General features: G+C 35.5%; 15 protein-coding genes and 1 long non-coding RNA gene across 24 annotated transcripts; 7 read left to right on the top strand and 9 right to left on the bottom strand.

The window, feature by feature from the left end:
* The first annotated feature begins 2,431 nt into the window (after window positions 1-2,431).
* LOC105961305 (small ribosomal subunit protein eS7) lies at window positions 2,432-4,694 on the top strand. The gene is made up of 6 exons (XM_012985539.2): window positions 2,432-2,580; window positions 3,548-3,629; window positions 3,722-3,795; window positions 3,879-4,002; window positions 4,100-4,282; window positions 4,388-4,694. The coding sequence occupies exons 2-6, from the start codon at window positions 3,555-3,557 to the stop codon at window positions 4,505-4,507; spliced, it is 576 nt and encodes a 191-aa protein (XP_012840993.1). The 5' UTR covers window positions 2,432-2,580; window positions 3,548-3,554; the 3' UTR covers window positions 4,508-4,694.
* A 2,057-nt stretch (window positions 4,695-6,751) lies between these two features.
* Window positions 6,752-17,090, top strand: LOC105961272 (PR5-like receptor kinase). The gene is made up of 3 exons (XM_088826330.1): window positions 6,752-7,094; window positions 8,431-9,174; window positions 15,778-17,090. The coding sequence occupies exons 1-3, from the start codon at window positions 6,836-6,838 to the stop codon at window positions 16,941-16,943; spliced, it is 2,169 nt and encodes a 722-aa protein (XP_088682456.1). The 5' UTR covers window positions 6,752-6,835; the 3' UTR covers window positions 16,944-17,090.
* Window positions 16,947-20,119, bottom strand: LOC105961306 (mannose-6-phosphate isomerase 1). The gene is made up of 5 exons (XM_012985540.2): window positions 19,362-20,119; window positions 18,867-19,034; window positions 18,144-18,356; window positions 17,786-18,052; window positions 16,947-17,472 (listed from the first exon to the last, which is right to left on the bottom strand). The coding sequence occupies exons 1-5, from the start codon at window positions 19,659-19,661 to the stop codon at window positions 17,155-17,157; spliced, it is 1,266 nt and encodes a 421-aa protein (XP_012840994.2). The 5' UTR covers window positions 19,662-20,119; the 3' UTR covers window positions 16,947-17,154.
* A 1,520-nt stretch (window positions 20,120-21,639) lies between these two features.
* On the bottom strand, window positions 21,640-24,705 carry LOC105961286 (peptidase M50B-like protein). The gene is made up of 10 exons (XM_088826889.1): window positions 24,346-24,705; window positions 23,486-23,581; window positions 22,954-23,038; window positions 22,716-22,837; window positions 22,573-22,597; window positions 22,402-22,485; window positions 22,264-22,293; window positions 22,070-22,175; window positions 21,904-21,968; window positions 21,640-21,780 (listed from the first exon to the last, which is right to left on the bottom strand). Exons 1-9 carry the CDS (start codon window positions 24,436-24,438, stop codon window positions 21,905-21,907), a joined length of 705 nt encoding a protein of 234 aa, XP_088683015.1. The 5' UTR covers window positions 24,439-24,705; the 3' UTR covers window positions 21,640-21,780; window position 21,904.
* Window positions 24,706-32,034: 7,329 nt separating this feature from the next.
* Window positions 32,035-33,033, top strand: LOC105961287 (uncharacterized). The gene has a single exon (XM_012985524.2). It carries the CDS (start codon window positions 32,127-32,129, stop codon window positions 32,931-32,933), a length of 807 nt encoding a protein of 268 aa, XP_012840978.2. The 5' UTR covers window positions 32,035-32,126; the 3' UTR covers window positions 32,934-33,033.
* Window positions 33,034-43,740: 10,707 nt separating this feature from the next.
* LOC148766223 (uncharacterized) lies at window positions 43,741-44,355 on the bottom strand. The gene has a single exon (XM_088826825.1). The coding sequence runs from the start codon at window positions 44,353-44,355 to the stop codon at window positions 43,741-43,743; it is 615 nt and encodes a 204-aa protein (XP_088682951.1).
* Window positions 44,356-44,428: 73 nt separating this feature from the next.
* Window positions 44,429-44,941, bottom strand: LOC148766222 (uncharacterized). The gene has a single exon (XM_088826824.1). It carries the CDS (start codon window positions 44,939-44,941, stop codon window positions 44,429-44,431), a length of 513 nt encoding a protein of 170 aa, XP_088682950.1.
* A 1,787-nt stretch (window positions 44,942-46,728) lies between these two features.
* On the bottom strand, window positions 46,729-47,790 carry LOC148766221 (uncharacterized). The gene is made up of 2 exons (XM_088826823.1): window positions 47,310-47,790; window positions 46,729-47,216 (listed from the first exon to the last, which is right to left on the bottom strand). Exons 1-2 carry the CDS (start codon window positions 47,788-47,790, stop codon window positions 46,729-46,731), a joined length of 969 nt encoding a protein of 322 aa, XP_088682949.1.
* A 4,428-nt stretch (window positions 47,791-52,218) lies between these two features.
* On the top strand, window positions 52,219-64,256 carry LOC105961274 (formin-like protein 20). Of its 8 annotated transcripts, none has more exons than XR_016034738.1 (17): window positions 52,219-52,896; window positions 55,325-56,031; window positions 56,112-56,333; window positions 56,428-59,636; window positions 59,940-60,066; window positions 60,156-60,227; window positions 60,323-60,421; window positions 60,527-60,568; window positions 60,914-60,994; window positions 61,070-61,120; window positions 61,207-61,288; window positions 61,742-61,831; window positions 62,584-62,658; window positions 62,751-62,867; window positions 63,062-63,130; window positions 63,229-63,295; window positions 63,450-64,256. XR_016034738.1 is itself a non-coding variant. In XM_088826388.1 (17 exons), exons 1-17 carry the CDS (start codon window positions 52,824-52,826, stop codon window positions 63,602-63,604), a joined length of 5,343 nt encoding a protein of 1,780 aa, XP_088682514.1. In that variant the 5' UTR covers window positions 52,219-52,823; the 3' UTR covers window positions 63,605-64,256. The 8 variants fall into 8 exon arrangements, 2 of the variants coding, with proteins under 2 accessions (XP_088682514.1, XP_088682515.1); XM_088826388.1 differs by having other exon boundaries at window positions 61,742-61,836; XR_016034739.1 differs by lacking the exons at window positions 62,751-62,867; window positions 63,062-63,130; window positions 63,229-63,295; window positions 63,450-64,256 and having other exon boundaries at window positions 61,084-61,120; window positions 62,584-62,633.
* A 4,257-nt stretch (window positions 64,257-68,513) lies between these two features.
* TRM22 (DnaA initiator-associating protein) lies at window positions 68,514-72,123 on the top strand. The gene is made up of 5 exons (XM_012985541.2): window positions 68,514-69,267; window positions 69,353-69,414; window positions 69,524-71,005; window positions 71,091-71,220; window positions 71,295-72,123. The coding sequence occupies exons 1-5, from the start codon at window positions 69,105-69,107 to the stop codon at window positions 71,939-71,941; spliced, it is 2,484 nt and encodes an 827-aa protein (XP_012840995.2). The 5' UTR covers window positions 68,514-69,104; the 3' UTR covers window positions 71,942-72,123.
* Window positions 72,124-72,566: 443 nt separating this feature from the next.
* On the bottom strand, window positions 72,567-73,624 carry LOC105961288 (homeobox Hox-B3-like protein). Its single transcript, XM_012985525.2, has one exon. It carries the CDS (start codon window positions 73,534-73,536, stop codon window positions 72,856-72,858), a length of 681 nt encoding a protein of 226 aa, XP_012840979.2. The 5' UTR covers window positions 73,537-73,624; the 3' UTR covers window positions 72,567-72,855.
* Window positions 73,625-74,898: 1,274 nt separating this feature from the next.
* Window positions 74,899-78,770, bottom strand: LOC105961309 (chloroplastic group IIB intron splicing facilitator CRS2-B, chloroplastic). Its single transcript, XM_088826275.1, has 10 exons — window positions 78,276-78,770; window positions 77,457-77,821; window positions 76,971-77,184; window positions 76,788-76,872; window positions 76,594-76,661; window positions 75,813-75,863; window positions 75,630-75,703; window positions 75,420-75,478; window positions 75,269-75,345; window positions 74,899-75,170 (listed from the first exon to the last, which is right to left on the bottom strand). Exons 3-10 carry the CDS (start codon window positions 77,178-77,180, stop codon window positions 75,054-75,056), a joined length of 741 nt encoding a protein of 246 aa, XP_088682401.1. The 5' UTR covers window positions 77,181-77,184; window positions 77,457-77,821; window positions 78,276-78,770; the 3' UTR covers window positions 74,899-75,053.
* Window positions 78,585-83,605, top strand: LOC105961275 (plastidic glucose transporter 4-like). 2 transcript variants are annotated; one of them, XM_088826274.1, is made up of 14 exons: window positions 78,585-78,713; window positions 78,986-79,225; window positions 79,694-79,808; window positions 79,897-79,964; window positions 80,455-80,587; window positions 80,676-80,775; window positions 80,855-80,967; window positions 81,312-81,405; window positions 81,525-81,678; window positions 81,920-82,066; window positions 82,148-82,221; window positions 82,372-82,460; window positions 83,081-83,195; window positions 83,281-83,605. In XM_088826274.1, the coding sequence occupies exons 2-14, from the start codon at window positions 79,150-79,152 to the stop codon at window positions 83,461-83,463; spliced, it is 1,461 nt and encodes a 486-aa protein (XP_088682400.1). In that variant the 5' UTR covers window positions 78,585-78,713; window positions 78,986-79,149; the 3' UTR covers window positions 83,464-83,605. The 2 variants fall into 2 exon arrangements, with proteins under 2 accessions (XP_088682400.1, XP_088682399.1); XM_088826273.1 differs by having other exon boundaries at window positions 78,986-79,249.
* An 8,959-nt stretch (window positions 83,606-92,564) lies between these two features.
* LOC105961289 (LEAF RUST 10 DISEASE-RESISTANCE LOCUS RECEPTOR-LIKE PROTEIN KINASE-like 2.1) lies at window positions 92,565-94,896 on the bottom strand. Its single transcript, XM_012985526.2, is given in 5 exon segments — window positions 92,565-93,103; window positions 93,106-93,570; window positions 93,573-93,818; window positions 93,929-94,012; window positions 94,688-94,896. Coding segments are annotated over 4 exon segments (1,191 nt in total). The 5' UTR covers window positions 94,011-94,012; window positions 94,688-94,896; the 3' UTR covers window positions 92,565-92,705.
* Window positions 94,897-95,352: 456 nt separating this feature from the next.
* LOC148766220 (uncharacterized) lies at window positions 95,353-96,409 on the top strand. Its single transcript, XR_016034949.1, has 3 exons — window positions 95,353-95,658; window positions 95,749-95,931; window positions 96,008-96,409. It is a non-coding gene; the product is annotated as an uncharacterized LOC148766220 (long non-coding RNA).
* Window positions 96,410-103,172: 6,763 nt separating this feature from the next.
* Window positions 103,173-109,625, bottom strand: LOC105961310 (LEAF RUST 10 DISEASE-RESISTANCE LOCUS RECEPTOR-LIKE PROTEIN KINASE-like 2.1). Its single transcript, XM_088826822.1, has 4 exons — window positions 108,890-109,625; window positions 105,355-105,429; window positions 104,395-104,427; window positions 103,173-104,284 (listed from the first exon to the last, which is right to left on the bottom strand). Exons 1-4 carry the CDS (start codon window positions 109,623-109,625, stop codon window positions 103,173-103,175), a joined length of 1,956 nt encoding a protein of 651 aa, XP_088682948.1.
* Between the last annotated feature and the right edge of the window lie 6,620 nt (window positions 109,626-116,245).

Genomic DNA, 116,245 nt, shown 5'->3' with positions numbered 1-116,245 from the left:
AGGGGGGTGGTTGTAATTATTCAAACAATTGTAATTTGACCATACCTCAGGGGGTGTTTGTAATTTACCCTTAATAATTATAATGGCTAATATAGTAAAATTATATTATTCAAATGCAATAGTTTTATCAATTACCAAATAAATATAAGAGTTGAGCATTCAGTTAAATTTAACCATTCAGTATGTATTTAACATTTAGTGTTCAATGTTTTATGTTGTCAAACATAACTTTACTCTTCGTACTTTGAAAAATACAATTACCTTACTCATTTTAATGGCCAACATTCTGTATCTTATTACAAACGGTGTTAGTCATCGCAACGATCAACCTATTTCATCACAAATGGTGTTAGTAGCAAAATAAGATTATAATTTTATTGCCAAATTTAATATCAATTTTTAATAATTCTTAATAAATGACACCTTATTTTTATTTTAAAAATATACATACATTTTTCTATTGTGGATAAATATATAAAATAAAATACTTACGATAGTATAATTTTTTAAATATTGGAATAAATTATTCATTCATTAAATATTTAAATTATATAGTATTTCTACAGTAATTGCTTTTGACAACATATGTTGATGTATTATTGTAACTAGGGCTGGGACTGGGTTGGTTTTTATCCATCAACCGATCCATTACCGACTATATTTTTAGACGGATAATCAATTTTTAACCGACCCATTGGATCGGGTCGAAAATTTCAACCAACCCATCTATAATGGTTCGGTTGATGGTTTCTAATATTATCAAAAATTGGTTGACCGATAATTATCGGTTATCCAACTATAGTATCAAAATTTTATTAAAAATATAAAATAAATGCCGTGTTTTTTTAAGTAGTTATTGAAATTATCAAAATTATTAATATTTTAAATTTTAAAACAATCAACAAAGAAAAAAAAAATTGACTTAAATCTTCAACGAGTTTCTTTATGCCCAACCTTTAACAAAAAGCCGCAAAACTTCACTAAATCTCTTGTGGATGTTTGAAATTACTTTGAATTTTCTAATTATATTTTTTCGTTAAAACGTTATTAATTATTTTAAACTGATAAATGATGATGGCGCCGTGACATTACACAAAATGTGGATATTTTTTTTGATAAGTACACAAAATATGGATATGTTTACTCCAAAATTTGAATTTTTCTTAAGTGAACTAGGTGGCGGGTATAAACCATCAACCGACCCATTCCGGAACCAAATATTCGGTTGCCAACCATCAACCGACCCACAAAGGTTGGGTCGGTAACGGTTTTCAAATTTGAGCTGAAATGGTTTGACGGATGAGTCGGTTTTAGGCTGGTAATCGACCGACCCAACCCAGTCCCAGCCCTAATTGTAACATCAAATTTCATTTAAATTCATTTTTTTCATTTATGATTAACTATAAGAAAATAGATGCTACGAATAAATATTACTCCCTCCGTTTCCTATTAAGTGTCGTTTTTTGGTTTGCACATGGATTAAGAAGCTCAATAAGTATGTCTTGATTTTAGGTAAAATATATTAGAAAGACTAAAATAACCTTGATTATTTAATAATGTGATAAGAAAGAGTTAATACTTATATTTGAATTAATAGGTTAAAACAGGAAAAAATGCATTTAATGCAGTATTGGAAATCTAAAGTGACAGATAATATGGAACAAAAATATTTTAAAAAGAAACAGTTATTGTGAAACAGATGGAGTAATTTTTAATTTACACATTTAATAAAGTATTTAAGTTCATCCAATGTATGAAAAGTTATTATATTTTAAAAATAAAATAGGGTAAATTACAACCACCTCTTAGGTATGGTCAAATTATGAAAAGTCCCCTCTTGTTTGGGTAATTACAGCCACCCCCTCAACTACAAAACTTCTTACACATCCACCCTCGCGGCTTCAAATTTAGTGGAATTTTCGAGATTATATATAATTTATCACTTTTGTACCCGTTTTATCCCATTCGAACTCCACATTTTGAAGCAAGATGATTATAATTTGTGTATTTTGGCTTGTATATATCAAATTGTGGTGCATTAAAAACTGATTTTTTTGCACAAAACGAGTACAAACTAGAGCACATACCACGAAATCTAGATGATAATGTTGAATTTGACACTATAAGGGTGAAGGTGTAAGAAAAAAAACATAGTTTAGGGGTGTATATATAATTATCCAAACAAGATGGGTTTTGCGTAAATTAACTATACCTCAGGGTGGTTGTAATTTACCCAATAAAATAAATTACAGAAATAATGATTTTGTTGAATGGGCCTTTTCTATGGACAACCCAAAATCAGATAATCAATACCGAATCCACTACCCATCAAATAGTCCGGGTCAGAAATCGGGTACCCATTTATCCCTTTATAAAATTTTGAACGGTCCAGATCTCTTCATTTAATAGTGCCTTCATCCCAGCCGTTGTCAGCTAGGGTTTTCATACAACACTTTAAAACCCTATATTCATCATCATACCTAATTCACTCTCTCTCTCCCTCTCTCTAATCTTTCGTTCTCAGCGAGTGGCCGGCGCGAGTACAGATCCTCCTCCGCCTTCTCATTTCTCTACTCGCAGGTACCATTTCTAAGCTGATGGGCGCCGTTCTCCATTGCTGTAAACTGCGTTTCGATTTAAATTTTCGTTTCTGAATGTCTGAAAAAAATCAGTGATTTCTTAAGTTAATTCGTGACTTTTATCGTATAATTATTGATTTTAATTGATTATATGTATGTGTATTTTGTGTTGCTTGTTTATGGAGTGTGTAATTAGATGTGCCCTGTTAATTGTTCATACAAGATTTAATCTTGTATTAATTAGCATAATGTGCTGGTTTATGTTTATCAATAGCGAATGATTATGAATTTGATTTATCGAATTAGAAACTTTGTTGGATAAATTGTATGATTTAATTATTTGGTGCCCTAATTATTCCCTTGTATATTCCCTCATAAAGAGGATTCAGTCATGTTGAGGTAAAAAGATTGGTTCTTGTGGGGTAAAAATTAACTATATTCAGGTGTTTGCATAATTGCATTTCTGCGTTTTTTGTCGGTAGATTAATTTAATACGTGACTTTTATCCTATAATTTTTAATTTCGTTAGACTATATGTATGTTTCTTTTGTGTTTATGGAGTGTGTAAGTAGGTGTGCCCTAATAATTGTTCATACAAGATGGAATCTTGTATTATTTAGCACAATGTGCTGGTTTATAATGATCCTAGCCGGATGATTCTGATTTTGTTTTTTCGATTTAGAAACTTAATTGTTAAAATTGATGAATTAGCTATTTGATGCCCTAATTATTCCTGGTATATTCTCTCATAAAGAGGATTCAGTCATGCTGATGTAAAAGATTGGTTCTTGTGGGGAAAACGAACTATATTCGGGTGTTTGCTTACTTGGATTTCTATGGTTTTTCATCAATCTTTTATTTGGGTGAAGATGAAGTTCCTTTTGATAAAGAAGCTCTGTTCGTTAACTATATGATATGATTTTGTTGAATTTCGTATAATTTTGTGTAATTATTTATTGTTTGTATAGTTGCAAGATGTATACTGCCGCGCAAAAGATCCACAAGGACAAGGATGCTGAGCCCACCGAGTTCGAGGAGAATGTCGCTCAGGTAATTCCCTCGTATTCATGCTTTTAACATTCTTACTGAACTAATATATTGCGCACTTAATTATAAGTTACGAACTTTTTGTTTGTGTGCAGGCCTTGTTCGATTTGGAGAACACCAACCAAGAAATCAAGAGCGACTTGAAGGACCTGTACATCAACTCTGCTTTGTAAGTGTTCCGACTTTCGACTATTCGCTTTCATCTTTGCTAGAGAGTTGATTATATAATCTTTATCTGTATAATGTATGCAGGCAGATTGATGTTTCCGGGAGCAAGAAAGCTGTTGTGATCCACGTTCCATACCGACTGAGGAAATCTTTCCGCAAGATTCACTCCAGGCTCGTAAGAGAGCTTGAGAAGAAGTTCAGTGGAAAGGTAAATACTGTTTTGTCACGTTAAATGAACCTCAAAAAGGACGGTATTAATGTGTTATTTGTTTTACTAATGTTTGCGTTTTTTTGGGGAATTATAGGAAGTTGTTGTGATCGCCACAAGAAGGATTGTGAACCCACCGAAGAAGGGTTCCGCTGTTCAGAGGCCGAGATCCCGCACACTAACTGCTGTGCACGATGCTATGCTCGAGGATATTGTGTATCCCGCTGAGATTGTTGGAAAACGTATCAGATACAGACTCGATGGAACCAAGATTATGAAGGTGGGATTTTCTTGATTTGATTACATATGTTTTCTTTTAAATTTTTTTTTAACGAAATCTGTGTGTTGAGTATCCTAAATCCTTTTCATTTATGCGTCTATGTAGATCTTCTTGGATCCCAAGGCGAAGAACGACACTGAGAACAAGCTTGAGACGTTCTCTGGAGTCTACAGGAAGCTTTCCGGGAAAGACGTTGTCTTTGAATTCCCAATAACCGAGGCCTGAAAAACCGAATGTTTTGTGATTTCTTCTTTTGCTTTAATTGAAATATGATATACATTTTTAGTTTGGGCTATTTTGAAGTTTTGATCAAGAGAATTCGGATATCTTTTTAAGGGACTTGTTCTCCGTTTTTGCTACAACTGTTGAATCTTTTATGGCTTAGTTTAATGTGTTCCTTATTGTGTCGAAATTCAGTTATTTGTGTTATTGTTTACTTGTGTCTTTGAATTATTACAGTGGATAATGGTTGGATGAGGATCCTGCATGGGTTATTATTCTGAACTAATGTTTGAGTGTTAGGGTCTAAAAGTAGTATTTTAATCTTGAATTTTGAATAATTATGTTTTGTTTGGTAATTGTTTTCTAATTATGTACAATGTGAATTATTTCTTGGGGGCAACTAAAATAAATCCCAATTTTTTCTCACGTCAATACCTCCAAGTTTAAAACCATTTTTTATAGAAGTTTTTACAACTTTTTCTTAGTTTAAAACCATAAATAAATAAAAAATGCTAGCAAAGTACAAAAATGCCCTTCATCAACCATAATACAATTTATACAAATAATTTTTTTATTCCTCACTTCAATACCAAGGAAAAAAAGAAAAACAAATCCTTTCTTCTTCTCCCCAAACTCAAATCCCTTAAACCTATCTTCTTCATCTTCTTAAATCCTCCAAAACATCTCCAAATTCAAAAAATCAAAACCTCACAAAACTTATAAAATGGAGTTATAAGACAATAATATGGTAGTATATATGGAAAGAGAACCCATTAAGGTAAGTATCAATGTCTTTTTTGAGCTTCGAAGTCCATTTTGAAGTTTTTTTTTTACTCCGCCGGCAATTTTCGACACATACAGGTCGATTTTTTGGTCAATTTTCGACACCAACGTGTCGAAAAAAAAAAAACAAATTTCGACACATACCTGTCGAAAATTCTCCCAATTTCGACAGGTATGTGTCGAAGAAATACTATCGGTAAAAAAAATAAAAAATAAAAAATAAAATTTTTTACCAATAGTGTTTTTCGACACATACCTGTCGAATTGGGAGAATTTTCGACAGGTATGTGTCGAAATTTGTTTTTTTTTTTTTTTTTTTTTTTTTTAATTTTTTCGACACGTTGGTGTCGAAAATTGACCTGTATGTGTCGAAAATTGCCGGCGGGTTTGAAAAAAAAAACTTCAAAATCGACTTCGAAGCTCAAAAAAGACATCGATACTTACCTTAATGTGTTCTCCTTTCATATATACTACCATATTATTGTCTTGTAACTCAATTTTATAAGTTTTGTGAGGTTTTAATTTCTTTAGTTTTGAGATTTTTTAGAAGAGTTTTTGGGGGAGGGAGAAGAAGGAGGTGGAGGAGGTGAGGGGTTTGTGAGTGAGGAGGGAAATGGTTTTTTAGGGTTTTTGATTATTTGGTATTTAAGAAAGAAAAATAGTATTTGTAATATTTTTTTTATTTTAATTTTCATTAAGGGTATTAAAGTAATTTACAATTAATTATTTAATTTTTATTTTTTTGGTAATCAAGTAAGCAAAAGTTGGGATTTGAAATAGTGATCCCTTATTTCTTGCCTCTAAATACCTTTTCTATGATAAAAATACGCAAAAGACATACGGGATAAAAATTGTACGAAAGACATTGTGAAAGTACTTGTTTGTTAAAACAACAAACCAAGGTATAGGTCATATATTTGTTGATAAGCTATCAAGTTGGCTCTAACTGCATTAGCTAGTAGATTTTGATTTGTTTTTTATTCGATAAAGCTCGACTGCGAGCACAACCTGATTGCCTATCAAATCAAGTTCGATAAAAAATCAAACAAATTTCAACAATTAGTTCAACTCAACGCGATTCATTTACACCCAAACTTTAATGCGAACTCATATAAATCCTATCTCTTGCTCACGTGAACCAAAGCACATTTTCGCGAAACAAGGAAAAAAATTAAGAAGTGTAGTTGTCGGGAATGATATATAACAAGTTGCGATAAATTGTCCATTAATTTTCGCAGCCTCCGGTGAAATTTTTTTGGAACAAGATTTTCAGTGACAAAGATGGTCCAAGTAAAGAAAACCCTTAACGCATCCCAGTTGGCGACAATAGACGAGTCGTGGTTTGGAACTTTGGCGAAAAAAAAATACCACACAACACAACCCTTAAAATGCTATTTTAAGTAAGGGTCAACTTTAACAAGTCTTTGATGGAAGCATACACCATAACATTTTATTCTTTATTTTATACTTTCTTTTTTTCTCAACCATATATGAAAACAATGCTATCAGTTATTTATGACTGAGTGAACAAAACAAGCTGTCTGAAAAATGCATCCCAAAACCAACCATAAACTTCTCCTCTTAATCCAAGCTGCTCTTGTGTCAATATTCTTGGCACTTCTCTTCTGTCGCCAGAGCATTGACGAAAACGAATTAAATGCTCCGCCGGATTCTCTTTCCGGCGGGTTTTCGTTCCGACAATTGCTGGCGGCAAATTGCAGTGGCGTCGGCGGGACGTGCGTTTATGACCGGCGCTCCGAATCTACTGTTAGCCTGCAGACTGTTGCTGCAGGTCCGGAATCCGAAGGTAAAATTACCCTTTGAGTCGACTCGTGAGCTTGATCAGCCGACTTGAAAAAAGCTCGAACTCAGCTTTTCGAGCTCGAGCTTTATTTTTATCTTTAAGTTAATATGAATACTTATTTTATAATTAATAGTGGGTGATTCTTTTTTAAATAAATATTAATGCTTAAATAAATTACGTAATAAATTATTGGTCAATCAACCCTTCATAATTTTTACCAATATCGACCGATTGAAATTAAGCTTGACTGCAATGAATTATATGTGTGAATTTTTATGGTTTAACATGTACGGTAAATATTAAATTAATACTTGATAAATTAGTAATATCACTTAAAGAATAATTTTTTTCTGTTCAGATTCGGTGATTATATACTAAATTATTAATTCGATAACATAATATTCCGCTAAATTAATAGAACTTTACCAGTCTCATCTGTATTAATTAGAGAGATTTAATTTTATATCATTGGGATGTTTAATTTGCATATACGTATGAAATAAGTTACAGTTAAAACGTTATAAATGAATAGTATCGGGACGAACCAAAATCTATTGATTTAGCAAAATAATTTTTTAACATGTTGTCCTTGAGTTGGGACTGAGAAAAATTATTATTGAACGAGGTTATTAATCTGTTGAGTATTAATTTATCTATTCTATTGTAATAAATAATAATATTGTGTGTAGGGGTGCAAGTTGGAATGGAAATTCCAATTTTTGAACAACTTTATTCATTCCGACTTCCGAAATTCCGATTTCTGAAATTTACAGATTTTTTTCGATAGGAATTGGAATTATATAAAATAAATTTGGAATTTCCGATTTTCGATCCAATCTGATTCCCGAAATTAGTTCCGAATTTTTTCCGAACAATACACCTATAAATAATAAATATTATATAATGCTTATTTTTCCGAAAAATACACCTATAAGTTTTGTTTTAGAATTTTGACGTAATGAATTGTTGTTGAAAGTTCTATTAGATATTATGTTGTGTTTATTTTTATTTATTTTTTGAACTGAAATTTAGTAGTTATTAGTTTTACTTTTATCGACGTGGACGTTCTTATTTTTGGAAAATTATGACCATTTTTAGAAAATTTACGCTAAGTTTTGAAATTTTTAAGCTTATGTAATTTCTGATTTTTTTCCGAAATTCCGAAATTTCCGGGCCTTTTGGAATTAGAATGAATTTTTAGATTCCGAAAATTTTGGAATTGGAATAGGAATTGATTTTGTACTTCCGAAGTTTTTTGGGAATTTTCTGAAAAGCCTAATTCCGATCCGATCCATCCGACTTTCACCCCTAATTGTGTGGAAGATATGATGTGATGCAGCAGCCGGCGGTGCAATGTTTAGGTTGGTGAACAATTGTACGTATACAATTTGGCCAGCAATTAAAGGCAACCCGGATCTGATAACCTCGGGAATCGAGCTCGAGCTCCGTACGGGCGTCACACGTGCCATTCCGACCCCATATGGCTGGTCTGGTCGTTTCTGGGGCAGAACCGGTTGCAACTTCAACGACTCGGGCGTCGGCCCCTGTGACACGGGCGACACTATTGCCACGCTGGCCGAGTTCGTCACCGGTTCCGGCAACGGCGACTTCTACGACGTTAGCCTCGTTGAAGGGTTTAATGTTCCCATGCGGGTCGATGCAGTCGGCGGGCGGGGTCAGTGCACGTCCGTGGAGGACCTGATAGGCATGTGCCCCGCGGAGCTGAGGAACGACGACGGTGGCGCGTGCCGCAGCGCGTGCAACGCGTTCAACACCACCGTGCACTGTTGCAGAGGCTCGACGTGCGCGCGGACACAATACTCGCAGTTTTTCAAGGACGCGTGCCCCCTGGCTTACAGCTTGGCCGTTGAGGATTCCAATAGCATCTTCACATGTAGAGATGCCGACTACATCATCACCTTCTGTGCTGCAACCATTCCCACGAACATTTCTACATTTGCTCCCGAGCCGTCTTCCCCGGGACCGACTTCACCAGGGCCATCTTCCCCGGGGCCGACTTCACCAGGGCCATCATTTCAAGGGCGAGGGCGCGAGGGGTCTTTTCCAATAGGGATCGCAATAGGTAACCGTCGAAACATTTTACTCCTCTAACTTTCAGGGTAAATATCATAAAATTACCTGGACTTAGATACTACACCAAGTTATTTATATGAGGTGAATGTTTAACCATAGTTGGGGTCAAAATTCCACCCAATAAGCGCACACATACACACACACAAATGGACGTATATGTTATTATGTGCAGATCTACTCTAACACTTACATGATGTAGATAAACAGGTGTACGTAGTATCTATTTTTTATAAAAACTCCATGTGTTAAGGAAAATCTACATCGAACCCCCTATGTTCTTTTTATTGCATAAAAATCCTCCATATTTCACTTTTCTTTGCATGAAATTCTATTTTTTGTTAACTGTAGAGGAAAAAAAATTATGAAAGTTTTTTTTTTATAACATAGAGTGATTTGGTTATGTTTTTAAAGTTAAATACATTTATAGTTTATTAATTTAATATTAGAAAGAAGTACATATATAAATTGTAATGGATTTTCAAATTAATCATATTTTCTTTAATTATAATTCATTGGGTTTTTCTTTTTATTGCATAAAAATCCTTCATATTTCACTTTTTTTTGCATGAAATTCTATTTTTCGTTAACTGTAGAGGAAAAAAATTTATGAAAGTTTTTTTTTATAACATAGAGTGATTTGGTTATGTTTTTAAAGTCAAATACATTTATAGTTTATTAATTTAATATTAGAAAGAAGTACATATATAAATTGTAATGGATTTTCAAATTAATCATATTTTCTTTAATTATAATTAATGGGTTTTTCTATAAGTTTGTGATCAACTATCTTTATTATTCTAGGTTCATGGGTTATATCTCTTTCGTCAATAAGCCCATCTCTTTAATCTTATATATAAAAGAAAGAAACGCTAAGGCAACCTAAGAAACCCTAATGACATATTGTAACATTTTTTTCTTCTAATTACTCCATACCAAATCTCGACTAGCATAATCCTGATTCACAACACTATATTATATCACTAATAAATTTACGAGGTTTGAACTCGATTTTAACATCCCGAGAGCAACACACTCCAATCCACTATATCCAGAGATAACACAACTACACATGCACAGTACAGAGATCAGATCACGAGGTCTAAACCTAGCTCAGATATGTCAGAAACCCTAACCCCCAAAATACAATGGTTTCTCTCCCTTTCTCTCTTGTGTTTCCTTGTGTGGTATTCTCTCTCTAATGTTGCTCACGTTGATTTTCAGCTCTCCAGATAGGTTGCCTTTTATAGAAAACGGAGGCACATGATCCCACCAAGAATTAGCTCCACCTACCTTCTACATGTGCTCCTCACGTGACCATGCGCATGTGCAAGACACATGCACATTACTCCAGTGGATTAAGTGTCATTAACAACAGATTAGAACCATAATTTAACAAATCTCCACCTTGGTTCAATCTGCAACACCTTGTACTGCTCATCCATGTTCTTAAGAGCATACAACCAGGATCAACACCTGATTTAGTTCTCCTCATCCAAGTCTTGAACTTGCACTAAGTTCAAACAATGTTGAAACTTAGTAATTGGCAGTGCTTTTGTCAAAGCATATGCAGGAATCTCCTCAATAGCTATCCTTTCCACCTTAATTTGAACAGAAGCTACAACTTCCCTGATGAAATGAAACTTGATAGCTATGTGCTTTGATCACTCATGAAACATTGGATTTTTTATGAGAAATATAGCACTCTAACTATCACAATTCACAGTGCAAAATGATATCCTCATCTTTTCCAGACAACTCCTCTTTGAATCCCTTTAACCATAGCCCCTATTTCACTGCCTCAGTAGCAACCATGTATTCTGCTTCTATGGTGGAAAGAGCAACCAACTTTTGCAGACAAGATTTCCAACTAATAGCTCCTCCATGAACCGTGTAAATATAACCAGACAAAGACTTCCTAGTATCCAAACAACCAGCATAGTCTGAATCTACAAAACCTTGAACTGCAATCTCATTTATCCTATTTGATCTCCTATACAAGATTCCCAAGCAACATGTCCTTTTAAATACTTCAGTAAGCTCTTTAGTGTATCCCAATGTGTCTTTCCAGGTTCTGCCATAAACCTGCTCAATATGCTCAAACCATAAGCAAGGTCAGGTCTTGTTGTCACCATACAGTACATAACACTTCCAATTACATTGGCATAATGTATATTTTGCATATACAATTCTTCTTTAGAAGATTTTGGTTTTTGACTTTGGCTTAACTTGAAGTGGGCAGGTAATGGAGTTCCAACTAGCTTGGAATCAAGCAAACCATACTTAGAAAGAACCTTTTCTAAATATTGTTTCTGAGATAGAAATAAGTGACCATTCTTTCTATTTCTAATAATATCAATGCCAAGTATTCTACTTGTACTTCCCATGTCCTTCATTTCAAATTCCCTCTTAAGTTTTATCTTAAGGTTGTCGATCTCTTGAGCATGTTTTTCCAATGATCAACATATCATCAATATATAAAAGGAGAAGAATTTGGTCATCACCTTTTGATCCATTCTGATAAATACAACTGTCATAGCTACCCTTCTCAAAATTTATGGACACCATGAACAGATCAAACCTTTTATACCACTATCTTGGGGATTGCTTCATCCATACACATACTTCTGTAACAAGCACACCATGTCTTCATCTCCATTATGAAAACCCTCAGGTTGCTTCATATATATAGTCTCTTCCAACTCTCCATGAAGAAATGCAGTGGTAACATCCATTTGCTCAAGCTCAAGGTCAAACTGTGCTACAAGAGATAATACTATTCCAATAGAGGTTCGCTTTACCACTGGTGAGAAAATCTCATTGAAATCTATACCTTCTCTCTGTGTGAAGCCTTTTACAACAAGCCTAGCCTTGTACCTTGGCTTTTCAACACCAAGTATTCCAGATTTCAGCTTGTAAATCCAGTTACAACTAACAAGCTTTTGATTCTTTGGCTTTTTCACCAGTACCCAAGTGTTATTCTTCTTGAGAGATAACATTTCCTCTTCCATAGCCTTCAACCCGTTCATATTCTCAACATTTTCAGTAGCTTCTTTGTAGCTTACAGGTTCACTCTTGCTTGCTTCATTTGTAACAGCAAGAGCATATGCAATGATGTCTGCATATCCATACCTATTAGTCACCTTCTTTTCCCTTCTAACTATATCTCTTGCTAACTGATAATATTTAAGGTTCTCAGCTTTAGTTGCTTCTTCCAATGTCTCTACAATAGGTTGAGTTTCATCTTCTAAATCTTCATTTTCTGACATTGGAGCAGGATCAACAAACTCCACCTCAATTTGAGCTTCTCTTGACACAGTAATGTCAGAACATGAAGACTCCAGTAACAAAGGAATTTGATCTTCATTAAAAGTGACATCTCTTCTAATTAAACACTTTTGATTCCATTGCTCTATGCACCACAATTTATAGCCTTATACTCCTTATAGATAGCCTAAAAAATGCACTTAAGTGCTCTAGCTTCCAACTTATCCTGCCTGATATGAGCATAGGCTGCATATCCAAAAACCCTTAAGTGATCATATGTGGGAGGTTGACTGGTCCAAATCTCTTGAGGAGTTTTGAATTTCAAGGCAGAGGATGTACTTCTATTTATGAGATAGCATGTTGTTGTGGCTGTCTCTCCCCATAATTTTTTAGAACAACCTGAACTCAGTAACATGCATCTCAGTTTCGCAAGTATAGTCATGTTCATTCTCTCTGCAAGACCATTTTGTTAAGGAGTAGTCCTTACTGTTTTGTGTCAGGTAATACCAGCTTCCCTACAAAATTTATTGAACATTTCTGACACAAACAAATTATTATCAGTTCTTAAGTGCTTTATCTTCAAACTAGTTTGTGTTTCTACTTTTTTTTCCATGTCTTGAATACTGAGAATGCCTCATATTTTGTGTTCAAAATATAAATCCAGGCGTTCCTGGATTTGTCATCAATAAGTGACATGAAATATCTGCAACCTCCCATTCTTTCAGCCCTTGCAGGTCCTCACAAGTCAGAGTGAATGTATTCAAGATTATTTTGAGTTGCATGAACAACTTGACTGAACTTCACTCTTTCTATTTTTCCCTTTTCACAAAATTTTAGTTCTTTAATCTTGCTTCCATCAAGTAGCTTCTGCCTTACTAGCTCTTGCATCCCTGTCTCACTCATGTGAGCAAGTCTTCTATGCCATAAACTGGTATCTCCCAAAACTACAACATCTGAATTAGCTGCTATGGAACCATCTAGAAAGTAAATGCCATTTCTCAACAATCCATTTATCAATATCATGGATCCTTTTAGGATTTTCATCACTCCATTCTTAGCTCTCATCTCATAGCCAGCTCTATCTAACATACCAATAGAGATTAGGTTTCTTTTCAAGGCATGAACATACCTCATTCCATTTACAAGTTTCTTCTGTCCAGAAGATAGTTGCAAGTTGACAGCTCCAATTCCTACAATCTTGCAAGCTTTGTTGTCTCAAAAAAGTACCATTCCCTTCTTTGATTCCTTGAGATCTTGAAACCATTCCTTGTTTGGAGTAATGAGCACCCAGAATCAAGTACCCATTCTCCACCTCAATTTGGGTATGATGTGACTAAAACATCTCCCTCTTCAACATATGTCGCAGTCAGCACATCAGTTGATTCATAACCATCAGAGACTACAAATATATCTCCTTTATCACCATAATTGAAATCCACCTTCTTCTGAGTCCTTTCTGGACAAAATCTCTTAATGTGGCCTTCATTTTTACACTTGTAGCATCTTCTGGTATCTTTGTTTGGTTGTCTAGATTTAGATCTAGATTTTCCTCTTCCTTTTTTTTTGGTCTTTCTTCTTTGTTCTTCCTCTCACAGTAAGTCCATCACCATTTACATTAAAGCCCATTCCTTGTTTCTTCTGAAGCTCCTTTGAGTTTAGCACTGACTTGACCTCTGTCATAGTGAGTGTTTCCGTCTATATAATATTGTATCTACTATATGCTGATATGTCTTTGGTAGTGAATTGAAGAGGATAATAGCTTGATCCTCTTCTTCAATTTTAATCCTTACTGCATGCGGATCAAGGATTATCCTGTTGTACTCATCCAAGTACTTTCTGACTTCAGTGACTTCCTCCATGTGAAGTGTGTACAGCTTCTTCTTCAAGTACAATCTATTTGTCAGAGTTTTCTTCATATAGATTGACTCAAGTTTTTCCCAAATGGAAAGAGCAGTGGTTTCCTCTGAAACCTGCCTTAACACTTCATCTCCAAGGCTCAGAATCTGAGCACTGTGAGCCTTTGACAGTATTTCTGGTATTACCTTTTGATCTTCAATGGCAGCTAAGGATTTAGGATCTAAAGCAATAGAAGTACCTTGATGGACCATTAATGCCTTCATCTTTATTCTCCAGAGTGTGAAATCATTTTCACCATTGAATTTTTCGAATTCAAACTTAGAAGAACTCATCTTCTGCAGATCTGAATCGCTAATTGTGTAGAAGGTGTGGATCTGATTTTTCCTTTGCTAATTCAAATTAACCCATCACCTGCAATCGATCTACGCTCACTGCACCACTTGTTATGAATCTAAGGTGATAATAGTAAGAATTTGCAGATCAAAGTTCACACACACTAATGCACTCAGTTCACACACACACACACACACACACACACACACACACACACACACACACACACACACACACACACACACACACAATGCAAGATAAAATGAAAGATGAACGCAAGCAATTTATGAGGTTTGAACTCGATGTGAGTTCTACATCCCCGGGAGCAGCACACTCCAATCCACTATATCCAAGAGATAACACAACTACACATACACAGTACAAAGATCAGATCACAAGCTCTAAACCTAGCTCATATATGGCAGAAACCCTAACCCAAAATACAATGGTTTCTCTCCCTTTCTCTCTCGTGTTTCCCTGTGTAGTATTCTCTCTCTAATGTTGCTCACGTTGATTTCCAGCTCTGCAGATAGGTTGCCTTATATAGAAAACAGACGCACATGATCCCATGTGCCTTTCCTCATATGTCAGCCAATAGGAGCTCAGCCTTTCCCTCCAAGAAACAACTCTACCTACCTTCTGCATGTGCTCCTCATGTGACCATGAGCATGCGCAAGACACATGCACATTACTCCAGTGGATTAAGTGTCATTAATAACATATTAGAACCATAGTTTAACATTGACGGTAATATTACTGTTGTTATAGTAATATTACTGTCAACCACGTCAATATCAATTCTTTTGGCTTTTTATTATGTTTTCCTTTGTTGAACGGTCAACATATTAATATTATTCTATATAAAAATAAACAATAATAATAACTTTTGTTGTGTTAATACTTAATATTACAATGCTAGAAATTAATATAGCAATATTATTGTGTTAACAACGTTAACTATTAACAGATAGGGATTTCATGGAAAGAAAAATGAATATTTACGCAATTAAAAAAAGAGAGGATTTGGTGCATGTTTTCCCTAAGACAAGAGGTTTTATGTTGTGCCCCTAATTATTGTTTTGTTGTATTAATTTTATATTGTCGGATCACGTAACATGTCTTCCTATCTATATATCAGGTGTTGCAGTTGGTGTCGCTAGTACAATCGTATTAGTCATTATCGTAATAGTTTGCTGTGTTAAACGACAGCACTCGTCAAAAGGAGTCCTTAATCACGCAAGTGATCAGTTAGATATAGAAAAGTTTCTACCCCAACACGGATCACTCGCTCTCAAGAGATACAAATATTCCGAAATCAAGAAAATAACCAAATCCTTCAATGAGAAGCTTGGTCAAGGAGGATATGGTAGTGTCTACAAAGGTGAGTTACCCGATAAATCACTTGTCGCTGTCAAGGTTTTGATCGACACTGATAGCAATGGAGAAGAATTCATCAATGAAGTTGCTAGCATTAGCAGAACTTCCCATGTCAATATTGTCAATCTTCTCGGGTTCTGTTACGATCGAAAGAAGAGGGCTTTGGTCTACGAGTTTATGCCGAAGAAATCTTTGGACAAGTTCTTAAAAAATGATTGTACGTTAGATTTGGACAAATTGTACAAGATTGCAGTTGGAATTGCCAAAGGTTTGGAATATCTGCACACGGGTTGCAATACTAGGATTGTTCATTTCGACATTAAGCCTCAGAACATTCTTTTAGACGATGACTTCTGTCCGAAAATATCTGATTTCGGGCTTGCTAAACTAGGCAAGAAGAAGCAGAGTGCAATATCGATGCTCGGGACACGAGGCACTATCGGGTACATTGCTCCCGAAGTATTTTCAAGAAACTTTGGAGGAGTTTCTTATAAGTCCGACGTATATAGCTACGGAATGATGGTTCTCGAAATGGCTGGAGAGAGAAAACTAGATGAAACTGAAACAATACAATCGAGTGAGAATTATTTTCCAGACAGGATCTACGAGCATGCTATCGATTTTACCGTAAAATTAGGCGATCTCGTAATTGAAGAAGAAAAAGAAGAAGAAACGGCAAGGAAAATGATTTTGGTCGGATTTTGGTGCATTCAGACAACACCATCGAATAGGCCATCGATGTCTAAGGTTGTTGAAATGTTAGAAGGAAGTCTGCAATCCATACAAATTCCACCGAAGCCTGTCCTGTTTACACCTCCCACATTGGCTGCGCATGAATTTTCTCGACAATTCTCAGACGTTTTTTCGACAACAGAAACAGAGAATTCGGCTGATGTTTTACCTGATGGTGCACAAGTACAACTTTGAAAGTTCGATAATTTGTCGATTATTCCAGCAACTATTTTCCCAATTGTCGATAATGTGTTCCGTTTATTTGATGATCATTTCTACATTCGATCTGTGTACAACAACTGCTACTGGTACATATAATACACATCTGACTTACTAATGTTACACCGAAAAGGTAGGCAAAATACAGAGGGCAAAATGGTAAAATAAAAGAATTAAAAAAAACAAATTACTTTGATTCCTCGAGAAAATTGCTGCTAATCCCCGCTCGATACAAATTCAAACCCGAACTAGTTTTTACGGTTATCTCAGTGTCTGCGGGTATAAATAGCACATCACCTTCACCAACTAACTCTTCGGTAAATGCGGGCCCCATTTCTCCCTCTCCGGAAACAACAACAAAAACGGAAGGGCCGTTTACCGCAGGAAAAACCGTTGACGTTTCTTGAGGAAGAATACACCGATCAACCTCAAACTCATCAAACGGAGGGAGGTATTTAACCGTATATGGATTTGAAGGAATCCCACGAAGAATCTCCGGAAAACCCTGAAATAAATATAAATATAATAATAAATTATATTTAGTTTACCAAGAAGAGGTCCAAAATCATCAAGCTAGTACGAATCAAATAAGGCCTCATTTGTTTCCTAAGATTAGATTAAAAACAATCTTACGAAAACCCAATTGTATAATTGGACGAAAAAAAAAAGTCTCCCGATTAGCTAAAGATTCCATTTTTCCCAAAAAAAATACGGGCTGACCCGAAAAGTTATCGGACTAACCAAACATCCAAGTAAGGGTCTAATTATTTAATTAATCATGACTAAATAACTGATAATTTTATCATGTGATCGATCACCTGTTTGTATGTGAGCATCGAACAGAGAGTTTGTACATCGAGGGTTTTCGGAGTAAGTCCAGCTCGTACAACGTTGTCCGATGTTGCCATGCACTCGACACATTCACCGTGTATATACGCATGAGGTTCGTTCGCACCTATGTACAGTGCTTCGCCGGATTTAAGTTTAACGTAATTTAATAAAAAAGATGCTATCACACCGACATCTCCTGGATATTGCTTTTCGAGCATCAAAACGAGCTCTTCCTTCTCTGTCAGCTGCCTCGCCTATCAAGAATCCGTAAAAATGCAATCTTTACACACACAAAAAACAAAAAAAATCAATAATAAAAAAAAAATTGTCTTTATTATAAAATACCTCGTGTTTGATGTTCAGTCGAGTTATCAACTTGACGACGACTTCGGTTATTACAGCCTTGCTAGCTGACATGAGTTTAGTAAATAACGACCGTAAAACCTCTTTCAGTTTCATTTCCCCTTCTTTGTCACTTATGTGTAATATTTGATCGGCATACGAAGTACCAACTACTTCAACGATCTCGGGTACGTGTCGAAGAACATTTTTAAATTCCTTAAAAAAAACGAGAGAAACGGTCTATAAGTAACACATTGAATTATTTAGCTTTGTTCAATCAACTTAAGTCCGCTGATACATTCTAAAAAAAAACCGAGAATATTTCATCAAAGTTTACATCTCGTGAAGAGTTGTCATTATTATGACTCAATTTATTCTGCTGTCGTCATTGAACGCCACGAAACGTTGTCCGCAAAATAATTGCGTTAGGCGGAGAAAATTATGTAGATACAGACATTTTAAAAAGGTTGTCACAACTAACGCCCACCGCCCGACTAAGCAAATCTGTAGTCTCTCCCAAAAAGGAATCTTGAAATACTAATTTTTTTTTCCGAAAGTGTCCAAATAACCGTAACCACATTGCGTGAATACTGGGAAAAGCTCACCGCTCGAGCATTCACTTTTAACTCTAGTTCCACCAAACTTTGAACAGACTAAACCATAGTTATGTTGCATTTTTTTGCATGTTCCTTAAACCGATGATTTATAAATTGTAAGAAAAGCTACCTCAAGACCGATAAAACCACACAACGCCTCGAATTCGGTGAGTGCCAAAGCCATCTCGGGTTTGTGATTATCGTCCTTGTAAACTCCCGGATGTTGCCTATGTAGAATTGCGGCCAAATCTTTATCGGGATGGGCCTGTATCGACAGTGCTTTTGCTACTGAAAGTACCTAACAAACACAAACAAAATGCTTCAGATTTTCATTATATAGACAGATATATATACAAAAGTCAATCACAGTTAAATAAAAATTGGATCTTGATTCTTCTAATTAAGGTAGAAACCAGAAAACAAAATTTGAAACTAACACACACACATATGGATCTTGATTCTTCAAATTAAGGTAGAAACCAGAAAACTAAATTTGAAACTACCACACACACACACACACACACATATGGATCTTGATTCTTCAAACTAAGGTAGAAACACACACACATACAGACATTGCAATAACATCATTGAAAAACCCAAAATTTGGGCAAGAGTTTTTTACCTTGAAGAGGAATGGGAGATGTGGGCCCCACTTGTGCAAAACCTTATCACCAAGAACACTAGGGTTTTGCTGAATCCAATCCTTCAGGCTTATCTCCGAGCCACCACCCGCTTCCACCGCGTACGAGGGGCCTGACTCGTGAGTCCCCATCCAGAACTCGGCGTATGGTCCACCGCCGTCGATCTCGTCTCCGTTGTTCTTAGCGTACAGCCGCGCCACACCGGATTCCTCCCCGAGCTTACCCCACTCGTACCTCATCACCGAGCACCTGAGTCTAACAATTCCCGGAACGCCGCCCATGGAAACGACAATGACGAGGCGGCTTCTTCTTCTTCTAGTAGTCGGAGCGAGGGGTTCGAACTTGACGGAACCGTAGGAATAGCAACAGGAGGAGAGGGAAAGAGAGGGAGATTTTCAGGCCCATGTGGCCTTTTTGAAGGCACCGGATTTCTTTGTTTTAAAAAAAAAAAAAAAAGGTTTTATCTACAGCATTTATTGGCGTTGTGGTTACATTTGGTGGGGAAGAATCGTCAAGAATGGTGGCGGCGTTAATGGGGTTTTGGGGGCAACGGTGACGGCGTCGGTGGTGAAGTATGGCAGTTGGGGGAGGAGTAATTTTTGCGGGGGGTTTTGACAGTTTTTTTTGGGTCCATATCTCGATTTCAGGACCCCAATTCTAGATCTAAATCAAATTTATTAGGACTAAATTAATATTAAAAGACACTACTTGATCCTAATTTAAAATTTAATAGCATCCGAACTAGTCAATAACTCAAGATTAGAATTATTATTTTTCAACAATTACTTATCGGCCCGAACAGTTATTGGAACTAACACTAACATCCAATAAACTTGAATTATTTAATTAATTAAGACAAGTCTTACCAACCAAACTATGCTTTAGGGTATTACTTTTTTTCCAAAAAAAATTATATTTACTAATGTTTTAACTATTATTATTTTTATATCGTCTTATTAAGGAGTCTTATCATATTATTAAATTTATGCATTATGCTTTTATTTTCCAAACACTTTCGAAAAACAATATATATAAAAAAATATAATATGAGCTATGAGCCATGCGCCATGGTGGAAGAGATAAACAGTCTCATCCACATTTTCTTATAGTCTTTTTAGAGACTTACAACTTACAAGCTACTCCATTCATTTATATTTCTTTTTTTCGTTTTAGAAAGCCTCAAAATAAGATTTATTTTGTAAAATAATTTTTTTTTGTTATTTAAGGGGTGATTTATTTAAGATAATTACAATATTATTTGTACTATTTTAGTAAAATTTAAAATAATACTTTGTTAGTTAAGGCAATGATGGGCATACGCTCGATTCCGTTAGTACTAACGGAAAATTGACGGAAATGACTAAAAGTGTTGAAGTTTTGAAATATTATGAACCAAATATATTTTTCGCAAACATAGGAGTCAAATATGAAATCAGTCCAAACTTAAGGGATGGATATTAACTTGATTGGTCCAAAGGTTTCCCACCAACTGATTTTAAAGCAAAACTGATTGGATCCATCCAATCAACATGAGATTCCATTATCTGTAAGATTTTTTTTTTAAAATTAATTTAATCATTTTTCTACATTTTTATTATAGATTATTTCATTGTTTTGTAGTCTAATTTGTTTTGTCATTTTATAGTTCCACAAGTATTTCTTAGGCCAAGTTCTGTAATTCATTTTTATAGTAGTATAAGTTTGGATAAATTACGAAAACCCTCCTCAACTTAGATTAAATTACAAAAAAAACGCATCCGCTTGTCCGTAATTACCAAAATCATCCTGACGTTTGTTTTCGACTTGCACCGACCCCCCTTACATAGTGTAATTTTTCACGGATTTTTTGTAGTCAAGTGAAATATTCCATGAAAAATGTCGATTCCACCCTGTAGAAGCGGAGCATATTGAAGGTAGAGTCACAGATGTTTAAAAAACTTGCCTATGTATGCTATCATGGTTCATAATAGCAATCCAAGAAGTGTTGTGACACTGCAACACTTTTAGGGGTAGAATGAACATTTTTTGGGAATATCCGTGAAAGAAAAAAGATTCTTTAAAAAATCACACCGTAAGAGGTTGGTGTAAGACGGAAACAAACATCGGAAGGATTTTGGTAATTACACACAGGTCTGTTCTTCGGAATTTAGCATAAGTTCGGGTTTTTGTTCCTCATAATTTACCCTATAAGTTTTGTAGTCTAAATACATTGTTAAAAAAAACAATTAAAATTTTCAATCATTAATAGATCAAAATCCATTTAAAGGTGAAAAAATGAATTTTGTGTGTATAAATAAATAAAGTGTATTTACATGAAAAACTATCTAAATAACAAAATAAATGGAAACAATTGAAGAAAATATTGCTATCTCACAGTCTTGAGTCTTGACACATTCAACCCTGATTTAATAAATAAAAAAATAAAAATAAATAAGTACTGAATAAGTCTACAGAAAAATATGAACAATTCACAGGAAATTAAAAATAAATAAAAATAAAAAAAATACTGCAATATAAAGGTACCTCAAGACAAGATGACAAGTCCAAGATATATTGATCCACAAAGAAATACGAAAGATATCATTCCCCTGCCGAAAAATATTAATTCGAAGATTATTAAAAAAAAATTCTTCGTAAAATCATATACAAATATTATACATTTCGTACTATTTTCGACAAAAAAACGTACCAGATAACTCCCCATGCAAGTCCATTACAAGGGCAGGGGCAAAGTTCGGCAAACTTCTCTGCATCGCTCGAGTTAACTCTTCGGGATATCAAATCGTCATATATATCTGCACCGTGATTCGTAACATATAATTATATTTTCATTCTGATATACGGTATTTTAATTTTACTAAAACACGAAGGTGGAGTTTGTACCGTAGACTGAAAACAAACTATTCATTACACCTGCAGAAAAAAAAAAGGAAGACACATTAAGCAACATAAAAATATAAAATAATGAGAAGAATTAAAGAATAATAATTAAAAAAATATATAAAAAAATGAGTTGCGTACCGATGAATAGAATAATGTAGCGAAGTATACGAACTTTAGTCATTTCTTGCAACACCCAAACAAGAGCTATAAAAACGATAAATCCTGGAAAATTACATTAATTCAAGGATTAATTAGTAACCTCGATTTCTCAGAATCATGCCACGTAGGCTTGTCGGTGAAGTAACTTACCGATACAAAGTCCTCGGAGAGTCCACTGTTGAAGAAATCAAAGAAATAATTAAGATATATAAAATCTTAACAAATATAGTCAAATTCAAAGAAATATTAATATTAATATTTAATTTGCATCCCCGTTTTTTTAAGATACTTACGTTTTTGGCGATGAAGAGAACAATAAGAAGCGAAAGGATAAGACAACCAGAAGCAATTTTAGCAGCGAGAAGATTTGTCGATGCAAGTATCAGAACCATGCCCCAAAATGACGAACCGAGATCTATAAATATAAAACGAAATTTAAAAAAATAAAAATAAAAAATAAGCGACTTGTAATTTTTGTTTTAAGGAATCGGAAGTGAATAATGATGTGGACAAGAGAAGTGTAGTTATTACATCCAGCTGGCAAGATCAACCAGTATATACCGCCACGTGTACGAGTGACTCCGCCTTCATTTGCATGAACCTCGATCCCTTCTACCTGCACGTAAAAAAGAATTATTCAAAAATAAATAAATATTGATAAAGAAAGTTATACAATCTAGAACTATTCAGACACTTGCAAGATTTAGAAGATTTCGTTTCTGTTTTAAGAGCTTCGATTTCATTAGAAGGTGTTTGTGACAAACACCGAGTTTTTTACTATTTAGAAAGGCTTTCGAAAAGATCGCGCTAACCAGATTCTTCATATTCTTTTAGATTACGAACGGCTTATTTGTCATAATTATATCTTGGTACAAAATGTCGAACGTCAAAAAGTCCGATTTCAGTTTAAATACTCGTATTATTCGATAGATTCGATTCTAATCTACATCCCAAAATTATAGGAATCTTACAATAAAAAAATATCGATGCAGTAAAGCAAAAGTCAATGTAAACCATTATATAGTTCGTAAAGAGAATAAAATAGTTGTTTCTTGAAGCATACCTCGCCACATGTAAGCTTACAAGCAATCGCATGGCTTGCTTCGTGAAGAAATACGGTGATCAGCTTAAAAGGTGTTAGCAGAAACGTCCTCCAGAGCTGTCATTATTACACGAAAAAAAAACGAGACGGGAAAAAAATCATGGACTAATGTCGTGAAATATTTGCACGAAATACGGGAAATAAAGAAAAGCATAAATAAAATACATCCCAAGAAAAATCCATCTAAGGCAAGACGACCTTAATGGGACTTCGCTCGATAAATTGGTTGATGTTACGCTAATTTAGCCAAATGTCGAACAATTACGACACTTTTTACGGAAGTGATCGTCGTTGTACTCTACCCTATCGTATTTGTTAGTATCGAATATCATGAGAACTAGCGAACGCAGATCGATTTTTTTTTTTTTTTTGGTTACGATATGATTAACTATTACGCGTGTAGCGCAAGTTTGATCTCGAACGAAATTCACGAGCTTTGTATCTATGAGAATCGGCTAATCAAATTCACAACGATACGATAAACTACTACTCGTAAATCAGTCCACATACTTCTGAACATAGACTTTAAATAACCGGCTTAATATCGCTACTCTCGATTTCAAGAACTACTCCATTTTCACGACTTTTTCGATGCCACTAGTGATTCTTTCAGAAATTAAAAAAAGGCCCACCTAAACGAATCAAATAATTTCAAGAATTCAAGAATTTCAAGAAAAGGGGAAGGTACATAAATTGCAAAAATTAAATAAATAAATAAATCTAACAATGAATCTACAGACAAAAGTAAAACGAAATAAAGGGTCAAATGGGCAATAAAAAAAACAAGAAGGGGCAAAAAAAGAAAAAAAGGAAAAACTTACAGCAAGAATAACAAGAGTGAAGACGCCAATGGTGGCAAGAAACACAACTTGTTCATGCTGACAACAATTTTTCAGTTCCCAGTTCGGATTCATCTTTCTCTCTCCTCTTCCTTCTTGTTTGTAGGAGAGAGAGAGAATTAAATTAAAAAGATAAAAAGAAAGAAGAGCAAAACGGCAGAGAAAGAGAGAGAAGTTTCAAAGAAACAGTTGGAAAAAATCGAAGAATCTTGAAAGAAACCCAATTGGAGGGATGAGAGAGAGAGAGATTGGTTTGGATTTTGAAATTATTAAATTTGTTTTTCCATTTATGAATGTTTTGATTGAATTGATGATTTTGAATATGTCCTAACTGGCAAAGACGAGTAGCGTAATTTGACCCAATCACAGCTTCCCAAACAGTTTCATTTGTTTTTTTTTTTTTTTTTTGAAATATTCCACTTTTTTTTTTTTTTTTTTTAATTATTATTATTGAAAGTGAAAGTAATTATGATTTTATTCCAAATAAATTCAGAAAAATTGGAAATTCGATTTTTGGAAGAAAAAAAATGTATTTTTTTGGGAGTATTGGAATATGGAAGTTTCATTTTTAAATCACCTATTATATAATATACATAATTATATTCATTATTCACATTATAAATATATTTTTCTGGAAATAAAAATAGGAATGAAACTAAATCGGAATAAATTAAAATTATATTCACATAATTTTACTATTTTCATATATTAAAATCGGATTGTAAATTGGAATTCCACTTATATTCCAATTTCGATGAAAATAAAAATATTCAGAACTCAGAAGTGCGAATGAAAAACATTTTCCCAATTTGGATTTTTTTTTTTAATCTGAATCGATGAGAATCGAAAAGTTCATTTCAATTTCATCCTAAATAGGGGTATGAAGGAGTCAAGCTTGAGCCGATTTTGACGAGTTCAAGCTCATTTTTTTATATTATTATTAAAAATTATTTATATTATAACAAAATAAATAATGAACTTGGATTATATATATTTTTTATTTTTTATATTATTATTATAATATTTTATATTATTTAAATAGAAAATAATATACATAAAATAAATAAATAATAAAAAGAAGGTTTGCGAGCCGGCTCATGAGTTCATAACAGCTACAAAAAAGTTCGAGCTCCACTCGAGTTCGAACTCGATTTTTTTTTTCATCGAGCTCATTTACATCATTAATCCCAAGTGTTTATTCAGTGGGCTTTTTATGGGCTTTAGTGGATCAGAAATCTGTTCTCTTTATAAATCGGCCTTCAACTATACAAGCCCATATACATAGCCTATTTTGTATGCATTTATAAATTAGACATGTGCATATCAACGTAAATTACAATCACCTCCCTGAGGTAAAGTGTGATTACAAAACAACTCTACTTTTTGAGAAATTATATCTAGTCACTTATAATTTGTAAATCTCTTACATCCACCCCTACAAAAGGTTGTTAGTGTAAGAAATCTAGAATCAAAAATCGATATAATAATGACGGAAGCTTTTGTAAATAGACATTAGCTCAAGAGGTGATCGTAACTTATCTGATAATATAGTAGTGTGACATGATCTAATATGCATTCCTCAAAATTTAAAATAGTTTTTTTTATTATATAATCAACAATATCGATTTGAATTAGATTTTGAGATATTGTACTCACCCAATATTAAATTTTAGGGTAAATTACGGTCATCCCCTGATGTAATGTCAAATTATGAAAAATTATTTTATGTTTGACTAATTACAACCACCCTCTTCAACTATGAATCTTCTTATACGTTTACCCTTATGGTATCAAAGTCAACATAATCTTCTAGAGTCTGTGGTATGTTGTTTAGTTTGTACTCGTTTTGTGCAAAAATACAGTTTCTAATTCACCACAATTTGATATTTACAAGCCAAGAGACACACTCTGATGTTTCAAAATGTGGAGCTAGAATGAGGTAAGACGGGTACAAACTTGAGAATATTTCACATAATTTATAAAAACCCACTAAATTTAACACCGCAAATATGGACGTGTAAAAAAATTTATAGTTGAAAAGGTGTTTGCAATTACCCAAACATAAGAATTTTTCATAGTTTGACATTAATTCAAGGTGACCGTAATTTATCTTAAATTTTATATGAAATCATTTAAGATACTACTTTGATGAAATTCTCTCTCATCAAATTTAAATGCAAGCTACGAGAATATTGCAATTTAAAGAACAATATTGAATAGGGCCCTATTAAATATTTAAAAATTTAATACACATTCATATATATGACAATCTTGTGAAACTTCTCAATCCATACATAATTACCTATAATCACCCACAAACCGTAGGCAGTGTGTTGTCACAACAACACGATATTGATAATACATAAATCATCATTGCAACAATTTTATTTATTTATTGATACTAAATGAAAAAAATGAATATTCTTTGTAAAAGAATATTAAATAGATTTTATTTTTCACCAACTTTTGAAAGAATAATATACATACTTCTTTTTATTATTATCCATTTATCTACAAAACTTTTCGGCATATCCTCTTTGGACTTTACAACTCTAAAACATCTTTTGCTTTAATTTTTCCTTTCTCTTTCAACATGTCAATAAACTATCTTAATTAATATATATGAGGTAAAGCTCAAAAGGTAGAGTATCTTTGTAATACTATTGTTAATCTTGAAAAATTGTTGCAATATCCCATTATTGCATTTTAAAGGAAGATATTGTACAATTATAAATAAATTTAAAGAATGAAGTGTGTTATTGACTTATAGTTGAACTTGCTCGAAAACAATATTCAAATTCGCCTAATAAAGAAAAAATCATATTCTCAGGCAAATTGCATAAAGAAACTCCAAAGCAAGCTGCCAACCCTCGATCAGTAGGCGAGCTGATACCTAGCATGTACTATTAGAGTAGATGTCTAGTGTTTGAATCATGCCGCTCTCAGACTTCACCATATCATAACAAGGTTTGAATTTGGATTTGAAATAAGAAGCAAAATTCCAAAGCAAGCTACTAGTCATTTTACTTGCTAATGTGAAGATCAAAAGTATTATTTTGTCTACAACACAATTAATGAGTTTATGTTAAGGTTGTAAGGGAAATTAGCAAATATTTTGATGATATGACAGAAATAGGAGATAAGGACATTCAACATTAATTGATGTTGTGAGTCACTTCTTTTAAGTGTTTGATCACATGGGCAAGTGGCCATAGATATTAGAGATATAGGATGTGAAATGTGATTGCCAAAATAAAGTTAAATGAAATGTTCACAATCAAGAATTATTGGTATCCTCATACTTAATATGGACCCTTTGCTCACCACCAAATCATGATGAAAAATAAAATAAGAATTAAAAAAATTATAATATATATATATATATATATATATATATATATATATATATATATATATATATATATATATATATATATATGGAAAGTAGCATAATAGATTTTGGACAAATACTTTACATTGAGTGATTTTATGGGTGGTGGATCCATCTTCTAAACTCTAGAAAGGTGAAGGTAATTTATGGTGATAATTTATTTATTTTAATAGGACTTTATTCAAAAAAAATGTATATATATATATATATATATATTTCAATTTAAAAATTATTGATTGGACAAATTGTGACCAAGAGGGAGTTGATTAGCATGATGAGTAACATAAGTGGGGATGTGGAGATCCACTATAGAGCTAAGATGAAATATCGAGTTAAAGATTAAATATTTAAATTAATTAATACTTTTCATTTTTACTTCCTAAAAAATAATAAGGGGAGAGGTAGTATCACTCATTGTGTACATTTCATCTTTTAATGTGACATGTTATACTATCATCTCCTCAATGAATATGGTCCTCAATTCTTGTCAATTTAGATCTATATGCAATTGATTTTTCCTACTTTGACAATTGTTTGCTCTCTACTCCTCATTTTGCAATTGGCATAATTTTTATTTATTTTTAGGTGAAAGTGTTTATTTTCCTATTTGGCATGGTTGCCATTCTACTCAACTTTGTAATATATGACCAATTCTTGCACTAAGAAAGGTGAAATCTCTCGCCCCGGGATCTCCATTCTCTGATTCGATAAGTTTTTGATAAATGAACGTAAATTACAGTGACTCAACAACATGTTAGAGTAGCGAATCTGAATCTGATGCGCACAAAAATTCAACTCTCATTGAAATTAAAATTCCCACATTGCGACTGCCAATACTCGATCCTAAAACCTTACACCAACTTATCACCCCCAAACCAATTGACCTCACAATCTATTTTCTTTAATGTGTTTATGAATATATAGCTTTTGCTTCTTTCCTTTTTCCGTAAAATAAATTATTTTTACAAGCTATAGTTTTAAAAGCAGCCGTGAATATATTTTTCTATAGTCTAAAACCATTTCTATAAAATAATTAAAAGTTGTATTAATATATAAAATCAAGACAGTGATTTCTTCTAATAATTGAAATCGAAAAGTATACTTCAAGCAATAAATATCACACGACACAAGAAAAACAAAAACAAAAACATGATAATCTCATTACAACATCAATAAGTTGAGATTTCAGACATAACTAATCATTTTCCTAAGATTATTATTTTGGATATAATGAGATTTCATATATGAGGACAATTAGCCGAAAAATAAATATTTATATAAAGTGAGATATATTATTTATTTATTATTATTATTATTGGAAGTATTTATTTGTATTTATTTGTAAATTTCTGACCGACTAAAAATTAAAACACAGAGAATTATCAGAGATAAAAAGAATTATTAGTTGTAGGAGTGGGCTTCTTGCCAGATATGTGTCAAATGCTGCCACAAAATATGTTTTGGTTTGTTTCAACATTTTGTGTACCTATTATACCCCATTTCTGCACTAATCCAAAATCATGTCTTCCCTTCTTTAATTATTCAAAATAATAAAAATAATTAATAAATAAATAAATAAATAAAAATGAAAACCCGCCTCTTTAGTTAGGGGTGTAAACCAACCGAGCTTGACTGTTTTTAAGAGCTCGAGCTCAAGCTCTTCGAGTATTGTTTTTGGACTTCAGCAAGCAGAGCTTGCTGAAGCTCGAGCTCGAGCCTAAGCCCATTTTGTGTATTTTTTTTATTAATATTATTAGAATTTATTATAATAAAAAAATAACCTATAATTTTTTTTTTTATTTATATGAATTTATTATTTTATTTTATATTAATTATATTTAAAAAAAATAAGTTATAATTTGAAAAAAAAAAGCTTGTGTTAGACTCGACTGGTCTGAAAACTCGAGCTCAAAAAGTTCGAGTTTGAGTTTGAGCTTTTGTCGCTCGCCTCGTTTACACCTCTATCTTTAACTAAACGCTACCATCATTTTCCCACTCTCTTTCTTTTTTTTATATTTATCACGTCTCCATCCTCAAAAAAATAAATTTATCACGTCTCCAAAAATAAATCTTTGTTTCTAAATAAAAAAAATAAAAAAACAATTTCTTTTTCAAAAGGTGTGTCTCCCCTAATTTTATTTATGATCTTTGATCTTCAACGATTTCTTGCAGAAATTTATTAAAGTCGTTGATTTTGAAAATTTCGAACACAATTTCTCCAATCGACAGTTGTTTCTGAATTTCTTTTTTCTTTTTTCTTTTTTATTTTTTAATTAATAAATAAAAAACTTCCATGCAAATAAAAGTCCAGTTTGACGGTTGGCATTTCAAGTTTCCATTCTTTTAAGGGGAAATATGCAATAACCCCCTCAAATAGAAAATATTTTGAACTAAACCCAATTGACTATTAAAGACTTTTGCCTACACCCAAGTTTCATTCTTAATTAGTGAGACCCCCCTAACTAGACATGATAAGACTAAAGTGCCCTTATGTGATTAGGTTTTTAATGTGATATAATTTATTTCACTCTTTCACTCCCTCTCTCTCTCTCACGTTCTCAATCTCTCCTCTTCTCTTCTTCTTCGTCTTTTTTTTTTTTTTTTCCTTTTTCCTTTTTTTCGTCTTTTGACATATTTGTATATACACAAGTATTTTTGGGCGAGATCGAGGTGCCTAGTCGTCGTCTTTGTAGCGCTCTATGCTTGATGTTGAAGAAAAATTGCGTGAAAAAGATCAGAAATTGTATGTAATTGTTTTTTTTTTTATTTTTTTTTCTTAATTTAGTCTATGGATTATAATGTTTGGTTCGCAATTTACGAGCGTTTGTTTTGTTCAGAGCAAAATGTATGGGGTTTGTGTCGTCCGAGTTGTATCAGATTTCATTGTATCTCGATTTACAGAGTAGTCACATAATAGTCATATTCACTGTTTTGTTAATAATTATGACTATTGTTGATTCACTCGATTAGTGATTTATGAATTTCTTGTTTGTTCCCCACTCTCTCTTTCATTCACCGTCGTTGTCGTCGCCTCCCCCTCCTTCTCTTTCGTTACTTTCGATTTTTTTTTTCTCCAGATCTGGAGCAGAAGCATTAACGTGACTATACTGGTTCGAATATGACTATCGATGATTCACTCGATTAGTGATTTATTAATTTCTCGTGTTCGTTGTTTATGTCGATTTCTCTCTCTTTACACCACCATCGTCTCCACATAGATTTGTATACCACCACCACCGTCGCCGCTCGTTGCCGTCGCCTCCTCCTTCGTTTCCACGTAAGGCTCTTTCTCTTTTTTTTTTTTTTTTTATCTTTATCGTTTTCTCAGTTTTTTTTTCCAGATGCCACCACCACCACCATCGCCCCCTCTTTCACTCTATTTCCTTCACCACCGCCACCACCGCCGTTGTCGTCGACTCCCATCCCTCTCTCTCGTTATTTTTCTATCTTTATTTTTGTATTTTTCGATTTTTTTTTTCACATATGAACAACAGCAGTAACATGACTATAGTCATATTCGAATATGACTATAGTCATATTTATGTATTTTTCGAATATGACTGTAGTCATATTCGAATATGACTATTGTTGAATATAATCTATCATCTTGTTTTCAAGTTGACTTCTAGTAAGTAGATTCAAATTGATTTTTTGTGTGGATATTGATTGGATTGTTAATATAGTCACATATAGTCATATTCAACCATAAGTCATATTCGGCGTTGCAAACCTGTGGAGAGAAAAAATTCAATTTTTTGTTTAAAAAAAATAAAAAAAAATTATTTTTATTAAAAAATATTAAAAATAAAAATAAAAATAAAAAATGACTAAATAAAGTCCGAAAACAATATAAAACATAAAATAAAAAAATAAAATCCGAATTTTTTTTTTTTTTTGATTTGGTAGCAATTTTTTAGGAATTTGGAAGCATATTTTTAGGAATTAAATTGTTATTATAGAAAGAGAGAAAAAAGGAATAATTGAGATAAATTGTACTAATTAATCCTAATTAGCGGAATTTAGGTGCCTAATTAATAGGAATTTTGTAAATAATGCGGATTTAGTTGCCTTATTAATAGGAATGTTGTAAATAGTATATATTTATTAAAAAAAAACGTGTAATAGGAATTTTGCTAGATAATTATTAAAAAAAATGGGTAGTATAAGGGTAAAATTGGAAATAAATATTCTAGGGGGTTTTCACAAAGGAAGAATTATGGTATGGACATATCACTATTTTTTATCTATTGGAGGGGTGTATTGCTAATGACCCCCTTTTAATGCTTTTTTCTTATCTCACTTTGAATAAATAAATAAATTTAGCCAAAAAACTGTTCAGTTTTTTTTTTTTTTTTCGCCGGAGAAAAAAAAAATGGCGATCGAAGTTTTTCCCGACAGTCCGACAATGGGGATGAGTCCTCGGATCTCGTTCTCGCACGATCTTTCCCAATCCGACGTCGTACCAGTCGAAGAGTACATTCGCACCACCACCTCCTCCGCCATCGATTTCGACTTCTGCGTTTTCCGGGAAAGCTTCGACCACCATTCCTCCTCCGCCGACGAGCTCTTCTTCGATGGCAAGATTCTCCCCATCCAAATCAAGAAACGACTCTCCCCCGCCGCCACGCCTCCAGTACTCAAAAACCCACCACCACAACCGTCGCCGCCGCCGTCATCCGCCCTTCCACCGGCGGCGCCGCCGCAGAAACCCCCGCCGCCCAGCAAGCCGTCCGCCGCCGCGGCGAGCGCGAATGAAACGAAGAACCCGGTAGTAACTGCAGAGCCGCCGGAGGAAAAGCAGAAGTCCTTCTGGCGTTTCAAGCGGAGCTCGAGCTTGAACTGCGGCGGCAGCGGCGGCTACGGCGGAACCCTCTGCCCCTTGCCGCTCCTGTCAAGAAGTAACTCCGCCGGCTCCGCTTCCAGCGGTAAGCGCTCGTCGGTTTCAAATACTCACAAACAGAACTTCCCGAAATACGCGCCGCCGAAGCAAGCGCCGCCGCCGCCGCAATCCGCGTATTCCTCGTCGTCGAAGCCGCCGTTGAAGAAGAACAGCCATTCTTCTTCTTCTTACATCAATGGGTTTAAATTCAATCACGTGTTAAATGTTCCTCCGGCGAATCTATTCGGATTCGGCTCCATCTTCTCCGGCGGCAGAGACAGAAGCAAGAAAAAGTTTTAACCTTTTTTAATTAATTAATTAATTAACATTTGTTTTGATTCTTGATTTTTAATCTTTTTTTTAATTAATTAATGATTGTGCATCATCATTTCTTGATTAACACTAATGCTGCTTTTAGACCATGATTAAGATTGTAATCAACGTGGGTTTTTTAGTAAATTAATTAACGTGAGTTTAAAGTAATTAAAAAAAGAACAAAGGATAAAATGGTAATTTAGTTGAATGGCCAGGCCTACCATTAAATCAACTCAAAAAAAACAGGTCATATGCATAAAGAAGATGAGATGCCAAAAAAACAGGTAAATTATGCTTTAAGGGATATATGTCTTGTTCTCCTTTTACTTCTTCTTTAATTTGCTTTTTCTTTATTTATTTATTTATATATACATTTTTAATTCCTTTTAAGTAATAGTGGTTGCACACTCTTGTCATATTGCTCCTATAATTCTTCTCTTCTTTTTTTTTTTTTTTTTTTAAAGAAAGATAGTTACTGGTTCATCAATTCCTCTTCTTATGACTCGATCTTATGACCAATATGCTATATTGTCTTGTCTTTCTCTTTTGCTGCTTTCTCCTCATTTCGACAGAAGATTTGATCTTTGTATGAGTGATGCAATTACGGTTCAAAATCGGATAAACCGGCAAACAATTTCTCAGGAAATTTACGATTTTTTTTTTTGAAATTGAAAAATTAATTTTACTTGTACTGATTGTTTTGAGATATGTGAGAATTCATCTTGACTTTGGATTTTTTGAAGATTCGTATCACTTCTATTTTTTTTTTTGAGTATTTTTTCGAATACTAGTTGAATTGTTTGTCGAAGAAAATATAATCTACTCTAACTATGTAAATTTTAAAAAATAAAATATATACTATGCCACTTTAATAGTTTATGTTTAAAATTATGTATTTTTTTTTTATTTTTTTTACATAAACTACATTTAGAACACATCATAAATATATATGTATGCAATATAATTAATCTAAAAAATGTTACTTAAAAATATATAAGAATTTTGAAATATTTCTAAAATTTCGATTAGATTGAAATTGTTTTTAATGAACTGGGTTGACATTGCAAATGAGTAATATGATGATTTGATCGTCGAAAATATTAAATATGTATTGTGGTCACTGACAGAGTTAGTATAGAGTCGGAGGGGCCATGGCCTCCCAACATTTCTCAAATCCTTATTATTTATATAAAATATACAAAAAATAGTGTATAATAATATTATCAGCCTCCCCTCAAATTTCTTTTAATACATTCGAACCCCGCTGACTTAAAATCCTGGCTCCGCTAATCGCTAATGATTACAGTCGTCGTGAGAAAAAAGTTTGGATAACCTTTATTAGGTAAAGAAAAAAAAAAGTTTTTTTTTTTTTGAGTAAATTCAAGTCCATTACAAGGGGAAGTAGGGGAGGGGGGACTCGAACCCTAGACCGTTACCCTATTAGTAAAGGCTAGGTACCAACTCTCCTAATGAGGGTTGGTAAAGAAAAAAAAAAAAAAAAAAAAAAAAAAAAAAAAAAAAAAAAGTTGGGTTAGCAGTTGTGGGATGTCACAACTAATCTATTTTTAGTAACTTAATCACATTATTAATGCATAATGACCCTCATCACTTCCAGGAGTAGTACAAAAGGCTCGAAGTGACATCATCATTTTGACGTTTTCTTAAAGGTTCATACTTTCTTTCATATTTTGCATTCGGTCCCTTGTTATTAATCTAATTTAAAAAAAAAAAAAAACTCACCTATTATTATATTTCTAGTTCGGGCAAATTGCGACCACCTCTCTTAGGTAAGGCCAAATTACGACAAACCATCTCTTGTTTGTATAATTATAAGCACCCCTTAACTATGTATTATCTTACGAAAAAAATCTCTCCAGTTGATAAATGTAGGAGCGTTCATTTTGTAAAATTGAACAGAAAATGCGGTACGCCAAAATTTCATACCGTTTAGCGTTCGGTTCGATAAAGAAACAAATTACCAAAATTTATAAAAAAATATTTTAAGACATAACGGTTTGGTAATTGGCATGTATGAATTTTCGTTCGGTTCGGTTCGATTGGTTTACCGACCAGATGAACAGGGTAAATTTGACATCGTAAGGGTGGACGGACAAACAAATACATAGTTGAGTGGTGGTTGTAATTATGCAAACAAGAGGGTTTTTTTCGTAATTATACCAGCTCATGGGGTGGCCGTAATTTGCCCTTCTATTTAAAATTAAACATTAGAGAGGTCTTTGTAATTTTGTGAAAATATGAGGGGTTTACAGATAATTAATTCTAACCTAATGGGAGGGTAAAGTAATTTACTCAATATTCGGTCAAGAGTAAAAATAAAATTTCAAAAAACTTAATTGTTAAATGAGTTAATTACTATTTACTAGCTAGTATCAACCTGAAATAAGGTATACGTTATTTTCAAGGGTCTAGGGGTCTAGTTGTAATTACACTTAACCTAATTTCAGGGGAGGTAGTTGTAAATAATGTACCTTATAACCAATGGTAAATTGTCAACACCACATTCAAATAAAGCTAAAATTACAAAAACAGACCCCCTTGTTTGCTTTAATTACATTGGCAAGCTCGTTAAACTTATAAATCAAGCTCGAGCTCATTTTTTAGTTCATTATACACTCTGACTCGAGTTTGGCTCCGTAAATAAATAAATAAAAACGTTGGATACAAATCCGAAAGTACTAGAGTTCGATTTAATAATTTTTTTTTTCCGAATTCGATTTGACAAACAAACAAATTAAATCAACTGCAGAAACAAATATTTAAGCCTCTGGAAATATCTAACTTGACTAATTAATAATTAAAAATATCTAACACAACTGTTTTATATAGATTTTAAATCTCTATATATTGAATGACATCTCAGCAACTTATCTGAAAAAACATTGTGCACATGTATGAAGACTATGTCTATATGATTATTATCTTTTTTTGTTTTTTTACTCAAACTACAGAAAGAATATTCCATTTAAATTACTAAAATTAAAATATATTTATAGGATAATTAGAAGAAATAAAAAAAAGAATATATAATTAATAGTTTAACAGCTTGCCACGTTCTCATTTTTGCCTACAGAAAACCTAATTAGTTCAGTCTTCTGTGAAACTATATTGTATGTTCATATTTTTCAGTTTCGTGAATATTCAAAGTTGGGCTTTTTTAAAAGTAACAATTTTCCTAATGGGCCCAAGCCCAACTAAATTGCATAGAATTTGTTATTATTTGTGCGAAATAATTTATTTTTGGGTAAGTTACACCTACACCCCTGAAGTATGCTAAAATAACTTTAAGGTTCATGTGGTATTGGTAATTACAGCCACACCCCTGAAACAATTACCGGAGCCCAGATTTCATGTCCTGGGGACAAATATGCACTATATTTTTTCCCGCGGGGCTGTTAATGCTACCATAGACGAAAATTTATAAATCTTATATAAAATAATAAAGATTTAAGGAATGTTATGACATCCATGTCACCTCCTAGCTCTATGTTGTTACCACCACTGCCTGAAACTAATAGACCGTTAAAACCCTAAGGGTATAACTTATCTAATGCATTATTCCGTTAGGGTTTCAAACAATGTTTTGTGGGGGCGATTGTAATTACCGATACTATAGGGACCTTAAAGTTCTTTTAGCATAGATCGGGGATGTAAGTGTAATTTACCCTTTATTTTTTGACAAATCTTATAATGTTATTCAAATCCTCTCAATCCCGAAATCTTAAAAAAATTCAAGTCGTGATTTTTTTTTCCTCACAATATCAGTTCGAGCACAACTATCAATATAGATGAAACCGACTTCAATTTTAAGGTAGAAAAATACAGTTTATTTTTTTTTCTCGAATTTTGCCTTTTTATATGCATTTTGTGTTGTATTGCACGGAATGAAACACCTCATTTCGTGCTATACAACACCAAATGCTTCTTTTTTTCTTTTCAAAATGTTGTTTTATTTCGTGTGAATTTACATGAAATCCCTTATTTTTTTAAGTTATCTAATACGATTTCATATTTGCAGGAACAAAAGTAAAAATCTCACTATCACAGTCACTTCTTTTAACGGGATGTCGTTTTTTGTAGTGAGGAGACATTAACTATGTGGGCATTAGACACTGCAATTAGTCATCATCGTTTGACTATCAATAAAATGGGAAAATATTCAATATTTCACGTGTGTAAGGTATCAACATCGACGATCTTCCGATTATTCAGTAGATTATGAAATGTTTAATCTAATTAGCACATTTAATTCATTTTTAGCCCACCCAATTCCTTTTTAATGTGGATTGAAGCGTGATGATGCTAATTATTTAGATCACCTGGCATAGTGTGGTAAACGAGTTGGGAGAGTAAAGCGGATCAGAAGCTTGCCAATTAGATGGTCCTGAGGTCCTTGCTACAATAACACACGTGAACTAAGCCGGGGTTGATCCGGCGGAAATCCCTCCGACACTTAAGTCAGATGTACGGATCGTGGAGATAGTAGAGAGAATATGTGCTCTAGAATACTTTTGAATAATATAACGTACCTTAACAAAATGAGTAAAACCTCTATTTATATATCGTTTATTGGGTTGAGTTTACTTTGTTGGGCCCAAACCTTATTTTGAAGGTGTTTGGGCTTTCGTGTAGCAGACCCGATTATTAGATAGATTGTGGGCCCATTGGGTCGGCCCAATTAGGCACATCATATAGCCCCCCAACTCTCAAGTCGAGATGGAAGATTTGTCGAAAGGGTTCCGGATCGTGTCTAAAGTTAAGAGTTAAATGCAAAAACTCCCCCTGTGTTAATCCTAAAGACCAAAAAACCCCCTGGGATAAAAAAAGTGACAAAAGCCCCCCTGTAATCAATAGTCAAAGCCACATACCCCCCTAATCTTTGTGCGTGTCATTCACTCGCTGTGTGTGCGATTACTTGTGCGATTTTTGTACATTTTGTGCGTGAAAAGACAAAATTACCCTCCTGAATCAACACTCATGAAAGATGAAACAATTAAACTACTCATGAATTTTTAATAATATTTAAATTTAAACAAATAAAATGAAAAAATATAAATTATATTTAATCATATTAAAAAAGAAAAAAAAATAAAATGGCATACAAATATGAATTTTTAATAATATTTAAATTTAAACAAATAAAATGAAAAATATATAAATTATGTTTAAACATATTCAGATAGAAGAAGAACAATGAAAATGGCGTAAAAAGCCACCCATCGTCTTCTTCCCAACCCAATCATGCCCCACCCCCACCCATCTCCCCTTCTGTCAAGGCCGTCGGTTCGCTGGAAATCTCAAACAATAACCACGACAATAGCAAACCCGGAATGCATAAGTGGAGGTAAACTTCGGTTTTGGGGAAACCGAAGAAATGGGCGGGCCCGAGGAAATGGGTGAAGAAATCTGGAATTAAGTGAGTGTTTTGTTTAGGAGAGAATAAGATTTATTGTTGCGGGACGACGTGTAATGGTGTTGAAATTGTGGATCATGATTTTGAATTTTTCTTTTTATTGGAATAATTTTGTAAGAAATTTTGAGTTGAGAGGAAATTTGTTGTTGTTAGGGGTTGAGAAGCTTGGTTTCCGGAGAGAGGTTTCAGCCCATGAATGGAGCCGGCGACGACAGTGGTGGGGTGGGGTGAGTGAGGTGAGCAGAGAATTAAAAAATAAAGTGTGTGTTTTTGTGTCTGTGTTTTTTTTTTTTTTGATTTGGGGAAGAGGGTATAATTGAAAGTATTAGGGACTGAATTGAAAATTTTAACAACTTCATTTGGGTCATAAATTTTTGTGGTTGGACAGAGTTATCCGAGGGTTTATTCGTCTTTTCACGAGCGGTCAACAAATAAAAATAAAATGGGTCGAGTATGCTTGTTTGAACACTTCTCAGGGGGGTCTTTGTCACTTTTTTTATCCCGGGGGGTTTTTTGGTCTTTAGAATTAACACAGGGGGTGTATTTGCATTTAACTCCTAAAGTTAAATGTGTCGTGGCTTGACTGGTTCCCATTGCCGTTGAATTAATTCGTAATTAATTAAAATAGGGGGTAATCATATTTATTTGGCAGCAAGATATATATTTAACGGTTTTAAATAATATACCAGAGTCAAATAAATAGAGTCCTTTTGCAGTGCAGAGAATTAAATTCAACCTCATGTGGGGAATAAGTATGGGTAAGTATTTTTAATTTTTGGGTCTTCCTCTGTGTTATTGTTTCTATTTTTTGTGGTAGAGTATAAGTTTTTATTTTTTGTTTATTCGTAGAAAAATATTTATCATGTCGAATCCGGGTAAGTCGAAATCTTTGCAAATTAAAATTTGAGATCCGGTTAAAGGGGCGAGAAAACTTTTGGTACTGTGAGTACGGAACGCGATAAGCTTGTAGTATCGGGTGTGGAAATTGGATCTTCGGCTGGTGGTGCACGGATCGAGGGAAGAGGGGTGTTTGATGGTGGCTTGGCTGTGGACGACGGCTCGAGCCGTGCAGCCGCATGCGCACCACGAGGTAGCTGATGATGTTGGCGGCTCGACTGGGGTGGGTGGCTCGGTTGGGGTGGATGGCTCGGTGGCTTGCACGGTGACCGAGAGAGAGAGAGAGAGAGAGAGAGAAAGAGAGATGTGCGCTCCTGGTGAGGAGAGAGAGAGGAGGGAGAGAGACGCGCGCGCGTCGGCTGAGGAGGTAGGTAGATGCGCGCACGTCATTGGTTCGCATAAGGGTGGGCAAATGTGCGCTCCTGGTGAGCGTTTGGAGCGATGTGCATGCCGATGGCGACGCGCACGCGTGTCATAGTTCTGGGGTTGTCGCGTGTGGCAGCACGTTGGAGGAGAGGATGGCCGCGCGTGGGGAGCGTCTGGGGGGCTTTTCGCGCGCGTGACGGCTCGTCGGGCAGGTATTTTCGGCGCGGTTCGTCGAGTGAGCTTGCGAGATCGAATGGTGAAGTGGCAGCGATGGTCGAAGTGGAAAATGGGGATGATATTTCGCTTGATGATGTTGAGATGGATACAAGGAGGCAAAAGAAGATTAAGTCACTCAATCTTGATTTGGTTGATGTTGATGGTTCATTGACTGAAGAGCATCTGCGGTCCATTCGTGGTTGGTTGGAGTGCCAAGGAATATCGAGATGTTTTTGCCTCATAAGGGAAAGCGTTTGTATTCGCCACCTGTCGGGTTTTATACGGTTTATTTGGCGTATTTGACGTGCACTTGTCAGATCACTCCGCGTCCGACTTTGTTGAAAATATGTGATGAATTTAAGATAGGGTATAGCCAGTTGTGTCCGACTGTGCTTCTCACGCTTGAGGCGTTTCACCATAGAGTGTCAGAAGTGGGGTTGCCTAGTAGTGTCAATTTATTCAAGGCGTTGTTAACGTTGCATCGGCCGAATAATTTACCCTTCTTTTGTGCTCATCCGCGGGTTCCTTACAAGTTTTTGAAGAGTGTGAAGTTGTGATGGGGGGATTGGAAGTCCCGTTTCTTTTATGTGAGGAGCTCTTTTGACGTCCCCTTAATTTGGAATCGCACGTGTGAGAATTTCAAAATTACCGAGAATATGGCTAAAAGGATCAGAGAATCTAGGTTGTGTGATGTAGAATTTGATCCTAAGCGTTTGATCCCGGATGGTCAGCGTCGCATATCCTTTTGTTTTATCGAATTGTTTTTTTTTTGGTTGATGTGTTGTTCTTCGGGTTTATTTTCTTTTGTCTCTATTTTTGTAGATGATTGTATCGACTCTTCGGCGCTTCGAGCTAAGGCGAATGGGACTTGGAAGAAGTCATTGAAGAAGGCTCCCTCGAATTTGGGAGATTTTTCGGGAAGCCTGCCTCGAGAGATGGTTCGTGTTGAGACTCCTCGAGTGAGTGAAGACGATTGTAGCTATGCTAGTGAATTGGAGGTGCGTGAATCTATGAAAGATCATGAAAAGGGGAAGACACTGGATACCGAGTACGTTGCTGCGCCAAAGAGTCATTGGGTAGACCCGGAGGTCCCTTATGCATTCGATGGTGGGGTAGGGAAGCAGTTGTTTACATTTTGGGCGAATCGTGATGGGAAAGAATCCTATTGGGATGTTTCGGCCTGTGGTTTGGCGATGATGAGTACCGAGGGTTTCGTTCGGGACTATAATCGTGCTCGGATGTCTGGTAAGGGTTATTCTCACATGCTTGAGTTGGTTGGCTGAGACTTATGCCGGGTGAGTGCTTGTTTTAAAATTTTATTTTATTCTTATTTCCCTCTTTTGCTTGTGTAATTGATTTTTGTTGTATTTATATAGGCGCTAGGTACTTGGAGGTACCTCATGGAGTAAGATGGGAAAGCGGAAGTTAAGAAAGAAGAGGAGCGGGCTCGAAGTCAGGCGCGTGAAGATGAACTTCGAAGCCAGTTGGAGATACCGCAGTCCGATCTCGTTGAGAGGATGGAGGAGTTTGCTCAAAGGACGGAGGAGCTTGAGGTTAGTCGAGGTGAGGCGATGGCCTATAAGGATGATGCTGAGAAGTTGGACAAGTGTTATGATCAGCTGAAAGCGAAGTATGAGGCCGAGAAAGCAACGGGATAGAGGTTTCTCGCTACATCGGGGGGTGCTACTTATAGGGAGTCCATCGTGGAGGAAACCAAACGTAGCTTCCAAGGTAGTACATCTTGTCGTGCTATGATTGAGGAACGCGCTTTGGCTGCAGTCTACAAGCCATTAGTTCGGACATGCCGCAAATACCTTCGCAAGGTGGGTGGGATCAGTGAGAGGGTCATTCGAGGGATGGAGCCCGGTATTCCCGATGAAGGAGATGAGAGGGAGGATTTCAATGAGACGGACACTGAGCTTGTGGATGACATGGTTACTGATGGTCCCACTATGGGGGCGTCTTCCGCTCGTGGTGGGAAAGCTTAGAGTTATATGATAGTTTGTTAGGATAGTTAACCTCTCTTGTAGGTGGAAGACTTAGTTTATTTTTTTTGACGTAGATGGTTATGTCAACTACTATTTCGTTTTGAATTTTCTTCCGCATTTGACATTTGAAGTTTGTTATTTTGATTTATTTATTTTGACACTGTCAAGAGTTTTATGCATTGCTTATATGTGTTTACATTCAACATTGTACGCAATGTAGGGGATCAATCTCCCAAGGTTTTTGTTAAGGGTCGTGCTTTTTGTTTGGACCGCATGGATCGTGAGTATGTTAGGACCGTGGCCACGTTTTAAAAGGAAGACCCATTAAAACAACATCGAGAGACTCAAATAGTCCAGTTGGTCAGGCTATATAGATGATCTTAATTTCTCTAAGTATTCGTAGGGTTGTAATGATATGATCTCGTCGTAACGGTTAAATAGTATAGTTATAATAACATTGAGAGTAAAACAAAAAATTGATTTATTCAATAATGAAAAGTGCGAATTGTCACAAGCCTACGTTAGGCGAAGGGAAATAAACTTGTAAAAAGCGAATGAGTCGAAATAATGAAAACTATTATACGTGACTCTAATAATTTATTCTTCTTCCACGTCTTCCTTGTACTCGTCCGTGCTTGCTGTATTGGGGGTATGTCGATTGACTTCGGTGTCTCTATGCCCAATATGGGGACCGTTTCTCTTTCTCGCATTTCGAGATATGAAATCAACTCGTGATTTGCGGTGATTTGTTGCGTAATAACTCTTGTCAAATGGGATGGCATTATTATGTCAGTATAGTTATCCAAGAGGGTGTGTGTGATATCACTTAGTAGAAGTGGGGTTACCCTTGTTGAGATAGTGTGGAGTTATCTTTCCTCTTTGGGCAAGTGATGTGCGGCAGACATCCCCTCGTAATTGATTCTCAATCTATAAGAAGGTGATGAAAGTTGGTTATGGAATACTGATGTAGGTAATATTAATACCCTCCCAGTTTGGGTGGAACGTTTACGCACCTCGTTATGGAGTAGTAACTTCTCAAGCGTTTAGAGGCATTCTTGCAAGACGAGTGATGTGAAAGGTCGCGAAGCCTGCAAGGGTAGTTGTTTTTAAGCGACTTTTGTATGAGGAAGATGCGGATGATAACTTAAACAAATTTGAAGTAAGGTGGATGTATACCTCAAGCGTAAAACCTTTTGATGTTCCCTATATTCCTGGTTTTGGGTATAGGGTGTCCGTCAAGGTTCTCGAGACGATATGCTCCAATGTTGACCACTAGTGTGATTTTATATGGTCCTTCCCATTTGGGGTCTAGTTTACCAATGGGAATCGAGGCTTCAGCTTTTCGGAGGACTAAGTCTCCCACTTAGAAAGATCGAGGGCGGACCTTACATTATTGGTGACTCGCTAAGAAGGTTCACCAATTTCAACGGGTGCGATAGCCTCTATTCCGAAAGCCAAATTAAAAGGCAATTCTCCGGTTGGTGCTCGTGGGGTTGTTCGATAAGCCCATAGTGCGCTGGAAAATTCTTCCACCCACTTCTCTTTGGCACTTCCAAGCCTTGTTTTAAGGTGTTGGAGTATGGTGCGATTCGTGACCTCAGTTTGTCCGTTAGCTTGTGGCTTGGCTACGGATGTGAAGAACTGTTTGATGTCTAAGACGATGCACCAATTCTTCACTTTGTCGCCACAAAATTGGGTTTTTATTATCTGAAATAATGGAACGCGGGATTCCAAAGTGACACACGATATTCTTCCATAGGAACTGAATGACTTCTTCTTCCCAAATTCGCGCTAAGGGTTCGTCCTCCACCCATTTGGTGAAGTAATCCACGGCTGCAATAAGAAACTCGCGCCCTCCGGTGGCGGGCGGGAATGGTCCGATTAAGTCCACTCCTTATTGGGCGAAAGGGATGGGGCTGTCAATCGGTTGCATTAATGCCGCTGGCATGTGAGGGATGTTGGCATGCTCTTGGCAAGGCTTACACCTCTGGACTAATTTCTTTGCGTCTTCATGCATTGTTGGCCAGTAGTAACCCTGTCTCAATAGTTTGAGAGCGAAGGTTCTACCACTCAAATGATTTCCGCAAATTCCTTCATGTACTTCTCGATGTACGTAAGTTGTTGTAGTTGGGTCGAGGCATTTGAGATAAGGGAATGAGAATCCTCGTTTGTGAAGTTCTTCTCCCACTATTACGAAGCGAACGACTCTCATTTTTAACTTCCGTGCTTGGGTGATGTCAGTTGGAAGTTCTCCATTCTTGAGATAATTTATGATTGGAGTGAACCAACATGGTTCATCCTCCTCATTGTAATGCACTTCATCGGTTGAAGCTATCTCTGGTTGAGACGAGGTGAGGAGAGTAACTTTCCGACTCCCAATGCTTGCCATGGAGCTTCCAAGCCTAGCTAATTTGTCTGCATGGATGTTGTTGGAGCGAGGTACTTGTTTTATTTTGTAGCTCTTGAACTTCGATAACAGAGTATGTGTGAGGGCTAAGTATTTGGCCATGAAGTCTTCTTTGGCCTCATAAGTTCCGAGTACTTGGTTAACGACGAGCTGAGAATCGCCTTGTATTAGAAGCTTACGCGCTCCGGCTGCTAGGGCGAGGTGGAACGACGAGCTGAGAATCGCCTTGTATTAGAAGCTTACGCGCTCCGGCTGCTAGGGCGAGGTGGATTCCAGCAATCAATGCTTCATACTCAGCTACATTGTTTGAGGCTGTAAACTCGAATCGCTGAGCATATTCGAATTCATCTCTGTTGGGGTTCGATAATACGATACCCGCGCCACCTCCTGTGGCTGTGGAAGATCCATCAACGCTGACGGACCAAGCGGGGAGGGAGGTGCTCTCTTCTACCAAGGTCATTTCTATTAAGAAATCGGCCAATACTTGCGCCTTGATGGCGGGGCGGAGTTTGAATTCTACCCCGTATTCACTCAGTTCTATTGCCCATTTGACTAACCGTCTGGATGTCTCGAGACTCCTTAATATCTGCTTCAGGGGGTAATTGGTGAGAACCACCACTTGATGTGATTGGAAGTAAGGTCGGAGTTTCCGAGCTGCGTTGATGAGGGCGAGGGCGAGTTTTTCCATGTTGGTATAGCATTGTTCAGCTCCTTGAAGGGCGCGACTTATGTAGTATATTGGCTGGTGACCTTTATGTCCATTTCGGATGAGGACCACGCTTATGGCATCAGCTGATCAGGTCACTAAGTATAGGAGGAGGGTGTCTCCGGGCTGAGGTTTCGTGAGTAAGGGTGGAGACTCGAAATATGACTTCAACTCGATGAAAGCTTTTTGACAAGCTTCATCCCATTCAAATTTTTTTCCACCCCTTAGAATCATGAAGAAGGGGAGACCTCAGTCCGCCGACCGCGAAATAAATCTATTCAAAGATGTCAAACAGCCATTAAGCTGTTGGACTTTCTTAATTGATGTTGGTGGAGCCATGGAGGTGATGGCTTCGATTTTCGTGGGATAAGCTTCGATCCCTCGTTGTGATATCATATATCCCAAAAATTTTACCGCCCCGAACTCCGACAGAACATTTGAGGGGGTTGAGTTTCATCTTGTTTTTTTGCAGGATGGCGAAACACTTGACCTAAATCGGCTAAGTAGTCCGAGACCTTGATACTTTTTACGTTCATGTCGTCGATGTACACTTCCATATTCTTGCCGATTTGGTCTGCGAACATTGTGTTCACTAGACGTTGGTAAGTAGCCCCTGCATTTTTTAACACGAAAGGCATGATTTGGTTGCAGTAGATGCCTTGATTTGTGACGAAACTAACCCTCTCTTGATCTTCTGGGGCGAGCAATATTTGATTGTATCCTTGATACGCGTCAAGGAAGCTGAGAAGCTCGCACCCCGAGGTCGAGTCGATGAGTTGGTCGATCCTAGGCAAAGGAAAAGGGTCCTTCGGGCAAGCTCTGTTGAGGTCGGTGAAGTCCACGCACAGCCTCCACTTGCCCCCGGGCTTGGGAACAAGTACTACGTTTGACAACCATTTAGGATACTGAACTGGTCGTATATGCCCTGCCTTTAGAAGTTTCACAACTTCCGCCTTGATGTGTTTGTTGCGTTCGGGACCAAATGTCCGCTTCCTTTGTTTGACCGTCTTCAACCTTTTGTCGATGTTGAGCCGATGTACATCCACCTGAGGAGGGGTTCCCGACAAATCTTGGGCTTTCCAAGCGAACACGTCTCCATTGTGTCGCAGGAAGTTGATTAGCTAATGTTCCATCTTTGGATCTAAATCGGATCCAATGCATAGGAGCTTGGAATCATCTCCAGGTGTGAGCTCTACGAGCTTAAGATCTTCGACGACCGCTAGCTTGATGTTATCGTCTGGTACGCTGATGAGGATTTCTCTATCGGCCTCGATGATCGCGTTGACCCATTCGGTTGTTGGGTTTTTGGGTGTCATCTCTCCTTCCGGATGGCTTGGGCTTCTTGGATGGTTCACGTAGGGCTCTCGCGTAGCTTTCTCGCGCGAGTCTTCTATCCTCGAGTACCTCTCCCATCCCACAGGGAGTAGGAAACTTGAATTTTTGGTGAAAGGAGGACGGAACTCCCTCCAAAGCGTGTATCGTAGGTCTTCCCAAGATGATGTTATATGGAGATGGTGTATTAACTATTAGGAATTTCACCATCTTCGTCACTCGGCATGGGCTATCTCCTTGTGATAGGGGAAGTTCTACTTTACTATTTGAGTATACATCTTCTCATGTGAATCCTTTCAGTGGAGTACTCACGGGGTAGAATCTGGCGTTGTCGATCCCCAGGTGCGTGAACGCGTGAGTATACATGACGTCGGCCGAGCTCCCGTTGTCGACCTGTATCTTGTTGACTAAAAAGTTGGCCACTGAGGTCGTGATCACTAGAGAGTCGTTGTGAGCCTCAATTGGACCCCTAAGTCTGAGGAATTGAAGACAATGCTGGTGTATGGTCTTCTTATCAGATATACAGAGGCGGAGGGAGATGCATGTTCTTGACTCATGCGTGGTGACCGGGCAAGGTTGCGCCTTGAATTGTGTGAGTCACCGCCTTCTGGTCCTCCCGAAATAAAAGCAATGACCTCGAGATTGGGTTGATTGTCATTGTTGTTTGGGTCACGTCGATGACCTCCCTCATCTCGCCGCTGCTGGTTATCTCGATGTGGGGGGTCATCTCGCCGTTTGCCTTTGGACTTGTCGATGTATTCGCCCAAGTGTCCTTGTTTGATTAGCCGCTCAATGGCTATTTTAAGTTGCGCACACTCTCCGGTGTTGTGCCCTTTGTCCTTATGAAAACGACAGTATCGATCGGAATTTTCCCGTTTTGCGTTAGGGTGCATGGGGCGTGGAGGCTCCGCCAAACCTTTTTGTTCTATTACGTGAAGGATTTCAGTGTGGCAAGTGTTTAGCGGAGTGAATCAATTGTAGGAGGAAGATGGTTGGCCTTGAGATGGGGGTGGCAGACGTCGATCATCCCGTCCCCTAATGTCCTGTCGGTCATCTTCCCTCTTCCTCTTGGGAGGGGCATGGGTAGAGGCTTCCTGTATTGGCACGTACTTCTCAGCTCGATTCAACAACTCATCTCGGTTGCAAAGAGGCCTTCTGGCGATAGATTCTTTGTACCTACCCGACTTCAAATTTTGTTGCATGATCCCTGAGAGCATGTCTTGTCCTACGCTTGGAACTTCGTGGACAGCTTCCACAAAACGCTTGATGTAATAGCGGAGTGTTTCGTTGTCTCTCTGTATGATAGAAAAAAGGTGTGCCGGGGTTTTGGCATATTGTTTGTTGACGGCGAATTGGTTGGTGAAGTGTTGCGATAATCGGGAGAAAATGTTGATCGATCCTGTAGGTAAAGAGTTAAACCAATTCATGGCTCCCTTTGAGAGAGTGGTGCGTAACATTTTGCACATTGCTGCATCTGTTGGGCCATACAAATCTGCCATGGCATGGAGTTTCTCTATGTGTTCTTGTGGGTCGGTGGTTCCTTCGAACTGAGGTAAACCTGAGATTTTCACTCATTGAGGCTATACCTCGTTGAGGATGTCCATGGTGAAAGGACTGCGTCTTGCTGGGGCAGGCGCTCTTCCACCAATTGGGTTGTTCATTTGGGGGAAAGAGATTTGGCGAGACACTCTACTGTTTACCTCGTTTTCTCCTTCATTAAGGAGAGGGACTCTCCGTGGAGACGCATTACCTCGTTGGGGTGAGCGTTGACGTTGTTGTCTAGGTTGTCCCCCATGTGATTGGTGGATAGCTGCACCCTGAACCGTGGGTCCGAGGTGGATGAGGATACACTTATTCGGTGGTTGTTGTTCTGGACTGGCTATGGTGCCATGGACGGCACCGAGGGTGGAGCATGAGATGGTATCGCAGGGGGAGCATTTGGTCCCACCGTGGCGATGTACTGGTTCACCGCATCTGTGGCGGCGTGAGTTGAGGCTTCTACTATCATACGTTGGAGTGCATCCTCGGTTATCTGAACCGTTCGGGGAGCAGGGAGTGGAGGATCGGCGAGGGTGGATTCCGAGGGGGATTCACTTGGACATCGTGAGGGGGATCCGGAGCACGGGGAGGAGGTGGCAAGCCAGAGCCTCCGCGGATCGGGAGGTTGTTAGCTGTGTCATTTTCTCTCCGAGCGGATGACTCAGGAGGATCTTGCTGGCTACGTGATCTGGTTTGCATTCCCACAGACGACGCCAAAATGATGATGTTAATTATTTAGATCACTTGAGATAGTGTGGTAAACGAGTTGAGAGAGCAAAGCGGATCAGAAGCTTGCCAATTAGATGATCCTGAGGTCCCTGCGACAATAACACACGTGAACTAAGCCGATGGTTGATCCAGCGGAAACCCCTCCCACGCTCAAAGTCAGATGTACGGATCGTGAAGATAGTAGAGAGAATATGTGCTCTAGAATACTTGTGAATAATAGAACGTACATTAACAATATGAGTGAAACATCTATTTATATGTCATTTATTGGGTTGGGTTTACTTTGTTGGGCCCAAGCCTTATTTTGAAGGTGTTTGGGCTTTCGTGTAGCGGGTCCGATTATTAAATAGATTGTGGGCCCATTGGATCGGCCCAATTAGGTATATCAAAGCGCTACCATAATTACATCTTGAGCATTATATTTACTTATTTTATTGTGGTTTTTTGCAAAAACCACCCCTGTGTAATCTCGAATAGCTGAAAAAACCCTCGTGTTAAAGTTATTTGCACACAACCCCCTGTAAAAGATAGTCAAGGCAAAAAAGGACCCTATGAGCTTGATGTGTTATACACTCGCGCTTTGTGCAATTGGGCGTCTGATTTTGGATTTAGAAAGACCTAAATATCCTTTAAATATTTTTTTTGAAATTTATAAATTTATCCAGTATTTTTCATAAGCTCAAAATGAAGTTTTCAGAATTTTCAATTCACTCCCTAATAATTCAGAAAAGTCCTCTCTCCAAATTGCATAGGACCAAATAGCAATTTAATAATTTCTCAAAACCACATCTTTTTTCTCCTTCATCTTCAGATCTGCTCCTCGCCAAAAAAAAAAAGGAAACAATATCCAGCAGTTTATCTTCATAAACAACCTGTTTGCAAAAGAAGAAAAACCAACAAAAGATGCACTTCACGATAGAACCTTGTGTATGAGAGAGAGAGAGAGAGAGAGAGAGAGAGAGAGAGAGAGAGAGAGAGAGAGAGAGAGAGAGAGAGAGAGAGAGAGAGAGAGAGGGCCCGATCTGCCATGGATGAATTCATCCGGCTCGGATGATGCCGCCTCCAAACCCGCCGCCGACGAAGAGATGAGAAGAATAGGGTGGCGATATGTTACGTTAGTTCCCCAATAAAATCACCAAAAAACCCAACAGGCACAAACGCACAAAACATAATTCGATCCAAAGTTTTGATTCACAAGAGATCTGGAAGAACCCATCAAACATAAAGCATAATTTTTTACTGGGGTGGGAAGGCAGGTGGTGCGGCCGTGGTGGTGAGGTGGTGGTGATGCGGCGGCGGAGGACTCGATGGAAGAATTGGGTTGGGAGGAGATTATTGAAAATATGAGGGCTAATTTAGTTATTTCCTGTAAGTCAACTGTTAATTTCAAAATAAGGGGCAGTGTGCTTTGTCAAAAATAATATAGGGGGGTCTATGCTAATATTTTTAACATGAGGGGTTTTTTAGCCACTCCAAATTACACAGGGAGTTCTATGCAATTAGCTCTATTTTATGATGTATTATACAAATAGATTAAAAAAAAAAAGTCGGAAAGCCCTCGTAAACTTTAGTCCACCCCAATATCAAATCTTGGTTTCGCCACTGCCGACAGGCTGGTTACTGAGACCTCGGGGAACCTAGGCTAGAATTGAAGAACAACTCAAAACGTGAGTCCCTTTTTGATGACGCATCAAAAATAAATTTAAGGGGGTGTTTGACGAAATTTAATATATATACTAAAAGAATATAATTAACATCTGATAAAAATGATGGACTAAATGATAACAGGGGTCCGAGGGCAATGACCCGAAATATTTTTTGAGATGGCTGAACATAAAATAACACAAAATATGTAGAAATTTCAAAACTAACGATCATTTGATGATCCATTTTCTTCATGATGTTTAATCTTTACAGCAAACATACTTCATGTTTAAAAAAATAAACTTGAATAAACTAATGAATTGTGATTTTTAACTTAGATATAAAAGTAAGTAACTAAGACATTATAAATTTATATTTAGGGGCCACAGTGTTAAGAAATTGTAAAATAAACTATTGACCATTGATTTTAAATTTATTAATAGAATCGAGGTTCCAAAATATTATATATTATAAATTTTAAAATACTAAGTACTAGTACATAAAGATATTTGGGGACTTAAATTTTCGTAAAAATTTAGGGACCATAGGCGTTCGCCTACTTCGCCTTCCTCGGACGTGGATTAAAATGTTAATCTTCCCATGTAATTTGCAAGCTATTATACGAGAGTGTAGGCTTACCCAGTGTATATATATATAGTTGATTGTGAATTCATTAATTTTTTTTTTACAATACCTACTCTTTTATTATGTTTAAATATTTCTTGATTTAATAAATATAAGCGGTTTGTGATTACAAACCGAGAGAGCAATGGTTAACGATGTGTAGTATGCAATAAAACATAAATTAATGTTACTAGGTTGTAAGATATTTAATAATTTAATATGTTAAACATCTAAAATATATGATGATTAACCTTAAATATTTCATGATATTGATCTAAAATACAAACTATTTTTATATTACGTGCATTATTCTACAAAAATGTATACCTTAATGTACCTAGTGAATATGATAGATAAGAAATAATAATTAAAAATAGAAAGACAAAGATAAAAATTTCTTAGTTTGACAAATTACTTTTATGTAGCATGTTATGCATGTTCATTTAATTGGTACTGCCTCAAATACTTCAAACATTTTCAATATATAATAATATTTATAAAAATCCATCTAACATAATCTAATCTAAAAAAAAACATGAGAAAATTAATTCGATACGTCGTACGTGCAATGCACGTACAATTTTTAGTTCCAAAAACGTTAGAAAAATTGAAAATAGGAACTTTCAGAATTCGAAACAAAAAATATTGTTCCAAGATCGGAAATATCCGGAATTGAATGACGAAATTCAGAAATTCGTTCTAATGTACACTAGGGGTGATAAACAAGTTGATACGACCCGTGAGCTCGATGAACTGGCTCGAAAAAAGCTCAAACTCGAACTCGAGTTTTTCGAGCTCGAACTTGAACTTTCTGATGAGTCGAGCTCGAGCTTTTTTTTAGTTATTAGTGAGCTCGCGAGCCTTATTTTTTTATTTAAATAATGTATAATAATATAAAATATTATATAAATAATATAAAATGAACATATAATTATTAAAAGAATATATATAATTAAAGTTTATTGTTTATTTTGTAAAGTTTTAATTATAATCTAAATAATTTTTAATAATAATAAATTAATAGTTTAAAAAAAAACCCCAAAATGAGGTTGGGCTAGAGTTCGACAATATGAATTCGAGCTTGAGCTCGAGCCAAAAAAAAAAAACTCAACGAGCTCGAGCTCGATAAAATTGTACACCATATATATATATATATATATTCCTCATTTACATGATTACTTAATTGTTAAGTGATAGATTTTTTTTTTAAAATTACCAAAAAGTGCACACAAGTCACAATATACTAAAAATGTACTTTTCTATAATAAAAAAATCATCAAATTCAAACAATATTGTTAAAAGTCAGTTAATCTTTGTCTCCATGTTTGTCCACGTGGCGATTGCCCCCCAAAATCCAACAGAAAAGAAATCACAGAGAATGAACAAATAATAATTAAATAATAAAAAAAGCACTTCGTTCTCTATCCGGGTGGGGTCTTCCTACTAGGCCCCCCTCCTCCTCTCTCTCTCATTTTAATATTCTTTTTTTCCCTTTTTTTTTTCTTTTTTTTTTTCATATGATCAACAAAAAAAATTGGTGCCAAATTCATCCACAAACGGAAAATAATTTTCAGATTTGATTTCTTCCCCCTTTCCCCACCTATTCTCTGACCTCAAACCCTAAAACTCTGGATTGTTCAATTCCCTAACTGAAAACACCTGCTCCACACATTCTCTTTCCTGAATCCAATTATCGTGTGTGTATTCACAGAAGCTCGAATTTCTCTGGGCCGGAGAAATGCAATAACATTGTGGCGTTCCCGTTAGGGTCAAAACCCCTTAGCTGGAATCGCCGGCGCCGCTCCACCACCGTGCATTTTGTGGTTTTTGTTGAATTTATTGGCGCAGTGAATTGCGATTGCATGTTGGTGATTGGTGAATTGCCGGTGATTTGTTTTGTTATTTGGTTCTAATTTTGAGGGGAAACAGAAAAATTGGGAGACTGGATTGTGAAACTAGGGTTTGAATCCAATCAGGGATGAAACAACGCGGTTAGATGGCTCTGTTCAGACGGTTCTTCTACCGGAAGCCGCCGGACCGGCTTCTCGAGATCTCTGAGAGGGTCTACGGTATGTTTCGAGCTTGTTTTCTTGTCTGATTCTTCAACAAAATTTGGGAATTTTATTTTTAATTGTAATGGCATTATTGGGGAGGGGTTTGTTGAACTTTTTGCTCAAGTAGTTGGGTTTGGGTTACCTTTTACTGGTTCTAAAATGGGAGTTTAATTCTAAAAATAGCATTTGAACTTTTCTGTAAGTAAAAGGGTGTTTCATTACATTGTTAGGATTGGGTATTTTAGTTTGTCCTGGACTTTTTATTGGGTGAGATTTATATGTAATTGAGAATATGATGTTCTGGTGCAAAAAAGGTTATTCGGATAATGTGAAGTGATTTTAAAATACTAGGCATATATAGTTTCAAGGTAATCAACTGAAAAAGAAAAGGTTAAGTAGGTTAAATTCTTACGTAATGCATGTTGGAAATATGTTGTTGGTTGTGCTTTCGAAGAATTTAATGCGAATAAAATTGACTTGTGCGTTATGGCGATATGGCGAATAATAATTTCAATATATTGAATTATGTGATATGATACATAAAATTACATTGGATTTCGTATTGATGATTGTTTTTGGATTCCTCTCCTTACCACTTCTTTGTTGAACTACGAAAAAAGTTAATAAGGTGATATGGTTGTGTGTTCACAGAATTTAATGCGAATAATAACTGATTATGAGTTATGACGATATCATGATACTATATAGTTGGGTTTGGGTTGCCTTTTACTGGTTCTAAAGTGGGAAATTAATGCTAAAAATAGTATTTGAAGTTTAGATGTAATTGAAAGCAGAATATGATGTTCTGGTAAAAAAATGTTTTAAAATGCTAGGCATATATAATTTCAAGGTAATGTACTGCAATATATGTTTCGAGCTCGTTTTCTTGGCTAATTTATTATGAGTTTGGTTCTTCAACAATATTTGGGATTTTTTTTGGAATTATAATGTATTATTGGGGAGGAGTTAACTTTTTGCTCAAGTAGTTGGGTTTGGTTGCCTTTTACTAGTTCTAAAGTACGAACTTAATGCTAAAAATAGTATTTGAACTTTTTTGGGGTTTCATTCCATTGTTAGGATTTGGTATTTTAGTGTGTCCTGAGTTTTTCATTCGGTGAGATTTATATATATTTGAGAATATGATGTTCTGGTGCAAAAAAAGTTGTTCGGATAATGTGAAGTGATTTTAAAATGCTAGGCATATATAGTTCCAAGGTAATGAACTGAGAAAGAAAAGATTAAGTAGGTTAAATTCTTACGTAATGCATGTTGGAAATATATTGTTGGTTGTGCTTTCGAAGAATTTAATGCGAATAATAACTGACTTGTGTGTTATGGCGATATGGCGAATAATAATTTCAATATATTGAATTATGTGATATGATAAATAAATTTATATTGGATTTCTATTGATGATTGTTTTTGTATTCCTCTCGGTAACACTTTTCTTTGTTGAACTACGAGAAAAATTAGTAAGGTGATATGGTTGTGTTTTCAAAGAATTTAATGTGAATAATAACTGATTTATGAGTTATGACGATATGTTGATACTATTAGTTGAGATTGGGTTGCCTTTTACTGGTTCTAAAGTGGGAACTTAATTCCAAAAATAGTATTTGAAGTTTAGATGTAATTGAAAGCAGAATATGTTGTTCTGGTGCAAAAAGTTTTAAAATGCTTGGCATATATAATTTCAAGGTAATGTACTGCAATATATGTTTCGAGCTCGTTTTCTTGGCTAATTTATTATGAGGTTGGTTCTTCAACAATATTTGAGATTTTTTTTTGACTTATAATGGCATTATTGTGGAGGAGTTTGTTGAATTTTTTGCTCAAGTAGTTGGGTTTGGTTGCCTTTTACTGGTTCTAAAGTGCGAACTTAATGCTAAAAATAGTATTTGAACTTTTCTGTAAGTAAAAAGGGGATTCATTACATTGTTAGGATTGTGTATAATAGTTTGTCCTGAACTTTTTATTCGGTGAGATTTATATGTATTTGAGAATATGATGTTCTGGTGCAAAAAAGTTGTTCGGATAATGTGAAGTGATTTTAAAATGCTAGGCATATATAGTTTCAAGGTAATGAACTGAAAGAGAAAAGGTTAAGTATGTTAAATTCTTACGTAATGCATGTTGGAAATATATTGTTGGTTGTGCTTTCGAAGAATTTAATGCGAATAATAATTGACTGGTGCGTTATGGCGATATGGCGAATAATAATTTCAATGTATTGAATTATGTGATATGATAAATAAAATTATATTGGATTCCGTATTGATGATTGTTTTTGGATTCCTCTCCGTAACACTATTCTTTGTTGAACTACGAAAAAGTTAATAAGTTGATATGTTTGTGTTTTCTCAGAATTTAATGCGAATAATAACTGATTTATGAGTTATGACGATATATTGATACTATATATTTTTTGTTGTTATGGATGCAGTGTTTGATTGTTGCTTCTCCATCGATGTGCTCGATGAAGATGAGTACAGGACGTACATAAATGGGATTGTAGCTCAGCTGCAAGACCACTACCCTGATGCTGCTTTCATGGTTTTCAATTTCAAAGAAGGGGATACGAGGAGCCAATTATCCAATGTATTGTCTAAGTACGGTATGACTGTGATGGATTACCCTCAAAAGTACGAAGGGTGTCCGCTATTACCTCTTGAGATGATCCATCACTTTTTACGATCCAGTGAGAGTTGGTTATCAGTCGAGGGCCAACAAAATGTTCTCTTGATGCACTGTGAAAGGGGCGGATGGCCCGTTCTTGCTTTTATGCTGGCTGGCCTTCTCTTGTATAGAAAACAGTACACCGGTGAAATGAAGACTCTCGATATGGTATACAAACAAGCACCGAGGGAAGTTCTTCAACTTTTGACTCCTTTGAATCCACAGCCATCTCATCTCAGATATCTTCAGTACATTTCGAGAAGGAATTTTCGGTTGGATTGGCCGTCATCAGATTCACCTCTGACTTTGGACTGTGTGATACTCAGAGTGTTTCCTTTGTATGATGGTGGAAGAGGATGCCGACCGATAGTTCGTGTGTATGGTCAGGATCCTTCTTCCAAAACATCTGTTACAAGTACAAAGCTTTTGTTTTCAACGGCTGAAGTGAAGAAACATATCCGTCTCTACCAACAGGTAATGCATCGCAATCTTGAACACGATTAAATATGGTGATTGGCTAAATTTTTGGAGTTTTTAATGATCCGTGGATGCAGGAAGAGTGTGAGCTAGTAAAACTGGATATCCATCGACTGGTTCAAGGAGATGTATATCTTGAGTGTGTCCATTTGGAGGAGGATCTAGTGAGGGAAGAGACGATTTTTCGAATTATGTTCCACACGCAATTTGTCCGGTCAAATGTTTTGCTGCTGACTCGTGATGAGGTTGATGTTCTTTGGGACGCCAAAGACCAAATTTCGAGGGAATTCAGAGTTGAGGTAACGTGTTGCATCACTGGTGCTATTTATTGTCAGTTTCTGAAATTTTTTTGAGTTGAAAACGCTTTATTTCCCCCCCCCCCCCTCTTATCAGGTACTCTTTTCAGATGGAGATTCTTTTCCATCTGTTTCGACCGCAGAAGCAGCAAGTGATGACGACAGTGAAACAGACGTTGCCTCACCTGATGAATTTTTTGAGGCGGAAGAGATATTCAGTAATGTGCTTGATGGACAAGATATCAAGGGGGAGTTTGATAACCATACGGTTCAAGATAGTAGCCAGGACGATGAAGTTAATCTTGAAATATCCTGGAAAGATGATTCGGAACATCATGCATTTCAAGATTGTGCATCGGATGAGGCAGGTCAAAAACATCTCCGTAAGGTGGAGCACAATAGTATTTTTTTGCTCAATGGGGAAGTTGAATTAGATTCTAGTCCTTCGATTGCTGAAGTGGACAGTAATGACAGGACCAAATATGAAAATACTGGTAAATTTGACGAGTTTCGAGAAGCGGCGAACATGCAAATTCAAGAAGTGGCTACTTCAATGAAGAGTGAGAAGCAAAGTTCTGTTGCTGACAATACTAATGATAATAAGCAGAGTATTAATTTGGTGCGCAATGGGGAAGTCCAGTTAGATTCTAGTTCAGTGATTGCTGATGTGGACAGTAATAACGGAACAAAATCCAAAGTTTCTAGTAAATACGAAAAGTCCGCAAAAGCGGAGTATAAGCAAAATCAAGAAGTGGTTGTTTCGATGAAGAGTCAGAAGCAAGGTTCGCAGCAGAATAATACTCCTGCTGATGATAATAATAATAGTACTAATAAACAGAAGTTGGATAAGAAGAAACAACCGGTTTCGAGGTCAAAATCTGCTTCAGAAGCATTTGGTAATAAGAAAGGTAAGCTGCATGAGAACCATCTGGCAAGACAGGCGAAGGCAAGTGCTGTATCGAGGTGGATACCATCTAATATAGGTTCTTACACAAATTCGATGCACGTGTACTATCCTCCGTCGAGGCATAATAGTGCTCCAGCAGTGCTAGCTCTGGGCAAGGACTCTCCGAGATGGGGAAAATCTAAGCTCAAATCCGTTACAACAGCTTCGGAAGTTAGAGCGACAGCTGGCAGAAGTTCTATTTCGGGACGTGGGAAACTGGCATCTTCTCCATCACTACTAGATTTATCATTAGCCGAAGATGTTTCTTCCCTAGCTTCACCTTCAAATCAAGAGGTAGAACTTTATTCAGAGGAACTTAGTCCAGAGTTGAGGCCCGATTCACCTTCCACCCCACATAATCCATCTCCTCCTCCTCCCCCTCCTCCTCCACCACCACAGCCACCACCACCACCTCTTCCACCATCTACGGGTGAATATTTATTTAATGAAGGTACTTCCCCACTTACGGAGATTTTTCAGAGCATAGAGCTTAACCTACCCCCACCTCCATGTGTTTCATCTGCAAATGTAAATGATGTTACTTTTTTTCCTTCAATATTACACCCACCACCACCACCACCACCACCACCACCACCACCTCTATCTTCTCAATATACAAATCTTTCTGAGTCATTGCCTGCTCCACCCCCTCTCCCTACATCTCCATCTCTGCTGTCAATGAACTCAAGTTTAAGAACTCAGCAGGAAACCCCACCTCATCCTATATTACCCAACTCTCCTGATTTTAACAATGTGGATAATGTAAGTAAAGTTTTTGTGCCACCACCACCTCTTTGGCATGGTGAAAGTCCTTCACCTATACTTTCAGCAGTATCAACTTCTCCACCTCCTCCTCCTCCTCCACCACCACCTCTTTGGCAAGGTGAAAGTTCTTCACCTATACTTTCAGCAGTATCAACTTCTCCACCTCCTCCCCCTCCTCCTCCTCCACCTCCACCACCTCTTTGGCACGGTGAAAGTTCTTCACCTATACTTTCAGCATTATCAAATTCTCCACCTCCTCCTCCACCTCCTCCTCCACCTCCACCACCTCTTTGGCATGGTGAAAGTTCTTCACTTATACTTTCACCAGTATCAAATTCTCCTCCTCATCATCATCCTCCTCCTCCTCCTCCTCCTCTTGTTTGTGCATCCCCCGTACAGAGTTACTCTACCGTGGCAATGGCCTCTCCTCCACCTATGCCTCCACTTTTGTTGCATGTTGAATCCCCACCACTTCCACCACCACCACCACCGCCGCCTCCACCGCCACTAATGCAGGGGTTTCATTATTTACCATCAGTATTGCCACCTCCTCACGGTACACCACTCCCGCCACCCTCTCATTTACTTGAGGCTCCACATCCTCCGCTCCTTCCCCTTCATGGAACTCCACCACCTCCACCTCCACCTCCACCTTCACCTCATCTGATACATGCGGCCCCAGCACCACCTACTCCACGTACAATTGGAAGTCCTCATCCACCCCCTCCACCCCCACCACCACCACCACCACCACCTATGGGAGTAGCACCACCTCCACCACCTCCTCTACCCACGCCACCTATGGGGGTAGCACCACCTCCACCACCTCCACCCCCTCTACTCACGCCAACCATTGAAGTAACACCACCTCCACCCCCACTACTCACGCCACCCATGGGAGTAACACCACCTCCACCCCCACCTCCGGCCCCCATGGGAGAAGCTCCACCTCCACCTCCGCCCCCGCCCCCACCCCCTATGAGAGAACCCCCACCCCCGCCACCCATGGGAGGACCACCACCTCCACCCCCTTTACCTCCGCCACCTATGGGAGGAGCACCACCTCAACCCATGATAGGAGTGCCACCTCCACCACCACCGCCACCCATGGGAGGAGCACCACCTCCACCTCCACCCCCACCCTCGCCCCCTATAGGAGGAGCACCACCACCACCCCCTCCACCCATGATAGGAGTACCACATCCACCACCTCCACCCATGGGAGGAGCACCACCTCCTCCCCCTCCGCCCATGGGAGGAGCACCGCCTCCTCCCCCACCACCTATGGGAGGAGCACCCCCTCCACCTCCACCACCTATGGGAGGAGGACCACCTCCACCACCCCCGCCTGGAGGGTGTATTCCTGGCCCACCAGCACTTCCAGGAGGTGGACCGCCCCCACCTCCGCCATTTGGAGCAAAAGGAACTGGAACAGATAGTAGGGGATTGTCTGCTGGTAGAGGGCGTGGGCGTGGTGGAATGTCAGCTGCATCACCACGGAAATCTAACTTAAAGCCACTTCATTGGAGCAAGGTGACCAGGGCATTGAAAGGAAGCTTGTGGGAAGAATTGCAGAGGCATGGTGGGCCTCAAGTGTATAGCTCTCTCTCTTTCTCTCATATTTAGTCTATAGTATGAAATCGGACTAATCGTGTGTTTCTTTATCATTTTCATTATATATTTGAGCATTTTCCCTTGTCCCACATAAAAGAAAATAAGCATTCTATTATTAATTTTTTTAATTGCTTTCAGCAAATGCTTCTACCTTTCTGCATTAAATACCTATGTATTTGCATAGGGGCTGTGCACAAATTTTACCATTTTAGTCTTTCTTTTTATCCAGTTGCTTCTTGATATATATACCTTTAAGTTACTGACATGTTGTCTTCTAATTCCAGTCCACCAGAATTTGATGTGTCGGAAATCGAGACTCTTTTCTCCGCCGCAGCCCCAAAGACAGATAGTTCAGGTGGCAAAACTGGAGCTAAGAAGCCTGCTGGATCTAAGCCTGTCAAAGTCCAGCTGGTAATGTTGTAAGAAAATGAAATATGAGCCATGTTACTTGTCAAATTTGCAAATTTCTTGATCCTTCGAAAATTAAATCCTTTCTGTAGATTGACCTAAAGAGGGCCTATAACGTTGAAATCATGCTCACTAAAGTGAAAATGCCACTGCCTGATATGATGGTAAGCTAAGATATATATATATATATATATATATATATATATATATATATATATATATAACCCTCGACTTCTCAATGTTGTTCGTCACTTGACAGGCTGCTGCACTTGCGATGGATGAATCGATTTTAGATGCTGACCAAGTAGAAAATCTCATAAAGTTTTGTCCAAAAAAGGAAGAGATGGAACTTCTCAAGGTAATTAAGCTTCATTCAGCTACTCGTGTATTTTCGCAGTTTGTCGTATTCATAACACGATCGATTACTTTCTTTTAATTGATTTTTAGCATTATGACCTTTTAGGGATACACAGGTGACCCGGAGAATTTGGGGAAGTGTGAACAGGTCAGTGAACTTGTTCTGAACTTCCGTATTTGCATGTGAGATTTGAATTAAATGATAGGAGATTGTAGTTTCGTGTTATGTGAGATTTGGACCGCGAGAGTTATTTTTTTTTTCGATCTCTATTGTTTTTAGCCGCATTATGTATTGGTCGGTTTTTGACTGTCGGTGCATTTCTCCGTCTGCGTCGGAATAAATATGCTTATGACGAACCTTGTCTTTAATATTCAATATGGATGTTCCTGCGCGAATCTCAGCATTTTCGTCAATATTTTTTCTAACATATTGAACCATCATCTATTTTTGTTGACCGGGTGCATTGTTTGATTCCCGTCTTCGACCTTTCAGTTTTTCTTAGAGCTGATGAAGGCACCACGAGTGGAATCTAAATTAAGGGTTTTCTTATTCAAGATTCAGTTCAACTCTCAGGTATGTCCGACTTTTACGAAATTCTGGAAATTACATTCGTTTGCATGTTTGCCAAAATTTCACATTCTATCTCAGGTTTCTGATTTCAGGAAAAGCTTGAATATCGTAAACTCCGCTTGTCAAGAGGTAAAACGAAGAACTCTAGTGAATATTCGTTGTTCTTTCTTTTTTATTTTTGTAACTTGAGTAACTCTATTTTTCTCATGCAACAGGTCCGGAACTCCCACAAACTGAAAGATATCATGCAAAGAATTTTGTATCTTGGAAATAAATTGAACGAGGGAACTGCTAGAGGTAAAATACCCTTATTCACTATATCAAGTTATGAGATTCTGCCCACTGCACCTATATGGTTGGCTGCGGATTCCGTCATTACAAAAGAAAAAAAAAAAAGTTATGAGATTCTGGAGCTACGAATGCCCCGGGGTTACTTCCGACTCTTCCGTTTCAGATTTTCAATAATGGGGTTATTCAGAACTTCAGTTTCTTCATTATAGACATCAACGACATTTCTAATAGTTAGTGGCCGTCGTTATTATTGTGAAGATAGTGTTTTTTCTTACATAATTCTACTTAAGGAAATGAAGTCTTATTTTGGATGGTTATGAAAAAGGAACTGGGAACAATAAATTTAGGACAGCAAAAGTATTAAGTCTTTTAAGTATTGCAAGTTTGATATTTATTCTTGCAGAAAACAGTTTCATGTTCTAAAATGCGCCAAAGTTGAGAAATTCTCTCTTCATTTAGGTTCCGCAGTCGGTTTCAAATTGGATAGTCTTTCGAAATTAGCGGATACACGTGCATCCATCGGCAGGATGACACTCATGCATTATCTTTGTAAGGTATCTTCCCATTTCCATTTCCATTTTACCTTTTTTTTCTTTCTTTTTTTTTATTTGGCTTTTCAATTGTATGTTATTTCTCCTTCAGATATCTCTGGTATAACTTGAAAATCTTGAATTAAATCGAACTACATCCCCTGCCACGATAAATGCTACGGTATTTTCGAGCGTGAAACCATAGAGTTATTTGTATGATTAGTAATAGGGAAAGGAAAGTATGTACAGATAGTGATTCAACGGCAAGGAGAAATGTTGATATACTAAGGGCTCGTTCGGTTACCTATATTGGATTATATTGGATTAGATGAGATTGGATTAACTCCGTACTGACTAATTAATTATTTAGTTAGTAGCATGTTCAGTTTCTTAAGATTAGATCTTCTATTAAATTTGTTAAATCCAGTTATTATAAATGAATTTTCTATAAAACCACTTAGTTTACAATAATAAGATATGATTTTAAGGATAAAATTGTCTTTTTCCTTTTTAGTCACCCCTATTAAATTAATCTCGAGGGGGAGGGGTGCAACTAATTTAATGCAATAGTATAGCGGACTTTGATTTTAGTATCGGGTTTGAGAAATTGTGAATCTAGCCAACCGTACGTGTTATTAGCCCCTACTATTTAGTCAGTAGAAACTTGTTGCGGTAAGCAAAAAGTGAATATTTGTTGCAAAATGTTTAGAAATGGAAACTTTAAGTGAATGTGGTTTTTTTGCATGTTCTCTTTCGTATTTGGTTTCGCAGTTACTTGACAAAAACGACCGCTCGGATCTTCTAGACTTCCACAAAGATTTTATTAACTTGGAAGCTTCCACAAAGGTTCATATTCTCAGTTTTACGAATAAACGATCGTTCAACCGAGTGTTCTATATAGACTGACTTTGAAGATAAACAACGACTTCTCTTTGCAGATACAATTGAAAACGTTGGCAGAAGAAATGCAATCCATTATCAAGGGTTTAGAAAAGGTAAAGCAGGAATTGGCTGCTTCAGAGAATGATGGTCCCGTATCTGCGATTTTTCACAAGGTATTCTAGCTTCCATGCATCGATACATGTTTTATTACTAGATTATTTAATCTTATCTTGGCTAATGTTATCCTGGCATACAAACGAGTCAATAGGAGATTATTTAATCCCTCTTTTGTTGATAAATAAAAAGATTTCTAAGGATCTTTTTATGATGTCTTAACAAAGAGATGCTTCTTCCGATTTTTTGGCAGACGTTGAAGGAATTCGTTGGTGCTGCTGAGTCTGAAGTGGCTTCTGTAACGAATCTATATGCTATTGCGGTAAATATTCACCTGAATTATCACGTAGTAGATCTTCTTCTGATTATATGGGCCGCGTCTCCGATTATGTTATTATTTCTTTGAAAATTATTTGGCAGGGAAGAAACGCAGATACATTGGCTTTGTATTTTGGTGAAGATCCCACAAAATGCCCGTTAGAACAAGGTACAGCAGAACGTCGCTTAAATAATAATTTCCTTCCTGTCCATTAGTTCGATAATTTAATTTTTATTTTAAATAATAGTATTTTGCTGGTCCCAACTGTATTAATTTTGACATTGCATATTTTCCTGAGTTAATGTCTTTATTATGTATCCAGTTACCGCAACCCTCTTAAACTTTGTGAGGTTGTTCCAGAGAGCGCATGAAGAGAACTGTAAACAGGCCGAATTAGAAAAGAAGAAAGCTCAGAAGGATGCCGACGACGAAAACGCAAAGTCAATAAAACAATCAAAGAAAGAAGTGCAAGACTGAGTTTGCTTTGCTTTAATATTTCCACAGATATCAGGTGATTCTTTCACAACCGGTCAACATACGTCAAGTTCCGAAAGACGGTTGGTTGACCCTCGGAAAATATTGGGTTTACGGGTTCGAAGAAAACGGAGTGAACGGGAGGGTGGGTGCTTTCGATGATGGGCTCGTAAGTCTCGGATTGTACTTATCGGGATGGATTGGTTATAACCGAGTTATAAAAAAGGTCCCTTTTTTATCTATCCCCAAGAGGTTTTATCACATACACACGGGGTGGGATTTGGATTGATTGGTGATACGGGCTCGTCTTTCGTTTTGAAAGCATGCATGGTGCATCGGTTTCCTTTATATCCCTCGCATTCGCCACGTCAGCTTTTGTGAGGGGATCGTAATTTTCAGAATGCTGACACGTGTACAGAGCGCTAACCGTGTAGTTTTAACTAGACTAACACTAATTCTTTAATTTGTTGTAGGATAGGAAAACTGGATTTGGTTCCTTGTACTAGTCAGGTAAAAAATGAGGAGCCTGAAAATTTTGTTGTATAAATAGCATTAGAGGGGTTAAATATTTAGGAGAAAAATTAGGAGTGAATAGAGATTTAGTCAACTTACATGATTTAATTTTTAAGAAATTCAGATATGTTTCATTTTTTTTGGAAGTTCTTGATTTGAATATATCAATTCATATATTAATGAGAAAAAAAAGCAAATTTTGTGCATAGAGTGGAAATGGCTGTTGATTTGGTAGGGAGTTAATCCTAAGTCCTAACCATACAATTTACGCAACACACGCGAAGATGTCGTTCCAAAACGTGATATAATTTTCAAACGAAAGTTACAATTTGCCGCAAATGCTTTGACGGAAAGGGTAGTAAGCTACGCAGTCAGGGAAATCAATATGCGTATGCGATCAAAAGACGTCATTTTCAGTGATATTTTTGCCGTTGTATCTTAGGAGACGATTTCTGTTAAAGCCGTAAACACCGTAGAGGGGAAATTTTGTCTTAAAGACAGAGAGACAACTCTCGCCTCAGCAAATTTATTCCAAAGGAGATTTTGCGACAACAAAAGATATATCATGAGTTCATATAGGTAAATTTGAAAAATTAAACAAACTAATCGATATTCGTTTTCAAAATCAACGTATGTGAATGTTTACCGTGACGATAACTCGTTAAACTTATAAATCAAGCTCGAGATAGAGTTCATAAGCTCAAATCAGTTGCAGAAACAAATATTTAAGCCTCTTGAAATATCTAACTTGAATAATATTTTATATATATATATATATATATATATATATATATATATATATATATAATAACAAAAAAGTACAGGGTGGCGAGGTGGATGTTGATAAATGTTTTTGACTATCAATCAATTCGTGCAACAAAGGTAAATAATTATTGGTTTCTCAGATAAATTCTGTTGAGCATGAAAATGGAAATCAAGTGTACAATTGTAGGGGCCGGTACCCCCCTCCTCATTCAATTTTGATCCATACATTCCCTCTTGTGAAGGATGACATGACAATAATTGCTCTTTAATGTTGTCCTTTATTTTTTTTATTATTATTATTATTTTTCATTTTTTTTATTTTAGTGAGAAAATGATGGCAATTATAAGAAAATAAACTCATAATATTTTAACATTTATAATTAATAATTGAAACATCGGTTGGTTACAATATTTGGCTCATAAAAACTCAAGTAATTCATTTCCTTTAGTATTAGTTGGCAATTGTACAAAGTACTTTTAGTTATTTATAATTTCTTTTATATTTAAACTATTATTAAAAAATGATTGGATAGGCTAGACCTAGACTCCTTAATCTACCCTTACATCCAATAATCGATTAAATTGGTGTTTGCAAATGATTATTTAAAAGCAGAAGTTAGAAAAGGCAGGGTTATGGGTGCTTTTAAAAAAATAACTTAAAACAAATTATTTTAAAATAAGTAAAAGCAAAAGTTGATTTTGCAAACACCACCTAAATGAACTCTAAACATCTCATTATTTTTTTTATCACAATTGTTCAAACTCCGTATGACTAATTATCGAGATACATGTTGTTCACCTGATTCGTCCGTCTATTAGATAAACTTTTAGTGATGTCTCGCAACCCTATACATGATTGGTGTGAGTCCACGCAGATAAAACAATCACGACAATTTATCTTATAACAATAAATAATCTTCATAACTTACATCCCAAAATAAGATTTGCTTTCCGAAATTCAAATTGAGTTTGAACCCATAATGCTCTAATCTACGCTCCTTCTAGTTCATAACACAATGTCGGTGTCGCAGAACTTAAAACTTTTGACACACATACATTAGGGGTGATCAAGAAAAATCTCGAAAAAGCAAAAAACAATTGTTCCTTTTAAAAATTTATAATAATTATATAAACATAATGGATTTAACTTTCAAATTATTCACATCTAACTTTTTTTTTCTTCAAATTATTCACATCTAACTTATTTGCAATAGAGTGGCAACTATCTACAAAAGACTTTTTTTTTTTTTTTTGCATATTTTATATTTGTAATTAAATTTTATTTATTAATATGAAAATGACATTATTTTTCAAATAATTGCATCAACCTAAATTTGGGGGAAATAGTTGATTTATATTTATGTAGTTGGAAATATAGGGACAAACAAATTTCCTCGATTTGTTCCAACTTAACGCGGGAATTCATCAAGCATCCCACTCTCGCGAGGATGTCGAGTCATTCTTCACTCGCTGGATCTACAAGACACGTGTCACCTACCCCCATCAGATCCGCGAGTACGTTTGTTTCTGCAGTCTCCGCGAGTGGTGGTTTTGCCTGAGTTCGGATTTGAAAAATATATACACTCCCTACCAAAAAATAATTTAGTTCCACATCCCGACAGCGCAAGATAGCAGACAGACGTAGACTTGACGTTACTCAAACCACACTCTATTTTCCCTAGGCTTTAACACCATCTCATAATCTGTTAAATAATAATATAATATAATAGTTTTTTTTTTCGGTTTAATAAATAAATAAATAAATTTTTTGCACATGTTTATTTTAATCAAATATTATCATGGAAACGACAGCCTTAATTCTAGTAATATGTTTTTCTTTCCTTTTAGAGTTGATAAGTATGAATCAAACAATCATATATTGTCTCTTTATTTATTTAATGTTAGTGGCATAAATTAATAATTCTACTAAATAATATACAATTTTGTTAAGCTGAATCTGCCCGCAATTGTCCACGTAATGGAGGTTCGGATATGGTTGAACCATAATCAAATACCGTAGACTTTTGTGTGCGCTGAATGTACTATAAGACATAATATGTATTTTTTTCCAACCACCAACTTGGCAGCAGTTGTTTACGAGCCCGATAAACAAATGTTTATGTCTAGATGGATGATGTATTAGTGTGATGGCATAAAATTAGACAATTATGTGGTTCAGATGAGTCATAAAGTTAACTATTTTAAAGTGTAGTTAATGATAACTTTCTTCCAATTTCGTTTGACAAAATCAAATAAGAAAAACAAGAAGTTTAGGGTCTTTCTAGAGCGAGACCACCCATGTTCTAAACTTATTTGAGATATGCATTAATCACCATTAATTTTCTAAGATTAAATCTGGACCCTAGGAAAATAACATGGCTTATGTTCTAAAAAATGAAGTACTTTACCAAATTATCCTTCAATTATTTTTTTTATTAAATTAATATAAAATTGATTAACATTGAATTGTCTAATTGATTAACTTAGGTATGATGAAATAACTTTAAGGTCTCTGTGGTACCGGTAATTACACTCACCCCCTGAAACATAGTTAGAAACTCTAACGGAATAATGCATTAGATACGTTATTCCGATAGAATTCTAACGGACTATTAGTTTCAGAAAGTGGTAGAGACAACATAGAGCTATGGGTGATTTAAGAAATGTTGGGGGAGCCATGTCACCCCCTAGCTCTATGTTGTCCCCACCACTTACTAATAGTAATAGCCCGTTAAAACTCTATTGGAACAACATATCTATTGCATTATCCCATTAGAGTTTCTAACTATGTTTCAGGGGGTGAGTGTAATTACCAATACCACAGTTACATTAGAGTTATTTCAGCATACCTCATGGGTGTTGGTGTAATTTACCCTTAAGTTTAAATAGTTACATAATTGATAAATTACACCTACATTCCTGAAGTATACTAAAATAACTTTAAGGTCCATATAGTATCGGTAATTACAATCACCCTTGAAACATTATTAAAAATCCCAGCGAAATTAATGCATTAGATAAGTATTCCGTTAGAGTTCTAACAGACTATTAGTTTCAGACACTAATGGAGATAGAGCTAGGGGTGACATGGGTCTCCTAACATCTCTTAAGTCATTATTTTATACAAGATTTATAAATATTTGTCTACATTAGCATTAACGCCCCCCCAGAAAAACAAATATAGTGTATATCCATGACACAAAATCTTGGCTCCGGTAATTATTCCAGGGGTATAGCTGTAATTACCAATACCACAAGTACCTTAAAGTAATTTTAGCATATCTCATTGGTCTTGTCTAATTTAGTAATTTACCCTTACATAATTAAATATATAATTTCATTTGACTACAAATTGATTACTACACTAAATCATAATGTTGGAAATCTTGCACTAGATTCCTAGTAAAAAAAAAAAAAATGGTCCCATATTTTCAATGTCACATTTCCCCAACAAAATAATATATTTAACTTCCTTAATTAATGTTTGACCTAAATGTAAGCGCTGCGCGTGGTGAATGCTAACATACATATACACAGCACCACTCCGTCTTATCCTGCGCCCCACCCACACCCTACCCCACCCCCACCCCACCCCCACCCCCACCACTGTCACACAGCAGTGAACTTTCAGAGAGCAGCCGTTTTCACCAGCAATGCTTTTGTCAGCTGGTTTTCCTCTCAAACAACTACTACGAATCAAATCAAATCAAATATCCCTCCTCTTTTTTCAATTTTCATTTTCATCTCTTGATTAATCTCACATATATATATATACACACACATATAGATACAGTCCCACAGGTTTTGCTTGTTTCTCGCTCCTCTGCAAATATGTTGTCAGTTCTAGAGAGAGAGAGAGAGACAGTCTTTTTTTTTTTCTCTCTCTTGAAACAGATATTCGTTTGCTTTAAAGAGAACGAGGAATGGTAATAAATCGTCACTGTTGAATCTCTGTATATATATATTTGTTTTTTTCTTGTGAAAGTTCTTCACGCATGGTGGCGCACATGCCGCTGTCACCACCAACTCACCCCACTGTTGTTCGTTTTCGGGCAATTTCTTTTTCACTCTCTTCCGAAACACTGTTTCGATGTAAGAAAACGTGACAACTTGACAAAAGGGGAGCCTGGGTATTTCTTGTGGTGAGATAAAAATCGTTTCTTGATAATTTTCTTGGAGGGTTGGGGTTTTTTTCTTGAAAAAAATTTTGTTGTCGGAGAAAAATATGAATGAAACCTCGGAGAAATCAAATCCCTCTTTAGCTATTGTGGAGAAGAAACCTCAGAGAGGAGGTGGTGGTGGGTGTGTCGGTCTTTTCTTCCAACTTTTCGATTGGAACCGTAGATTTGCTAAGAATAAGCTGTTTTCCAAGAAACTTCTTCCACCCGGTTAGTTTTTTTTTTGTTGAATAATAAATAATTAAATATGGGAATTGATTATTCGTGTAACATGTTTTTCTTGTTGTGTAATTAGTTCGGTTGAAGCAAGCTTCAAAGAAATATGGTGGGGATGAAAAGCAGCCAAAGCTTAGATTGGTATATATATATAAATAATATTCATATTTACTCATATATGTGCTTATTATTACAACACAGATTGTCTGATTTATTTTCTTCATTGTCTAAATTGTACATGTATATATAGATTGCTGATGAAAATAGTGGAGGGTTTCCTTCGTCGAAGAATAATAACATCGAACAAAAGCACGAAATGCGGGTTCCGGGTTTGGTTGCTAGGCTTATGGGCCTCGAGTCTATGCCGTCTTTACATCGAGAAAAATCGAAGAAGTTTCTAGCATCTTCTTCTATAAGCAGTAAAACCGAAAAATTAGCTGATACTAATATCTATGTGAAGGAAGAGTTGATGAATGTGGAGAAGGGATGTAATAGTAATAGTAATAATAGTAAACAAGAATCGAGGCCTCAAAAGCTTCAAAAGACGAGCGTCTGTGAAAATCGGCCGATAAATAGATTCGGAACAGAGAAACTGCCGTTCAAGGATGTTCTACCGAAACCGAAAAAACATCATCCAAAGCTTCCTTCACCGGTGAAAAGTCCGAGAAATCTTTCGAGAAAGAGTTCTTCGAAATTAATCAGTGCAGCGACTAGGATTTTGGAACCTGGCTTGCAGTCAAAATGTGCCGCTCTCACTTACTCAAACAATTTAACGGACGAAAGGGCACGTTCGTTGCCGAGCCGATCGGACGGTTGTGATTGCTTTGCTGCAAATGAGCATTCTTGTGGCAATTGTGGCTATTTGCTTCGTAATCTTGATTCTAAACCTAGCATCGCTGACGAACAACAACCGTTGATTTTTGGTTCGCCGTTCTCCCATTGTGTGGGGCCGCCCTCTTGCCAAGAATCGGAAAGAAGTAAATACGAGGAGAATCCAGCTGTCGCGTTCCCATTCGTCGGCGATAATTTGCAATCTCGTGTGGAACTAACGGCCTGTAATAACGGGCCTTTTGGAGGAAATACTCGACGGAATCCCGAACAGTGGAAGGCTCCAAACTACATGCGGAGTCAAACAAGTCAGAGGTCAAAGTTGACCAGAAACAACGGTAAATTCGAGACCGAGAAACAAATTGTCAGCAGTTTGAAGGAAGAATCGGGCCCACCACTGGGGCGAAAGAGGAGGCCGATGAAAGGCGAAAGCTCCGGCTTCACCACGAGTAAACAATCAGTGGGGTATAACGGTCATTTCACTAAAAACAGAAACGAACCGCTCCACATGCAAGACGATGGTGAGGTGGACAACGGCGTTGCCTCATTCAAATTCAACTCTTCGGCGAAACAGAGGAGTGGAAATGCGGAAAGAAAAGTTCGGAGTAATTCGTATTTTGACGACGGGAGAAGGGCAAAGTTGGAAAATGCGCCGCCTTCTTTAAGCGGAGATGCATTGGGTGCAATATTGGAGCAGAAATTGAAGGAATTGAATAATGTACAAGGAGAGGATAATATAACAGGGCAGAAAAAAACAACCGCTACGATTCTACAGGAGCTAATATACGCCTTAACTTCCGAGATTCCATTTCAGCACGATAATTTACCGGCTTTACCCGATAGGGAGAATAGTTGGCGCGATAACACCCGTTTATACAGCTCAGCATCTTCTACCGATTTACAGGTCAGCCGAAATTCTTGCCATTTCGATTATGGTTTTGGTAAATTATTTAGTAACTACATATACTTAAATTCGTCTCTGTATTCAGGCGAATGCAATGACAATGAAGCCGTGTGTGGACCCACCTCTGGAGAGTGAGCACTTAAGCCCTGGATCGGTTCTCGAAGCTTATTATTCGAACGAGAGCTGTGTTTCAAGCAATCTAGACGATAACCTAGGTAAGGACATATTTTTATTACGTTTAATCACATTTTTTAAATCATTTTTTTCTAATGTTATATTCGTCTGTCAGGGTATAACGGACCCCACTTGCCAAACCCCAATTCAGATTTTTCGGATTTTAAGAACCCGATTCTCGATATTCTCACAAACGTGTCTGAAATTCTATGCTGCAAGAATCTTGCTAGTTACGGTCTGAAAGGAGACAAATTTGACCACGCAAAGAAGGTGCTCACGAACGCTGAGCTGGCATTTCACACCTCAGCACTTTCGTCTTCAGTGGTGGGAAGAGGCTCGCCGATCAAGCATCTGCTCGTCGACGAATTGGAGACGCTCGCGAGCATTCTCTGGTTGAATTACGGTTGTACCCTCGGCATCGAAGACGGTGCGGAGGTGAACCAGCTTCGGAGATTTGGGTTGGATGCGGTAATTGAATATTTGGACCAAAGATTCGATTTTTATTCGAAAATGACGAGGAAGTTGGTGGGCCCGCTTCGGATGAACACGAATACGATGATGTTTGAGATTGTGGAGGCTGTAAGAAAGTGGGAGGAGGTGTCGAGGTTTGTTCTTGATGAGTTGGTTGAGAAGGAGCTGAGTTGTTCTTTGGGAGAGTGGACCGAGTTCGAGAGTGAAGTGTTTGAGAGTGGTGTGGAGATTAGTGGAGATGTGTTGCAGGTTTTGGTCGATGAAATTGTCGTTGATCTTTCGAAATGGTAGCTCGATTTTTATTTTATTTTATTTTTTTTAAATAATTTGAGGTTTGAACTAACTGGTATGAAGATGCTGCTTTAAAATTGTACAAAAATGGTGTTTATCTTTTGTAAGAGAAGTAGTGATTAATTAATGTGTTCAAGTAGTACAAAAATGCTAGTCTTTGCATTATCTACAAAACTTTCAAATTACGTCGATTTCGGTACGAAAATTTTCGGTTTTGGATTTCTGATCTGATTTTTTCGATTATTTTTTGGGCAAAATTGGATCGGAATGTAGATTATGAAATTTCTGATTATGGAACATGTTTTTTCATTACACTTCCTAAAATTCTGTTTTCTGATTTTTTCGAAGCGATATTCGAATCAACACAACTTTTGCAGGAAAAAAGAAATTGAAAATTTTCGAAAATGCTAATCTCGATCCGATCATTCCGATCCCCCCCGCACACTATAATCAAAAATATATTTTCACAATAAGAAATTTTTTGGCATGCAAAAGTGACATCAAATTTCAATACTTCATCACAACCCATTGAAAATCATACTGCAAAGCTCTTTCTATACAAAAACTGTAGTCTCTATGCCAGTAAAATAAACAAATAAAAAAATTAAAAAAATCCAGACACACCTCTCACTCAGTAATCAAATTTTATAGAATTAAAAGAATCCAAACACCCCCCCCAAAAAAAAAGAAAAAAAAAATAATGAAATCAGAATCCACTGAAAATCATACTGCAGAAGCAGCTCTCCCTTTACAAAAAAAAAAAAAAAAAAAAAAAAAAAGAAAATCCAATCAAAGATGAAGAGTTAAAAGAATCAAAACACCCCAAAAAAGAATCAAATCATCCAAGAAAAAAAATAAAATGAAATACTAGTAATTATCCATTAATCAAATATTAATGATTAATATTAATAATACTAATAATAAAACTGTCTGTACCCCAAAACAGTTTTCCCGATTCCTCTGCTACTCTTCAGCAAACCCTTGTTTTCGCCATTAATGGCATTCCCGGCGGCGGCGGCCAACCCCTTTATCTCCTCCATGCTCGCGTAGCTTTTCCTCGCCATCAAACCACCACCGCCGCCGCTCCTCTTCTCCGCCGCCGTATTCGTAGACTTGCTCCCACCTCCGCCCACCTTCCCGTAATTCCTCCCACTCGCCGCCGGCGACCGCTCCGCCACAGGCGGCAGCGGCGCCGCCGGCCTCCGATTCTCCTTCCGCAGAGCGGACGAGAAATCCGGCACGGATTGAGTCAGAACAGACGGCGGTTTCGGCCGCCTCGGCGGCGTCGTGAAATTCGAACTGAGTTTCACCTGCTTCCGCGGCGGCGTCAGAATCGACCGGCTGTGAAGCTTTAGATCCTTCTCTTTCTCCGGCGTTTGCTGTTCCGGTGTTGGATTCTTCATCCTCAGCCTCTTCTCTCTGAGATCGGAATATTCCTTGAATCTAGGGCCTCTCTCCATGATGAAACTCTCGGTTGTTAGCTGAAGGAGGTGGGGATTGTGATTTGAATCGGCGAATTGAGATAGAATCAGCGATTTGGGATCGAGGGCGGCGTGGAGAGAGTGCAGAAGCGGAGAGCCGTTGGTCTCCGCCATTGTTATAATTTTCGAAGGTTTTGTGTGAGGAATTTTTGGGGGTTTCGTTTCAGCGAAGTGGTCTGGTTTTTAAAAGATTAATTTTTGATCGCAACGGTCTGATAAAAGAAGAAGGGTAAAAAGGGAAGAGGGGAAAAATCAAAGGTTTATTCCCAACGTTCTTATTGGAGTGGGCCCCACCCAAGACACTAATTTATTAATTATTGTTAATCTAAAACGAAGTTTGATGGATTCTAATTTCGATAGTCAATCCGCTCTTATTAAAAAGAAGATTTAATTTACCAAATCCTTTAGCTTATGGTTACCAAATTTGGTATGTTGTTTTATTATACTGACCCCAACATATATTCCTTTTGGCAGAATACGGCCACTCCTGAGTTAACGTCAAGTTATGAAAACTCCTCGTGTTACGGTAATTACAGTCACTCCCTCTATTATATATTATCTTACGAAAAAATCCCTAAAGAGTTAATTTTATGGATGTTAACCGAAGTTTCGATACGCCAACATTTCATACAGTTTACCGAACCGAATATACAATTTGGTTCAGTAAATAACCGAATTACGCAAGTTTTATTGAAAATATTTAAAAGAAGAGGTGGCTGTAATTATCCAAATAAGAGAGATTTTTTCGTAATTTGACCTTATCTCAGGGGTGGCCGTAGTCCGCCCATTCTTTTTTTAATCGGACCGAAAAATTGGGATGAACCGAAGACATTGAACGACATCGTTTTGTAGATTATATATAGGGTAAATTACGGCCACCCTATGAGGGAAATTACAAAAAAAAAATCCCTCTTGTTTGGATAATTACAACCACTCCATCAACTATGAATCTTCTTATACGATTATCCTTACATTGTCAAATTTAGTAGAATCTTCTACATTATGTGGAATATTCTCCAGTTTGTACCCGTTTTACTTCATTCAAGCTCCATATTTTGAAATAAAATGATCATAAAATGTTTCTAGTTGCTTGTAAATATCAGATTGTACTGCATCAAAAATTATAATGCACAAAATGAGTACAAACTAGAGACAATCCACAGAAACAAGAAGATTCTGTTGGATTTGGCACAACAAGAATGAGCGCGTTAAAAGATTCATAGTTGATGGACGATGGGATAGTTGTAATTCCAAACATGATGGGTCTTTTCAAAATTTGACATTATCCCTAGAGTTGACCGTAATTTACCCTTTTATTTTGTTTTTTAATTTTTTTTTTGATATTATATAACACTGTGGCCTATTAAATAATTTTGAAGTTAAAATAAGTTTGCAGTTGGATAAAAAGATTTAACATAAAAAATGGACGGCAGTTTTTATGCTTTCCATTTGGCCAAAAAATAACTACATAGTGTGTTTCTTGAATAATAAAAGATAGTTTATATTTCAATATTAGAGTACCAGATCAGAGCATACACAAATAATCAATATGGACTTCTTTATGTGTATACAAATGGCACTACGCTTAATAAATATTGCACCGGTTTAAGGATGTTCCAAATGCCATAATTTTAAACTGTATGATACTTGTATTTCTGACCCAGATTAAATCTATTGATTCGACTACTGAAACCTTCTAGAACAAGCGTCTGTGCCGCCTCGACTCCTTGTTCCAAGGCAGCATCCACCTGTCCCAATCAGAATTCGAGATTTTACGTCCAGTCATATTTAACATGCAATTAATTAACAAGACAAGAACCGGGTTTATATCTAGCAAGTAACGTACCTGTTTTCTTTCCGAGGGACTGAATTTCTGAAGAAGATAGGCCTTCATATCCATAGTACCAGGTGGATTTCCAATACCTGTGTTTATTATTATATTATTATAATCAAGATTATATAATAGTGAAGGATGGGTTTTCAGTTAGGAAACGAACCTATGCAAAATCGAGGAAATTCACGACGACCATCTAAATGCTCCATAACACTCTTCACTCTGTGGTACAATAACAAATAATCTCCGTGTTAAATGAATGAATAATCAGCTTCTATATGTTACAACGCAGAAAATAGTTAATTAGAACTCTTCAATTATACGAGTGACGGGTTTGATAAATAGCTTCACAGGATTTATCGAGGAACAATACCCGTTGTGGTGACCATGCCCACCTTTGGGCTGAACCCTTAAAACTCCGTTCGGTAAGCTCATTTCATCATAGACCTACAATAATCATGCAAAACGTTGTCATCTAAGTTCTAGATTTACATTTAATGGAAAAAAGTCAAAAAACGAAAATTATATAGTTGGAAGATTTTTAGTAAGGGCTGACCAGTAGGATGTGACGCAAGGGTACTTGATAGTACGCAGCAAGCGGCCCAACCTGGTTATACAGGAGATAGACAAAAGAACGCTATGTAACAGGGAGCATTATTTGAATTGCGAAACAGATAATGTTAAATCAAAATTATATTAAATCACACACACGAACATGAGATGATAATTTGCTTAACGTTTTTGAGAACAGGCACGAAATATCTGAAGAATGCGTGGCACGAACTTCCAGCATTTTTCACCAATAATGAGTTGATCACGGATGCCATAGCAGATTGTGTTTCTCGAGCACATTATAGACAGTTAATGCAATCACAGAACCATTCACTTAATGAATTCTTTGTATATTTCGTAGCAAGAGAACACCACTAGACATCGAAAGAACAATCTTTCGACTCTGACAAGATTCAGACAAAAGCTACCTTGCTCATACACTTTGTTTGAATTTAAGATCGAATAACTAAATTACTTAAATGATGTACTATAACCGAGTAGTTATTCTTAAAATAACTGCTGGGTTGCAATTTTAATTGAATTGCTAAATTACCATACTTCTTAGATAAAAAGAAAAAAAATATTATTGAAGAATCTGGCATTTACGATTGTCAAAGATTATTAATCTACATATCGAACGTCACAAACGTAACAAGAAAATAGATAAGTTCTTTTCTTTTCCCCCTCCGACATATTCTGCATTAGCATGTGATAGCTTTATTAAACACTACCATGTATGTAATATTCCAAAGCAAATAAAGCAAGAAAAAGTGACGAGTACAAACCGATTCTCCACTGAAGTTCATATATGACTGCGGTTTGGCCAATAAAACCGGAACCTCTCCAATGGAACCTGCACTAATTGCGTCAAACGATTGGAACTTAAATCAATACCGAACAAAACTATAAAACTAAACAATTAATAAATCAACGGAAATATTTTCAACAACAAATAAAAAATAAAAAAAACCGCAAGCACCTATGCCAATCAAAGCTTTCGACTGTATAGTGTTCATCACAATTCCTTCCGCTTGAGAGAGGCGATCAATCATTTCAAACCCAACCTAGGTTTTTCATCAATCCACAAATTATTAGCAAGTTAGAAAATCCAAAATTAAACCTCAAACCCGAAATCAATAGCAATAAATTTAGCAACGAATACATTGTGACGGGTTCCGTGATATTTGTTTCCCGGGTTTCCCAATCCGACAATCAGCCATGGAGTGTATTCAGTCTTGACCCCTTTCGGCTCTGCTGACGTGGCAGATACCCTAAGCCTGGTTGAAGATAAACGCCTTTGAATTGGGGTTCTGATTCTAGTGTAAGTGATGCTACCACTACAAATTTTAGGCGAAGAAACTGCATACAACATTGACCTAAATACATAAAAGCCTAAATTAGATTTAACTTTTCCAGGATACAGAAACTCCATTAATGTAAAATTAAGAATCAAATCAGTAAAAACATACAAATTACAGCAATTAAAAATTTGGGAAAAATAAAATTGTATAACATAAAAATCTAGAACACTTCTAGGTTAAAAAACACAGAAACTGAGAGGAAAATCGGTAGATAAAATTTCGACCCAATTACAGCAAAATTACGCACTAAACGTAAATAGAGAAAGAGGAGCGTGGCGTAGAGAAACCTTTATTCTGCGGCGTACAAATTAATTTGGTGTTATAGTACTGTGGGCACCGGCCGCCGCTTGTGGCCGTCTCTTTGGCGGTTGGATGCTTTTTCACGGTGAACGGTGGTCGGAGCAGAGTTGTAATATTTAGTACGAAAACAGCAGAAATGTATATAAAGCGGGATAGTATGAGATAATGATTAGGAGAGTTTTTTATTTGGGCAAATTGCATGTCACCCCCTATAAATTTTTAATTTTCTCACTTTACCCCTGAAAATTTTAAAAAGTGAATGTCCCCCTTCAAAATGTTATACTTGTTCCACATTGGCCCGATAGCAAAGTTTCGATGGATTATTAACCGGAATTGAGTGTTTTACTTGCACCTTTGCCCATTTAAATGTTATTTTTTATTGCACGTTGTCCCTCCCTTAAAAACATTATTTTTCTACACATTGCCCCTTTAAAATGTTATTTTTGTTGCACGTGCTCACCGAAAATTAGCTTTTGGGCAAAGTCCAACCAAAACAATATTTTGAGTGGGGTTATCTCTTTTCTGAATTTTTAGGGGGGAAAATGTCAAAGTGAGAAATTTATAGGGGGTGAAGTGTATTTGTCATTTTTATTTTTATCTTTTTGTAGGGCAAATTGCACGTCACCTCCTATAAATTTCTAATATTTACACTTTACCCCCTCATAATTTTTTAAAAGTGAATGTCCCCTTTCAAAATGTTATTCTTGTTGCACATTGTCCTGATAGCAAAACTCCAATAATTTATTCATTGGAACTGAATATTTTTGTTGCACGTTTACCCCCTTTAAATGTTATTTTTGTTTGACGTTACCCCTTAAAAAAACTATTTTTTGGCACGTTGCCCGTTTAAAATTTTATTTTTATTGCACAATACCCTCCAAAAATTTTCTCTTGGAACAAAGTGCAACCAAAATAGTATTTCAAAGGAGGAGTATCCCTATTTAAAATTTTTAGGGAGAGAAGTGAAAAAACGAGAAATTTATTGGGGTGAAGTGCATTTTGTCCTTCCGCTGAAGAAAAGAAAACTAATAAGCAAGCGTAGAAAATGGTTGAAAATTGAAATCAAATCACCACCTTGTCACTCGATAATGACGTCATCTATTTTGTCTCTCCTCCTCCTCCGCCGCCGTCCACCCCTAAATTTTTTCTGCCGCCGCACATACACACACCGGAAGCCGCCATAGAATTACAGAGCCGCTAATCGTCACTTGAATGCAACATTTGCTACAGCGCCATTGGTTCTGGTAAAAACATATCTCTCTCTCTCTCTCTCTCTAAGATTGTTTCACAATCGGAACTTCATTTTTCTTCAATTTAATGTCGTGCTAATTAATTACTTCTTAATTCCGCAATTAATACTCCTTCCGACTTGCATTAAAGTATATTGTGGAAAAACGCAAGTGTTGGTTATCTTTCCTCACTGCCGTACGTTTTACGATTTAGCTTTTTGATTAATTAAATTTTTTTTTGATTAAAATTTTACTGTATGTTGACTTTTTTTTATTTTTTCCTGAAGCAATTTAAATATTGGCAGGTCAGTTCAGTTGAAAATGCAGGCCTTTCTACATTTGGTGTCAAAGCAAAGTAATTTGAGGGAAAATAGCTTGGCAATTAGTAAGTAAAGATCTTCGCATTTCAAAGAGGGCCAATTGCTTCGGACTCGGCCTCGTCTCGAATTCGATGGAAACGAGGGGGATTATTGAGGGTGTGTTCTTATCTTCTTCCAAGGCCAGATCATTCAGAGCTCAATCTTCTGGTTTGTATTTCCTGGAATTTAGTAGTACATGAATTTCACTTCAATAGTTAGCACCAGCTGTGAATTTTGAGTGAATTTTTTGTAATTAAATGCGAATACTGTGAAAGGGATTATACAGTTAAACCTATATAAATTTAATACAGTCTGGGACTAGAGAAATTCTATTAATTTAGTGAATTATTAAATTATCGAGTTAATAATTTAACACGTTCTCACCGAGTCGGGATCTAGAAAAACTATTATTTAATCGAGGTTCTACTGTAGATGTTAAATTCCTTAAAAGTTGCAGCAATGATTTGTAACAGGTTCTCTTCATGTGGAATTATGACCGGGTTTTCGTCACGTGTGTTTAATTCATTCTGTTTTACTTACTATGTAACTCTACTTAATAGAATCTTATAATCGAAGACAACTACTTTCAAAGTGCTTTCTTACATTGAAATCAGCACTTGTCTTCTTGTGCGGCAGAAGGAGATGTCGAGGATGTTGAACCTGCGAAAATCCAAGTGAAATCATACGAATCGGTATTGCCGTACGTTGGTGTTGCTTGTTTAGGGGCCATTTTGTTTGGATATCATCTAGGGTACGCACTATTTTATATCGAATTTTCGTGTTTCGTAAATGGGATTTTTCTATTCATGTTTGCTGATAATTACACTTGTCTTATTCAGAGTGGTTAATGGAGCTTTAGAGTACCTTGCCAAGGATCTCGGTATTGCAGAGAACACGGTTTTGCAAGGCAAGTTGTGGGCCACCATTCTATTAATATTGTTCGTGTTAAGTTCTAAACGTTGATCGGTTGTATAGTTTCGACGTATAATAGTAAACCAGCATTTGATAAACAAAGCTTTGACATCATTTCCAGTTAACGTATAGCGCCTATTCAATAAATGTTTAACCTGTCAAAGTCGATCATCGTAGACAAGCTAATTAAGTAGCAATTGCAATTATGTAATTATCTTTCCGTTTAACGTATATAAATTCCAATCACTGGAAAACGAAAATCCGAATCCGGTTATATGAGTATGCACTGTGATCGACTTAGATTGCATTTAATAAATTGCAGTCGTATTATGTATTGGATATAATACTCAATACATAATAAATTAAGATTACCTTAAATAGAACGCCTTCGTGAAATGAGTTTCTAGGAATCTTTACATAATTCTTTATCTTTCTTCGTCGAGACGAACTCATAATTTTTTTCTTTTCTAATTATTTTATATCAGGTTGGGTTGTTAGCACACTTCTTGCTGGGGCCACTGTCGGTTCTTTTACCGGAGGTTCATTAGCCGATAAATTTGGCCGAACAAAGACTTTTATGTTGGATGCAATTCCATTAACAGTTGGCACATTTCTTTGGTTTGTATTACTTTTTCGTCTTTTGATTTTTGTGTTTGATAGATAATAAACGGAGGAGATTATTCTTAACTATCTCCCAATTACGCAGTGCCACAGCACAAAGTATAGAGACGATGATAATTGGTCGTTTACTCTCTGGAATCGGAATCGGCATATCATCAGCTATTGTGCCACTTTACATATCCGAGGTCTCATTTTCTTACCTATTACGTGGGCTTTCTTGCTCAAATGATTTCATTATACATTTGACACGATTTCTATTGCCAGATCTCACCTACTGAAATTCGTGGGACGCTTGGATCGGCCAACCAGTTATTTATATGTATCGGGATTCTTGCAGCATTGGTAGCTGGATTGCCTTTGGCAGGGAATCCTTTGTGGTATATTCCTCCAAACTACGTTGTTGCATGAAAAATTTACCTATTACATAATTGAGAAACAAAACACGGTCCTTCATCATTTTACGATAATCCAGGTGGCTGACTGAATGAGAACAGAAAAATAAGTCCGATTTTGACATTTACCGATTTGATAGGTCAAAGTGGATTCCTCATTCCATCACATATTTATCACTTTTAAGTAATTTGGCAAAGGCAACTGCAAAATCTTCCATAATTCATTTGTATTTTAATGTTGCCTTCAGCCCGTTATTAATTGCATAGAGGTAAAATGATTTCCTCTAGTGCTGTACATTTTTTCTTGATTGTAATTTTTTTTTTAAAAGGTGGCGGACAATGTTTGCTGTTGCAGTTATTCCGTCTGTACTATTGGCACTTGGAATGGCGTTCTCTCCCGAAAGTCCCCGATGGCTTTATCAGGTTTCGTTTTGAGCTTCATAGAATGTCTATTTTTTTTTTTTTACTTTTCGTCTTTTTTCTGGGTTCGTCCACGGTATTTGTGGCGAAGTAATGCTAAGTTGTGCACGTATATATTGAAGCAAGGGAAAATTTCTGAAGCTGAAGTTTCCGTAAAACGACTATACGGCAAAGAAAGAGTTGCGGAGTTTATGAGTGACCTGGATTCAGCAGGTCAAGGTTCCTCGGAACCCGAAGCTGGATGGTTTGATCTTTTCAGCAGTCGTTACAGGAAAGGTATCAAATTTTATTACACGTGTTTTTCATGACATCAGCATTATCGCAGATGCATGTTAGCATTATCGCAGATGCATGTTTTCATTCAAGTTTCTCTTTTGGCCGAAGCTTAATAAGTTGGTGCTTGAACACTGATTAATTATATGTAATCATGACCGTTAATTATGTTTTTCTTAATTAAGAACAATTCTGATTATTTAATGGCCGATAATCACTAAATAATTTTGTTTCATTTTTTTAGTTGTCAGTGTTGGGGCAGCTCTCTTTTTGTTCCAGCAGTTTGCTGGAATAAATGCAGTTGTTTATTACTCGACTTCGGTTTTTCGTAGTGCTGGTGTTACATCTGATGTTGCTGCCAGTGCTCTGGTCGGGGCAGCAAACGTTTTCGGTTAGTATTTTCATTCGACGTTCTAAAAAAAGATTACTGATTAAAAATTATTGAATGCCAACCTTTTTTTTCTTTTTCCAGGAACAACGATTGCATCATCGTTGATGGATAAAAAAGGACGCAAAAGTCTTTTGCTTATAAGTTTTGCAGGAATGGTACGTCTCGATAAAAAAAAAACTGAATATATTTGCTAAGTTTGTGGCTGTTTTAGTCTTTTAATAGGCTTCAATCGTACATCACTTTCTGAAGTTGAGCTTTTTGAAATCGGAATATTTTTTTTGTTTTTTTGTTTTCGGCTTTCGAAGGCTGCTTCTATGATGCTGCTTTCTTTGACCTTTAATTGGACGGTTATGGCACCTTATTCTGGCACTCTTGCCGTACTTGGCACTGTTCTGTAAGGATTTCTTTTCGTCACCAGCTTATTGTATATTAGTTCTTTGCGTTTCCTTTGAATGTCTATATATATATATATGGGTAAATTACAACCAACCTCTGAGGTACGGTCAAATTATGAAACCCCCCTCTTGTTTGGGTAATTACAACCACCCTTCAACTATAAATCTTCTTACACGTCCACCCTTGCGGTTTCAAATTTAGTGGAATCTTCTAGATATATGGAATATTCTCAATTTTGGACCCGTTTTATCCCATTCGAGTTCCATATTTTGAAGCTAGATGATCATAAGATGTGTTTTTTGGCTTGTATATATCATATTGTGGTGCACAAACTGTATTTTTGCACAAAACGAGTACAAACTAGAGAACATTCGACGGAATCCAGATGATTATGTTGAATTTGACACCCTTTTATGGTGGAGATGTAAGAAGATTCATAATTGAGGGGTAGATGCAATTATCCAAACGGGAGGGGGTTTTTCGTAAGTTGACCATACCTCAGGGGTGGTTGTAATTTTTAATATATATATATATATATATATATATATATATATATATATATATATATATATGTAAGTATATGATGAGTGCAATATGACTTGATGTTTATGTATACAGTTATGTATTATCGTTTTCTCTTGGTGCTGGCCCCGTGCCTGTGCTTCTACTCCCGGAGATTTTTGCGTCAAGAATCAGAGCTAAAGCAGTGGCTTTGTCTTTGGGCATGCATTGGGTAAGAAACATAATTTCGGAACAAATATTGTTTACCTTTCTTCGGAATTCCTTCACAAACGATGTTTTGCTTGCTTGGAAAACAGATATCGAATTTCGTTATCGGCTTGTACTTCTTGAGTGTGGTGAACAAGTTTGGTATCAGCACAGTGTACCTGGGATTCGCGTCTGTTTGTCTTGCAGCAGTCGTGTATATATCTGGTAACGTTGTCGAAACGAAGGGACGATCTTTGGAGGAAATAGAACTTGCTCTCAGCCCAGCTGTTTGACGATTCTCGTTTTCCACACTTTTGGTGCTTTCTTTACTGTCTATGTATGTATATATATATTAGACACAACTCTGCAAGAATAGTTTTGTACATGAATTAAATTATCCATCCTGCAAGTATTACTCATGTTAAAAAGACAAAATGCACTACGTGCCCCAGAAATTTTCATTTTCCGCATTTCCCCCCTAAAAGTTGAAAAAAGAGAAATCCCCCTTTCAAAAGTTTGTTCCAGTTGCACTTTGCCCGAAATCACAATTTGCATCATATTTTTCATCTGAATTGCCATTTCTCCATCCACTTCAGGACCATTTAAGTCATTTCATTCATGGTTATCGGATCGTAAAAATATCTCGTATCGTTTTGCTCCATGTCTCGTATCGTATCGTTATCGTATCGTAAGATATTTAACCAACTATTAAAATAGTAAAAAATATATATCTACATTATAAAAATATTATAAATATGTAAAATTTAATATAACTACTTATTTCAAAATAGGTATAAATTCGAGTTTCAACATCATATTATAAAATATAACAAAAATCACATTGTTCATCAAATAACATCATCTAAGAGGGTGTTTGACTAGGCTTATAAGATGTTAAAACGAACTTATAAGATGTTTAAGAGCTATTCCAGTGTGTTAGGTAATTTTTTTCAAAAGATCTGAAAAAATCAAAATATTATATACTACTGGAGAGCAAATAAGTTTTTTTTTTTTTTTTTTTTAAAGTACCTTTACCCCACATATTTATTTAAGATCTTATAATGAGTAAAATAGCTTGTAAGATCACTATCCAAACACTTGAAAAAAATAATTTTAAAAGTAAGACGTAACAACTTATCAGCTATTAAAACAACTTATCCGATGTAAGAGCTTACAACTGTTTAAAATAAACTTAGTCAAATTCTCCCTAAGTTCAAATCTGAATACCTAATTTCTAAAATATTCGATATCTCATAATTTTGAATATCAGTGTCACTTAAATCGTCCTCATCTACCAATTTTAAACGATTGCATTCATCATCATCAATCGCAAAATCCAGCAAAAAAAAACGCCTCGAATTGGTCTTGAATCGCAAGAATCTATCAATTGAATTAGGGTTGTAATATTGTGGGGATTGGTGAAGAAATTGAAGAGAAAAGTGTGATTTAGGGTTGGGATATTGAAGAAATCTGCTCTAAACCATTTTTCAGAGCAGTTGACTGCATTTCTTGTTTTTTTTTTCTTTGTTTTTTTCATTTTTTTTAATTGTCTACTAATATCGTAAATATCGTATGGTATCGTGATACATCAATACATACGATATCTCGCGATATTTAACGGTATTTATCAATAGGCGATACTATGGGTGTTTTTTTTTACCAAATTGCCCTACCAACCCGTTGCCCTACCGAACCCTACCAATTTTCTACCGAAATATTTATTCCGAATTATTACCGTACCCTACCGAAATGTTTTGGTAGGGCAACGGCACTCAATATTATTAAAATGGTATATTACCCTACTGTACCGAAATATTATTCATAAATAAAATTTTATTTTAATAATTCATTTATCATATATAAAAAGTTAATATAGTATCCTAATTAACTACTATTAGTTAAAATTAATTATACTCTTTAGATATGTCAAAACTATTTTGAGTTGCTTTCATTAATAATGATATAATTGATGTTAAAAAAATTTATGTTATAATTTTATTTAAGAAATATTTTATATTGGGTAAATTAAGAACATATATTTAGAATACTAATATTTTAAAAAACTAGTTTTGTACATTTTAAACATGTATACCTTGAATTGCTTTGAAAAAATGATATTCAATTTAGACTTAAATAGTAGATAACATAAATTGGTAATTACCATTACCATACCCTACCGTACCGAACTTTTGGTATACCGAATTTCGGTATACCAAACTTTTTAGCAGGGCAATGGTAATGGATTTTATAATAGCGAAAGTTCGGTAGTGGTAGTGATTCGACGGGTTTGGTACGGTTGCCCTACCAAACCCACCCCTAGGCGATACATAACCCGAGTTGTATCGTTTTGATTGGAATCATTCCGTAACGCGATATATATCGCGGTATATATCGCGATATTAACTACCATGATTTCGTTAGTCCTATTGAAATCCTAGTATCCTTGTCTTTTCTGATTGACGAAAAAAAGAAACTCATTTCACTAATTTCTAAAGGAAAAAAAAAAGAGAGAAAAAAAAAGGTTTTTTTTCTTCTTTTTTTTTCTTTTTAAATTGTTTTATTTATTTATCTCTCTCTAAACAAGTTGTGCCGTAGGATTCACAAATTGGGTAATTGGCAGTTTGCACCCTCAAATTACATGCTTTTGGCACTTTGCACCCTTAAATTAAAACAATAGCACTTTGCACCCTCCAATTATAATTTTCTTGGCACTTTGCACCCTAGTCCACCTTTTTGCTTGAAAATTGACCTGCAACCGGTTAACATTTAAGAAGGGCTCAATATCTTTCTTATTTCTCACATCATCTTTTCTCGACTCTCTTCCGCCGCCAAACATCTTTATTCGACCCTTCACTTTTCTTCCTTAGCCACCGTGATCAGATGCTCCAAAACCCCGAACCATACTCCGTACCTTCTCTCCTCCGACGGCGTCGCGTCGTAGGCATATGCATCGCTCAGATGCTATTTCACACAAATATCTTTGTTGTAGTCGGCGGTGGGCCCCACCCCAAAGTTCTCCGGCGACATAGTCATGATTCGAGACGACAACATATGTCCAAAAAAAAAAAAAAAAAAAAAAAAAAAAAATATATATATATATATATATATATATATATATATATATATATATATATATATATATACACGAACAACAAAAATAGGATACTGCAGAAATAAAGCCTACTTTACATTTCATGTCAACCTCACTTTTATTTATTCATTTAGTTCAAGACAGCAGGGGGGAACAAGACATAAATATCGTGCAATAAATTACCTAAACCAGGCAGAGAAAGCACAAAAATCGAGCTAATTGCATAGACCCCCTGTGAAATTTTGAATGGCTAAAAACCCCCTCATGTTAAAAATATTAGCATAGACCCCCCTATATTATTTTTGACAAAGCACACTGGCCCTTATTTCGAAATTAGCAGTTGACTTACATGAAATTACTAAACTAACCCTTATATTCTTTAATAATTTATGTTCCAATAAATAAATAAAATGCAGAAAGAAAAATAAAATTATCAGCCAGGCCATCGTCTTTATCCCGCAACCCAATTCTTCCATCGAGCCCTCCGCCACCGCATCACCACAACCACGGCTGCACCACAGCCGCACCACCGCGGCATCACCACAACCACGGCCGCACCACCGCCGCATCGGCCGCACTTCCGCCGCATCACCACCACCACGGCGGCACCACCGCCGCATCACCACCTGCCTTCTGCGTTGATATTCGACGGATTTTTGTGGAATTTTTTTTTGGGTTGTTGCTGGGTTTTGCAGAAGCTCAAATCTTTCCCCTTTTTTTTTTTCTTTTTCTCGATCTGATTAAAGAGGGAGATTGAAATTTTTGGTTTATTGTATTTTGGAATTCAATTTCAAAGTGGGACGACGATGGTGGTGTTGTCGGAGATGGAGCGGCCAAGTTTTTCCAGAATTTTCATTCTTTGTTTCTTTTTCTGATTTTTTTCTTATTTTTAATATTATATTTTTTATTTTAATTGTTTAGAAATTGAAATACTAATAAAATTTGGTAGATTAGATGGAGGAAACAACTTTGGTCCTTTTTTCTTCTTTTGCAAATGGGAAGGTTATGAAGATGAATTGCTGGTTTTTGTTTGTTTTATTTATTTATTTATTTATTTTTTTTATTTGGTGAGGAGCAGATCTGGAGAGGGGAAGAAGATGATGAAGTTTTGTGAAATTATGAAAATTGCAATTTGGTTCTATGCAATTTGGAGAGAGGGCTTTTCTGAAATCAGTGGGGATTGAATTGAAAATTCTGAAAACTTCATTTTGAGCTTATGAAAAATATTTTGGGTAAATTTATAAATTTCAAAAATTGATTTAAAGGGTATTTAGGTCTTTCTCGTTCCAAAATACGAGGCCCAGTTGCATAAAGCGCGAGTGTATAACACATCGAGCTCGTAGGGTCTTTTTTGACTTTGACTATTTTTCATAGGGGGTTTTGTGCTAATATTTTTAACACGAGGGCTTTTTCAGCAATTCGAGATTACACAGGGGTGGTTTTTGCAAAAAACCCCACAAAAATCTGCCACTTCAACCCGAGCGAAGGAGAATAATTCACTGGAAATAAAGATGACACAAGGTTGTTCAGTAGATTGGCTTTTCCTCTGTACTAGGTGTAGAAAAATCTGCACAACATGATTGAATTTGATATTTTCCAAACATTTCGAGGGAGTTGTCCTGCATTTCATTCTCCGTCTTGCATGTTTCTCAGCATGTTAAAATCATCAAAATGAGATCACAGTATAACATTTATGTATTATGAATCATCAAATACACGCCACGTCAGCCTCTGAAATACACTCGCACTAGTACGAGAAAATACAATAATGTCTTTTGCGACTGCGACAGGGGCTTTCACGAGAAAGTTGAAAAGATTACCACTCCAAGATAACCTTGAACATTACAGCCTCCTATTGAGTTGGATTACCAGAGTGTGTGTGTGTTTTTTGGTTTTTTCCTTTTGACCATTTGTGTTTGCAGTACCATTGATGTTGTCCACAAAAACTGCTTTTGCTACTCTCTTAACTAACGAATTTCTATTCATGTGTATCATCAAGAGAAACCGGAAACGATAAATTAATTTGTCCTGTATATCATCAAGAAACCGCACAAGGTCAGTGGCCACTTTAATAGGTTCTCTTTTGAGAAACAAGAAAGACAAACGGGCCCCTTTTTAAATGTTACAAAACCGGTTGCAAGTCAATTTTCAAGCAAAAATGTATAGAAGGGTGCAAAGTGCCAAGAAAATTGTAATTAGAAGGTGCAAAGTGCTATTGTTTTAATTTAAGGGTGCGAAGTGCCAAAAACATGTAATTTGAGGGTGCAAACTGCCAATTACCCTTCACAAATTTGTGAGAATTTTCAATTTCTTCTTCAGTTAGCAGCTATTAAAGTGAGACGTCATTGAAATGAAGTAAATGCCCTTGAATTGGACAAATTCATGGCAAATCCGGTGAAAAATAAGCTGGAAATTGTAACTTGGAGCAAATTAAAATGCAATCGGAACAAAGAGGAGAATCTATTTTTTGCATTTGTAGCATGAAACATGTGAAAATTGAAATTTTTAGAAGGCAAAGTGGAGATAATTACACTTTTGGTCCCTATACTTGCCACCTAAAACGATTTTATCCCTTAAACTTTGAAGTTCCCGAAATAAGTCCTCAATCTTACTACATTTTGACACTTTCGGTTCGGCCGTCAACTTTCCCGGTTAACTTGGACGAAAATATCATTTGCGCCTCACGTGACGTCTAATTGGCAGTAAAAAATCCAACTGGAACACACTCAATCCATCTGGCAGTTTTTCCCAATTTTTATTTCCATATCCCTAATTCCCTTTAATTCCAAATTGAGGCCATTTAAAACAACACCAGACAATCTCCACACTTTGAATTTGGTAATTCTGCAAGTTACAATTTTGATATCATATCAAGTTGTTCTCCTCAAAATGTAATTTTGCAAATTACATTTTTCGTCCTTAAACTTTATTCCCTTTTCCGATGTTGTCCTTAAACATTTTCGAATTACAATAGTGGTCCCTAATGATGCCATTTTTTAACAAAAATGATCCACCGTTTAGTTTCTCAGTTAAGTTAACGGAAACTGCACATGTTACTCACGTGACTTCTACTTTTCACACAACAAAGAAAAGAAAGGGCTTTTAACAAGGTGCAACACGTATTGTTAAAACAAAAATACAAGAAAAAATGACTTATCAACAAGAAAAGCCAACATTTTCTCTCCATAAACCATATATGCTACATCATGACCACCACCGCCGCCTGTGACACTTGGAGGCTTTGCACAAGTCACAATTATGCCCGTTTCAAAAAAAAGAAAAAAAAGAAAAAAAAAAATTGTGATGAAAATCACCAAAAATATTGTTGTTGTCATTTCTTTTATTGAATAAATAGACCTACTTATGCCCAGCTCGAGTTTTTGAATTTCAGAATCAAAACTTGCTTTTCACCCACACTTCTACTCAAAACCCTCGATAATTGTGTTTATTGTTTAATTACGGATTATTGAGTCTATCTTTCATTTTGGTGTAGAAACAACTAATTGCGTCGGTAGGAAAGTCGAATACCTTAAGCCGTATGCCATTCTAAGATTTTAAGTTATCTAGCTCGTTTTATCTTTGGAATTAATTGCAATGCTTTGACCAATCCGGCAACTTTGTGGGTGTGTTGTCTGAAAACCCTCACGAGACACAACTCGTCATTTGGGGGTACCCAGGGGTTCAAAGGCTTGTTGCATACGCTAAATGCAATCGTGTTTCCCTACGTTAGTGGCCTAGTTTTAATTTGTTGTTTCTATTTCCTTTTTGTTTTTGTTTCGTTTTGATTTATTCGGGACGAGTAAAGATCTAAGTTTGAGGGTGTGATAAGTGTTCGTTTTGCACGATTTTTGCTTATCAAATCTTCGAGTTTTGGTCTTCGTTCGTCCGAGTTTCGGCTATATTTGTATATATTATTGCGTTTCTTGTTTTATTTATATTTTTAGGTTTTGTTAGCTATTTTTGCCGATTCGAGACGATTTTGAAAGCGAAGCCGAGAATCAAGCAAACAAGAGCACAAATTGCAATCAAGTGGATGGTGGCAGCGTTCGGTATTTTATTCATAACTTCTTCATACGACCTCCGATTGAGCTTATTAAAATGGATTTAGAAAGCCAACTGCAAGGGCTATAACTTTTGTGAAATGCAAAATTGTCAAATTCGAGCTACAAAAGGGTCAAAACAGAATTTGAAGTTATTGCAGCGACCATATCGCGATATTACCTTCCATATCGCGATATGGGAGAAAACGAAACAGAGAGCTTGCATTTTTGCCATATCGCGCGATATGCCAGTCCATATCGCGATATGGGGAGAAACGAAACAGAGAGCTTGTAATTTTACCATATCGCCCGATATTGCTGCCCATATCGCGATATGGCCTCGGGATGTGTAAAAAATATCTAAAAAGGCAAAGCTTCCTCAAGAAGCTTTGCCTTACTATAAATAGAAGCAAGCCTCATTCTTCTGCTTCTGCTTCGACTTTCTTCGGTCTTCAAACCTTCATCTCCACACCTAACTCCGGCAAATGGCGGCTCCGACCTGCCTAAAAAATGCCCCATGTATGCCCTAAAGCTAGGCTTATTCGTCAATCTACTTGGTCGTGATCGGTTGGTCGGAGTTACGATTGGGTTAAACTATTCCTTTGTTTATATATCTCTGTTTGGGAATTACTAAAGCTTTAGATTAAAAATTTATTAACATTTTTTTTTTGGAAATTGAATCGAGGAGAGTTCCAGGAAATCAAGAATTTGTTCATACAGTTAGTTTGGCAGCTAGGCCTCGCGACTCTCGCCATGTTTCTAACTTTGTATATATTGCTCATAAAAATGAAACTTCAAAAGGAAAGTGCTCAAATAATGGGTTTTTGCCATTCTCCGTTTCTTGGTAGAATTCCTTGTTCGGTGGAATCCACTATAAAAAATTAATACATGTTCGCGCACCCATGAAACTAAAGCCATACGAAGGTAAATAACGAGTATATATTTATGCACCATTAGTTTGTTTAATTTAATGTTTAAGACATCATGTGTGGTTACATTTTGAATATGTTAATGTGTTTATAAGTCAAAGAATTTAAGAGGTATACTGATTTTATGTGAGGGTCGTTGCTTTCCTTTTTATTTGAATCTCAATTATGTAATTTTCATAAAGAACAAGTGGTTGTGGTTCTTGTTAAGCGTATCTAATCTTGTCCCCGTCTTTAGGAATTTAGCTTATTCACTTCTAACTTTCCTCCTATTTCTATATGTGTGAGAGTTTCACGTCTGTCAAACTCTATTCAAATTGTAACTCTCCTGTATAAAACCACATGAATTAAATACAACTCGGTAAGTCGAATACTTTAATCTTTCTCTTGTCTTACAGTTCTTACTTGTGTTTGATGAGTGAAAGGAAAAGAACAGAAAAGAAAGAATAAAAAGTTGTATTTGGAAGGGTTGATTATGGTGTTGTTTCTCTTTTTAAATATATTTTTGTATATTTTGTTGTCTTTTATGATATGTTTTGTTTTATTTTGTTCTAGTTCATATCAAAATCACATACAAATTTTGTGTCTGAATTAACTAATTATGAGATTTACCTTGTATTTTGGGTTTAACAAGATGAAATGCGTGCTGTTAAAACTCTTTATTTTCCTGTAGTATAACATTAGAAGTCGCGTGGGTGGCACGTGCAACTTCCATCCAACTTAACTGGAAAATTAAACGGTGGACTATTTTTGTTAAAAAAATGGCATCATTAAGGACTACTATTGTAACTCAAAAATGTTTAGGGACAATATCGAAAAAGTGAGTAAAGTTTGAGGACGAAAAATGTAATTTTTCCTACAATTTTGATATCATATCAAGTTGTTTGTTTTAGCATAATTAAAAGATGAGTAGAAGCTTTGTGGTGGTGGTTTTGATTTCAGGGGGTTTACATTCGAAGGTCAGGGAGATGTGGATGAGTTGAGTCTGTGTAGGAGTGAGGGAGGATCAATGGACACCATTTTTTTCTTTTTCTAGTTTTGCAGAGGTTGATTTTCTTGTTATTTTTTTTAGAACATGTGACGGAGGAGAGTGGTGGAGAGGTGGAAGACGACGGGAGGTGATGTAGGAAATGACAGATTTTAAGTTTGGAATAAAATTAGGCATTAATTTTTGAGGAAGAGAAGATATAAGGATGAAGTGGCAGGAGTTTAGTTCCAACTCATTTTTAGGATGCCAAGTGGACGTCACGTGAGGCGCATATGACCGTTCCATCCAACTTAACAGGAAACATTGACGGCAAACCAAAACTATGAAAAAATGGTACGATTGAGGACTAATTTCCTGAACTTAAAAGTTTGAGCACTAAAATCGTTTGTGGCAAGTACATGGACCAAAAATGTAATTACCCCGATGCATTTCCATGTTAAAAACAACAAATTGAATATAGTATGTCTATATAGCACTTTCAACTGAATGTTCAATCTCTAGTCTCTACGCACGATGATAATGACGAAGAAATTCCTTGGTCTGATGGCATAGGAGAAAACAGAAATGGCTTTGGTGGAATCTGTATGGACTGAAGACTTCCTTCTAACATCTCAATAACCTTCGAAATCGGTGGCCTATCCGATGGAGTTGTTTGAATGCACCAAAATCCAATCAAAAACATTTTCCTCGATGTTTCTTCACCCTCTTTAATCTCGAGATCATCTAATTTCTTGGTAACATCAAGTATTACCTGCTCATAGATTCTGTCCGGAAAATAATTTTCGCTCGATTGAGTTGTCTCCATTTCGTCGAATTTTCTGGCTCCAGCCATTTCAAGAACCATCATTCCATAGCTATAGACATCAGATTTATGGGAAGCTCCTCCGAAATTTCTGGAGCAATATACCCAATTGTGCCTCTTGCTCCAAGCATCGATATTATACTCTGCTTCTTCTTGCACAGTTTAGCAAGCCCAAAATCTGATATTTTCGGACAGAACTCTCCGTCCAGAAGAATGTTCTGAGGCTTAATGTCGAAATGAACAATCCTTGTATTGCAACCTGTGTGCAAATATTCTAGACCTTTTGCAACACCAACACCCAGAGCAATCTTGTACAGTTGTTCCATATTCAACGGACAATCCGTATTATCAGCTGATCCGTTACTTCTGATCAAGAACTTGTCTAAAGATTTGTTGGCCATAAATTCGTAGATTAATGCTCTCTTGTCTCTATCATAGCAAAATCCCAAGAGATTGACAATATTGACATGGGAGGTTCTACTAATGCTAGCAACTTCATTTATGAACTCTTCTCCATTGCCACCCGTCTCGATCAAAACCTTGACAGCGACAGGGATTTATCGGGTAAAACACCGCCATAGACGCTACCATATCCTCCTTGACCAAGCTTGAATTTGAAAGATTTGGTTATTTTCTTGATTTCGGAATATTTGTATCTCTTTAGAGAAAGCGACCCGTGCTGGAGTAGAAGTTTTTCTATGTCTTCGTCTTTTGCATGTCTACGGCAACATGATACAATTCTTCTTTTGAGGCAACAGAGAGCTGTTGCTATTGTTATAATAATTACTGCAACGATCGTACCTGGATCATAGAGACAAAATGGGAATCAGGAGACAATTAGTTACATTACTGACAAGAAAGGAAGTAGTAAAACAGTTAAATTGAGACTAATGTTGTCGAGAAACGGTTACCATAAATTATGATGGACAAGGGGTTGGGAGCCGTTAGGGTGAACACGGGTTCAAATGTAGGACTTTGAGCAGGAGCCACCATACCTTGTCAAACAAAAATGGATCCAAATCAAGTGCGCGGCTTTAGAACATAATATAAGGACAATTACAATATTTGCACTTGTTCGATTTCCGTCTACGAATTTTTAGTCCTTAAACATGCTACAAATTTGGTTCGCCGGGTCTACTTGCGCGGTTAAAGATTTATTTGACATAATGTATAGTAAAATTGTATAGTCAATTTTTATTTGTTGAACCGTTGACTCCCACCTGAGCAATTTGGCATGTCTTACCTTGAAAACACTACTTTCACTTGTCTATAAATCACTATAAAATCTCATTATTGAAAGGTTTTGTATCTGGAAAAATAATTGAAGAAGCTACAAGGTAATATTTGTTTTCTTTTTATCCAAATAAATTAATTCTTTCCCACCCCAGGATAAAATGAAATTTATTATAATTACCATCACTATATCAGTAAGTATTATTATGTTATATAAATGTAAACTATATATTCTTTTATATAAAAAAATACAACAAAAAAAAAATGATGTGATATTGTGATTTCATTAACTAACAAATAATATAATATATAAAAAAATATATAATGCATGAAAGCATAAATCAAGAATGCACATGCATATTTGAAGTTTGAACACACAAAAAATAGGCTAAATGACATAAGTTAGAAAACAATAAAAATATTAAAAAAAAAAAAACCTGTTTTTTGGATAGCTGAAAGCTAAGCGATGAAACAACAGTTAACCAAATCTGGTGAAGGCGGCGGCTTGGCTTTTGTGCAGGTCGTCTGAAAATAAAGTCAACGAAGAACCTAACAAGGAAATGAGAGAGAACTAGATATTTGAAAATGGGCAATGAGTTGTCCAATGATCAAAAGTCAAAGCCATAAATCGAAATCTCAGCAAGTCAACGAAGAAATAATATGAAAAAAATAAATAGAAAATGAGAAATGGGTTGTTTAGTGCACACCAGATTATTGAGATGCTCACCGGGTGCATGCACACTGGGTGATTTTTAACCATCGAGGTAGTTAAATAATCACTCACTAAGTACACATACACATGAGTTTGTGTGTGATTATGTGTTGATCAACTGTTAATTAATAATCACCCAGTGTATTTCACCGGACGTAACATCAAATAAATTAAACCGTGCATACTAAAAGAAAATAAGACTATAGCGGCAAATAACCTTTGTTCATAATTGTATCATTTCCGCCATAAATGAAAAAAAGAGCTCCAACATACTTATTTCGGTCGATAAAAATTGTTTCCGACAAAATATTTTCGGAAAATGTCGATGTACCAATGCTATTCATTTTTGGGTAATTTCTTTTAGGGATTATTAGCAAGACCCCCCTCATCTAGGAAATGTAGTTAAGAAAACACCCCTTTCCAAAAATAATTAGAGAAAACCCCTTAACTAATATTCCACCTAAATACTATTTTCATAATTCCAAATTAAACTACCCTTAATTGTCCAATATGCTCTATCAAAACCCTAATTTCATTTTTTTCATTTTTCGTTCTCCTTTCTCGTGTCTAGCTTCTCTCTTCTCTGTTTTTTCTTTTTACTTTCTTTTATGTTTCCTCCCACAAATCTTCTCCCGCCGTCGCTGGAAATGAAGAAATGCTGGAAGTCTCCATGCTCCTGGGTAGTAGTAATTCAAGGTAATTTATTAAACTATTTCCAATCCTCAATTTAATTAACAACCAATTGTTTAATTCAGATGAATATTTTTATGGATTTTCAATTTCAAGGAAGATCTCTCTGTATGCTGCACTTTGGGAAGTGTCAATCAGTTTTGACTGCTTCTGGGTTGCTGTGTTCTATGCAAGATGCTTCTATTTCTTCTACGGGTTTTATGAATTTTTTGTTTATGTTTGGAAACTTGGAGTGGATTGCCTCAATTGTTTTCGATCACACACCTATCTTTCTTGGAGGTAAACGCATATATGTACATGCAGATTTTTTTCTTGCTTCTTGCTAATTAAGCTAATTTCTAGTCGGTGGGTCTAGGGCGGAGATCGAGGCATATTTTCGATGAAGTGTGGCGGAAGTCTGCGGCATATTTCGAGGCTTAATCGACTACGTTTTTGTATGAATTATTTTTTTATCTTCTTGTTAGGGATTGGTTGAATAGTGTGGTGTGGCGGCGATGTGGTGACGATGGAGAGACAAATCTAGGGTTTTTTGGTGGATCGGGCGGATGACGGTTCGGGTAGATAAATTCGCGCATGCTGGAACCTTAATCGACTACGTACATGTTCCATAGTCGATTAAGCTAATCGACTATGCTCTGATAGTCGATTAAGGTTAATCGACTCCAATTTTTAATATTTTTTTGGATTTTTTGTTTATTGATTCCAATTGTATAAATCAATTGTATATTTTTTGTTTTTGAAAATATTTAATTTTGTATGTTTTTGTAGTTGTGATTTGTTACTTTTAGTACTCAGTTCCTTAATCGACTGTGCTTCATCATAATCGATTAATATGCTTCATTGACTCCAATTTTTAATTTTTTTTGGATTTTTTTATTGATTCCAATTGTATAAATCAATTATAATCTTTGTATATTTTTTTTGTTTTTGTAAAATATAGTTGAGTTTGTATTTTTTGGGAGTTGTGATTTGTTATTTTTAGTAGTCGGTTCCTTAATCGACTATGATTCATCATAGTCGATTAATATGCCTCATAGTCAATTAATATACATGATAGAAAAGAAAAAGTTAAAAAACGAAAAAAAAAATTTAATTTAAAAAAAAAATAACAGAAAAAAAAAACGACGAAAAAAATAAATAATAAAATAATAATAATTAAAATTAAAATTAAAAATAAAAAAAAATAATGAAAAAAGAAATAATAAAATAATATTAATAATAAAATAATAATAAGAAGAAGTAAAAAAACGAAAAGACAAAAAAAAAAAAAAAAAAAAAAAAAACCATGACTGATGGGCTCATGCGCGGATAGTGGCTCATGGGCGGAAATGAGATGGCAAAAAAGGACGTAATTGGAAAATTTGGTGGCTGAAATTGGGAGTGGATTTTTCTCAAATAGTGCAAAATAGTTTGGGCCTCCCTCCATTAAAAAAAGTAATGAGGGGGTTTCCTCAAAGAGCCCATTTTTTTATCGATCATTTATCTAGTTGATCTGTGATTTATGAATTATTGTCCATTATTACTTTGAGACACACATCTGGTTATATACATTTGGTGACTGATGGAGTTAAATTATACATACTTTAAGATATATATAGGCATTTGGTGACAAAATTTATTAGAACTAAATGACAAATTCAACTAAACATTTGCTTCACATCCTTTATAAAATCCTACATCTACAACCACCGTCATTAGTCATCAAAATAAAATCTTAGATCTGCAACCACCTTCACCATAGCCGCCGCCCCGCCATAGTCATCGCCTCCCTTGTCTCCATAACCACCCCTACCGTAACCGCGACCACCACCACCGTCCCTAGCTGCCTTCATAACTACTCCCACCACACTAACAACCTCCATAGCCGCCGTCACTTACCATAGCCGCCTCTATAACAACTTCCACCATACCCACCGCCTTCATAGCCGTCGCCATCCACCATAGCCGCCTTCGTAACAACCCCACCCTACCCCCCACCTCCATAGCCACCTTCATGACCACCCACCATAACTCAGAGAGAGAGAGAGAGAGAATAAGAGAGAGAAATATATTTGGTTTGGAAATACGCAAATAGATGTTATATTTAGGGTACAAGGACAAATTATGAATAATCTTTTTTAGGGACGTGGGGCATATTATATTTTAGGGTAAATTCCACTTTTCTCCTTGTAATGTGGCTCAATATTATTTTATCCCTTTCTACTCTCAATTGCATCGATTTGCCCCTTGTACTTTGGCTCGATATCACTTTACCACCTTATACTCTCAATTGCATCGATTTGTCCCCCTGTAATTGAAAAAGTTGTCTAAAAAAATTCAAATAAATTCGAATTCGAGTGTCGAACTAAAAAATAATCAAGCTGCGAATGACGGTTAGTTCAAACAATTCTAATAACGACGAGCCCACTAATAACGAACTCTAATAGCTATGCGAGCTGCAAAGAAAGGTTAATTCAGATAATTCTAGTAATTGCCAGCTCGTCAGTATAATACCGAGCTGTAATAGATAGTTGAATTTCAAATAAGGTTTTAGTCCAAACAATTCTAGTAATGATGAGCTGTGTAAGTGAACTCGAACAAGACCGAATTAGGTAAGCAATAGATAAACACGAGCATCAATCAATAATTCTTAATTCAAACAAAATTGAGTTTCAAGAAATTATTTACACACAAAAAATCAAGCATTAAGCCACAAAATGAAACCTTGAACATGGAAAATACATTAAACGCGAGCAGTTCCACTAGTTGACCATGTTGATGATGATCCAATACAAATAGTTTTATAACTAAATAAAATTAACAAACATACACAAATTCATCAAATTCTTGTTACGAGATGATACAGCAAATCCATCAACAAACATACACAAATTCTTACTACGATAAAGCGACCGCTAGAAATAGCGGATAAATAAAAATTAAAAATTTCAACTAACTTAAATCGTCTTCTAGTAACATGATCTAAAATTTCAGCTCCATATTTGGAGTCCACACCTATCAAAACTTAGACTGGCGAATCATAAAAAGTGTTAGGGTAAATAGCAGTTAACCTCCCGTAGTTACAAGCTTTTGCAGATGGTCCCTTGTGCTTGTATTATCAGCACATGACCTCCTTGTGGTTGATAGGGTAGTTTCTGTTAGTTTTTCCGTCAAAACTCAACCGCATGTGTCAAACGTCAAAGTATTTTTTTAGCAGATGACCCTCTTGTGCTTTCATTTTTTCTATCATTTTTGCGGATGAACCCTTGAAGTTTGAGACGGGCGGTTAAGTTTGACGGAAAACTAACGGATCGGAAGCTACTCCCTATAAATCACAAAGGGGTTATGTGCTGATATTACAAGCATAAGGGGTCATCTGCAAAAGTTTGTAACCACAGGGGTTTAAGTGCTATTTACCCAAAGTTCTAATTAAAAAGAATAAATTGCGAATCTCGTAAAATCTGTTTTTTACTCTTTCTAATATTAGTTAGGCTTATGGATTGACGAGACTCGCTTGATTTGAGATTTGCCATTGGAAAGTCTAGTTGGATTCGTTGGATCGATCAGTCTTAACTTTCAATACTTTAATTATTTACATCTAAGCCGAATAAGAGTTAATTGCACATAAACCCCTGTGTAATCTTAAATTACTAAGAAATCCCTTGTGTTAAAACATTATCAAGACCCCCTCCCCTATGTTATATTTTACAAAGCACACCGCCCCTTTTTCGTTTTTTCATGTTGACTTAGATGAAATGACAAAATTACTCATAATTCAAAATAAAACAATATAAAAATATTCAACCCAAAAAATAAAAAAAATGAATCGCTCAAAAAAATTAAAAATTGAAAACAAAATCCGAAAAGAAAAAAAGAGAGGATAATGTACAGTTGCTTCATCTTTCCCGTCAAACCAATACACCACCCACTCCCTCCCCTTACCCCCACCCCAAACCCGAATCCAACATGTTTCTATCAAATTCCTCAAATGGTGCATCCACCGCCACACACGTCAGAGAGCTACTGTCTACTAGCAATTTAAAAGCTCCGCGGTGGCGACGGTGGTGGATATGGACGTCGTCAGGGAGGTGGTTATGGGGGCGGACGTGGTGGAGGCGGGTATGATGGTGACTGTGGCTCTCTTCCTGTGATGTTTTTCATTGAGGAAGACATCGAGCTGGTGTGAAGATGGTTGCCGGCTGGAGTGACGTTTGTGGTTTGATTTGGGAAGATGGCCTTTCTGGAAATGGGAAGGATCGAATTGCAAAATTTAAAAACTTCATTTTGGGGCATAGAATTATGGGGTGAATTTATAATTTTGAAAATGTATAATTTAAAGGGTATTTTCGTCTTTTGGGGTCAAAAATACACTCTCAGTCGCACAACCCGCGCGTGCAGCACACGATAGGCTGTTAGGGACCTTATTGCCTTTGATTAATTTTCATATTCTTGCCAATTTTTTTAATATAAGTGCTTTTTCTGCAATTCGAGATTACTCAGGGGTGATTTTTGCAAAAAAACCATCAAAATAAAGATATCGGTAATTTCAAAAGTCAAGGACAACATATCCTATTTATTCACTATTGGTTATGATGAGAGAACTTCAACACGAAAAATGCGTAACAACTAACAAGTATATGCAATCCTCTATATTACTGTATGGGATTAAATTCTAAACGGATGGACTATTAATGGGACATAATCGGATCCCACTCAACATGCTACACGTGTACAAATTAATGGAATTGGGTTTTTTATTTTTGGGTTTATGTCTCTCCTTTTTATTAGAGAAGTTGCGGTTAAATATGTTTCTAATTATTTCTCTTGTTTTTTATCCTTTATTTTATTTCTTATTTACTTTTATCCTCCAAATTGACTTTTTCCCTTATAAATCCTGTTACATACTCTTCGACTTCTTCGGACCTACCCGGTGATAAATATTGAGTGAGTTTTCTGCTGCTACATGGACTTTTTGGCATTGTAAAATATATTCCCCCACATGGGTTAACCTTTAGGGGTTTTAGAAAAATACATAAAGAAGACACACCCGATGTTTTTCACCGGATGTAGGATCGAAGGAGCCCATGCTCTTCCCTATTATGTATCAATATAGCATATTATTATTATTATTATTATTATTATTATTATTATTATTATTATTATTATTATTATTATTATTATTATTATTATTATTATTATTATTATTATTATTATTATTATTATTATTATTATTATTATTATTATTATTATTATTATTATTATTATTATTATTATTATTATTATTATTATTATTATTATTATTATTATTATTATTATTATTATTATTATTATTATTATTATTATTATTATTATTATTATTATTATTATTATTATTATTATTATTATTATTATTATTATTATTATTATTATTATTATTATTATTATTATTATTATTATTATTATTATTATTATTATTATTATTATTATTATTATTATTATTATTATTATTATTATTATTATTATTATTATTATTATTATTATTATTATTATTATTATTATTATTATTATTATTATTATTATTATTATTATTATTATTATTATTATTATTATTATTATTATTATTATTATTATTATTATTATTATTATTATTATTATTATTATTATTATTATTATTATTATTATTATTATTATTATTATTATTATTATTATTATTATTATTATTATTATTATTATTATTATTATTATTATTATTATTATTATTATTATTATTATTATTATTATTATTATTATTATTATTATTATTATTATTATTATTATTATTATTATTATTATTATTATTATTATTATTATTATTATTATTATTATTATTATTATTATTATTATTATTATTATTATTATTATTATTATTATTATTATTATTATTATTATTATTATTATTATTATTATTATTATTATTATTATTATTATTATTATTATTATTATTATTATTATTATTATTATTATTATTATTATTATTATTATTATTATTATTATTATTATTATTATTATTATTATTATTATTATTATTATTATTATTATTATTATTATTATTATTATTATTATTATTATTATTATTATTATTATTATTATTATTATTATTATTATTATTATTATTATTATTATTATTATTATTATTATTATTATTATTATTATTATTATTATTATTATTATTATTATTATTATTATTATTATTCACTAGAGATAATTTGTTTATGCATAGATAAGTATAATAATGAAAATCATTTAAAACTCCTCTTAAAAGTCATTTAATTTGACAATTTGTATTAATAATATCCACGTGTCTTTCAATTATTAGCATCCGTTTTTCTTCCATAGGCGGACCATCCGGTCCAAATGCGCACCCTTACTGTATATACTAGAGAGAGAGTGTCAACAATGTGGACCTACTTATAATATATTTTAAAAGCTGATAAGCTGTTACATCTTATTTTTAGAATTAATTTTTAAAATATTTTTCTAATAAACTTATTTGCTAGATTTTTACACATTATAAGACCTTAAATCAAAAGGTGGGGGTATATGTACTTAAAAAAGAAAAATCTTATTTGCCCTCAAACAAATTATTTTTATAAAATTTATTGTAAATTACAACCACCCCTGAGGTATGGTCAATTTACCAAAAACTCCTCTTGTTTGGATAATTACATCTATCCCTTCCAACTATGATTTTTTCTTACACCTCCACCCTTATGGTGTCAAATTCAACATAATCATCCAGATTTCGTGGAATGTGCTCTAGTTTGTACTCAATTTGTGTAAAAATATAGTTTCTGATGCACCACAATCTGATATATACAAGCCAAAAACCACATATTATGACCATCTTGTTTCAAAATGTGGAGTTCAAATGGGATAAAGCGGGTACAAAAGTGATAATATTCCATATAATCTCGAAAATTCCACTAAATTTGAAACCGCAAGGGTGGACGTGTAAGAAGATTATAGTTGAGGGGGGTGGTTGTAATTACCCAAACAGGAGGGGAATTTTCGTAATTTGACCATACCTCAGGGGTGCTTGTAATTTATCCTTAAAATTTAAGATTTTTTTTTTTAAATTACCAAATATGTTGGAAAAACTCTTAAACATATTATAAGCTCTTTTTAACATTTAAGCTTAGCCAAACACCCTATCTCATCAAAATTTGCCTTGCAAAATATCGTGAGACTTATTGGTAATGAAATTATATGATATATTGTGCGACTTATAGCTAATGACAACGAATAACAAAGCATATGTATGTGAAATGTACATACAAAGTAAAATAAGGATACATATATAGCCCTTACATTGTACAACAAATTGATTTGATTTTTCAAATTCTTTAAAATGGTCATAAACATTATTTTTAAAAGAAAAAAATAGAGAAACCCCTTACTAAGTTACAATTAGAGGAAAAGAGGGAGACTATCTATCAAAGTGTATCGTTATAACATTCGAGAAAATTCATATCATGCATCATTCTAGATATTTCGGGTGATTTTATGTGATTCGAAATCAATACTTAATCTTGAGTTGAATTTTCTCTCTCTACATATGATGAACATGAGGAAATTTCTTTATCCGAAACTCTAGCATTCCACAGAACTGGCTTTGGAGGAATTAGTATGGACTCTATACTTCCTTCTAACATTTCAACAACCTTAGACATCGGTGGCCTATCCGATGGAGATGTCTGAATGCACCAAAATCCGACCAAAAACATTTTGTTCCTTGCAATTTGTTCTTCGTCGTCAATCATAATATCGTCTAATTTCTCGGTGACATCAACTACATGCTCGTAGATTTTGTCAGGAAAATAGTTTTCACTCGATTGAATTGCTTCATTTTCGACAAAATTTCTGGCTCCAGCCATTTCAAGAACCATCATTCCATAGCTATAGACATCAGATTTATGAGAAACTCCTCCAAAATTTCTAGAAAATACTTCCGGAGCAATATACCCAATAGTCCCTCTTGTCCCAAGCACCGATAATATGCTTTGTTTTTTCTTACACAATTTAGCAAGCCCAAAATCAGATATTTTCGGACAAAAATCCTCGTCCAATAGAATGTTCTGAGGCTTAATATCGAAATGAACAATCCTAGTATTGCACCCCGTGTGCAGATATTCCAAACCTTTGGCAACTCCAACTGCAATCTTGCACAATTTGTCCAAATCTAATGGACAATCATTTATCAAAAACTTGTCCAAAGATTTGTTTGGCATATATTCGTACACTAATGCTCTCTTATTTTGATCAAAGGAAAATCCCAAGAGATTGACAATATTAACATGCGCGGTTCTACTGATACTAGCTACTTCATTAATGAATTCTTCTCCATTGCTATCGGTTTCGATCAAAACCTTGACCGCAACAAGGGATCCATCAGGGAGTACACCTTTGTAGACACTACCATATCCTCCTTTACCAAGTTTCTCATTGAAAGATTTGGTCATTTTCTTGATCTCTGAATATTTGTATCTTTTTGGAGCCAAAATTCCATGTTGGACTAGAATACTTTCGACATCTTGGTTATATTTCTGGTTAGAGCCAGCTCGCGAATGTCGTCTTTTGAGGTAGAAGCATATGACAATGGACACTATAACCGCACCGGTTACAGTAAGTAGAACCACTGCATATAGTGGTAGGATATACATAAAAACTAGCTGGTATGTAATAATGTAAACATATATATAATAAGTCAAAATGAAGAAAATGGAGTGAGAAGTAAAAGTATTTTACCTACTATAATTATGCCAGTAGCAAGCTTTTGTCCTGCAATTTGGTCTTGGAAATTAAAAAAGATACATGTAAACCTTATAGGGTTAAATACAAAGTGCACCCCCTACTATCACCAGCATCGCATATACCCATGTACTACAAAATGCGACAAAATGGCCCCTCAACATAACGGTCAACCCTCAAATCTCTAGCACTGTTAGTTTGTGTAGCGTAGTTACATTTTTACTCTTACATTTATATGATATAAATTGGCATTTTTTGACTTTATTACTTGGCCATTTTTTTTACTTTATTACGTAACACTCTGGTGGCATCGACAAGCGGTTGATCTAGAAAAATATGCCTAGTAGTGTTTGGACGTAAAAAATGAAATGCATGAATTTGGAGAATTAGAACTACGGGAAGCATTTTAAATCGAGAGTTTTTAGGCTGAAAGTTCAATTTTCTTTTTCCTTCTGAAATCTAAAAAGAATTAAAAAATATTATCAATAACAAAAGAAACTCATAAATTTTGGGTGATATTATTAGACTCGGAACATAATTACAACATTTCATAAATTTAAAAGGAAATTATAAATAATTTTCAAAATATTTTTTTTTTCCAGAATATTTGGGTGAAAGTTTTAGGTCGTGGAAAATAAAAATAGGAAACATGAATAAAATTGAGAATAAATTGAGTACAATAGAGAAAAAAAGAGGCACACTTTTTATAAACAACCATAGGGATATTTTTGTCTGAAATTGTCTAACATCTCGTGTAATGCTCGATCAACTTTGAAAATGGACGGATTATTTAACATAGTTTAATGGCAGGGGCCATTTTAGCGCATTTTATAATACATGGGTATATACGATACTAGTGATAGTACACGGGTGCAATTTGTATTTAACCCAACCTTATAAACCTCCCAACTTTCAAGAAGAAAAGGAAACGGCAGAAAATCAAAACATTGTGCATACCTTGTCCCGTGTGACGATTTCCGTCGTCACTTTCAGGGGAATGTGAAGGAGCTCGTGTCGACGGAGGAGTCATACCTTGTCGAAAGAAAGTAATTAATTCCAATGAAATATAACTTTCAATACTTAAAGATTCAATATATATAACCAAAATAGAAAATACAAGCTAAACATTCTCAAAATGGTAAATAGGAGGGCCGAGAGACTGAAATAAGGATAGGCGGAGCCTAAATTTAGTATTGAAATGCGACAAATATAAATTAAAAGTTCTTTAAAAATGTCTCTGACCAACCATTTTTATTATTCTAGGTTTAGGGGTTATATGTCTTTCGCCAATAAGCCCATACCTAATATTTATTATAAATAAAGGAAAAATTAATGTATATGATAAAATTAACCCCAACTCTTTACCCCCAATTCTTAATTGTAACCACAATTTAATCAATTTTGACCACAAAAATCCAATGTTTATTTAAAAAAAAAAAAAATTTCAAATTTTTTTTGCGCTGGTTTTCGGCGTTGACTTTTTGATTTTTTTTTTCTGGTCTATTTTTTTCGCCGCCGGTTTTACGGTGTTGACTGCCGGTCCTCGGCGTTGACTTTTTTAGTGTTTTTTTTTTTCTTATAAAATTTTTATCCGTTTTTTTACGTCCGCCGCTAAACGTTGACCATAATTGTACTGTCATTAACAGTAATTATACTGTCACTGACAGTACATCAACGTAACTATACTGTCGTTGACAGTACATTAACGTAATTGTACTGTCGTTGACAAAACATTTATGTAATTGTACTGTCGTTGACAATACAATTAGAGTCAGCGGCAATATTATAATTTTTTTTGATTTTTCTTTTAATTTCGTGTGATTTGTTGACAAATCAACGTAATTTATATTACTGTCGTTGATAGTAATATAACTGTAAACACAATAATATTACTGTAAACCACATCAATATTATTATTTTTTTGGGTTTATTGTTTTATTTGAGTTATTGACGGAATAACGTAATAATATTGTCTACTATTGTAATATTACTGTAAACACAATAATGCTACTGTGGTTAACAGTAATATTACTGTCAACCACAGTAATATTAATCTTTTGGCTTTTTATTATGTTTACCCATGTTGAACGGTCAATATATTAAAATTACTCTATTACCAAATAATAATGACTTTTGTTGTGTTAATATTATTGTGCTAGAGATTAATATAACAATATTATTGTGTTAAACTATAGTATAGTTGATATTACTGTGTTTACCAGTAATATAGTTAATAACACTGTCAACCACAACAATATTGTTGTTTAAACGGGGGCAAAAAGATGTCAAAGAAAAAAAATCGAAAAAGTCAACGCCGAAGACCGGTGACGGAAAAATCAGGAAGATTTTTTTTTTGAAAAAGTCAACGCAGGAGACCGGCGGAAAAATCAGAAAGAAAAAAAAAATCAACGTCGGAGAGGCGGTCAACGCGGTAACTGATGAAATTGTCCATAAAATTGTGTGTTTGGATCAAAATTGAATAATTTGTGAAATTTGGAGTCAAATTGAGGTTATATTAAATTAAAGGATGAAATTGGAACTTATTAAAATATGAGGAGCTATTTTAATTTTTTACAAACCTCTAGACAATATGTGAATTTTTTTATAAAAAAGTTTTTTGTCTCGATTCCTGTATAAATAAGTACCGTTGATGGCTTATTTGTAAAACACTAAATGCCTTTAAAAATGTGACTACTACTACTTTAGGGCGCGGTAGTTGTGGCTCCGATAATAATTTTTTTACACCGTATTTTTTATTAATATTTCGCAAAAATAGATTTTAGCCCCCCAAACTTTTGTAAATATAAAATTTGACCCCTTAATACTTTTATTTTTGTCCATAATCTTATACATATAAATCGACATATTTTTTTTCACATTTATCTTTTCACTATGAAATATTATGGTTATAACTTTTACTATTTTAAATAAAGTCTATAAATATATACCTATTTTACCATTTTGTTATGAAGCCGATGCCCCTTAGCCCCAAAAATTTAAGCTACCCGATGTTGTATTATTTTAGGAAAAAAAACCGATCCCCAACCACTTAATTCAAAATTGTCCTAGATCCGCCAGCGAGTATCTCTCTACTATTAAGAGACAGACAAAATAGATAAAAATAAGGGGTAATGGCAAATAGGCCCATGACAAGGCCACTTAATTAAAAGAGGGACATCCAACTTTTTTGTCTTTCAAATAAATCCAGCACATTCAAACTTATTTCCAAATAAGGAAAATCCTTTTATATACCAAAATTACCCCCAATTCATTGAAACCCAATTTAACTCCAATTTCATGATTTACACCCCAATTTAGCACAATTTCATCAATTAACCAATTTTAACCCTAATTTCAATTTTGACCCGCCACCACCGGAGACCGCCGGTCGCCGCCGTTGACTTTTTTTGTTTCTAACATTTTTTTTCGGCCGGTCAACTGCCGTTGACCGCCGGGTCTCCGGCGTTGACTTTTTTTTTTTTTTTTTAGAATTTTGTTTTTTCTTAAAAATAATATTTTAATTAATATTACTGTCTTGGCTGCTAAATTACTGTCTTCGGCAGTTATTTAACTGTCGGAGACAGTAATTTAACTGTTAATTGACTCTTTTTTTTTTCTTCAAAAATATTTTAATTAATATTACTGTATTCGTTGCTAAATTACTGTCTCCAACAGTTATTTAACTGTCGGAGACAGTAATTTAACTGTTAATTGACTTTTTTATTCTTAAAAAAAAATATTTTTAATTAATATTACTGTATTCGTTGCTAAATTACTGTTATTTGACTTTTTTTTTTCCTTAAAAAAAATTATTTTAATTAATATTACTTCCTTGGATGTTAAATTACTGTATCCAACAGTAATTTAACTGTCTTAGACAATAATATTAATAATATTACTGTTCGGAAAAATAATATTCATAATATTACTGTCCCAAACAGTAATATTACTTAGTAGCCAAGACAGTAATATTAATTAAAATATTTTTTTTCTAAGAAAAACAATTCAAAAAAAAAAAGTCAATGCCGGAGACCGGCGGTCAACGGTGGTTGACCGGCCGGAAAAAAATTTCAGGAAAAAAAAAATTTCAAAAAAAAAAAAAAAAAAAAAAAAAAAGTCAACGCCGGAATCTGGCCGGAAAAAAAACATTTCAGAAAAAAAATTATTTTCTGAAAAAAAAAAGTTTTGGGGGTTAATGTGTTATATTTGTTTAAATCCGGGGTCAATGTGTAATATTAAGGAAGTTATAGCATAATTGGTGGAATTGATAAGAATTATATTATTGAGAGTATTTTAGACTAAAGACATGGGGATGAGCTTAATTGAGAGACTGTGTTTTTTGTGGACCAAAATGTATTTAAGTCCCATGCGATAGGTTTTTTTGCATTTGACCTAAAAATAAAACATATGCATCCATCATTGGCAGATAATACAAGAATCAGTTTTTAATATACAATATCTTGACCAAGAAGATTTTTTTAATATACAATACCTTGAGGGGGCGGAGGGGGGACAAGAGGACTGTCATCCAATAACCACCGGATGGAAAATCCAGATGCAAAAGCTGTACGCAAAATGTTGATGGACGAAGGCTCCGGAGTCTGTAAAGACCGCACCACCGACTGACTCACAGGAACAGTAATACTGTCCGCGCAAGTGATGTTGGGTCCGGGCCCCGCCGATGTAACGTCGAACAGATTGATTCTTGTATCGGTTTCATTTTCACATTTGAATCTGTTGGGCATTTGCGCCAAGAGATCACCAGACTGAGGATTGTCAAAGCAATCGTAGTAGAGAGTGACGTTGTTTTCTTTGAATTCTGGCAAGTAATCGTAAAGGCGGTTGCCCTCGAAGTCTTTGGTTATGTTGCGGAGGATTTGCGGACAAGTGTTGTCCCACAAGTCTTCCCTCACGATCGTGAGTGTGTGGGCATCGTAATCGATTTCCTGTACCCTGTATTGTGATGATGAGATGTTCAGCATCGGGACTCCGCCCTCGCAAATGAGCTCGTACTCTGGGCGGAGGGGGCACGTGGAGTTGAACCAGAAGGGTTTGCTTATGTAGCGTACGTTGCCGCAGTTAAATGTCCCGGACATGTCCACGCATGGCCTTGGATGCAGCGTTATCCAATCATCATGTAGACAGAGGAAAGCAGGGAAATAAATTGATAAGAGGATTGCTTCCAGCATGAAGAGAAGAAGCTTGCCGTTTTTGGGTTTGGATTCCATTTTTAGGAGAGAGAATACTCGGAATTTGTTTGATCCTAGAAAGAGAAAGTAGTAAAACTCTAGTCCTAATTGATCCCTTTTTTATTCTTGAAAAGCCTACAAGTTGGTCCACTTTATTTCTTTTCTTTATTTAGCTTTCATTGATTAATTTTTAAATTATTACATTCAACATTTACGTAGGAACTGCAGTCACTAGTCAGATACTCAGAATCTAAGACCCAATATAATTCAATGTTTGTCGACATAATATTTTTCTTTGGTTTTCCTATAATCAATTTTTTTATTCATAAAAAACCTAAAAGAATAGTATATTACTTTCTCATACAATATTTTTTGTTAGATTTTATCGAGTATATATGGTACTCAATTAATTCTTCTATATGTATTTTAGGTCGGTGCTAATTGAGAAATTGAACATTAAGAGGACAAAACAGGAAAAAAAAAAGGGATAAAAAACAGGCAAGAATGAAAAAATCGGCCAAAGTACACCAAGAGAGCTTCGGACGGCTGTCCCATAAATGAACTGTGAAATCGAATGGCCCTCCGGTGGAGAGGAAGATAGCTTCATAGTTTGAGACCGCCGTCCCAAAGTTGTACTGTAATGCCAGACGGTTGTCCGAGCCGTTGAAGCGGAAGAATCAGGCCACGCATTTCCAGACGATTGTCCGAGAATTTACACTGAAATTCAGATGGCCGTTCAAGCTCACAAATTTGCACAATAAGAAAGTTTCAACTGCACAAGGAATTTCTTGCCTTCTTATATGTGACAATTACTCATCACGAAAATTATCATCCAAGCACGGAATTTGAGTGTGATAAGCTAGGCGTGAAGAAGGGAAATCTAGAAAGACTCAAGCATCGTTTTTATCCTTTCTTTTATGAATTTTGTTTTGTTTTTCATAAGAACTATGAGTAGCTAAAATTTTATTGCTAGCATTGTTCTCTCTCTCTCTCTCTAAAAATGAAAAAATCTTATTAAAAATTTTAGTCCAGTATGTAACAATATGACAGACTCGCAACTTTTGGAACAATCATTACTGTCATAAATTTCTTTACGTTATTTTTTAATGCATATTTGGTTGGCCCCATGATGATATCATGGCTTCGGCATTGCTACCGTGTATTTGTTTTCATTGGTTTTTCTTTTATATTGAAGAAAAAGCTGTCTCTGCATATCAGTTTCATATCTACAAAATATTTCTTCATAGTAACCGGAGAATGCATTTTGGTATTTTCCGTAAACTTGAAAACGTGTTCCTGCCGTGTTTTTATTAAATAAGAAAAGACCATATATATATATGCTAGCTAATTAAATAATTACTAAATTTTTTAAGGAGTACGTGAAGTGCTATTTCCCCATATTCAAATGCAAAACTTCATCAAACAGCTAGCCGCAGTTGAAATCAATGCCGTGTGGCAAATAGGATATAATATTTATTTAAATATTGTTTCTTCTTTATTAAATTCTTGATTGGGTTCTTAATGTTACTTTGACATGTTCCACCTGGTGAAACATATATGGGGTGTGTCCTTTGATGATGCACATATATAGTTCCATAAAAGAAATTGATATATTCGTCTATTGTTTTGCTCTATTTGAGAAAAACCCACACCCATTTCCAACCATTATTTTTTTTCCACTTTGCCCATGCCTGCCACATCATCATTATGTCACGCGCCCCATCATCATTGCATCATGCACTGGTCATAACCCCCTTCTTTTTTTTTTTTTTCCTTTTTTTAACTTTTTTTTTTCTGTATCAGTTTTATTAATCGACTATGAAGCATAGTCTATTAAGGAAAATCGACTATGAAACATAGTCGATTATGGATTTTTTTTAATTTTTGGGGTTATATGAGATAACCCCTCACTCAATTTCCTAAGATGCATAAATCCAATTAATAATCCCATTTTTGGGACAACCCACTGTCATAGCAGAATACTTAAATTACCCTCGGTGTATTTTTGAATTTTAATATTTAATTTATTTTCCCAAAATAACTCCCATAAATATCCGCCCACTCCCCAAAATCTCTCAAAAATCTCATATCATTTCAATTAAAAAAATTACGTTTTTTAATTATGTTTTTAATTTTGAATTTTTTTTTTGCAGAAAAATGGTTTTTTTTAAATTTTGATTAAATGGTGTTTTATTTTTATTATAAATTTATTTTTATTCTGAAGCTTTGTTTATAAGAAAATTATAAAATTTTATATTTTCTTAAAAAAAAAAATTTCGTTTTTAAAAATTGATTTTTAATTTTGATATATATTTTTTTTTACATTTCGATTTAAAAAACATAGTTTTTAACAAATTGAAATCCACTATAAACTTATCGAAAACCACTATGTAATTAATGTATTCTATTACAAAAATTCAGTATAAACTTATCGATAACCACTATGTATTAACATTGTCCATTATGAAAATGCATTATAAGCTTATCGAAAACCACTAAGTAATTAACGTTGTCTATTACGAAAATTCACTATAAACTTATTGAAAATTTCAGTTTTTTAAAAAATCATTTTTTTACAGCTGGTTTACCAAAAAATGAAATCTACTACACATTCGTCAATCAAAATTTGTCGACATTCGTTATAAAAAAAGATATTAAAAAATAACGTAAAATTCATTGTTAAATTGTCGTAATCCACTATAAAATTAACGTAATTCACTATTCACTGCCTGAGTTTAAAATTCACTATTCACCGACTGATTTTGAAATCCACTATTTACTGGAAGTGTAATCCACTATTTACTGACTCGTGAGAATTAGAAATCCACTCTTTGGCGATCTAAAAAATACATGGAGATGAGTACAACATCATGTAAATCCCCGTCCGATTCGTTTTCCTCAAATTTTCGACCCATCAATAGCTCATACATAAACAAATTAAAGTGTACGTACCGTTTTGTTCAGTCTCCTTCTTTTGGGTCCATATTCTGTCACATAGAAACAAAAACAAAAACCACTAATACATAAGGATTGAGTAAGCGTACACCATTAATTACAACAATAACATGTATAAACAAAAAAAAAAAATTATCAACTCTTTCAGTGTTTTTAACACCAGAACACATGAATTACTAAAACTTCAACCTTACATGCCAATATAAATTGGAATATTTAATAACATAAACTCCTATACACAAATTCACAAGAAAAAAATTCAAACGCCGATTAAAATAATAGTTTTAAACTCATACTTAAAACATTAACACACAGAACAATAATATGGAGAAACTAGTATATTATTAAACTAATATATATATATGGGATTATTTTGTAGACCCCCCTCATTCCCAAATTATATAGAACTAACTACCAAGTGGATTACACTCTAAGGGAAACCCCCATAATTTCGAAAATATTTTGACATACCCCCCTGGGCCCCTCTGAAGTACTTATAATACCCTTTTAAAATCAGTTTTAAACCCTACACACTCACATTTCGGTCTCTCTTCTTCTCCCAGATTCAAAATCCCGCCTCCACAAACCTCCCACCGGTGAAATTGCTTCCCGGAGCCATAACTCTCTCTCCGGTGGTTGGAATTCGATGGTTTAACTACCGTTGGATTCCTCTCGTCGGGCTCTTTCTTTTGGTGGTGATTTCATTCAGTTTGGAGCGCAGATCTGTTTCTGTAATTTTTTTACATTCGACGACGATGGTCTTGCCGGAGGTGTTCTTTGTGTTCCACCAGTCGAAATTTGACGGGCTACCCGCCGTTGGATTCCTCTCGTCGAGATCTATATTTTGATGGTAATTTTGTTTATTTTTATGTTTACAGATTTATTTTTATAATTTTTTGCATTTGTGGGTTCGCGAAACTGTGGGTGGTTAGTAGCGGCGCCTAGGTTTTGGTAGGAGGCGAGGGGGGGTAAGGATTCACTGTATGTTTGATTTAAAATTTGTAGCATTTCCCTGCAATAACCTCTCTCTCTATCTCTCGATCTCTTAGTGTTTGTTGATTTTTGAGTGTTTTGATGTTTCTTCAAATTTTGTTGATTTGCAACTAAGTATTTTTTTGTTTGTTTTGATTTTGCAATTGCAGCTTATGAAAGCCATTGATCCTCTCCTTGAAGGTGTCAAAAATTTGGTTGAAGTCACATGTGAAGCAGTGTTTGACAAACTGTATACATTACTATACATTACTATACATATATAGTAACATGTAGTTATATATGCATATATTTGTGTATTTTCAATTTTTTATTTTTTTTGGTTCTGAGGTGATTTATAATAAAAATATTGACATTTGTAAATTTTTATTGGGGTTTATGAATTTCTTTTGTATAAGCCTGTATTCGTGTGTGTATACAATTGATCGACTAAAAATATGGGGAAAAAAAACGAACATACCTACGAATTACTATAGGTACTATAGTTACATGTAGTTATTTTCAGTATAGCAAACATATTATTTTGAAAATTAAAAAAATTAAAAAAATTAAAAAATTAAAATAATTAATTTTTTTTTATTTTTTTTAAAAAATTAAAAAATTAAAAAAAATAAATATATATAAATTTAACAAACAGGTTTATTATTATTTATAAAAAAAGAAAAAAAAAAGAAAAGAAAATAATAATAAATAAATCAGCGAAAATGATAAATACAGTACCAGAAATGTTGAATGCAGTTTGGCCGAAAATTGCATATAAGGGTAGTATAGTACTTTCCCTTCTCCAGGGGGGTATGTCAAAGGATGATTTGGGCTTGGGTTTATCCCTAGTTTATTTGGTGACTAGGGGGTATGTAAAATAACCCCTATACATATATAACCACTATGTGTTTAGTCGACTACGTCGATCCTCACCCCGAAATCAGACGATTTTTTTTTTGAAAAAACCACTATGTGCTTAGTCGACTAAGGCATAAGAATAATATCAAAAGCACTCAGTAAGATTGTCGTAAATTTATGAACATTCACTATCTATGGAAATTCAGTATAAACAAAAAATTAACGTAAAATCCACTGAAAGATTATCGTATCCACTGTAAAATTAACGTATTCCACTATTCAATGCCTGCATTTTTTTTTTTTTGAGTAAATTCAAGTCCATTACAAGGGGAAGTAGGGGAGGGGGGGACTCGAACCCTAGACCTTTACCCTATTGGTAAAGGCTAGGTACTAACTCTCCTAATGAGGGTTGGTCAATGCCTGAATTTGAAATCCACTATTTGCTGTCTAAATTTGAAATCCACTATTTAATGTACACGTTGTCAACCCCCATCCCTCTAAAGTAATCCATTACTTACTGTCCCGTGAGAATTTTAAAACCACTATTTAGTGTAAGCGCATCGACACCCCCTTCTCTATTGCTTCCCGCCTGCATCAGGTACATTTGTCGGCAACAACGGCGACTCTAATTCTGATCTGGAACACCATTTATCCCACAGATCCGATCGTTGGCGAAGCCTGATTCCAAAAATTATAAACTCAAATTTTGGTACAAAAATATAACCATTCTCGGCACCATATAAAAAGGCAGCGTTGCCTTGCAAAAATCCCTTATCTCTCTGTCCGCATCTTCGAAAAAAAATCCCTTATCTCGCTGGATCCAAATCTAGCAGCTGAAAAAAAAAATATGTCGTCCTTAGAGAGCGCCAATAGATCGGAGGTCGTCTTCGAGGCGGTGAAACGAACTCGTCAAAGGGGATGGTGGGGGATCGTCTAATTGGATTCCCATGAATCTCGGTGGCGACGAGATATGCAAGTGAGATGAGGATTATCAGGGCATAGGTGGTGGTGGGCTATGATGGACGTTGGTGAGGCATAGAAAATGAGAAGAGGGATGGTTGTCCTTCTTTTTGTCGCCGAGAGAAGAAAAGCAGAAGAAGAGATGGTGGTTGGGAAGAGAGAAATATATATATAGAGAGAGAGAAACGTTGTGGCTAGGGTTAAACAATGTGGGTATTAGTTTGATTAAGGGTATAATTGTATTATAAAATTTAATATTAGAGTATGTATTTATCTTAAAATTGAAGGAAAAAAAAAAGGATTCCCTCTAATAGTAGATGTCAATGTCATATGAGTGGATTTTGTCAAATAATCCCTTAATTTTTTTATTATTTTTCTCTATCAGGTATATTAATTACCTATGAAACATAGTCGAATAAGAATTTGACTACTAAAAATATCAAACCACAACTACAAAAAAATGCAAAATCAACTATATTTTACAAAAACAAAAAATATACAAACATTATAATTGATTTATACAATTGGAATCAATAAACAAAAAATCCAAAAAATAAAAATCAAAATTGGAGACAATTAACCTTAATCGACTACTGAATATAGTCGATTAAGCCTTAATCGACTATTAAACACGTACATAGTCGATTAAAGGTCCAGCATGCGCGAATTTCTCTATATGCTCTGTCCTCCGCCTGATCTACCATAAAAACCTTAAATTTGCCTCCCCACGTCGTCGCAACACCACACCATCCCACAATCCTTGCAACTTCATCCCATTCCATTCAACACCTTGCGACTTCATACCACCCACAATCCTTGAACCGAAACAAACCATTTTTCCTTCTCCAACTAGATTTAGATTGAAACCAAAAACATAATATAGATCTAGATTGAAACCAACTAGACCAGAGAAA

The sequence above is a fragment of the Erythranthe guttata genome, chromosome 12, assembly GCF_056151865.1.
Source record: "Erythranthe guttata isolate IM_541 chromosome 12, IM_541, whole genome shotgun sequence".
Lineage (NCBI taxonomy): Eukaryota > Viridiplantae > Streptophyta > Magnoliopsida > Lamiales > Phrymaceae > Erythranthe > Erythranthe guttata.
This window is presented reverse-complemented; position numbering and strand designations above follow the sequence as displayed.

What these genes read in the sequence shown, in the direction of transcription:
- LOC105961305 (XM_012985539.2), top strand. Translation starts at nt 3,555, where the DNA reads ATGTATACTGCCGCGCAAAAGATCCACAAGGACAAGGATGCTGAGCCC. An exon ending in AGAAGAAGTTCAGTGGAAAG is followed by an intron (nt 4,003 to 4,099) that starts GTAAATACTGTT and finishes GGGGAATTATAG; the next exon opens with GAAGTTGTTGTGATCGCCAC. An exon ending in ATGGAACCAAGATTATGAAG is followed by an intron (nt 4,283 to 4,387) that starts GTGGGATTTTCT and finishes GCGTCTATGTAG; the next exon opens with ATCTTCTTGGATCCCAAGGC.
- LOC105961272 (XM_088826330.1), top strand. Translation starts at nt 6,836, where the DNA reads ATGCATCCCAAAACCAACCATAAACTTCTCCTCTTAATCCAAGCTGCT. An exon ending in TGCAGGTCCGGAATCCGAAG is followed by an intron (nt 7,095 to 8,430) that starts GTAAAATTACCC and finishes GATGTGATGCAG; the next exon opens with CAGCCGGCGGTGCAATGTTT. An exon ending in TCCAATAGGGATCGCAATAG is followed by an intron (nt 9,175 to 15,777) that starts GTAACCGTCGAA and finishes TCTATATATCAG; the next exon opens with GTGTTGCAGTTGGTGTCGCT.
- LOC105961306 (XM_012985540.2), bottom strand. Translation starts at nt 19,661, where the DNA reads ATGGGCGGCGTTCCGGGAATTGTTAGACTCAGGTGCTCGGTGATGAGG. An exon ending in GTGGTTTTATCGGTCTTGAG is followed by an intron (nt 18,357 to 18,866) that starts GTAGCTTTTCTT and finishes GTTTTTTTTAAG; the next exon opens with GAATTTAAAAATGTTCTTCG. An exon ending in CGATGCTCACATACAAACAG is followed by an intron (nt 17,473 to 17,785) that starts GTGATCGATCAC and finishes TATTTATTTCAG; the next exon opens with GGTTTTCCGGAGATTCTTCG.
- LOC105961286 (XM_088826889.1), bottom strand. Translation starts at nt 24,438, where the DNA reads ATGAATCCGAACTGGGAACTGAAAAATTGTTGTCAGCATGAACAAGTT. An exon ending in TTCTCTTCATCGCCAAAAAC is followed by an intron (nt 22,598 to 22,715) that starts GTAAGTATCTTA and finishes TTTCTTCAACAG; the next exon opens with TGGACTCTCCGAGGACTTTG. An exon ending in TCTCCGAGGACTTTGTATCG is followed by an intron (nt 22,486 to 22,572) that starts GTAAGTTACTTC and finishes GTAATTTTCCAG; the next exon opens with GATTTATCGTTTTTATAGCT.
- LOC105961287 (XM_012985524.2), top strand. Translation starts at nt 32,127, where the DNA reads ATGGCGATCGAAGTTTTTCCCGACAGTCCGACAATGGGGATGAGTCCT.
- LOC148766223 (XM_088826825.1), bottom strand. Translation starts at nt 44,355, where the DNA reads ATGGCCAAATACTTAGCCCTCACACATACTCTGTTATCGAAGTTCAAG.
- LOC148766222 (XM_088826824.1), bottom strand. Translation starts at nt 44,941, where the DNA reads ATGGAAAAACTCGCCCTCGCCCTCATCAACGCAGCTCGGAAACTCCGA.
- LOC148766221 (XM_088826823.1), bottom strand. Translation starts at nt 47,790, where the DNA reads ATGGCAGATTTGTATGGCCCAACAGATGCAGCAATGTGCAAAATGTTA. An exon ending in TAGGGGACGGGATGATCGAC is followed by an intron (nt 47,217 to 47,309) that starts GTCTGCCACCCC and finishes TTCACGTAATAG; the next exon opens with AACAAAAAGGTTTGGCGGAG.
- LOC105961274 (XM_088826388.1), top strand. Translation starts at nt 52,824, where the DNA reads ATGGCTCTGTTCAGACGGTTCTTCTACCGGAAGCCGCCGGACCGGCTT. An exon ending in AGCCTGTCAAAGTCCAGCTG is followed by an intron (nt 60,067 to 60,155) that starts GTAATGTTGTAA and finishes TCCTTTCTGTAG; the next exon opens with ATTGACCTAAAGAGGGCCTA. An exon ending in TAAACTCCGCTTGTCAAGAG is followed by an intron (nt 61,121 to 61,206) that starts GTAAAACGAAGA and finishes CTCATGCAACAG; the next exon opens with GTCCGGAACTCCCACAAACT.
- TRM22 (XM_012985541.2), top strand. Translation starts at nt 69,105, where the DNA reads ATGAATGAAACCTCGGAGAAATCAAATCCCTCTTTAGCTATTGTGGAG. An exon ending in AGCAGCCAAAGCTTAGATTG is followed by an intron (nt 69,415 to 69,523) that starts GTATATATATAT and finishes ATGTATATATAG; the next exon opens with ATTGCTGATGAAAATAGTGG. An exon ending in CATCTTCTACCGATTTACAG is followed by an intron (nt 71,006 to 71,090) that starts GTCAGCCGAAAT and finishes CTCTGTATTCAG; the next exon opens with GCGAATGCAATGACAATGAA.
- LOC105961288 (XM_012985525.2), bottom strand. Translation starts at nt 73,536, where the DNA reads ATGGCGGAGACCAACGGCTCTCCGCTTCTGCACTCTCTCCACGCCGCC.
- LOC105961309 (XM_088826275.1), bottom strand. Translation starts at nt 77,180, where the DNA reads ATGTTGTATGCAGTTTCTTCGCCTAAAATTTGTAGTGGTAGCATCACT. An exon ending in ATTTCCTCGATTTTGCATAG is followed by an intron (nt 75,346 to 75,419) that starts GTTCGTTTCCTA and finishes TAATAAACACAG; the next exon opens with GTATTGGAAATCCACCTGGT. An exon ending in GTCCCTCGGAAAGAAAACAG is followed by an intron (nt 75,171 to 75,268) that starts GTACGTTACTTG and finishes TGATTGGGACAG; the next exon opens with GTGGATGCTGCCTTGGAACA.
- LOC105961275 (XM_088826273.1), top strand. Translation starts at nt 79,150, where the DNA reads ATGGAAACGAGGGGGATTATTGAGGGTGTGTTCTTATCTTCTTCCAAG. An exon ending in TGCCACTTTACATATCCGAG is followed by an intron (nt 80,776 to 80,854) that starts GTCTCATTTTCT and finishes TTCTATTGCCAG; the next exon opens with ATCTCACCTACTGAAATTCG. An exon ending in GCCGTACTTGGCACTGTTCT is followed by an intron (nt 82,461 to 83,080) that starts GTAAGGATTTCT and finishes TTATGTATACAG; the next exon opens with TTATGTATTATCGTTTTCTC.
- LOC105961310 (XM_088826822.1), bottom strand. Translation starts at nt 109,625, where the DNA reads ATGGAATCCAAACCCAAAAACGGCAAGCTTCTTCTCTTCATGCTGGAA. An exon ending in AAATCGTCACACGGGACAAG is followed by an intron (nt 104,428 to 105,354) that starts GTATGCACAATG and finishes ACCAAATTGCAG; the next exon opens with GACAAAAGCTTGCTACTGGC. An exon ending in TACTGGCATAATTATAGTAG is followed by an intron (nt 104,285 to 104,394) that starts GTAAAATACTTT and finishes CACTATATGCAG; the next exon opens with TGGTTCTACTTACTGTAACC.